The 144,179-nt window shown below is 44.5% G+C and overlaps 1 protein-coding gene across 1 annotated transcript; it reads left to right on the top strand.

Annotated features, from left to right (window-relative positions):
* Positions 1-116,885: 116,885 nt before the first annotated feature.
* Positions 116,886-117,698, top strand: LOC147977750 (uncharacterized). The gene is made up of 2 exons (XM_087514529.1): positions 116,886-117,361; positions 117,419-117,698. The coding sequence occupies exons 1-2, from the start codon at positions 116,886-116,888 to the stop codon at positions 117,696-117,698; spliced, it is 756 nt and encodes a 251-aa protein (XP_087370655.1).
* The last annotated feature ends 26,481 nt before the right edge of the window (positions 117,699-144,179 follow it).

The raw sequence follows: 144,179 nt of genomic DNA, 5'->3' as shown, positions 1-144,179 counted from the left end.
CAATTCTGGGCTGGGCCTCTGGTTAATAGGTTAGTCCCAAAAATAATATAAAAGTGGATAATAAAGCCCAATAATGTCCAAAACAGTAGATAATATAGCATGGAGCAATAAAAAATTATAGATATGTTGGAGACGTATCAAGCATCCCCAAGCTTAATTCCTGCTCGTCCTTGAGTAGGTAAATGATAAAAAAGATAATTTTGATGCGGAGTGCTATTTGGCATAATTTTAATGTAATTCTTCTTAATTGTGGTATGAATATTCAGATCCAAAAGATTCAAGATAAAAGTTCATATTGACATAAAAATAATAATACTTCAAGCATACTAACTAAGCAATTATGTCTTCTCAAAATAACATGGCCAAAGAAAGTTCATCCCTACAAAATCATATAGTTTAGTCATGCTCCATTTTCGTCACACAAGAATGCTCTCATCATGCACAACCCCGATGGCAAGCCAAGCAATTGTTTCATACTTTAGTAATCTCAAACCTATAAACTTTCACGCAATATATGAGCGCGAGCCATGGACATAGCACTATGGGTGGAATAGAATATGATGATGGGGGTTATGTGGAGAAGACAAAAAAGGAGAAAGTCTCACATCAATGAGGCTAATCAATGGGCTATGGAGATGCCCATCGATTGATGTTAATGCAAGGAGTAGGGATTTCCATGCAACGGATGCACTAGAGCTATAAATGTATGAAAGCTCAACAAAAGAAACTAAGTGGGTGTGCATCCAACTTGCTTGCTCACGAAGACCTAGGGCACTTGAGGAGGCCCATTTTTGGAATATACAAGCCAAGTTCTATAATGAAAAATTCCCACTAGTATATGAAAGTGACAAAACAAAAGACTCTATCATGAAGATTATGGTGCTACTTTGAAGCACAAGTGTGGCAAATGATAGTAGCATTGTCCCTTCTCTCTTTTTCTCTTTTTTTTAATTCCTCACTTGGGACAATGCTCTAGAAAATGATAACCATCACACTTCTATTTATTTACAACTCAATGATTACAACTCGATGCTAGAACAAAAGATGACTCTATATGAATGCCTCCGGTGGTGTACCGGGATATGCAATGAACCAAGAGTGACATGTATGAAGGAATTATGAATGGTGGCTTTGCCACAAATACTATGTCAACTACATGATCATGCTAAGCAATATGACAATGATGAATGTGTCATGATAAAAGGAATGGTGGAAAGTTGCATGGCAATATATCTCGAAATGGCTATGGAAATGCCATAATAGGTAGGTATAGTGGCTGTTTTGAGGAAGATATAAGGAGGTTCATGTGTGAAAGATCGTATCATATCACGGGGTTTGGATGCACCGGCGAAGTTTGCACCAACTCTCAATGTGAGCAAGGACAATGCATGGTACCGAAGAGGCTAGCAATGATGGAAGGGTGAGAGTGCGTATAATCCATGGACTCAACATTAGTCATAAAGAACTCACATACTTATTGCAAAAATCTACAAGTCATAAAAATCAAGCACTACGAGCATGCTCCTAGGGGGATAGATTGGTAGGAAAAGACCATCGCTCGTCCCCGGCCGCCACTCATAAGGAGGACAATCAAAGAACACCTCATGTTTCAAATTTGTTACATAACGTCTACCATACGTGCATGCAACGGGACTTGCAAACTTCAACACAAGCATTTCTCAAATTCACAACTACTCAACTAGCACGACTTTGATATTATTACCTCCATATCTCAAAAAAATCATCAAGCATCAAACTTCTCTTAGTATTCAAAACACTCATAAGAAATTTTTTACTAATCTTGAATACCTAGCATAATAGGATTATTTAAGCAAATTACCATGCTATTTAAGACTCTCAAAATAATCTAAGTGAAGCATGAGATATCAATAGTTTCTATAAAACAAATCCACCACCATGCTCTAAAAGATATAAGTGAAGTACTAGAGCAAAACTATATAACTCAAAAGATATAAGTGAAGCACATAGAGTATTCTAACAAATTCCAAATCATGTATGGCTCTCTCAAAAGGTGTGTACAGAAAGGATGATTGTGGTAAACTAAAAATAAAAGACTCAAATCATACAAGACGCTCCAAGAAAAACACATATCATGTGGTGAATAAAAATATAGCTCCAAGTAAAGTTACCGATGGAAGTAGACAAAAGAGGGGATGCCTTCCGGGGCATCCCCAAGCTTTGGATTTTAGGTGTCCTTAGATTATCTTGGGAGTGCCATGGGCATCCCCAAGCTTATGCTCTTTCCACTCCTTGTTCCATAATCCATCAAATCTTTACCCAAAACTTGAAAACTTCACAACACAAAACTTAAAGTAGAAAATCTCATGAGCTCCGTTAGCGAAAGAAAACAAAAGATCATTCAAGGTACTGTAATGAAATAATTATTTATTTATATTGGTGTTAAACCTACTATATTCCAACTTCTCTATGGTTTATAAACTATTTTACTAGCCATAGATTCATCAAAATAAGCAAACAACACACGAAAAACAGAATCTGTCAAAAACAGAACAGTCTGTAGTAATCTGTAACCAGCGCAATATCTGGAACCCCAAAAATTCTAAAATAAATTTCTGGACGTGAGTAATTTATCTATTAATCATCTGCAAAAATAATTAACTAAATAACACTTTCCAAATAAAAATGGCAACAGTTCTCGTGAGCGCTAAAGTTTCTGTTTTTTTACAGCAAGATATCAAGACTTTCCCCAAGTCTTCCCAACGGTTCTACTTGGCACAAACACTAATTAAGCACAAAAAACACAACCAAAACAGAGGCTAGGTAAATTATTTATTACTAAACAGGAGCAAAAATCAAGGAATAAAAATAAAATTGGGTTGCCTCCCAACAAGCGCTATCGTTTAACGCCCCTAGCTAGGCATAAAAAGCAAGGATAGATCTAGGTATTGCCATCTTTGGTAGGCAATCCATAAGTGGTTCTCATAATAGATTCATAAGGTAATTTAATTTTCTTTCTAGGAAAGTGTTCCATGCCTTTCCTTAACGGAAATTGGAATCTAATATTTCCTTCCTTCGAATTCATATCAATAATTGCACCAATCGTTCTAAGGAAAGTTCTACCAAGGATAATAGGACATGAAGAATTGCAATCTATGTCAAGAACAATAAAATCTACGGGCACATAATTCCTATTTGCGACAATAAGAACATCATTGATTCTTCCCATTGGTTTCTTAATAGTGGAATCCGCAAGGTGCAAGTTTAAAGAGCAATCATCAAAATCATGGAAACCTAACAAATCACACAAAGTCTTTGGAATCGTGGAAACGCTAGCACCAAAATCACATAAAGCATAGAACTCATGATCTTTAATCTTAATTTTAATAGTTAGTTCCCACTCATCATAAAGTTTTCTGGGGATAGAAACTTCCAACTCAAGTCTTTCTTCATAAGATTGCATCAAGGCATCAACGATATGTTTAGTAAACGCTTTATTTTGACTATAAGCATGAGGAAAATTTAGCACGGATTACAACAAGGAAATACAATCAATCAAAGAGCAATTTTCATAATTAAATTCCTTGAATCCAAAATAGTGGGTTTAGCAACATCTATGGTTTTAATTTCTTCAATCCCACTTTCATCAAATTTAGCATCAAGATCTAAAAACTCTGAATTTTTGGAAAGCCTTCTAGGTAAAGGTGGATCATATTCTGTAACGCCCCGGACACACCCGCCGGTGGTCGTTATTCCTGGCGGGATCTAGACTGGCCCCATAGATCAATACTAGTCTTTTCTGCGCACTTTGTCCTCACTCGTGCGCACCCGGGAGCAACTTCCCGGTCGGTCACCCATCCTGACACTACTCCAAGCTGAGCACGCTTAACTTTGGAGTTCTGTACGAATGGGCTACCGGAAAAGAAGGAATTCCTTATTGATATGAGTAGTCTATCATCCCTAATAAGCCAGGCCATCACATACACCCCCACTCAGAGGAACCGACGTCCTCGTCGGGCCACAGGAACGTTCCCTCTTGGCACAAACGTCTGTGCTTCCAGTCCGGTACATGTGCCATGTCGGGTGCCACGACGGGTCACAAACGTCATGAACAACATGACCACGCACCTGTCCGCAACCATCCGTGTAACCGCGAGGGTCGGCTCTGATACCAACTTGTAACGCCCCGGACACACCCGCCGGTGGTCGTTACTCCTGGCGGGATCTAGACTGGCCCCACAGATCAATACTAGTCTTTTCTGCGCACTTTGTCCTCACTCGTGCGCACCCGGGAGCAACTTCCCGGTCGGTCACCCATCCTGACACTACTCCAAGCTGAGCACGCTTAACTTTGGAGTTCTGTACGAATGGGCTACCGGAAAAGAAGGAATTCCTTATTGATATGAGTAGTCTATCATCCCTAATAAGCCAGGCCATCACATATTCAGTCCCATCATTATTAAGATTCATATTGCAAAACAAAGATTTAATAGGTGATACATCAATAACTTTTAGATCTTCATCTTTATTTTCATAAAAATCCGGTTTAGCGGCCATCCTATTAACTAAGGTAGCCTGCTTATCCAAAATTTCAGCAGTCAATTTCTCAAGATGAGCAGTTTGGGATCTTAAACCATCAAATTCTTTAGACATATCATCGAGCTCTTTATTCATAAAACATAAAACTTTTCTGTTCCTTAAGCTCATTTCTGAAGAAATTATTATGCTCAAATTGCAAAATCATAAAACTCCTGACATTGCTTTCGATCTCTTATAACCTTTTAAGGTGAAGATCACCAAATCTAGGTAGAGCCATTATGACAAACAAGCAATCCAACACACAAGTAAACAAAAAGCAAGCGGGCAAAAAGAGGCAAATAGAGAAAGAGAGGGAGGATAGAGAGAGAGGGCGAATAAAACGGCAAGGGTGAAGTGGGGGAGAGGAAAACGAGAGGCAAATGGCAAATAATGTAATGCGGGAGATAAGGGTTGTGATGGGTACTTGGTATGTTGACTTTTGCGTAGACTCCCCGGCAACGGCGCCAGAAATGGCTCGTTGTCGTTAGTTAAATCTTGACTTGCGCGAACCTCTCCGGCAACGGCACCAAAAATATTCTTGCTACCTCTTGAGCACTGCGTCGGATTTCCTTGAAGAGGAAAGGATGATGCAGCAAAGTAGCATAAGTATTTCCCTCAGTTTTTGAGAACCAAGGTATCAATCCAGTTGGAGGCCACGCGCGAGTCCCTCGCACCTGCACAAAACAAATAACTCCTCGCAACCAACACGATAAGGGGTTGTCAATCCCTTCACGGTCACTTACGAGAGTGAGATCTGATATATATGATAGGATACTATTTTTGGTATTTTCATGATAAAGATGCAAAGTAAAATAAAAGCAAAGTAAAAAAGCAAAGGAAGATTAATATGATGAAGATAGACCCGGTGGCCATAGGTTTCACTAGTGGCTCCTCTCAAGAGTATAAGTATTTTACGGTGGGTGAACGAATTACTGTTGAGCAATTGACAGAATTGAGCATAGTTATGAGAATATCTAGGTATGATCATGTATATAGGCATCATGTCCGAGACAAGTAGACCGACTCCTGCCTGCATCTACTACTATTACTCCACTCATCGACCGCTATCCAGCATGCATCTAGAGTATTAAGTTCATGAAAACAGAGTAATGCCTTAAGCAAGATGACATGATGTAGAGGGATAAATTCATGCAATATGATAAAAAACCCATCTTGTTATCCTCGATGGCAACAATACAATACGTGCCTTGCTGCCCCTATTGTCACTGGGAAAGGACACCGCAAGATTGAACCCAAAGCTAAGCACTTCTCCCATTGCAAGAAAGATCAATCTAGTAGGCCAAACCAAACTGATAATTCGAAGAGACTTGCAAAGATAACCAATCATACATAAAAGAATTCAGAAAAGATTCAAATATTGTTCATAGATAATCTTGATCATAAACCCACAATTCATCGGTCTCAACAAACACACCGCAAAAAGAAGATTACATCGAATTGACCTCCACAAGAGAGGGGGAGAACATTGTGTTGAGATCCAAAAAGAGAGAAGAAGCCATCTAGCTAATAACTATGGACCCGAAGGTCTGAGGTAAACTACTCAGACTTCATCGGAGAGGCTATGGTGTTGATGTAGAAGCCCTCCGTGATGGATGCCCCTCCGGTGGAGCTCCGGAACAGGCCCCAAGATGGATCTCATGGATACAGAAGGTTGCGGTGGTGGAATTAGGTTTTTGGCTCCGTATCTGATCGTTTTGGGGTACGTAGGTATATATAGGAGGAAGGAGTACGTCGGTGGAGCAACAGGGGGCCCACGAGGGTGGAGGGCGTGCCTGGGGGGGTAGGCGCGCCCCCTACCTCGTGGCTTCCTCCTTTATTTCTTGACGTAGGGTCCAAGTCTCCTGGATCATGTTCGTTCCGAAAATCACGTTCCCGAAGGTTTCATTCCGTTTGGACTCCGTTTGATATTCCTTTTCTGCGAAACTCTGAAATTGGCAAAAAACAACAATTCTGGGTTGGGCCTCCGGTTAATAGGTTAGTCCCAAAAATAATATAAAAGTGGATAATAAAGCCCAATAATGTCCAAAACAGTAGATAATATAGCATGGAGCAATCAAAAATTATAGATACGTTGGAGACGTATCAGTGGCCTTCTCTCATTTAACCTTCTCATCCACACTAATCCTACAATCAACCGCGTGCGCGCACCACATTTCCATCACTAACATCTACGCCCCCTCCTCGCGCTCTCTAAAGTTGGCATTCTTAGAAGAGCTCGTCTCAATTGCACAACCCAATGACACCCCCTGGCTCATCGCCGGTGACTTCAACCTTATCCGCTTTCCTTCCGAAAAAAATAACACCGCCTTCTGCCCCGCCGAAGCCAACGCGTGCAACCAAACTTTAGATAACCTAGCGCTTATCGAATTGCCTTTACTTGTAACGCCCTCGATGCGGCTATATCTCCTATGTGTCGAAGCACGACTTAGAGGCATAACCGCATTGAAAGCAATGTCGCAAGTAAGGTAATCTTCACAACAACCCATGTAAATAGATAAAAGGGGAAAAGTTACATAGTTGGCTTACACTCGCCACGTCACACAAATACATGAATAACATTACAATCATCCAATACACTCATGGTCCGACTACGGTACCAAAATAAAGATCAACCCCCACATGCGACACGGTCCCCGATCGCCCCAACTGGGCACCACTACTGATCATCTGGGAAAGACACATAGTAATGACGAGAGTCTTCATCGAACTCCCACTTGAGCTCAAGCGCATCGTCTGGAGCGGTATCATCGGTCCCTGCATCTGGTTTGGAAGTAAACTGTGAGTCACGGGGACTCAGCAATCTCGCACCCTCGCGATCAAGACTATTTAAGCTTATAGGTAAGGCAAGGTATGATGTGGAACTGCAGCAAGCGACTAGCATATATGGTGGCTAACCTATTCGCAAAAGAGAGCGAGAAGAGAAGACAAAGCACGGACGAAGAACTATGATCAAGAAGTGATCCTAGAACAACCTACGTCAAGCATTACTCCAACACCGTGTTCACTTCCCGGACTCCGCCGAGAAGAGACCATCACGGTTACACATGTGGTTGATTCATTTTAATTTAGTTAAGTTTCATGTTATCTACAACCGTACATTAAAAAATTCCCATCTGCCCATAACCGCGGGCACAACTTTCAAAAGTTCAAATCCCTGCAGGGGAGTCCCAACTTAGCCCATCACAAGCTCTCACGGTCAACACATGATATTCCTTCTCCCGAGACATTCCGATCAGACTCGGCATCCCGGTTTTACAAGACATCCTCGACAATGGTAAAACAAGTCCAGCAACACCGCCCGAATGTGCCGACAAATCCCGATAGGAGCTGCACATATCTCGTTCTCAGGGCACACTCATATGAGCTCTCCATACAACTAAAACCAAACCTTGAGTTTCCCCGAGGGGGCGCTGCACAGGGCTCTAGTTTGGACCAACACTCAGGGGAGCACTGGCCCCGGGGGGGGGGGTTTAAATAAAGATGACCCTTGGGCTCCGGAAACCCAAGGGAAAAAGAGGCTAGGTGGCAAATGGTAAAACCAAGGTTGGGCATTGCTGGAGGAGCTTTATTCAAGGCAAACTGTCAAGGGGTTCCCATTATAACCCAACCGCGTAAGGAACGCAAAATCCGGGAACATAACACCGATATGACGGAAACTAGGGCGGCAAGAGTGGAACAAAACACTAGGAAAAAGGCCGAGCCTTCCACCCTTTATCAAGTATATAGGTGCATTAAGATAAACAAGATAATATGGTGTTATCCCAACAATAAACAATGTTCCAACAAGGAACGATCTCCAATCTTCACCTGCAACTAGAAACGCTATAAGAGGGGCTGAGCAAAGCGGTAAAATAGCCAATCAACGGTTTGCTAGGACATGGTGGGTTAGAGGTTTGACATGGCAATTTGGGAGGCATGATAAGCAAGTGGTAGGCATAGTAGCATAGGCATAGCAAAAGAGCGAGCATCTAGCAAGCAAAGATAGAAGTGATTTCGAGGGTATGATCATCTTGCCCGCAAAGTTGTCAGAGTTGACTTGATCCTCGTAAGTGAACTCAACGGGCTCCTCGTTCACAAACTCGTCTCCTGGCTCTACCCAAACAAGAACAACAAGCAAAACGGAACATAATCAACCACGTGCAATGCTCGAACAACATGATGCAAACATGGTATAACATGCGGGATGCGGTATGTGATGCATATGCAAGATTTGACAAGGAATGATTGAACCTGGCCTCAACTTGGAAATCCAAGAGTGCCACTGGAAAGGTGAGGTTATTTCGGTTGAAATCGATATAAAGATCACCGGAATCGGATGCACGGTTTGGAAATGGCAAGCAAAACAAATATGGCACCGGTCTGCGATAATCAGCAAGTGACCAACTAAATGCATCAAGATAAATAAGCTACAGGACTCAAAACATGACAACAAAATACATGGAAGGGATCCATTCATGATGCTTGACAAAAGATGAACACTGAGCTACGGCTAATTCATCCATTAACAGGTTCAAACAAGCATGGCAAAAGTGCAAATGATAACAGGTTTCAGACTTAGTGAAATTAACACAAGTCTGGAATTTATCATCAGGAAGCACACTTTAGAGCATGAAAAGTACAAGCTAGAGGAACTTAACATGGCAAAGCAAGGCATGGAATTAAGCTACTCAAAGCACTTAACAAAAGTCCCTTAGTGACCTTGAGCCAAAAGGGATCAGAAAATACAATTGCAACCATGTGAACATGGCAAAAACATAAACATATCTCAGACTTAGTGAAAAACTGGAGCATGCAAATCAGTTAAAGAGTAGGCATGTTTACGAGCTCGATGCACTCACTACAGAGCATAGCATGACAAACTAAGAATACACCCATCAAGAATACATGACATAGGAGTTAGACATGGCAAGAACAACAACATAGCATGCACGGATCAATAGCAACATCCTCGGCAAAATCGCTAACATGTCAACAATCTACCAGGATTCACGATATAGCAAAAGTAGAGCTCGATTGACTCAAGCTAGGGTGCTCCATAAATGCAAACAAAGACATGGATGGATAGAGCACCAGAATGTTAACAAAACATCCTTACTGATCATCCTCAAAAGAGGCATGGATCACTAGGAAACAACATGAACATATGGCATAACGACAAAATCAGGACAAGGACTTAGTGAAATTCTACGTCCCTGAAATCAGCATTACCGATTACACTACTTTGCAAGCTTGTGCTAGTCACCACACATACACAAAAATACATGGTAAGCACCTCTGTAAAGATGGCATGGCATATAACAAAACACATGTAGAGCTCAGGATCATATCATGCGCACATTAATCATGGCAAAAATGACAAATAGCTATTTGATGAAACAGATCTGACAAATTCACCACATAGCCCTCTCCCAAAAGCATTTCGGGCATCAAGATGAGCTCATATGAAAATGATGCAATGAGATGAAATGATGTACTCATCAAGGCGAACATTTTGATATGCTACACGCGCAAATCGGAGCTACGGGTGCAGAGATACGACATGATGAAGATTGCAAAAAAATAAGGGGAGAGGGGAAAGTAAACCCTAGGGTTTTTTTGGATCTGAGATCCAGATCGGCTACTGTAGCTGTGCACGCTTCCCGAAGCTCGTCGGCGCCGGAAAACCTGTTCGTCGGAGGAAGAAGCTTGCCGGGGCGGCTCGCCGGCCGGAGGAGGAGGACGTCGGGGCGGCGGTTGCCGGAGCTGGGGCCAGCCAGACGGAGGAAGTGGACGGCGGGGGCGACGACCACGACACGGGGCGGCGCGCAGGGCGCCGGCGAACTCGCGGGCGGCGTGTGGCGCGTTGAGCGAGGTCGGCGGCGGCGCCGGGCACCGGCCTTCGGGAAGACGGCGGCGGGGCTAACGGGTGGCGCGGGGGCTCCTTTGGCCCGGTCGGGTGGCGGGGAGGGCCGGCCATGTGCTGAGCGGGCCCGCGCGGCGGCGGTGAAGTGGGGCGCCCGCCCGGGACATATGGCGGCGCGCGATACGCCCCGGACACACCCACCGATGGTCGTTACTCCTGGTGGGATCTAGACTGGCCCCACAGATCAATACTAATCTTTTCTGCGCACTTTGTCCAAACTTGTGCGCACCCGGGAGCAACTTCCCGATCGGTCACCCATCCTGAAACTACTCCAAGATGAGCACGCTTAACTTTGGAGTTCTGTCTGAATGGGCTCCCGGAAAAGAAGGAATTCCTTATTGATATGAGTAGTCTATCATCCCTAATAAGCCAGGCTATCACATGAAGGAAATATGCCCTAGAGGCAATATTAAAGTTATTATTTGTTTCCTTATATCATGATAAATGTTTATTATTCATGTTAGAATTGTATTAACCGGAAACATAATACATGTGTGAATACATAGACAAACAGAGTGTCACTAGTATGCCTCTACTTGACTAGCTCGTTAATCAAAGATGGTTATGTTTCCTAACCATGGACAAAGAGTTGTTATTTGACTAACGGGATCACATCATTAGTTGAATGATCTGATTGACATGACCCGTTCCATTAGCGTAGCACGCGATCGTTTAGTATGTTGCTATTGCTTTCTTCATGACTTATACATGTTCCTATGACTATGAGATTATGCAACTCCCGTTTGCCGGAGGAACACTTTGTGTGCTACCAAACGTCACAACGTAACTGGGTGATTATAAAGGAGCTCTACAGGTGTCTCCAAAGGTACATGTTGGGTTGGCGTATTTCAAGATTAGGATTTGTCACTCCGATTGTCGGAGAGGTATCTCTGGGCCCTCTCGGTAATGCACATCACATAAGCCTTGCAAGCATTGTAACTAATGAGTTAGTTGCGGGATGATGTATTACAGAACGAGTAAAGAGACTTGCCGGTAACGAGATTGAACTAGGTATTGGATACCGACGATCGAATCTCGGGCAAGTAACATACCGATGACAAAGGGAACAACATATGTTGTTATGCGGTCTGACCGATAAAGATCTTCGTAGAATATGTAGGAGCCAATATGGGCATCCAGGTCCCGCTATTGGTTATTGAGCGGAGATGTGTCTCAGTCATGTTTGCATTGTTCTCGAACCGTAGAGTCCGCACGCTTAACGTTACGATGACAGTTATTATGAGTTTATGCATTTTGATGTACCGAAGTTAGTTCGGAGTCCCGGATGTGATCACGGACATGACGAGGAGTCTCGAAAAGTTCGAGACATAAATATTGATATATTGGATGACTATATTCGGACACCGGAAGGGTTCCGGAGGAGTATCAGATAAAACTGGAGCACCGGGGGGTTACCGGAACCCCCCGGGGGGTTAATGGGCCTTATGGGCCTAAAGTGGAGAAGTGGGAGGGGCTGCCAGGGCAGGCCGCGCGCCCCCTCTCAAAAGAAGTGAGTGGGAGGAAAGTAGAACTTGATGAGGTAACTGTACCTGCTCCCTTATTGGAAAGTAGTTCATCACAGAAATCTGTTCCTGTGACTACTACACCAATTAGTGAGGAAGCTAATGATGATGATCAAGTAACTTCAGATCAAGTTACTACCGAATCTCGTAGGTAAACCAGAGTGAGATCCATACCAGAGTGGTACGGTAATCTTGTTCTGAAAGTTATGTTACTAGACCATGACGAACCTACGAACTATGAGGAAGCGATGATGAGCCCAGATTCCGCAAAATGGCTTGAGGCCATGAAATCTGAGATGGGATCCATGTATGAGAACAAAGTATGGACTTTGGTTGACTTGCCCGATGATCGGCAATCCATAGAAAATAAATGGATCTTCAAGAGGAAGAAGGACACGGATAGTAGTGTTACTATCTACAAAGCTAGAATTGTCGCAAAAGGTTTTCGACAAGTTCAAGGTGTTGACTACGATGAGATTTTCTCACTCGTATCTATGCTTAAGTCTGTCCGAATCATGTTAGCAATTGCCGCATTTTATGAAATCTGGCAAATAGGTAAACAAAACTACATTCCTTAATGGATTTATTAAAGAAGAGTTGTATGTGATGCAACAAGATGGTTTTGTCAATCCTAAAGGTGCTAACAAAATATGCAAGCTCCAGCGATCCATTTATAGACTGGTGCAAGCATCTTGGAGTTGGAATATACACTTTGATAAGTTGATCAAAGCATATAGTTTTATACAGAGTTGCGGTGAAGCCTGTATTTACAAGAAAGTGAGTGGGAGCACTACAACATTTCTGATAAGTATATGTGAATGACATATTGTTGATCGGAAATAATGTAGAATTATTCTGCAAAGCATAAAGGAGTGTTTGAAAGGAGTTTTTCAAAGAAAGACCTTGGTGAAGTTGCTTACATATTGAGCATCAAGATCTATAGAGATAGATCAAGACGCTTGATAAGTTTTTTCAATAAATACATACCTTGACAAGATTTTGAAGTAGTTCAAAATGGAACAGTCAAAGAAAGAGTTTCTTGCCTATGTTACAAGGTGTGAAATTGAGTAAGACTCAAAGCCCGACCACAGCAGAAGATAGAAAGAGAATGAATGTCATTCCCTATGCCTTGGTCATAGGTTCTATAAAGTATGCCATGCTGTGTACTAGATCTATTGTATACCCTACCACTGAGTTTGGCAAGGGAGTACAATAGTGATCTAGCAATAGATCAATGGACAGCGGTCAAAATTATCCTTACTGGAATAAGGATATGCTTCTCGATTACGGAGGTGACAAAAGGTTCGTCGTAAAGGGTTACATTGATGCAAGTTTTGACACTGATCCAGATGATTCTAAGTCTCAATCTGGATACATATTGAAAGTGGGAGCAATTAGCTAGAGTAGCTCCATGCAGAGCATTGTTGACATAGAAATTTGCAAAATACATGTGGATCTGAATGTGACAGACCCGTTGACTAAACTTCTCTCACAAGCAAAACATGATCACTTTTTGGGTCTTAATCACATAGCGATGTGAACTAGATTGTTGAATCTAGTAAACCCTTTGGGTGTTAGTCACATGGAGATGTGAACCAATCACATAAAGATGTGAACTATTGATGTTAAATCACATGGCGATGTGATCTAGATTATTGACTCTAGTGCAAGTGGGAGACTGAAGGAAATATGCCCTAGAGGCAATATTAAAGTTATTATTTGTTTCCTTATATCATGATAAATGTTTATTATTCATGCTAGAATTGTACTACCCGGAAACATAATACATGTGTGAATACATAGACAAACAGAGTGTCACTAGTATGCCTCTACTTGACTAGCTCGTTAATCAAAGATGGTTATGTTTCCTAACCATGGACAAAGAGTTGTTATTTGACTAACGGGATCACATCATTAGTTGAATGATCTGATTGACATGACCCATTCAATTAGCGTAGCACGCGATCGTTTAGTATGTTGCTATTGCTTTCTTCATGATTTATACATGTTCCTATGACTATGAGATTATGCAACTCCCGTTTGCCGGAGGAACACTTTGTGTGCTACCAAACGTCACAACGTAACTGGGTGATTATAAAGGAGCTCTACAGGTGTCTCCAAAGGTACATGTTGGGTTGGCGTATTTCGAGATTAGGATTTGTCACTCCGATTGTCGGAGAGGTATCTCTGGGCCCTCTCGGTAATGCACATCACATAAGCCTTGCAAGCATTGTAACTAATGAGTTAGTTGCGGGATGATGTATTACAGAACAAGTAAAGAGACTTGCCGGTAACGAGATTGAACTAGGTATTGGATACCGACGATCGAATCTCGGGCAAGTAACATACCGATGACAAAGGGAACAACGTATGTTGTTATGCGGTCTGACCGATAAAGATCTTCGTACAATATGTAGGAGCCAATATGGGCACCCAGGTCCCACTATTGGTTATTGACCAGAGATGTGTCTCAGTCATGTCTGCATTGTTCTCGAACCGTAGGGTCCGCACGCTTAACTTTACGATGACAGTTATTATGAGTTTATGCATTTTGATGTACCGAAGTTAGTTCGGAGTCCCGGATGTGATCACGGACATGATGAGGAGTCTCGAAAAGTTCGAGACATAAAGATTGATATATTGGATGACTATATTCGGACACCGGAAGGGTTCCGGAAGAGTATCGGATAAAACCGGAGCACCGGGGGGTTATCGGAACCCCCCGGGGGGGTTAATGGGCCTTATGGGCCTAAAGTGGAGAAGTGGGAGGGGCTGCCAGGGCAGGCCGCGCGCCCCCTCTCCCCCTGGTCTGAATTGGACTAGGAGGGAGGGGCGTCGCCCCCCTCTTTCCCTCTCTTCTCCACCAATCCTACTTGGACTTGGAAAGGGGGGGGGGAGTCCTACTCCCGGTAGGAGTAGGACTCCTCCTGCGCCACCATAGGGCCGGCCGAACCCCTCCCCTTGGATCCTTTATATACGGGGGCAGGGGGGCACCTCTAGACACACAAGTTGATCCACGTGATCGTTCCTTAGCCGTGTGCGGTGCCCCCTGCCACCATATTCCACCTCGATCATATCGTTGTAGTGCTTAGGCGAAGCCCTGCGTCGGTAGAACATCATCATGGTCACCACGCCGTTGTGCTGACGGAACTCATCCCCGAAGCTTTGCTGGATCGGAGCTCGGGGAGCGTCATCGAGCTGTACGTGTGCTAAGAACTCGGAGGTGCCGGAGTAACGGTGCTTGGATCGGTCGGATCGGGAAGACGTACGACTACTTCCTCTACGTTGCGTCAACGCTTCCGTAGTCGGTCTGCGTGGGTACGTAGACAACACTCTCCCCTCTCGTTGCTATGCATCACCGTGATCTTGTGTGTGCGTAGGAAATTTTTTGAAATTACTGCGTTCCCCAACATCACATACACCCCCACTCAGAGGAACCGACGTCCTCGTCGGGCCACAGGAACGTTCCCTCTTGGCACATACGTCTGTGCTTCCAGTCTAGTACATGTGCCATGCCGTGTGCCACGACGGGTCACAAACGTCATGAACAACATGACCAGGCACCTGTCCGCAACCATCTGTGTAACCGCGAGGGTTGGCTCTAATACCAACTTGTAACGCCCCGGACACACCCGCCGGTGGTCGTTACTCCTGGTGGGATCTAGACTTGCCCCGCAGATCAATACTAGTCTTTTATGCGCACTTTTTCCTCACTTGTGGGCACCCGGGAGCAACTTCCCGGTCGGTCACCCATCCTAAAACTACTCCAAGCTGAGCACGCTTAACTTTGGAGTTCTGTCCGAATGGGCTCCCGGAAAAGAAGGAATTCCTTATTGATATGAGTAGTCTATCATCCTTAATAAGCCATGCTATCACATTACTGGACCGCAGGTTCACTTGGTCCAATAACCGTACCACCCCTACCTTAGAACGGCTAGATCGCGTCTTCTTTAACCTTGCATGGGCAGATGATTTCCCTAAAACTTCCCTCTCCTCTCGATCTCGCTTTACGTCCGATCACGTTCCACTCCTCATCCACGTCACCACCTCCATCCCTCGATCCAATTTTTTCAAATTCGAAGCGGCCTGGGCCAACTATCGGCCCTGTAGGGACATTGTTGCTCAAATTTGGGCTGCGCAACCCTCATCGCCAACCAATGCCACTGCCTCCCTCGTCTCCGCGCTCAAAAAATCTCGCGCTTGCCTTAAGAATTGGGCACGTTCTCGTATCCCCACCCACCTACGCGAGGCTCATTGCCAAGCTGCAATCACCACCCTAGGCCTCGTTGAAGAAACTAGACCTCTATCTCAACCAGAATCCCTTACTCGGCAAATCATCATTTCCATACTCAAGAGTGCCATCCACGAGAAAATGACATACTGGCGCTGGCATGCTAAAGTCTCTCGCGCTATCCACGGCGGGGGAAATACCAAGTTTTTCCACATGTCAGCCTCTCAACGCCTTCGAAAGAACAAATCTTCATCCTCACACGTCATATATCTGAATACTCTACGCAACCTCAGAAAGCGGAAATTCTCAGAGACTTTTTTGTCTCTCTAATTGGCACCCCAGTCCCGACAACGTGGGCCTTTGATCTAAAATCTATATACCCTCACACAGTGCCCGGACTCCACGCCCTCGATGCACCTTTCTCCGAAGAAGAGATTAAGTTTGCGTTTCTCACAATGAACCCCCAAGCCAGCCCGGGTCTGGATGGCTTTGGACCTACTTTCTATAGATCATTCTGGCCCTTAGTCAAAAACCCTGTTCTACCTTTGTTCTATCATTTCCACAAAGGTATCGCAGACACCGAACGTCTAAACCGTGCGCACATTGTCCTCCTCCCTAAGAAGGTTGCGTCAATCTCCCCTGACGCCTTTCGGCCCATCTCTCTGCAAAATTGCCCGATCAAAGCTGTTGCAAAAGTTATCACAGCTCTTCTAAAACCATTCATTCCTATGCTAGTACATGGCAATCAAACCGGCTTCATTTCTGGCAGAAACATCGCTGAAAACTTTGTCTTCGCAGCCGATCTCGTTAGCTCTTGCCACTCTCGCAAAAAACCCATGATGGTCTTCAAGTTGGACTTTCGAAAAGCTTTCGACTCTGTGGCATGGCCTGCTCTAGAAAAAATTCTGGCAGCACGGGGTTTCTCTACCACCTTCCGCAGGTGGACCCAAAACATCCTCCTCACAGGCAAAACGGCCATTCTCCCGAACGGGGTTCCGGGCAAATGGATCCAAAAAATGGTTTGAGACAGGGCGATCTAGTCTCTCCCTACCTCTTTCTTATCGTCGCCGATCTCCTCCAACAGCTCATCCTCCAAAACTCTGACCCCGTACTCCACCATCCCATCTTCTCCCACCTGCCTCCCACTTCCCTCCAATATGCCGATGACACGCTCATCGTTGCAGCCGCCTCCTCGCCCACCGCCTCAACCCTCAAAAACATCCTAAACACCTTTGCACACGCCACTGGTCTCACCATCAACTTTGCTAAAACTACCCTAGCCACCCTACACACCGAAGAAACCACGACTACTAACATCGCCCTCGCCATGGGATGCTCTTGCGCCTCCTTCCCGCAAACTTACCTAGGACTCCCCCTCGCACCCACCAGGCATCTCACTAATATCTTCAATCCACTGTTAGAACGAGATAGGAAACTACTTTCTGGCTGGAATGCCAAGCTTCTTGATAAAGGTGATCGGCTCATCCTCATCTCTTTAGTCCTAGATTCAATCCTCGTTTACTTCATGTCTGTGTTCCGCATCCCAAAGAAAACAATCAAAACTCTGGATTCGTTGAGGAGGGCATTTTTTTGGGTAGGAGAAGACGCTTGCTCAGGTGCTCAATGCCTTATTGCATGGAAAATGTTTGCTTACCAAAAAAATACGGTGGTTTAGGGCTCAAAAACCTACATGTTCAAAACAACTGCGTTCTCATGAAATTCACTGCCAAAGCTCTCTCCACTACACAAAAACCTTGGCTAGAATGGTTAGATCTCCAAGACCCTAATGATCTAGTCTCCCCACCCCCGCAAACCTCTTTCCTTTGCCGCACAATTCCATAGCAATTCACTTCTCTACAAAATATAACCTTTGTGCTAACAAACATTGGTTCACACACCTACTTTTGGTTAGATACCTGGTTGACTCCACAACCTTGGCCATTACCTTCCCCCACTTATTCTCCCACTCCACTCTACAACTGGTTAAAATGGCTAACATTCTGTGTTTCGGTATTCAAGCTAACCTCCATAACTGTCTCTCTCTCGCAGCAGAACAAGAACTTGTCTCACTTGTGGCTGTTTTGCATGATTTATGCCTTCGGCAGGGGAAGACCAACGGTTCCTTCGACATGGCTTTGCCTTCTCCACCAAGCATGCATACGACGCCCTCATGGAGCAGCCAGATCACGATCCTCATGCTTCGCTCATTTGGTCTGCAAAGATTCCTCGGAAGCTCAAAGTCTTCGCTTGGCTGCTCTTCAAAGACCGCCTCAACACCAGGATCAACCTTGCACACAAACATATAATTGCCTCAGATATATGCCCTCGATGTGCGAGCCTGCCAGAAGACTCCAGCCACCTGTTTATCACATGTCCTCTCGCCAATAGGATCTGGCAACGTCTTGGCCTTCTGCCCTAGTCTGACGATATCACAGACCTCTGGGATGTCGCTACCCCTCCTCACCTCCCCACCTCCACATGGCCCTCGATCCTCCTGACCCTGCTGTGGATGATCTGGTCTGCTCGCAATGACATGGTATTTAGGACGATTGATCAAAGTTCTGTAATAACCCTTAGAAACCTTATTTCCGCCCTGGATCTCTGGTCTCATCGTCTTGTGCTCCCACGGGACAAGGAGGACGTCTTCTCGTGGCGCTCATACCTCTCTGCACGGTGCACCGTGCCTATGTAATGTTGTACTTACTGCCTCGGCAGTCCTTTGAGTAATATATTCAGGTGGGGAAGCTCCCCCTGGTGATTCTAAAAAAACACAACTGTTCTAGCAAGATCCAAAGCTACTATTCCTAGCAAAAAATCCAAGCAATTGTCCGAGCAATCCAAGCAATTGTAATACCAAAACGCAATGTAAAATTGTTTATAGCAAAACAAAGCAAATGTATTACCAAAAAACAATGCAAAATTATTCTAGCATAACCGAGCAACTAAAACCAAGAAATTGTACTACCCAATCCAAGTAACTGCATTACTAAATAACAACTATGAAAAAATTGTCCTAGCAAAACCAAGCAACTGTCCCTAGCATTCCTACTTAGATTGTCTACTTTAGACAGAAAAACGTATGACCAACTTGAATAGCCTTTGTGGACAGCTATCTTACCCCCCTCCCCTCCCCATGCAACTTATTTGTTCTAACAAAAATCCAAAACAAGTCAATTACAAAGAAAACACAAAATGAAAATTGTTCTAGCAAAATAATCCAAGCAACTGTCTACCAAAACAAAGCAACTATATTAGAAAAAACACAAATGCAAAAATCTGTTCAAAACGAATCCAAGCAACTATCCTAACAAATCACGAGAACTTGATAATGATAATTACTTGCCTAACAATGATGCTCGGTTTGCATGTCATCGCTAATTAGTTGGCTACGATACTAGGACAAGTTGTCTGTCGGTGTAACTCATGCTGCATGTACTCTGAAACATAGTGTTGGCATACTCGATTGTGTGGTAGACAACTTATATGTGAATTTAGTGAACATCATGGTCATGGGAGGCAACTTATTAAGGACTTCTCCTTGATAGGCAATTATAGTAGGCAAACTAAGAAGTTGCTTTCCTATAATACTAAAGTTGCCTCTACAGCACCCAAAGTTGCTCAGAAAAAACTTCATCGAAATATAACCATATGGGATCTAGTTTTGAAGAACTCGCCAAATTTTGCAAAACCCAAATAAATGCACGTATTTTTTCTTTCTTCACTTGTGTTCGGATGGGATGAGGACCAGATAGTTTCCTTTTTGTACTGTAATGACGACACACACCCTTTATGACAGGTCTGCTCATATGCAATGTGAGTTTTTTTTGTCGCATAGCGTATGCACCCGGGAAGCCCAATTAGCGCAGCTGCACTGATAAGTATTTGGGAATAAATAAATATATGCATAGACAGTGGAAAAAATACCACTCAAACTTTGCAAATAATCAAACAACTATAGCAGAACAACGTTGTTGAAACAATTTTGGTTAGAAAAGACTTTTCAAACAATTAATATTTTCAGTTTGTAAATCCCATAACTTGTTGGGGAACGTTGCAGAAAACAAAAATTTTCCTACTCGTTTCACCAAGATCCATCTAGGAGTTCATCTAGCAACGAGTCATCGGATGCATCTACATACCTTTGTAGATCACGTGCGGAAGCGTTCAAAGAACGGTGATGATGTAGTCGAACACGACGTGATCCAAATCACCGATGACCAAGCGCCGAACGGACGGCACCTCCGCATTCAACACACGTACAGGATGGGAGACGTCTCCTCCTTCTTGATCCAGCAAGGGGAAAGGAGAGGTTGATGAAGATCCAGCAGCACGACGGCGTGGTGGTGGATGCAGGGCGTCACAGTAGCAGGGCTTCGCCTATACTACGAGAGAGAGACGTAACGGGGAGAGAGGGAGGCGCCAGGGGTTGGTGTATGAAGTCCCTCCTCTCCCCCACTATATATAGGGGTGCTAGGGGGGGGGCAGCGGCCCTAGGAGATGGAATCTCCTAGGGGGGCGGCGGCCAAGGGTGGGGGGCTTGCCCCCCAAGCAAGGGGGCGCCCCCTTTAGGGTTTCCCCTCAACCCTAGCCTCATGGGCCCTAGGGGAGTGGCGCCCCAGCCCACTTTGGGCTGGGTTCCCTCCCACTTCAGCCCATGGGGCCCCCCGGGATAGGTGGCCCCACCCGGTGGACCCCCGGGACCCTTCCGGTGGTCCCGGTACAATACCGGTGACCCCGAAACTTGTCCCGATGGCCGAAACATCACTTCCTATATATAATTCTTTACCTCCGGACCATTCCGGAACTCCTCGTGACGTCCGGGATCTCATCCGGGACTCCGAACAACATTCGGGTTACTGCATATACATATCTTCACAACCCTAGCGTCACCGAACCTTAAGTGTGTAGACCCTACGGGTTCGGGAGACAAGCAGACATGACCGAGACGACTCTCCGGTCAATAACCAACAGCGGGATCTGGATACCCATGTTGGCTCCCACATGCTCCACGATGATCTCATCGGATGAACCACGATGTCGAGGATTCAATCAACCCCGTATGCAATTCCCTTTGTCAATCGATATGTTACTTGCCCGAGATTCGATCGTCGGTATCCCAATACCTCGTTCAATCTCGTTACCGGCAAGTCACTTTACTCGTACCGTAATGCATGATCCCGTGACCAGACACTTGGTCACTTTGAGCTCATTATGATGATGCATTACCGAGTGGGCCCAGTGATACCTCTCCGTCATACGGAGTGACAAATCCCAGTCTTGATCCATGTCAACCCAACAGACACTTCCGGAGATACCCGTAGTCTACCTTTATAGTCACCCAGTTACGTTGTGACGTTTGGTATACCCAAAGCACTCCTACGGTATCCGGGAGTTACACGATCTCATGGTCTAAGGAAAAGATACTTGACATTGGAAAAACTCTAGCAAACGAACTATACGATCTTGTGCTATGTTTAGGATTGGGTCTTGTCCATCGCATCATTCTCCTAATGATGTGATCTCGTTATCAATGACATCCAATGTCCATAGTCAGGAAACCATGACTATCTGTTAATCAACGAGCTAGTCAACTAGAGGCTTACTAGGGACATGTTGGTGTCTGTTATTCACACATGTATTACGATTTCCGGATAACACAATTATAGCATGAATGAAGACAATTATCATGAATAAGGAAATATAATAATAATGCTTTTATTATTGCCTCTAGGGCATATTTCCAACAGTCTCCCACTTGCACTAGAGTCAATAATCTAGTTACATTGTGATGAATCGAACACCCATGGAATTCTGGTGTTGATCATGTTTTGCTCTAGGGAGAGGTTTAGTCAACGGATCTGCTACATTCAGGTCCGTATGTACTTTACAAATATCTATGTCTCCATCTTGAACATCTTCACGAATGGAGTTGAAGCGACGCTTGATGTGCCTTGTCTTCTTGTGAAACCTGGGCTCCTTGGCAAGTGCAATAGCTCCAGTGTTGTCACAAAAAAGTTTGATTGGCCTCGACGCATTGGGTATGACTCCTAGGTCGGTGATGAACTCCTTCACCCATATTGCTTCATGTGCTGCCTCCGAGGCTGCCATGTACTCCGCTTCACATGTAGATCCCGCCACGACACTTTGCTTGCAACTGCACCAGCTTATTGCCCCACCATTCAAAATATACACATATCCGGTTTGTGACTTAGAGTCATCCAGATCTGTGTCGAAGCTAGCGTCGACGTAACCCTTTACGACGGGCTCTTCGTCACCTCCATAAACGAGAAACATTTCCTTAGTCCTTTTCAGGTACTTCAGGATATTCTTGACCGCTGTCCAGTGTTCCTTGCCGGGATTACTTTGGTACCTTCCTACCAAACTTACGGCAAGGTTTACATCAGGTCTGGTACACAGCATGGCATACATAATAGAACCTGTGGCTGATGCATAGGGGATGACGCTCATCTCTTCTACATCTTCTGCCGTGGTCGGACATTGAGCTGAGCTCAATTTCATACCTTGTAACACAGGCAAGAACCCCTTCTTAGATTGATCCATATTGAACTTCTTCAATATCTTATCAAGGTATGTGCTTTGTGAAAGACCTATGAGGCGTCTCGATCTATCTCTATAGATTTTGATGCCTAATATATAAGCAGCTTCTCCAAGGTCCTTCATTGAAAAACTCTTATTCAAGTAGGCCTTGATGCTGTCCAAGAGTTCTATATCATTTCCCATCAATAGTATGTCATCTACATATAATATGAGAAATGCTACAGAGCTCCCACTCACTTTCTTGTAAACGCAGGCTTCTCCATAAGTCTGCGTAAACCCAAACGCTTTGATCATCTCATCAAAGCGAATGTTCCAACTCCGAGATGCTTGCACCAACCCATAAATCGAGCGTTGGAGCTTGCACACCTTGTCAGCATTCTTAGGATCGACAAAACCTTCCGGCTGCATCATATACAATTCTTCCTTAAGGAAACCATTAAGGAATGCCATTTTGACGTCCATTTGCCATATCTCATAATCGTAGAATGCGGCAATTGCTAACATGATTCGGACGGACTTTAGCTTCGCTACCGGTGAGAAAGTCTCATCGTAGTCAACCCCTTGAACTTGTCGATAACCCTTAGCGACAAGTCGAGCTTTATAGATGGTCACATTACCATCCGCGTCTGTCTTCTTCTTAAAGATCCATTTATTCTCTATGGCTCGCCGTTCAACGGGCAAGTCAGTCAAAGTCCATACTTCATTTTCATACATGGATCCTATCTCAGATTTCATGGCTTCTAGCCATTTGTCAGAATCCGGGCCCGCCATCACTTCTTCATAGTTCGAAGGTTCACCGTTGTCTAACAACATGATTTCCAAGACAGGGTTGCCGTACCACTCTGGTGCGGAACGTGTCCTTGTGGACCTTCGAATTTCAGTAGGAGCTTGATCAGAAGTATCTTGATCATTATCATTAACTTCCTCTCTAGTCGGTGCAGGCACCTCAGGAACATTTTCTTGAGTTGCGCCATTTTCCGGTTCAAGAGGTAATACTTCATCAAGCTCTACTTTCCTCCCACTTACTTCTTTCGAGAGAAACTCTTTCTCTAGAAAGGACCCATTCTTGGCAACAAAGATCTTGCCTTCGGATCTGAGGTAGAAGGTGTACCCAATAGTTTCTTTTGGGTATCCTATGAAGACGCATTTTTCCGACTTGGGTTCGAGCTTTTCAGGTTGAAGTTTCTTGACATAAGCATCGCATCCCCAAACTTTTAGAAATGACAGCTTAGGTTTCTTCCCAAACCATAATTCATACGGTGTCGTCTCAACGGATTTCGACGGAGCCCTATTTAAAGTGAATGCGGCAGTCTGTAAAGCATAGCCCCAAAAAGATAGCGGTAAATCGGTAAGAGACATCATAGATCGCACCATATCTAATAGAGTGCGATTACGACGTTCGGACACACCGTTACGCTGAGGTGTTCCAGGCGGCGTGAGTTGTGAAACTATTCCACATTTTCTTAAGTGTGTGCCAAATTCGTGACTCAAGTATTCTCCTCCACGATCTGATCGTAGAAACTTGATTTTCCTGTCACGTTGATTTTCAACCTCACTCTGAAATTCCTTGAACTTTTCAAAGGTTTCAGACTTGTGTTTCATTAAGTAGATATACCCATATCTACTTAAATCATCAGTAAGCGTGAGAACATAACGATAGCCACCGCGAGCCTCAACACTCATTGGACCGCACACATCAGTATGTATGATTTCCAATAAGTTGGTTGCTCGCTCCATTGTTCCTGAGAACGGAGTCTCGGTCATCTTACCCATGAGGCATGGTTCGCACGTGTCAAATGATTCATAATCAAGAGACTCTAAAAGTCCATCTGCATGGAGCTTCTTCATGCGTTTGACACCTATGTGACCAAGGCGGCAGTGCCATAAGTATGTGGGACTATCATTATCAACCTTACATCTTTTGGTACTCACATTATGAACATGTGTAGTATTACGTTCGAGATTCATAAAGAATAAACCATTCACCATAGGAGCATGACCATAAAACATATCTCTCATATAAATAGAACAACCATTATTCTCGGATTTAAATGAGTAGCCATCTCGAATTAAACGAGATCCCGATACAATGTTCATGCTCAAAGCTGGCACTAAATAACAATTATTAAGGTTTAAAACTAATCCCGAAGGTAGATATAGAGGTAGCGTGCCGACGGCGATCACATTGACCTTGGAACCATTCCCGACGCGCATCGTCACCTCGTCCTTTGCCAGTTTCCGCTTATTCCGCAGCCCCTGCTTTAAGTTACAAATGTGAGCAACTGCACCGGTATCAAATACCCAGGAGCTACTACGGACACTAGTAAGGTACACATCAATTACATGTATATCACATATACCTTTTATTTTGCCGGCCTTCTTGTCTGCTAAGTATTTAGGGCAGTTCCGCTTCCAGTGACCGCTTCCCTTGCAATAAAAGCACTCAGTCTCGGGCTTGGGTCCATTCTTTGGCTTCTTCCCGGCAGCTTGCTTGCCGGGCGCGGCAACCTCCTTGCCGTCCTTCTTGAAGTTCTTTTTACCCTTGCCTTTCTTGAACTTAGTGGCTTTATTGACCATCAACACTTGATGTTCCTTCTTGACTTCTACCTCCGCTGATTTCAGCATTGAGAACAACTCAGGAATGGTCTTTTGCATCCCCTGCATGTTGAAGTTCATCACAAAGCTCTTGTAGCTTGGTGGAAGCGACTGGAGGATTCTGTCAATGACCGCATCATCCGGGAGATTAACTCCCAGCTGAGACAAGCGGTTATGTAACCCAGACATAGTGAGTATATGCTCACTGACAGAACTATTTTCCTCCTTCTTACAGCTGAAGAACTTATCGGAGACTTCATATCTCTCGATCTAGGCATGAGCTTGAAAAACCATTTTCAGCTCTTCGAACATCTGATATGCTCCATGTCTCTCAAAACGCTTTTGGAGCCCCGGCTCTAAGCTGTAAAGCATGCCGCACTGAACGAGGGAGTAGTCGTCAACACGTGTCTGCCAAGCGTTCATAACGTCTTGGTTCTGTGGGACGGGAGCTTCACCTAGCGGTGCTTGTAGGACATAATCTTTCTTGGCAGCTATGAGGATGATCCTCAGGTTCCGGACCCAGTCCGTATAGTTGCTGCCATCGTCTTTCAGCTTGGTTTTCTCTAGGAATGCGTTGAAGTTGAGGACTACGTGGGCCATTTGATCTTTGTAGACATATTGTAAAATATTTTAGACTAAGTTCATGATAATTAAGTTCATCTAATCAAATAATTAATGAACTACCACTTAGATTAGACATCCCTCTAGTCATCTAAGTATTACATGATCCGAGTTAACTAGGCCGTGTCCGATCATCACGTGAGACGGACTAGTCAACATCGGTGAACATCTTCATGTTGATCGTATCTTCTATACGACTCATGCTCGACCTTTCGGTCTTCTGTGTTCCGAGGCCATGTCTGTACATGCTAGGCTCGTCAAGTCAACCTAAGTGTTTGCATGTGTAAATCTGTCTTACACCCGTTGTATGTGAACGTCTGAATAAAACACCCGATCATCACGTGGTGTTTTGAAACAGCGAACTATCGCAACGGTGCATAGTTAGGGGGAACACTTCTTGAAATTATTATGAGGAATCATCTTATTTACTACCGTCGTTCTAAGTAAACAAGATGCAAAACATGATAAACATCACATGCAATCAAATAATAAACGTGACATGATATGGCCAATATCACATAGCTCCTTTGATCTCCATCTTGGGGCTCCATGATCATCTTGTCACCGGCTTGACACCATGATCTCCATCATCGTGTCTCCATGAAGTTGCTCGCCAACTATTACTTCTACTACTATGGCTAACGCGTTTAGCAATAAAGTAAAGTAATTTACATGGCGTTTCTCAATGACACGCAGGTCATATAAAAGAATAAAGCAACCCCTATGGCTCCTGCCGGTTGTCATACTCATCGACATGCAAGTCGTGATTTCTATTACAATAGCATGAACATCTCATACATCACATATAGATCATTCATCATTCATCACAACTTTGGCCATATCATATCACAAACCACTTGCTGCAAAAACAAGTTAGACGTCCTCTAATTGATGTTGCAAGTTTTACGTGGCTGAATTTAGGGTTCTAACAAGAACGACTTCTTACCTACGTTAAAGCCACAACGTGATTTGTCAACTTCTATTTACCCTTCATAAGGACCCTGTTCATCGAATCCGCTCCAACTAAAGTGGGAGAGACAGACACCCGCCAGCCACCTTATGCAACTAGTGCATGTTAGTCGGTGGAACCGGTCTCACGTAAGCGTACGTGTAAGGTTGGTCCGGGCCGCTTCATCCCACAATGCCGTTGAAGCAAGAAAAGACTAGTAGCGGCAAGAAAGTTGACAAATCTACGCCCACAACAAATTGTGTTCTACTCGCGCAAGAAGAACTACGCATAGACCTAGCTCATGATGCCACTGTTGGGGAACGTTGCAGAAAACAAAAATTTTCCTACTCGTTTCACCAAGATCCATCTAGGAGTTCATCTAGCAACGAGTCATCGGATGCATCTACATACCTTTGTAGATCGCGTGCGGAAGCGTTCAAAGAACGGTGATGATGTAGTCGAACACGACGTGATCCAAATCACCGATGACCAAGCGCCGAACGGACGGCACCTCCGCGTTCAACACACGTACGGGACGGGAGACGTCTCCTCCTTCTTGATCCAGCAAGGGGAAAGGAGAGGTTGATGAAGATCCAGCAGCACGACGGCGTGGTGGTGGATGCAGGGCGTCACAGTAGCAGGGCTTCGCCTATACTACGAGAGAGAGACGTAACGGGGAGAGAGGGAGGCGCCAGGGGCTGGTGTATGAAGTCCCTCCTCTCCCCCACTATATATAGGGGTGCTAGGGGGGGGGGCGCCGGCCCTAGGAGATGGAATCTCCTAGGGGGGCGGCGGCCAAGGGTGGGGGGCTTGCCCCCCAAGCAAGGGGGCGCCCCCTTTAGGGTTTCCCCTCAACCCTAGCCGCATGGGCCCTAGGGGAGTGGCGCCCCAGCCCACTTTGGGCTGGGTTCCCTCCCACTTCAGCCCATGGGGCCCCCCGGGATAGGTGGCCCCACCCGGTGGACCCCGGGGACCCTTCCGGTGGTCCCGGTACAATACCGGTGACCCCGAAACTTGTCCCGATGGCCGAAACATCACTTCCTATATATAATTCTTTACCTCCGGACCATTCCGGAACTCCTCGTGACGTCCGGGATCTCATCCGGGACTCCGAACAACATTCGGGTTACTGCATATACATATCTTCACAACCCTAGCGTCACCGAACCTTAAGTGTGTAGACCCTACGGGTTCGGGAGACAAGCAGACATGACCGAGACGACTCTCCGGTCAATAACCAACAGCGGGATCTGGATACCCATGTTGGCTCCCACATGCTCCACGATGATCTCATCGGATGAACCACGATGTCGAGGATTCAATCAACCCCCTATGCAATTCCCTTTGTCAATCGATATGTTACTTGCCCGAGATTCGATCGTCGGTATCCCAATACCTCGTTCAATCTCGTTACCGGCAAGTCACTTTACTCGTACCGTAATGCATGATCCCGTGACCAGACACTTGGTCACTTTGAGCTCATTATGATGATGCATTACCGAGTGGGCCCAGTGATACCTCTCCGTCATACGGAGTGACAAATCCCAGTCTTGATCCATGTCAACCCAACAGACACTTCCGGAGATACCCGTAGTCTACCTTTATAGTCACCCAGTTACGTTGTGACGTTTGGTATACCCAAAGCACTCCTACGGTATCCGGGAGTTACACGATCTCATGGTCTAAGGAAAAGATACTTGACATTGGAAAAACTCTAGCAAACGAACTATACGATCTTGTGCTATGTTTAGGATTGGGTCTTGTCCATCGCATCATTCTCCTAATGATGTGATCTCGTTATCAATGACATCCAATGTCCATAGTCAGGAAACCATGACTATCTGTTAATCAACGAGCTAGTCAACTAGAGGCTTACTAGGGACATGTTGGTGTCTGTTATTCACACATGTATTATGATTTCCGGATAACACAATTATAGCATGAATGAAGACAATTATCATGAATAAGGAAATATAATAATAATGCTTTTATTATTGCCTCTAGGGCATATTTCCAACATAACTTTCTCAAGAAACAGAATAGATATGCTCTTACTTGATGTTCCAAGTTGTATGGCCTTTGTACCGTTGGTGATTTGGCACATGGCAAGTTGAAACAATTACCGTGGTCAGTGGTCGAAAGTATTCAGATAAAATTTCTTAGCAAAATTGATAAATGATTTCAGTTTAGATGGTTCAAGAAACAATGCAATTAGATATCATCGTTGCATGCCAAACATACCTGTGCACGACAATCGGAGAAAAAAAATCAATTTCTGCTCCCTGAAATTTTCAGTATAACATCTGGTCTCACCCTGATTTTGGTTGTAGACCATTAGAAATATGATGGGTTTCACACCAACGGTAGTTCCCCTTTTCCATTATACAACTATTTATCTCAAAAGAAAAGGAGAACACACCACTAACTTCTCAATGTGCATCATATGACTCCGTAAAGCTTCAGGTGCATGAACATACTCCTTTTCCTTTTTATCTAGCACATATGGTCGTATGTTGCATCGGGACAAAAATATTGGTGTTTTACTTTTTTTTAAATCACTCCGTGTGCCACTGCGCACTATTTCTTCTATTCAACTTCGACAAGCCTCACATTTAGCAGCAATGTGATAGTAATGTTTTTTTCCATGCCTACAACAGTTTGACTAAAAGGAAAAATAAAAATAGCTCCATCGAAGAGCAGAGGGAAAACTTTGTCAAACTTGCAAACCTAGTGTCACTTTTCTTGCTTTTAGCAAGTTATAATGTTACTTGTGTGAGGTGTTTCTTGACATCCTTGAAATGACCCCATTTTTCAGGGTCTTCTATGACCAATTCAAGGCATGATGGTAAGTTGTTTGAGCTTTAGACAAGTTTTGAGTTTTTTTTTAAGTTTTCTCGGAGAAAAAAGCTGATTAATGGCAGAACATGCCGCACCGTGCATATGGTGTTAGTAGTCATTCAAATCAGGCACAGAAGCCTAACATGGGAATGTTCACCTTCTTGCAAAAGTTGGGGTCAGTCCTGAGATTTCCAAAGAAATACTATGTTCAATGGAGATTGTCCGGATATGCCAGAAGGGTCCGTTTACAACACCTCATTTCTCAACATCCCTTTAAATGGCCCCATTTTTTCATGGCCTTGTATGACCAATTAAAGGAACCATGCAAATCTTTTTGGGTTTTCGTCAAGTTTTGAGTTTTCTGAAGTTTTCTCAGTGAAAAAATGCCGATAAATGGTCGGACATGTCGCAACTTGCATACAGTTTAGAAAGTCATCCAAACAAGGCATGACCTACCATGGCTATGCCCACCTTCTTGCAAAAGTCGGGGTCATTTTAAGGATGTCCAAAACTAAACTATGTTCAATGGAGGGTGTTCGAGTAGGCCAGAAGGATCTAGAAACTCATTGTTTTTCGACATCCATCAAATGGCCCCAATTTCTTTCACCACCTTCTATGACCAATTCACCACAAGTTTTCATCAAGTTTTGCATTTTCTAGAGTTATCTCGGTGAAAAAGGGCCGATAAGTGGCCAGACACGTCACCACATGTAAACGGTATTGAAAGTCGTTCAAACATGGCATGATGCCCGTGTTGGGCTATTACAAGAAGTTGGGGTCATTTATCCATAGTCCAAAAAACACCCGTTAAAAGGAGTGTGTGAGACTATGTCAAACGGGTGCATCCGTGATCATGTATTTTTTTCCTTAATCTGAATGCTTCTGTTACATGCAATTTTCATCATCATCGATCAACAAGAACATCTTCTTATCTCATAACCATTTCTAGAAATTCATCAACATTTTAGAATTTCAAATTGTTGAAAATTTGACAATTTGAAAGCTTTTCCCGAAATTGTAATCAAATTGCCAACAATTGATGAATATTTTGAAAAACAATTGCAAATAGGTGCTTTATATAATTTATCACCTTTATTTTTAAGCACAAACATTTCTTAAATTTGTGAAGAAAATATTCGAGTACTCAAACATTTTATGAAATTACGGAACATACATTTTCTAGAGTTTTAAACAATATTATAAAATAAGAACATTTTCTAGTGATCCAAACAATTTTTCAAATTTTGGAACAAGTTTCAAAAAGAATAATAAAGTTCAAAAGGAGAAAAATGAATTAACTAAAAATGAGAAGAGAAACGAAAAAAATAGGAAAGAAAAAATATTAGGTCCTAGAAAATTAAAACATTTCACATTGTAAAAAATGTTCATGTTTTCAAAATATATTTTTTAAATCGAAAAAACACATTACTTTTTTTTAAGTTATAAGGCCCTTCCTAGTGCTCCAAGGTGTACCGGTGCTAAGGGTGCCACATAGGCAAAAAAGTGATGTGGCAGAGTAATTAAAGAGGAAAGAGAGTATTATGGTGACCCTAGAAGGAAACGGTGCTAAGCGCGTGGGCCTAGGCAAAATGAGTATTAACCAATGCATGAAGGTGTTTTGGTGTTAAAACATTAAATAAGGAAGGCTTAGCTACAAATGTTAAGCACCAATGCATTGGGGACAGTGATTGCTAAGCTCTTTAATGCCTTTAGCACCCCACCTTAGCATCAATGCATTGTAAGAGGCCTAAAGAACGCATTAGCCTTTTTTAGTGGTAAACCAAAACTTTATTGCGAAGTAGCAGCTCGGATTACAGGAATAACAAACTGGTCATGGGGTAAACCCAGCCACACATGACGACCAGCCAAAAAATGAAGTCATAGCTTGTGAGTTCTCTCGCCCAAGCGTTAATCTCCTTAACGATAGCACTATACCTTCCTTCAGTTCCATTATTTATCTCCGCCACCATTTATTTATTATCACATGCAATAACGACTTTGTCGAGGGACAAGTCCGGCGCAAGCGCTAGAGCTTCACGGCAAGCGAGTGCCTCCAATGTTGCCGGGTCTGAAATGTCGGTAAATACAATAGCCGATGAACCCAAGAATAGGCCTGAATGATCACGGCAAACCGTAGCGGATGCGCCACTATTACCATTTCTTGCAAGACCCCCGTCAACTTGTATCTTCGCCACCCTGGGGCTTGGCGCTATCCATTTCATCGTACTTCTCACCCGCATCCCACCACCAACTGGATGTGTTGCTTTGCAGGGCTCGGTTTTCAAGGACTCCAATTCGGATATGAAGCTAGTGACGAAGCCATGAGTGGCATGTTGTTGGGGAACATAGTAATTTCAAATTTTTCCTACGCACACGCAAGATCATGGTGATGCATAGCAACGAGAGAGGAGAGTGTTTGTCTACGTACCCTCGTAGACCGGCAACGGAAGCGTTGACACAACGTAGAGGAAGTAGTCGTACGTCTTCCCGATTCGACCGATCCAAGTACCGAACGTACGGCACCTCCAAGTTCTGCACACGTTCAACTCGGTGACGTCCCTCGAGCTCCGATCCATCAACGTGTTGAGGGAGAGTTTCGTCAGCACGACGGCGTGATGACGGTGATGATGTTCTACCGACGCAGGGCTTCGCCTAAGCACCGCTGCGATATGACCGAGGTGGAATATGGTGGAAGGGGGCACCGCACACGGCTAAGGAACGATCACGAAGATCAACTTGTGTGTCATGGGGTGCCCCCTTGCCCCCGTATATAAAGGAGGGAGAGGGGGAGGTGCGGCCGGCCCAAGGGGTGCGCCTGGAGGAGTCCTACTCCCACTGGAAGTAGGACTCCCCCCTCTTGCCTTGTTGGAAAAGGAAGGGGGAAGGGAGAAAGAGGAAAGGGGGGCGCCGCCCCCCGTCCTTGTGCTATTCGGACTAGGGGGGAGGGGGCGCGTGGCCTGCCCTGGCCGGCCCTCCTCTTCTCCCTTAGGGCCCATGTAGGCCCAATAACCCCCGGGGGGGTTCCGGTAACTCCCACGTACTTCGGAAAAATCCCGATTTCACCCGGAACGTTTCCGATATCCAAATATAGGCTTCCAATATATCAATCCTTATGTATCGACCATTTCGAGACTCCTCATCATGTCCGTGATCACATCCGGGACACCGAACAACCTTCGGTACATCAAAACACAAAAACCCTAATTACAATCGTCACCGAACTTTAAGCGTGTGGACCGTACGGGTTCGAGAACTATGTAGACATGACCGAGACACATCTCCGGTCAATAACCAATAGCGGAACCTGGATGATCATATTGGTTCCTACATATTCTACGAAGATCTTTATCGGTCAGACCGCATAACAATATACGTTGTTCCCTTTGTCATCGGTATGTTACTTGCCCGAGATTCGATCGTCGGTATCTCAATACCTAGTTCAATCTCGTTACCGGCAAGTCTCTTTACTCGTTTCATAATACATCATCCTGCAACTAACTTATTAGTTGCAATGCTTGCAAGGCTTGAGTGATGTGCATTACCGAGAGGGCCCAGAGATACCTCTCCGACAATCAGAGTGACAAATCCTAATCTTGAAATACGCCAACCCAACAAATACCTTCAGAGACACCTGTAGAGCACCTTTATAATCACCCAGTTACTTTGTGACGTTTGGTAGCACACAAAGTGTTCCTCCGGTAAACGGGAGTTGCATAATCTCATAGTCATAGGAACATATATAAGTTATGAAGAAAGCAATAGCAACAAACTAAACGATCAAGTGCTAAGCTAATGGAATGGGTCAAGTCAATCACATCATTCTCCTAATGATGTGATCCTGTTAACCAAATAACAACTCATGTCTATGGTTAGGAAACATAACCATCTTTGATCAACGAGCTAGTCAAGTAGAGGCATACTAGTGACACTCCGTTTGTCTATGTATTCACACATGTATTATGTTTCCGGTTAATACAATTCTAGCATGAATAATAAACATTTATCATGATACAAGGAAATAAATAATAACTTTATTATTGCCTCTAGGGCATATTTCCTTCAGTCTCCCACTTGCACTAGAGTCAATAATCTAGATTACACAGTAATGATTCTAACACCCATGGAGCCTTGGTGCTGATCATGTTTTGCTCGTGGAAGAGGCTTAGTCAACGGGTCTGCAACATTCAGATCCGTATGTATCTTGCAAATCTCTATGTCTCCCACCTGGACTAGATCTCGGATGGAATTGAAGCGTCTCTTGATGTGCTTGGTTCTCTTGTGAAATCTGGATTCCTTTGCCAAGGCAATTGCACCAGTATTGTCACAAAAGATTTTCATTGGACCCGATGCACTAGGTATGACACCTAGATCGGATATGAACTCCTTCATCTAGACTCCTTCATTTGCTGCTTTTGAATCAGCTATGTACTCCGCTTCACATGTAGATCCCGCCATGACGCTTTGTTTAGAACTGCACCAACTGACAGCTCCACCGTTTAATGTAAATACGTATCCGGTTTGCGATTTAGAATCGTCCGGATCAGTGTCAAAGCTTGCATCAACGTAACCATTTACGATGAGCTCTTTATCACCTCCATATACGAGAAACATATCCTTAGTTCTTTTCAGGTACTTCAGGATGTTCTTGACCGCTGTCCAGTGATCCACTCCTGGATTACTTTGGTACCTCCCTGCTAAACTTATAGCAAGGCACACATCAGGTCTGGTACACAGCATTACATACATGATAGAGCCTATGGCTGAAGCATAGGGAACATCTTTCATTTTCTCTCTATCTTCTGCAGTGGTCGGACACTGAGTCTTACTCAACTTCACACCTTGTAACACAGGCAAGAACCCTTTCTTTGCTTGATCCATTTTGAACTTCTTCAAAACTTTGTCAAGGTACGTGCTTTGTGAAAGTCCAATTAAGCGTCTTGATCTATCTCTATAGATCTTAATGCCCAATATGTAAGCAGCTTCACTGAGGTCTTTCATTGAAAAACTCTTATTCAAGTATCCCTTAATGCTATCCAGAAATTCTATATTATTTCCAATCAATAATATGTCATCCAGATACAATATCAGAAATGCTACAGAGCTCCCACTCAGTTTCTTGTAAATACAGGCTTCTCCAAAAGTCTGTATAAAACCAAATGCTTTGATCACACTATCAAAGCGTTTATTCCAATTTCGAGAGGCTTGCACCAGTCCATAAATGGATCGCTGGAGCTTGCACACTTTGTTAGCTCCCTTTGGATCGACAAAACCTTCTGGTTGCATCATATACAACTCTTCTTCCAGAAATCCATTCAGGAATGCAGTTTTGACATCCATTTGCCGAATTTCATAATCATAAAATGCGGCAATTGCTAACATGATTCGGACAGACTTAAGCATCGTTACGGGTGAGAAGGTCTCATCATAGTTAATCCCTTGAACTTGTCAAAAACCTTTCGCCACAAGTCGAGCTTTGTAGACAGTAAAATTACTGTCAGCGTCAGTCTTCTTCTTGAAGATCCATTTATTCTCAATTGCTTGCCAATCAACGGGCAAGTCAACCAAAGTCCACACTTTGTTCTCATACATGGATCCCATCTCATATTTCATGGCTTCTAGCCATTTTGCGGAATCTGGGCTCACCATTGCTTCTTCATATTTCGTAGGTTCATCATGATCTAGTAGCATGACTTCCAGAACAGGATTACCGTACCACTCTGGTGCGGATCTTACTCTGGTTGGTCTACGAGGTTCAGTAGTAACTTGATCTGAAGTTTCATGATCATTATCATTAGCTTCCTCACTAATTGGTGTAGGTGTTACAGAAACCGGTTTCTGTGATGTACTACTTTCCAATAAGGGAGCAGGTATAGATACCTCATCAAGTTCTACTTTTCTCTCACTCACTTCTTTCGAGAGAAACTCCTTCTCTAGAAAAACTCCGAATTTAGCAACAAAAGTCTTGCCTTCGGATCTGTGACAGAAGGTGTACCCAACAGTCTCCTTTGGGTATCCTATGAAGACACATTTCTCCGATTTGGGTTCGAGCTTATCAGGTTGAAGCTTTTTCACATAAGCATCGCAGCCCCAAACTTTCAGAAACGACAACTTTGGTTTCTTGCCAAACCACAGTTCATAAGACGTCGTCTCAACGGATTTCGATGGTGTCCTATTTAACGTGAATGCAGCCGTCTCTAAAGAATAACCCCAAAACGATAGCGGTAAATCAGTAAGAGACATCATAGATCGCACCATATCTAATAAAGTACGATTACGACATTCAGACACACCATTACGTTGTGGTGTTCCGGGTGGCATGAGTTGCGAAACTATTCCGCATTGTTTCAAATGTAGACCAAACTCGTAACTCAAATATTCTCCTCCACGATCAGATCGTAGAAACTTTATTTTCTTGTTACGATGATTTTCAACTTCACTCTGAAATTCTTTGAACCTTTCAAATGTTCTAGACTTATGTTTCATTAAGTAGATATACCCATATCTGCTAAAATCATCTGTGAAGGTGAGAAAATAACGATATCCGCCATGAGCTTCAACATTCATTGGACCACATACATCTGTATGTATGATTTCCAACAAATCTGTTGCTCTCTCCATAGTATCGGATAACGGCGTTTTAGTCATCTTACCCATGAGGGACGGTTCGCAAGTACCAAGTGATTCATAATCAAGTGGTTCCAAAAGTCCATCAGTATGGAGTTTCTTCATGCACTTTACACCGATATGACCTAAACGGCAGTGATACAAATAAGTTGCACTATCATTATCAACTCTGCATCTTTTGATTTCAACATTATGAATATGTGTATCACTACTATCGAGATTCATCAAAAATAGACCACTCTTCAAAGGTGCATGACCATAAAAGATATTACTCATATAAATAGAACAACCATTATTCTCTGATTTAAATGAATAACCGTCTCGCATCAAACAAGATCCAAATATAATGTTCATGCTCAACGCTGGCACCAAATAACAATTGTTTAGGTCTAATACTAATCCCGAAGGTAGATGTAGAGGTAGCGTGCCGATCGCGATCACATCGACTTTGGAACCATTTCCCACGCGCATTGTCACCTCGTCCTTAGCCAATCTTTGCTTAATCCATAGCCCCTGTTTCGAGTTGCAAATGTTAGCAACAGAACCAGTATCAGATACCCAGGTCCTACTGCGAGCATTAGTAAGGTACACATCAATAACATGTATATCACATATACCTTTGTTCACTTTGCCATCCTTCTTATCCGCCAAATACTTGGGGCAGTTCCGCTTCTAGTGACCAGTCTGCTTTCAGTAGAAGCACTCAGTCTCAGGCTTAGGTTCAGACTTGGGTTTCTTCTCCTGAGCAGCAACTTGTTTGCTGTTCTTCTTGAAGTTCCCTTTCTTCTTCCCTTTGCCCTTTTTCTTGAAACTGGTGGTCTTATTGACCATCAACACTTGATGCTCCTTCTTGATTTCTACCTCCGCGGCTTTTAGCATCGCGAAGAGCTCGGGAATAGTCTTATTCATCCCTTGCATATTATAGTTCATCACGAAGCTTTTGTAGCTTGGTGGCAGTGATTGAAGAACTCTGTCAATGACACTATCAACAGGAAGATTAACCCCCAGTTGAGTCAAATGATTATGATACCTAGACATTTTGAGTATATGATCACTGACAGAACTATTCTCCTCCATCTTGCAGCTATAGAACTTATTGGAGACTTCATATCTCTCAATCCAGGCATTTGCTTGAAATATTAACTTCAACTCCTGAAACATCTCATATGCTCCATGATGTTCAAAACGTCGTTGAAGACCCGGTTCTAAGCCGTAAAGCATGGCACACTGAACTATCGAGTAGTCATCAGTTTTGCTCTGCCAGACGTTCATAACATCTGGTGTTGCTCCTGCAGCAGGCTTGGCACTTAGCGGTGCTTCCAGGACGTAATTCTTCTGTGCAGCAATGAGGATAATCCTCAAGTTACGGACCCAGTCCGTGTAATTGCTACCATCATCTTTCAACTTTGCTTTCTCAAGGAACGCATTAAAATTCAATGGAACAACAGCAGGAGCCATCTATCTACAATCAAACATAGACAAGCAAGATACTATCAGGTACTAAGTTCATGATAAATTTAAGTTCAATTAATCATATTACTTAAGAACTCCCACTTAGAAAGATATCCCTCTAATCCTCTAAGTGATCACGTGATCCAAATCAACTAAACCATGTCCGATCATCACGTGAGATGGAATAGTATTAATGGTGAACATCAATATGTTGATCATATCTACTATATGATTCATGCTCGACCTTTCAGTCTCCGTGTTCCGAGGCCATATCTGTTATATGCTAGGCTCGTCAAGTTTAACCTGAGTATTCCGCGTGTGCAACTATTTTGCACCCGTTGTATTTGAACGTAGAGCCTAACACACCTGATCATCACATGGTGTCTCAGCACGAAGAACTTTCGCAACGGTGCATACTCAGGGAAAACACTTATACTTTGATAATTTAGTGAGGGATCATCTTATAATGCTACCGTCAATCAAAGCAAGATAAGATGCATAAAAGATAAACATCACATGCAATCAATATAAGTGATATGGTATGGCCATCATCATCTTGTACTTGTGATCTCCATCTCCGAAGTACCGTCATGATCACCATCGTCACCGGCGCGACACCTTGATCTCCATCGTAGCATCGTTGTCGTCTCGCCAATCTTATGCTTCCATGACTATCGCTACCGCTTAGTGATAAAGTAAAGCATTACAGCGCGATCGTATTGCATGCAATAAAGCGACAACCATATGGCTCCTGCCAGTTGCCGATAACTCGGTTACAAAACATGATCATCTCATACAATAAAATTTAGCATCATGTCTTGACCATATCACATCACAACATGCCCTGCAAAAACAAGTTAGACGTCCTCTACTTTGTTGTTGCAAGTTTTACGTGGCTGCTACGGGCTTAGCAAGAACCATTCTTACCTACGCATCAAAACCACAACGATAGTTTGTCAAGTTGGTTCTATTTTAACCTTCGCAAGGACCGGGCATAGCCACACTTGGTTCAACTAAAGTTGGAGAAACTGACACCCGCCAGCCACCTGTGTGCAAAGCACGTCGGTAGAACCAGTCTCGCGTAAGCGTGCGCGTAATGTCGGTCCGGGCCGCTTCATCCAACAATACCGCCGAACCAAAGTATGACATGCTGGTAAGCAGTATGACTTATATCGCCCACAACTCACTTGTGTTCTAGTCGTGCACAACATCAACGCATAAAACCTAGGCTCGGATGCCACTGTTGGGGAACGTAGTATTTTCAAAATTTTCCTACGCACACGCAAGATCATGGTGATGCATAGCAACGAGAGAGGAGAGTGTTTGTCTATGTACCCTCATAAACCGGCACCGGAAGCGTTGACACAACATAGAGGAACTAGTCGTACGTCTTCCCGATCCGACCGATCCAAGCACCGAACGTACGGCACCTCCGAGTTCTGCACACGTGCAACTCGGTGACGTCCCTCGAGCTCTGATCCCGCAAAGTGTTGAGGGAGAGTTTCGTCAGCACGATGGCGTGATGATGGTGATGATGTTCTACCGACGTAGGGCTTCGCCTAAGCACCGCTACGATATGACCGAGGTGGAATATGGTGGAAGGGGGCACCGCACACGGCTAAGGAACGATCACGAAGATCAACTTGTGTGTCATGGGGTGCCCCCTTGCCCCCGTATATAAAGGAGGGAGAGGGGAGGTGCGGCCGGCCCAAGGGGTGCGCCTGGAGGAGTCCTACTCCCATCGGGAGTAGGACTCCCCCTTCTTGCCTTGTTGGAAAAGGAAGGGGGAAGGGAGAAAGAGGAAAGGGGGCGCCGCCCCCCCTTCCATGTCATATTCGGACTAGGGGGGAGGGGGCGCGCGGCCTGCCCTGGCCGGCCCTCCTCTTCTCCCTTAGGGCCCATGTAGGCCCAATAACCCCCGGGGGGGTCCGGTAACCCCCCAGTACTCCGGAAAAATCCCGATTTTACCCGGAACGTTTCTGATATCCAAATATAGGCTTCTGAAGGAAATATGCCCTAGAGGTAATAATAAATTTATTATTTATTTCCTTATATCATGATAAATGTTTATTATTCATGCTAGAATTGTATTAACCGGAAACATAATACATGTGTGAATACATAGACAAACAAAGTGTCACTAGTATGCCTCTACTTGACCAGCTCGTTAATCAAAGATGGTTGTGTTCCCTAACCATAAACAAAGAGTTGTTATTTGATTAACGGGATCACATCATTAGTTGAATGATCTGATTGACATGACCCATTCCATTAGCTTAGCACCCGATCGTTTAGTATATTGCTATTGCTTTCTTCATGACTTATACATGTTCCTATGACTATGAGATTATGCAACTCCCGTTTACCGGAGGAACACTTTGTGTGCTACCAAACGTCACAACGTAACTAGGTGATTATAAAGGAGCTCTACAGGTGTCTCCAAAGGTACATGTTGGGTTGGCGTATTTCGAGATTAAGATTTGTCACTCCGTCTGACGGAGAGGTATCTCTAGGCCCTCTCGATAATACACATCACATAAGCCTTGCAAGCATTGCAACTAATGTGTTAGTTGTAAGATGATGTATTACGGAACGAGTAAAGAGACTTACCAGTAACGAGATTGAACTAGGTATTGGATACCGACGATCGAATCTCGGGCAAGTAACATACCGATGACAAGGGAAACAACGTATGTAGTTATGCGGTCTGACCGATAAAGATCTTCGTAGAATATGTAGGAGCCAATATGGGCATCCAGGTCCCGCTATTGGTTATTGACTGGAGACGTGTCTCGGTCATGTCTACATTGTTCTCGAACCGTAGGGTCCGCACGCTTAAAGTTATGATGACAGTTTCATTATGAGTTTATGTATTTTGATGTACCGAAGGTTGTTCGGAGTCCCGGATATGATCACGAACATAACGAGGAGTCTCGAAATGGTCGAGACATAAAGATTGATATATTGGACGACTATATTCGGACACCGGAAGTGTTCCGGGGAAGTTTCGGATAAAACCGGAGAATCGGGGGGTTACCGGAACCCCCCCCGGGGGGTTAATGGGCCTCATGGGCCTAAAGTGGAGTAGAGGAAAGGCAGCCAGGGCAGGCCGCGCGCCCCCTCTCCCCCTAGTACGAATTTGACAAGGAGGGAGGGGCGGCGCCCCCCTTTCCTTCCTCTCCTCTCTTCCTTCCTTCCCCCTCTCCTACTTGGACAAGGAAAGGGAGAGGAGTCCTACTCCCGGTAGGAGTAGGACTCCTCCTGCGCGCCTCCTACTAGGGCCGGCCGCACCCCCCTTGGCTCCATTATATACGGGGGTAGGGGGGCACCCTAGGACACACAAGTTGATCTTCGTGATCGTTCCTTAGCCGTGTGCGGTGCCCCCCTCCACCATATTCCACCTCGGTCATATTGTTGCAGTGCTCAGGCGAAGCCCTGCGACAGTAGAACATCAAAATCGTCACCACGCCGTCGTGCTGACGGAACTCCTCCCCGACGCTTTGCTGGCTCGGAGCTCGGGGATCGTCATCGAGCTGGACGTGTGCCAAGAACTCGGAGGTGCCGGAGTAACGGTGCTTGGATCGGTCGGATCGGGAAGACGTATGACTACTTCCTCTACGTTACGTCAACGCTTCCGCTTCGGTCTACGAGGGTACGTAGACAACACTCTCCCCTCTCGTTGCTATGCATCACCATGATCTTGCGTGTGCGTAGGAATTTTTTTTAAATTACTACGTTTCCCAACAGTGGCATCCGAGCCTAGGTTTTATGTATTGATGTTATATGCAAGAGTAGAACACAAGTGAGTTGTGGGCGATATAAGTCATACTGCTTACCAGCATGTCAAACTTTGGTTCGGCGGTATTGTTGGACGAAGCGGCCCGGACCGACATTACGCGTACGCTTACGCGAGACCGGTTCTCCCGACGTGCTTTGCACATAGGTGGCTTCCGGGTGACAGTTTCTCCAACTTTAGTTGAACCGAGTGTGGCTACGCCCGGTCCTTGCGAAGGTTAAAACAGCACCAACTTGACAAACTATCGTTGTGGTTTTGATGCGTAGGTAAGATTGGTTCTTGCTTAAGTGTAACGCCCTCGATGCGGCTATAGCTCCCACGTGTCGAGGCACGACTTAGAGACATAACCGCATTGAAAGCAATGTCGCAAGTTAGGCAATCATCACAAACATCCCATGTAATAAGTAATAAAGGGGAGATACATAGTTGGCTTACACTCGCCACGTCACATCAAAGTACATAAATAACATCCATCATTCAAACACTCATGGCCCGACTACGGCGCCAAAATGGAAAAGAACCCAACATGCGACAAGACCCTGAATCGAACCCCAACTAGGCACCACTACTGATCATCCGGAAAAGACACGTAGTAACGCTGAGAGTCCTCGTCGAACTCCCACTTGAGCTCGTACTCGTCACCTGGAGCGGAAACACCTGGACCTGCATCTGGAGTTATAGTATCTGTGAGCCACAGGGACTCAGCAATCTCGCACCCTCGCAATCAAAACTATTTAAGCTCATAGGAAGGGGTAAGGCAAAGATAAGTGGAGCTGCAGCAAGCGACTAGCATATATGGTGGCTAACTTATACGCAAAAGAGAGCGAGAAGAGGGGGCAAAGCGCGAGCGAGAATCTAAGAGAACTACCTGCGCAAGCATAACTCCAACACCGTGTCCACTTCCCGGACTCCGCCGGAAAGGGGCCATCCCGGTAACACACACGGTTGATTCATTTTAATTAAGTTTAGTTCAAGTTATCTACAACCGAACATTAACAAATTCCCATCTGCCCATAACCGCGGGCACGGCTTTCGAAAGTTCAATCCCTCAGGGAGTCCCAACTTAGCCTATGACAAGCTCTCACGGTCAACGAAGGAATAGACCTCCACCCGAGACACACCGATCAGACTCGGTAACCCGGTACAACAAGATGATTCGACAGGTTAAAACAAGACCAGCAACACCGCCCGAATGTGCTAACAAATCCCGATAGGAGCTGCACATATCTCTTTCTCAGGGCACACTCAGATTGTCTTAGGTATGGGTAGGCCAGCCCAGAGTTGCCCCTGGTGGCCACCGGCAGCTGACAGTTGGACCAACACTCAGAGGAGCACTGGCCCGGGGGGGTTTAAATAAGATGACCCTTGAGTCTGCAGAACCCAAGGGAAAGAAAAGGCTAGGTGGAAAATGGTAAAACCGAGGTTGGGCATTGCTGGAAAAGCTTTAATCAAGGCGAACTATCAAGGGGTTCCCATTATAACCCAACCGCGTGAGGAACGCAAAATCCGGGAACATAACACCCATATGACGGAAACTAGGGCGGCAAGAGTGGAACAAATCACTAGACGAGAGGCCGAGCCTTCCACCCTTTACCAAGTATATAGATGCATTAAGATAACATAGCAATATAATGATATCCCAACAAGTAAATAAATGTTCCAACAAGGAACGGCTCCAATCTTCACCTGCAACTAGCAACGCTATAAGAGGGGCTGAGCAAAGCGGTAACATAGCCAATCAACGGTTTGCTAGGACATGGTGGGTTAGAGGTTCAACATGGCAATTTGAGAGGCTTACAAGCAAAAGGTAGGCATCGTAGCATTGGCATAGCAAAAGAGCGAGCAAACTAGCATAGCAAAGATAGTAGTGATTTCGAGGGTATGATCATCTTGCCTGCAAAGCTGTCAGAGTTGACTGGATCCTCAAAAGCAAACTCAACGGGCTCCTCGTTAGCGAACTCGTCTCCCGGCTCTACCTAACAAGACAAACAAACAACAAGGATACAATCAACCACGTGCAAACTCAAACAATAATATGCAAAGATGGTATGCTATGCGGGATGCGATGCGGGATGTAAAATGCAAGATATGACAGGAAATGCATGAACCTGGCCTCAACTTGGAAAACCAAGTGTGCCACTGGAAAGAGGGGATGAAAACGCTTGAAAACGATATAAAGATCATTGGAATCGGAGTTACGGTTTGGAAATGGCAAGCGTTTTAAGATATGACACCGGTCTGCGATTTACAGCAAGTAGGCATCTAAATGCAATAAAATGAACATGCTACAGCCACCAAACATGACAACAAAATACATGGCAGGGATGCACACAAGATGCTTAACAAAAGACTAGCACTGAGCCACGGACAATTCATCCATTATGAGGGTCAAACAAGCATGGCAAAAACGCAAATGCAAAACAGATTTCAGACTTAGTGAAATTAACACTAGTCTGAAATTTCAGATCACGAAGCTCTCTTCGGAGCAGCAAAACAACATGATACATGACCTGACTATGATAAATAAGAACATGGCATGGAGCTACTTAACAAGCTTAACAAAAAACCCAAAGTGTCCTGGGGCCAAAAGGGTTCACAAAATATACTAATAAGCCCACGAACATAGCTAAAACACAATCAGTTTTCAGACTTAGTGAAAACTGAGACATGCTGAAATTTAACTCACGAAGGCATTTAAACAAGCTCGATGCACTCACTACGGTGTAAGTCATGGCAAGGCAAGCATATATCAATTAAGAAGGCACAAAAATCTAGCTAGACATGGAAAGAACGATGGCATAGCATGCACGGATCAACTACAATAGCATCGGCAAAATCGCAAACGAGTTGACGATATGCCCAGATTCACCACGAAGCAAAAGTAGAGCTCGATTGACTCAAGCTAGGGTGCTCCAAAATAGCAAGTAAATACACGTATGGATAGAGCATAACATGATTAACAAAACTCCTTTACTGATCATCCTAAAAAGAGGCACGGATCACTAGGAAACAAGCTGATCATATGGCATCATGAACTAAATAATCCCAGACTTTGTGAAAACAACTAAGTCCCTGAAAACAGATTTACCGGGTGCCTCACTTTGCTAGCTTTCACAAGTCACCACACACATCCTAAAAATGTATGGGTTGCACCTCTGGAAAGAAGACAAAATGCTTAACAAAACATATGAAGGACTCACAGGCATATCATGCACACATCAATCATGGCAAAAATGACAAAAGTCTAAGATGAACTAGCAGATCTGACAAATAACTCATGAAGCCTCCTTCTAGCAGCATTTCGGGCATTAATATGAACTCAAACGAAAATGATGCAATGGAATGAAATGATGTACTCGTCGAGACGAACATTTTGATATACTATAGATCCAAATCAGAGCTACGGATGCGGAGATATCACCGGTCGAAGTATGCTCGAAAACTAGGGTTTCGGGAGAGAAAGTCAACCCAATTTTCTCAGATCTAGATCCGGATCCGGCCGGAGTTACTATTCATGCCGGATTCGAGGTCACCGGAGTCCATCATGGCCGGAGTAGAGGGAGGAAGAGGCCGGGGCGGCCGGGCGTTGGGCAGCGGCCGGAGTGGTGGCGGCGTGAGGCGGCAGCGTCCCGCGGCGGCGCGGATCCGCCAGAGGAGACAAGGCGGCGGGGCCCCGGCGCGGTGGCGTGGCGGCGCTGGCCGGCGGCGGCGGCAGCCGGGCGCGGCTCGGGGAAGAAGACGGCGGCGCGGGCGGCGCGTCCCCTCAGGCCGGGGAGGGCCGGACGTGGGCTGCACGGGCCCTGGCGGCGACGGCGGAGAGAGAGGGCGGCGGCGAATTGCGTCGCGACACGTGGCGGTGGCGGGGCTGGGCGGACGTTGTCCGGTCCGCGCCGGACACGTCCGTCGGTGCGGGGTGGTTTTAGGGTTTCGGGGAGAGGGAGAGATCCGAAATCGGGGGGTGTCTATTTATAGGCATAAGTGGAGCTAGGAGAGTCCAAATGAGGTGCGGTTTTCGGCCACGCGATCGTGATTGAACGCTCTAGATGAAGGAGCAGAGTTTGGTGGGTTTTGGGCCAAATTGGAGTGGTGTTGGGCTGCAACACACACGAGGCCTTTTCGGTCCCTCGGTTAACCGTTGGAGTATCAAACGAAGTCCAAATGATACGAAACTTGACAGGCGGTCTACCGGTAGTAAACCAGGGCCGCATGACAAGTCTCGGTCCAATCCAGAAATGTTTAATCCCCACACATGAAAGAAAGTTAGAATTGACCACCGGAGGAGAACGAAGCGTCGGAATGCAAAACGGACAACGGGGAAAGAGCTCGAATGCATGAGATGAGTATGTATGCGAATGCAATGCACATGATGACATGATATGAGATGCACGAAAACGAAAACAACACACGGAGACAAAGACCCGAACGCGAGAAATAAATATAACTTAACGCCGGAAACAGCAAGAGTTGGAGTACAAATTGGGAAAGTTATATCCGGGGCGTTACAACACTCCACCACTACGAAAGGATTTCGTCCCGAGATCTAGGACTGAAAGAACGCCGGGTACTCAGAACGGAGGTGATCCTCGCGTTCCCAGGTAGCTTCATGGTCGGAATGGTGTGACCACTTGACTTTGAGAAATTTGGTTGACTTGTTGCGGGTCTTGCGTTCAGTCTCTTCAAGAATAGCAACTGGGTGCTCACGATAGGAGAGATCTTCTTGGAGCTCAATGTCCTCGAAGTTGACTGTGCGGTCAGGCGTCTTGAAGCACTTTCGAAGCTGAGAGACATGGAACACATCATGAACATTTGCAAAGTTTGAAGGAAGCTCGAGTTGATAGGCGAGGTCGCCTCTCTTGCTGACAATCTTGAAAGGTCCCACGTATCTAGGGGCAAGCTTCCCTTTGATACCGAAGCGACGAGTACCCTTCATAGGAGAGACGCGGAGGTAAACATGATCTCCGATCTCGAAAGCCAAATCACGGTGCTTACTATCATAGTAGCTCTTCTAGCGGGATTGGGCTGCTTTGAGGTTATCATGAATGACTTTGCACATTTCTTCTGCCTCTGTGATTAAGTCATTACCCAGCAGCTGAGGTTCACCGGTTTCAGACCAGTTGAGAGGGGTACGGCACTTCCTGCCATACAGAATTTCAAATGGGGCCTTGCCCGAACTTGCTTGAAAACTGCTGTTGTATGAGAATTCAGCATAAGGAAGACAATCCTCCCACTTCATGCCGAAGGAGATCACACAAGCCCTGAGCATATCTTCAAGAATCTGGTTGACACGCTCGACTTGACCGCTTGTTTGAGGATGGAAAGCAGTGCTGAAGCGGATGTTGGTGCCCATGGCCTTCTGAAAAGAATCCCAAAACTTGGAGGTAAAGATGCTGCCACGGTCTGAAGATATCACTTGAGGAATACCGTGCAGAGAGACAATTCGAGAGGTATAGAGTTCCGCCAATTGAGCTGCAGTGATCGACTCTTTGATAGGCAGAAAGTGAGCCACTTTGGTGAGCTTGTCGATGACAACGAATATAGCATCATTGCCACGCTTGGACTTTGGAAACCCAGTCACGAAGTCCATTTCAATGTGGTCAAACTTCCATTCTGGAATGGCAAGATGTTGGAGGAGACCTGCTGGCCTTTGGTGTTCTGCCTTCACTCTTCTGCAGACATCACATTCGTTCACGAATTGAGCGATCTCGCGCTTCATTCGAGTCCACCAATAAGCTTTCTTGAGGTCCTGATACATCTTCGTACTCCCAGGGTGGATGGAGAGGAGAGAATTGTGAGCCTCGTTCATGATCACTTTACGGAGGTCACCTTTGGGTACAACAATTCGCTCCTCGAAGAAGAGAGTGTCCTTGTCATCAAGGCGGTAGCACTTGTACTTGGGCTGACTCTTGGCAATCCCAATCTTCACCTTTTTCACCATAGCATCAAGAAGCTGGGCTTGGCGAATCTGGTCTTCTAAGGTAGGAGAGACTTGAAGGTTGGCGAGGAACCCTTGAGGAACAACTTGCAGGTTCAGTTTGTGGAAAGCTTCACAAAGCTCGGGTTGATAAGGCTTAAGAATCAGGCTGTTGCAATACGCTTTCCTGCTCAAAGCGTCAGCAATCACATTGGCCTTGCCTGGAGTATACTCGATACTCGGATTATACTCTTGAATCATTTCGACCCATCGAGTTTGCCTGAGGTTGAGATTAGGCTGAGTGAAGATGTACTTGAGACTCTTGTGATCAGTGAAAATATCCACTTTTCTTCCCAATAGAAGATGTCTCCAAGTCAACAGAGCATGCACAACTGCCGCCAACTCAAGATCATGAGTGGGGTAGTTCTTCTCATTAGGCTTCAACTGGCGCGAGGTATAAGCAACAACTTTCTTCTCTTGCATCAAAACTGCACCGAGACCTTGGAGAGAGGCATCACAAAAGACCTCGTACGGCTTGGATTCATCAGGCGGGGTCAAAACTGGAGCAGTGACCAACTTCTCTTTCAACGTGTTGAAAGCAATATCACACTCCGGAGACCAAACGTACTTGACGTGCTTCTGAAGAAGGTTTGAGAGAGGCTTTGCAATCTTAGAAAAGTTTTCAACGAATCTTCTGCAATAGCTTGCGATTCCGAGGAAACTGCGGAGTTGCTTCACGTTCTGAGGAGGTTCCCAATTCACAATTGCAGACACCTTCTCAGGATTCACGGCAATGCCCTTGGCAGAGATGATATGACCAAGATAAAGAACCTCATCAAGCCAAAATTCACACTTGGAGAACTTGGCGTAGAACTGATGTTCCCTGAGCTTATCAAGCACCAAACGCAAGTGTTTGGCATGATCTTCCTTGTTTTTGGAGAAAACCAGAATGTCGTCGAGATAGACCAAAATGAAGTCATTGGTGTAGGCGTTGAAGATGAAGTTCATCATGCGAGAGAACGTCGGAGGAGCGTTGACGAGGCCAAAAGACATGACAGTGTATTCATATGAACCAAAGCTTGTCCTGAACGCCGTCTTGGGAATATCTTGCTCACGGATACGAATCTGATGATAACCCATACGGAGATCAAGCTTGGAGAATACTTGGGCACCTTTGAGTTGTTCGAACAGCTCATTGATGTTGGGGAGTGGGTATTTGTTCTTGATGGTCTTCTTGTTCAATGGACGGTAATCGACACAAAGTCGGTCCGATCCATCCTTCTTCTTCACAAAAAGAACACCACAACCCCACGGAGAAGAACTAGGCCGGATGAGACCCATTCTCTCTTACTCATCGAGTTGTTTCTTCAGCTCCTTCAAATCTTCAGGTCCGAGCTTGTAAGGACGTTTGCACACAGGTTCTGTGCCGGGCTCAAGATCAATAACGAATTCAACTGGCTGGTGCGGAGGCATTCCTGGGAGCTCTTCTGGAAAGACGTCTTGATACTCAAAAACGACTGGAATTTGCGAGATAGCATCGAGTTCACCCTTCTCGTTGAGAGAAAACAGACGGATGGTATTATCCCGAGCGGCAAAGACAATAATATCCTCAGACGAATGAGTCAATTGAATCTGCCTGGCTGCACAATCAAGTTGAGCCTTGTGCTTAGAAAGCCAATCCATTCCGAGAATAAGATCAATATCCGAGTCACCAAGAACCGTAGGAGAAGATAGAAACTTGTAGTCACCCAAAGTGATAGTCACATCCGGAGCAATGGAGTTAGCATGCATGTGCCTACCAGGAGAGACAACTGCTAATGGACTAGGCAAAATTTGCTGAGCCAAACCATGCTTAGATGAAAACGGCCTCGAGATGAAACAATGCGATGCACCAGTGTCAAAAAGTACTTTTGCAGGAATATCATTAACAGGAAGGTTACCCATGATGACATCTGAAAAATCCTCTGCCTGAGCTGCGTTCATCAAGTTGACCTTGGCATGCTTGGGGTTATGCTTGACCACTACTGTACTTGCCGCTCTCACAGGAGGAGGAGGAAGACGCCTCTGGTTGAAACACTTGTTGGCATAGTGACCCTTTTCTTGGCACTTGTTGCACGTGACCTCTGAAAGCGGACGGTGGTACGAAGCACTCGATCTTGGAGGTTGAGACGAAGACTTGTTCTGAAAGCCAGGGTTGGGTGGGTGGGAAGAACCACTGCCACCTTTGCTCTTCTGCTGATACGGCTGACGGAACGGAGGAGGAGGAAGCCAATACTTCTGCTGCTTGGCCACTTGAGTAGAGGAAGACGGAGTAACATCTCTGGCACGCTTCCTGGAAGCATCACACCTCAACTGAGCAGCCTCTTGCTTCAGTGCCATGTTGTAGAACTCATCGTATCTCAACGGCTCAAAGAGGACAAGAGCGAGCTGAATTTCTTCTCGGAGACCACCCCTGAACTGGTAGATCATGCTCTTCTCATCAGGAACATCCTGCTTGGCAAAGCGGGCGAGCTTCTGGAACAACTTGTTGTAGTCATAGACAGACAAAGAGCCTTGCTTCAGATTGCGGAATTCCTGACGCTTACTTTCAACCACACTTTGAGGGATGTGATGAGCTCGGAAATCTTGACGGAAATCATCCCAAGTGATCAAACGTCCACCTCTGGAATCCTTGTACTGCTGGAACCATTCTGCAGCCTAATCTTTGAGTTGGAAGGAAGCGAACTTGACGAAATCTTCAGGCCTGACGTTGCTGCATTCAAAATGCTTGCCCAGATCCACAAGCCAATCGTCAGCATCGGAAGCCTCAACACAATTGCTGAACGTCTTTGGACCATTAGCAAGGAACTAGTTCAGTGTAGCAAAGTGGTTCTGATTGTTGCCTTGATTCCCTTGCCTTCCTTGATTGTGCTCTTGGAGGATTTGCATGATCAACTATGTGTTTGCATTAGTAGTGGCCATCACAGCTTGCCATGCCTCCGGAGGAGGAGGGGGTGGTGGCGGATCTTGATTCTGGTTCTGACTGGTGCTCTTAGCGGGAGCCATCCTGAAGAGGTTGACCACCGTTAGCACATAGACAGATAAATGAAGCTGAAACCAACGGAATGAAAATTGCAACATAAAGTCTTCACATCCGAACAAAATGAACGAATGCATTTCTCTTGAAGTGGTCACATATCCCTAAATTGCTAAGCCACGTAGAATGAAGGTAGACGAATTAAATCAACAAGGTACGGCTCAAGAACGAATAATCGGTAAGAAATCCCAATCTCAAACCAATATCCGTGGAAGAAGAACTAGAGCTACGAGAATTCCCACCTATGAAACTCCCGAAACTTTCCGGTTATGCAATCAGGTGTTGGGGATACAGGGGAAGCATAATATCTCACCCAAACTAGCAAATCCTACATCCAGCTGTATCCATCCTTCAACACATAACCAAGAAACCTTCGGAAACCATCTACCTCAACCTTCGAAAAGCATCCGTTATACAAGTTATGGCGATACTCCCGAACTCCCGCCCCAATACTGGGTGGCGTCGAGGTTATCTCACCAACGAACTGCATAAAAGAGATTTTCGATGTCGGCGAACATATCTCAAGTATTCCAGAATTGCAACGATAAAAATTATGATGACAACACCTCAGAGCTCAACTCCCCGGGACACTTCCACTAAACCCCTGACAGGAGGCACCAAGACAATGTTCTCATCATAAGCCATCGGAACGACTCCAAGATACTCGCGTGATCCTAAAATTTTTTTTAGTGAAATTTGAGAAGAGAAGAGTCAAAACTCTACGTCAGGATGCCTTACCAGAGCGATGAGGAGACTGGGAAGTAAAAAGAATTCCTAAACTCTCCGATATATAATTCCTAAATGACTCAAAAAAAATTTCTAGACACAACTCGGCCTCTAAAAACGATCAAGCAATGGGGCTCCTAAGGTCGGGGAAGGCTCTGATACCAACTTGTAACGCCCTCGATGCGGCTATAGCTCCCACGTGTCGAGGCACGACTTAGAGACATAACCGCATTGAAAGCAATGTCGCAAGTTAGGCAATCATCACAAACATCCCATGTAATAAGTAATAAAGGGGAGATACATAGTTGGCTTACACTCGCCACATCACATCAAAGTACATAAGTAACATCCATCATTCAAACACTCATGGCCCGACTACGGTGCCAAAATGGAAAAGAACCCAACATGCGACAAGACCCTGAATCGAACCCCAACTAGGCACCACTACTGATCATCCGGAAAAGACACATAGTAACGCTGAGAGTCCTCGTCGAACTCCCACTTGAGCTCGTACTCGTCACCTGGAGCGGAAACACCTGGACCTGCATCTGGAGTTATAGTATCTGTGAGCCACAGGGACTCAGCAATCTCGCACCCTCGCGATCAAAACTATTTAAGCTCATAGGAAGGGGTAAGGCAAAGATAAGTGGTGCTGCAGCAAGCGACTAGCATATATGGTGGCTAACTTATACGCAAAAGAGAGCGAGAAGAGGGGGCAAAGCGCGAGCGAGAATCTAAGAGAACTACCTGCGCAAGCATAACTCCAACACTGTGTCCACTTCCCGGACTCCGCCAGAAAGGGGCCATCACGGTAACACACACGGTTGATTCATTTTAATTAAGTTTAGTTCAAGTTATCTACAACCGGACATTAACAAATTCCCATCTGCCCATAACTGTGGGCACGGCTTTCGAAAGTTCAATCCCTGCAGGGGAGTCCCAACTTAGCCCATGACAATCTCTCACGGTCAACGAAGGAATAGGCCTCCACCCGAGACACACCGATCAGACTCGGTAACCCGGCACAACAAGATGATTCGACAGGTTAAAACAAGACCAGCAACACCGCCCGAATGTGCCGACAAATCCCGATAGGAGCTGCACATATCTCTTTCTCGGGGCACACTCAGATTGTCTTAGGTACGGGTAGGCCAGCCCAAAGTTGCCCCTGGTGGCCACCGGCAGCTGACAGTTGGACCAACACTCAGGTTTAAATAAGATGACCCTTGAGTCTGCAGAACCCAAGGGAAAGAAAAGGCTAGGTGGCAAATGGTAAAACCAAGGTTGGGCATTGCTGGAAAAGCTTTAATCAAGGCGAACTATCAAGGGGTTCCCATTATAACCCAACCGCATGAGGAACGCAAAATCCGGGAACATAACACCAATATGACGGAAACTAGGGCGGCAAGAGTGGAACAAATCACTAGGCGAGAGGCCGAGCCTTCCACCCTTTATGAAGTATATAGATGCATTAAGATAACATAGCAATATAATGATATCCCAACAAGTAAATAAATGTTCCAACAAGGAACGGCTCCAATCTTCACCTGCAACTAGCAACGCTATAAGAAGGGCTGAGCAAAGAGGTCACATAGCCAATCAACGGTTTGCTAGGACATGGTGGATTAGAGGTTCAACATGGCAATTTGGGAAGCTGACAAGCAAAAGGTAGGCATCGTAGCATTGGCATAGCAAAAGAGCGAGCAAACTAGCATAGCAAAGATAGTAGTGATTTCGAGGGTATGATCATCTTGCCTGCAAAGCTGTCAGAGTTGACTGGATCCTCAAAAGCAAACTCAACGGGCTCCTCGTTAGCGAACTCGTCTCCCGGCTCTACCCAACAAGACAAACAAACAACAAGGATACAATCAACCACGTGCAAACTCAAACAATAATGCTATGCGGGATGCGATGCGGGATGTAAAATGCAAGATATGACAGGAAATGCATGAACCTGGCCTCAACTTGGAAAACCAAGTGTGCCACTGGAAAGAGGGGATGAAAATGCTTGAAAACGATATAAAGATCATTGGAATCGGAGTTACGGTTTGGAAATGGCAAGCGTTTTAAGATATGACACCGGTCTGCGATTTACAGCAAGTAGGCATCTAAATGCAATGAAATGAACATGCTACAGCCACCAAACATGACAACAAAATACATGGCAGAGATGCACACAAGATGCTTAACAAAAGACTAGCACTGAGCCACGGACAATTCATCCATTATGAGGGTCAAACAAGCATGGCAAAAACGCAAATGCAAAACAGATTTCAGACTTAGTGAAATTAACACTAGTCTGAAATTTCAGATCACGAAGCTCTCTTCGGAGCAGCAAAACAACATGATACATGACCTGACTATGATAAATAAGAACATGGCATGGAGCTACTTAACAAGCTTAACAAAAAACCCAAAGTGTCCTGGGGCCAAAAGGGTTCACAAAATATACTAATAAGCCCACGAACATAGCTAAAACACAATCAGTTTTCAGACTTAGTGAAAACTGAGACATGCTGAAATTTAACTCACGAAGGCATTTAAACAAGCTCGATGCACTCACTACGGTGTAAGTCATGGCAAGGCAAGCATATATCAATTAAGAAGGCACAAAAATCTAGCTAGACATGGAAAGAACGATGGCATAGCATGCACGGATCAACTACAATAGCATCGGCAAAATCGCAAACGAGTTGACGATATGCCCAGATTCACCACGAAGCAAAAGTAGAGCTCGATTGACTCAAGCTAGGGTGCTCCAAAATAGCAAGTAAATACACGTATGGATAGAGCATAACATGATTAACAAAACTCCTTTACTGATCATCCTAAAAAGAGGCACGGATCACTAGGAAACAAGCTGATCATATGGCATCATGAACTAAATAATCCCAGACTTAGTGAAAACAACTAAGTCCCTGAAAACAGATTTACCGGGTGCCTCACTTTGCTAGCTTGCACAAGTCACCACACACATCCTAAAAATGCATGGGTTGCAACTCTGGAAAGAAGACAAAATGCTTAACAAAACATATGAAGGACTCACAGGCATATCATGCACACATCAATCATGGCAAAAATGACAAAAGTCTAAGATGAACTAGCAGATCTGACAAATAACTCATGAAGCCTCCTTCTAGCAGCATTTCGGGCATTAATATGAACTCAAACGAAAATGATGCAATGGAATGAAATGATGTACTCGTCGAGACGAACATTTTGATATACTATAGATCCAAATCAGAGCTACGGATGCGGAGATATCACCGGTCGAAGTATGCTCGAAAACTAGGGTTTCGGGAGAGAAAGTCAACCCAATTTTCTCAGATCTAGATCCGGATCCGGCCGGAGTTACTATTCATGCCGGATTCGAGGTCACCGGAGTCCATCATGGCCGGAGTAGAGGGAGGAAGAGGCCAGGGCGGCCGGGCGTTGGGCGGCGGCCGGAGTGGTGGCAGCGTGCGGCGGCGGCGTCCCGCGGCGGCGCGGATCCGCCGGAGGAGGCAAGGCGGCGGGGCCCCGGCGTGGTGGCGTGGCGGCGCCGGCCGGCGGCGGCGGCAGCCGGGTGCGGCTCGGGGAAGAAGACGGCGGCGCGGGCGGCGCGTCCCCTCGGGCCGGGGAGGGCCGGACGTGGCGGTGGCGAATTGCGTCGCGACACGTGGCGGTGGCGGGGCTGGGCGGACGTTGTCCGGTCCGCGCCGGACACGTCCGTCGGTGCGGGGTGGTTTTAGGGTTTCGGGGAGAGGGAGAGATCCGAAATCGGGGGGTGTCTATTTATAGGCATAAGTGGAGCTAGGAGAGTCCAAATGAGGTGCGGTTTTCAGCCACGCGATCGTGATCGAACGCTCTAGATGAAGGAGCAGAGTTTGGTGGGTTTTGGGCCAAATTGGAGGGGTGTTGGGCTGCAACACACATGAGGCCTTTTCGGTCCCTCGGTTAACCGTTGGAGTATCAAACGAAATCCGAATGATACGAAACTTGACAGGCGGTCTACCGGTAGTAAACCAAGGCCGCATGACAAGTCTCGGTCCAATCCGGAAATGTTTAATCCCCACACGCGAAAGAAAGTTAGAATTGACCACCGGAGGAGAACGAAGCGCCGGAATGCAAAACGGACAACGGGGAAAGAGCTCGAATGCATGAGATGAATATGTATGCGAATGCAATGCACATGATGACATGATACGAGATGCACGAAAACGAAAACAACACACGGAGACAAATACCCGAACGCGAGAAATAAATATAACTTAATGCCGGAAACAGCAAGAGTTGGAGTACAAATTGGGAAAGTTATATCCGGGGCGTTACATTAAGCCCGTAGCAGCCACGTAAAACTGGCAACAACAAAGTAGAGGACGTCTAACTTGTTTTTGCAGGGCATTTTGTGATGTGATATGATCAAGACATGATGCTAAATTTTATTGTATGAGATGATCATGTTTTGTAACCGAGTTATCGGCAACTGGCAGGAGCCATATGGTTGTCGCTTTATTGTATGCAATGCAATCACGCTGTAATGCTTTACTTTATCACTAAGCGGTAGCGATAGTCGTGGAAGCATAAGATTGGCGAGATGACAACGATGCTACGATGGAGATCAAGGTGTCGCACCGGTGACGATGGTGATCACGACGGTGCTTCGGAGATGGAGATCACAAGCACAAGATGATGATGGCCATATCATATCACTTATATTGATTGCATGTGATGTTTATCTTTTATGCATCTTATCTTGCTTTGATTGACGGTAGCATTATAAGATGATCTCTCACTAAATTATCAAGAAGTGTTCTCCCTGAGTATGCACCGTTGCGAAAGTTCTTCGTGCTGAGACACCACGTGATGATCGGGTGTGATAGGCTCTACGTTCAAATACAACGGGTGCAAAACAGTTGCACACGCGGAATACTCAGGTTATACTTGACGAGCCAAGCATATGAAGATATGGCCTCGGAACACGGAGACCGAAAGGTCGAGCGTGAATCATATAGTAGATATGATCAACATAGTGATGTTCACCAATGAAACTACTCCATCTCACGTGATGATCGGACATGGTTTAGTTGATTTGGATCACGTGATCACTTAGAGGATTAGAGGGATGTCTATCTAAGTGGGAGTTCTTTAAGTAATTTGATTAATTGAACTTAAATTTATCATGAACTTAGTACCTGATAGTACCTTGCTTATGTATGTTTGATTGTAGATAGATGGCCCGTGCTGTTGTTCCGTTGAATTTTAATGCGTTCCTTGAGAAAGCAAGGTTGAAAGATGATGGTAGCAATTACACGGACTGGGTCCGTAACTTGAGGATTATCCTCATTCCTGCACAGAAGAATTACGTCCTGGAAGCACCGCTGGGTGCCAGGCCTGCTGCTGGAGCAACACCAGATGTTATGAACGTCTGGCAGAGCAAAGCTGATGACTACTCGATAGTTCAGTGTGCCATGCTTTACGGCTTAGAATCGGGACTTCAACGACGTTTTGAACGTCATGGAGCATATGAGATGTTCCAGGAGTTGAAGTTTATATTTCAAGAAAATGCCCGGATTGAGAGATATGAAGTCTCCAATAAGTTCTATAGCTGCAAGATGGAGGAGAACAGTTCTGTCAGTGAGCATATACTCAAAATGTCTGGGTATAATAATCACTTGATTCAGATGGGAGTTAATCTTCCAGATGATTGCGTCATTGACAGAATTCTCCAATCACTGCCACCAAGCTACAAGAGCTTCGTGATGAAGTATAATATGCAAGGGATGAATAAGACTATTCCCGAGCTCTTCGCAATGCTGAAAGCTGCGGAGGTAGAAATCAAAAAGGAGCATCAAGTGTTGATGGTCAACAAGACCACTAGTTTCAAGAAAAAGGGCAAAGGGAAGAAGAAGGGGAACTTCAAGAAGAACGGCAAGCAAGTTGCTGCTCAAGAGAAGAAACCCAAGTCTAGACCTAAGCCTGAAACTGAGTGCTTCTACTGCAAGCAGACTGGTCACTGGAAGCGGAACTGCCCCAAGTATTTGGCGGATAAGAAGGATGGCAAGGTGAACAAAGGTATATGTGATATACATGTTATTGATGTGTACCTTACTAATGCTCGCAGTAGCACCTGGGTATTTGATACTGGTTCTGTTGCTAATATATGCAACTCGAAACAGGGACTACGGATTAAGCGAAGATTGGCTAAGGACGAGGTGACGATGCGCGTGGGAAACGGTTCCAAAGTCGATGTGATCGCGGTCGGCACGCTACCTCTACATCTACCTTCAGGATTAGTATTAGACCTAAATAATTGTTATTTGGTGCCAGCGTTGAGCATGAACATTATATCTGGATCTTGTTTAATGCGAGACGGTTATTCATTTAAATCAGAGAATAATGGTTGTTCTATTTATATGAGTAATATCTTTTATGGTCATGCACCCTTGAAGAGTGGTCTATTCTTATTGAATCTCGATAGTGGTGATACACATATTCATAATGTTGAAGCCAAAAGATGCAGAGTTGATAATGATGGTGCAACTTATTTGTGGCACTACCGTTTAGGTCATATCGGTGTAAAGCGCATGAAGAAACTCCATACTGATGGACTTTTGGAACCACTTGATTATGAATCACTTGGTACTTGCGAACCGTGCCTCATGGGCAAGATGACTAAAACACCATTCTCCGGTACTATGGAGAGAGCAAAAGATTTGTTGGAAATCATACATACAGATGTATGTGGTCCGATGAATATTGAGGCTCGTGGCGGATATCGTTATTTTCTCACCTTCACAGATGACTTAAGCAGATATGGGTATATCTACTTAATGAAACATAAGTTTGAAACATTTGAAAAGTTCAAAGAATTTCAGAGTGAAGTTTAAAATCATCGTAACAAGAAAATAAAGTTTCTACGATCTGATCGTGGAGGAGAATATTTGAGTTACGAGTTTGGTGTACATTTGAAGGAATGCGGAATAGTTTCGCAACTCACGCCACCCGGAACACCACAGTGTAATGGTGTGTCCGAATGTCATAATCGTACTTTACTAGATATGGTGCGATCTATGATGTCTCTTACTGATTTACCGCTATCGTTTTGGGGTTATGCTTTAGAGACGGCCGCATTCACGTTGAATAGGGCACCATCGAAATCCGTTGAGACGACGCCTTATGAACTATGGTTTGGCAAGAAACCAAAGTTGTCGTTTCTGAAAGTTTGGGGTTGCGATGCTTATGTGAAAAAGCTTCAACCTGATAAGCTCGAACCCAAATGGGAGAAATGTGTCTTCATAGGATATCCAAAGGAAACTATTGGATACACCTTCTATCACAGATCCGAAGGCAAGACTTTTGTTGCTAAATTCGGAAACTTTCTGGAGAAGGAGTTTCTCTCGAAAGATGTAAGTGGGAGGAAAGTAGAACTTGATGAGGTAACTGTACCTGCTCCCTTATTGGAAAATAGTACATCACAGAAAACTGTTTCTGCGACACTTACACCAATTAGTGAGGAAGCTAATGATAATGATCATGAAACTTCAGGACAAGATACTACTGAACCTCGTAGATCAACCAGAGTGAGAACCGCGCCAGAGTGGTACGGTAATCCTGTTCTAGAAATCATGCTACTAGATCATGATGAACCTACGAACTATGAAGAAGCGATGGTAAGCCCAGATTCCGCAAAATGGCTTGAAGCCATGAAATCTGAGATGGGATCCATGTATGATAACAAAGTATGGACTTTGGTTGACTTGCCCGATGATCAGCAAGCAATTGAGAATAAATGGATCTTCAAGAAGAAGACTGACGCTGACGGTAATATTACTGTCTACAAAGCTCGACTTGTCGCAAAAGGTTTTCGACAAGTTCAAGGGGTTGACTACAATGATACCTTCTCACCCGTAGCGATGCTTAAGTCTGTCCGAATCATGTTAGCAATTGCCGCATTTTATGATTATTAAATTTGGCAGATGGATGTCAAAACTGCATTCCTAAATGGATTTCTGGAAGAAGAGTTGTATATGATACAACCGGAAGGTTTTGTCGATCCAAAGGGAGCTAACAAAGTGTGCAAGCTCCAGCGGTCCATTTATGGACTGGTGCAAGCCTCTCGGGGTTGGAATAAACGCTTTGATAGTATGATCGAAGCATTTGGTTTTATACAGACTTTCGGAGAAGCCTGTATTTACAAGAAAGTGACTGGGAGCTCTGTAGCATTTCTGATATTATATGTGGATGACATATTACTGATTGGAAATGATATAGAATTTCTGGATAGCATAAAGGGATACTTGAATAAGAGTTTTTCAATGAAAGACCTCGGTGAAGTTGCTTACATATTAGGCATAAAGATCTATAGAGATAGATCAAGACGCTTAATTGGACTTTCACAAAGCACATACCTCGACAAGATTTTGAAGAAGTTCAAAATGGATCAAGCAAATAAAGGGTTCTTGCCTGTGTTACAAGGTATGAAGTTGAGTCACACTCAATGCCCGACCACTGCAGAAGATAGAGAGAAAATGAAAGATGTTCCCTATGCTTCAGCCATAGGCTCTATCATGTATGCAATGCTGTGTACCAGACCTGATGTGTGCCTTGCTATAAGTTTAGCAGGGAGGTACCAAAGTAATCCAGGAGTGGATCACTGGACAGCGGTCAAGAACATCCTGAAGTACCTGAAAAGGACTAAGGATATGTTTCTCGTATATGGAGGTGACAAAGAGCTCATTGTAAACGGTTACGTTGATGCAAGCTTTGACACTGATCCGGATGACTCTAAATCGCAAACCGGATACGTGTTTACATAAAACGGTGGAGCTGTCAGTTGGTGCAGTTCTAAACAAAGCGTCGTGGCGGGATCTACATGTGAAGCGGAGTACATAGCTGCTTCGGAAGCAGCAAACGAAGGAGTCTGGATGAAGGAGTTCATATCCGATCTAGGTGTCATACCTAGTGCATCGGGTCCAATGAAAATCTTTTGTGACAATACTGGTGCAATTGCCTTGGCAAAGGAATCCAGATTTCACAAAAGAACCAAGCACAATAAGAGACGCTTCAGTTCCATCCGGAATCTAGTCCAGGTGGGAGACATAGAAATTTGCAAGATACATACGGATCTGAATGTAGCAGACCCGTTGACTAAGCCTCTTCCACGAGCAAAACATGATCAGCACCAAGGCTCCATGGGTGTTAGAATCATTACTGTGTAATCTAGATTATTGACTCTAGTGCAAGTGGGAGACTGAAGGAAATATGCCCTAGAGGCAATAATAAAGTTATTATTTATTTCCTTATATCATGATAAATGTTTATTATTCATGCTAGAATTGTATTAACCGGAAACATAATACATGTGTGAATACATAGACAAACAAAGTGTCACTAGTATGCCTCTACTTGACTAGCTCGTTAATCAAAGATGGTTGTGTTTCCTAACCATAAACAAAGAGTTGTTATTTGATTAACGGGATCACAACATTAGTTGAATGATCTGATTGACATGACCCATTCCATTAGCTTAGCACCCGATCGTTTAGTATATTGCTATTGCTTTCTTCATGACTTATACATGTTCCTATGACTATGACATTATGCAACTCCCGTTTACCAGAGGAACACTTTGTGTGCTACCAAACATCACAACGTAACTGGGTGATTATAAAGGAGCTCTACTGGTGTCTCCAAAGGTACATGTTGGGTTGGCGTATTTCGAGATTAGGATTTGTCACTCCGTCTGACGGAGAGGTATCTCTAGGCCCTCTCGGTAATACACATCACATAAGCCTTGCAAGCATTGCAACTAATGTGTTAGTTGTGAGATGATGTATTACGGAATGAGTATAGAGACTTACCGGTAACAAGATTGAACTAGGTATTGGATACCGACGATCGAATCTCGGGCAAGTAACATACCGATGACAAAGGGAACAACGTATGTAGTTATGCGGTCTGACCGATAAAGATCTTCATAGAATATGTAGGAGCCAATATGGGCATCCAGGTCCCGCTATTGGTTATTGACCGGAGACGTGTCTCGGTCATGTCTACATTGTTCTCGAACCGTAGGGTCAGCACGCTTAAAGTTACGATGACAGTTTCATTATGAGTTTATGTATTTTGATGTACTTAAGGTTGTTTGGAATCCCGGATATGATCACAGACATAACGAGGAGTCTCAAAATGGTCGAGACATAAAGATTGATATATTGGACGGCTATATTCGGACACCAGAAGTGTTCCGGGGAAGTTTCGGATAAAACCGGAGAACTGGGGGGTTACCGGAACCCCCCGGGGGGTTAATGGGCCTCATGGGCCTAAAGTGGAGAAGTGGAAAGGCAGCCAGGGCAGGCCGCGCGCCCCCTCTCCCCCTAGTCCGAATTGGACAAGGAGGGAGGGCGGCGCCCCCCCTTTCCTTCCTCTCCTCTCTTCCTTCCTTCCCCCTCTCCTACTTGGACAAGGAAAGGGAGAGGAGTCCTACTCCCGGTAGGAGTAGGACTCCTCCTGCGCGCCTCCTACTAGGGCCGGCCGCACCCCCCTTGGCTCATTTATATACGGGGGCAGGGGGCACCCTAGGACACACAAGTTGATCTTCGTGATCGTTCCTTAGCCGTGTGCGGTGCCCCCCTCCACCATATTCCACCTCGATCATATTGTTGCAGTGCTCAGGCGAAGCCCTGCGACAGTAGAACATCAAGATCGTCACCATGCCGTCGTGCTGACGGAACTCCTCCCCGACGCTTTGCTGGATCGGAGCCCGGGGATCGTCATCGAGCTGGACGTGTGCCAAGAACTCGGAGGTGCCGGAGTAACGGTGCTTGGATCGGTCGAATCGGGAAGACGTACGACTACTTCCTCTATGTTACGTCAACGCTTCCGCTTCGGTCTATGAGGGTACGTAGACAACACTCTCCCCTCTCGTTGCTATGCATCACCATGATCTTGCGTGTGCGTAGGAATTTTTTTGAAATTACTACGTTTCCCAACAGCTTCCAATATATCAATCTTTATGTCTTGACCATTTCGAGACTCCTCGTCATGTCTGTGATCACATCCGGGACACCAAACAACCTTTGGTACATCAAAACACAAAAACCCTAATTACGATCGTCACCGAACTTTAAGCGTGCGGACCCTACGGGTTCGAGAACTATGTAGACATGACCGAGACACGTCTCTGGTCAATAACCAATAGCGGAACCCGGATGCTCATATTGGTCCTACATATTCTACGAAGATCTTTATCGGTCAGACCGCATAACAATATACGTTGTTCCCTTTGTCATCGGTATGTTACTTGCCCGAGATTCGATCGTCGGTATCTCAATACCTAGTTCAATCTCATTACCGGCAAGTCTCTTTACTCGTTCCGTAATACATCATCCCGCAACTAACTTATTAGTTGCAATGCTTGCAAGGCTTGAGTGATGTGCATTACCGAGAGGGCCCAGAGATACCTCTCCGACAATCGGAGTGAAAAATCCTAATCTCGAAATACGTCAACCCAACAAATACCTTCGGAGACACCTGTAGAGCACCTTTATAATCACCCAGTTACGTTGTGACATTTGGTAGCACACAAAGTGTTCCTCCGGTAAACGGGAGTTGCATAATCTCATAGTCATAGGAACATATATAAGTTATGAAAAAAGCAATAGCAACAAACTAAACGATCAAGTGCTAAGCTAATGGAATGGGTCAAGTCAATCACATCATTCTCCTAATGATGTGATCCCGTTAACCAAATAACAACTCATGTCTATGGTTAGTAAACATAACCATCTTTGATCAACGAGCTAGTCAAGTATAGGCATACTAGTGACACTCCGTTTGTCTATGTATTCACACATGTATTATGTTTCCGGTTAATACAATTCTAGCATGAATAATAAACATTTATCATGATACAAGGAAATAAATAATAACTTTATTATTGCCTCTAGGGCATATTTCCTTCACATGTGGACTCTCATGGTTCGCTTTTGTTCGCGTTGCCCAAATAGCCTGACTAATTTGATCATGCTAGCATGGGGTAAGTCCTCGATAGTTGAAAATAGCCAAATCTTGGCATTTGGCTCAGTTGGTGCTTGAATATAGTCAGCCACATCGTCATCGACCAGAGCCCCAACACAACAGGCAATAGAGCACTCCAAGAGTGAATGGCGCCAACTATCCTGCATTCCACCAAGCTGGCACACTATTGGCCTCATAGTTGTATGTCTAGGGATCCAGTTATCTACCCAAATCCTGGTTGTAACACCATCACTGATTCTCCTAATAAGGCCTTGACACAGGACGTCGCGGCCTTCCAGAATGGCCCTCCAAACCTGGGATTGTAATGACAAGTTTTCAAGTTGATGTCAAAACTGTAAGTTTTCATGGCAAGTTTTTGGTCAGTTGAATGTCTACCATTAGACACGCGCTAATGCAAGCGGTGTAACTCGGACTAAAAACTGCATGGGCCACTATGTGACTGCAATTGACGGTGCGAGGGGTTTGTTGGGCCAACTGCATGTCCACCACTAGACACACAACTGCGGGTGTTGTAAACTAGTCACAACTTGCATGGACTCCAATACGACCGCCATTGGGACTTGAGAGAATTGCCGAGTCAGTTGCATATCCATCACTAGACACCCAACTAATCTGACATGCAAATGCAAGTGTTGTAACCCGACGCGCAACTGCAAGTCTTTTAACCCGACCTGCAACTACAAGTGTTGTAACCCGACGCGCAACTACACGTGTTGTAACCCGACCTACAACTGCAAGTGTTGTAACCCGGTGCGCAACTACAAGTGTTGTAACCCGATATGCAAATGCAAGTGTCGTAACTCGACTACAACTATGCGACCCTCAAAGAGATTGAGGTAAGGGGTTGTTGGCCAGTGGCATATACACTGACAGACATGAAACTACAAGTGTTGTAACCCGATTGCAACTGCATGGGCCTAGAGAGCGGCTACAACTGGGTCAAGAGGGGGTTTTGTCACGTAGTTGCATATCCAACACCAGACATGCAACTACAAGTGTTTTAAGCTGGTCGCAATTGCACGACCAACAAAGTAATGGCAACTGGGGCAGGAGGGGGTTGTCGACCAGTTGCATGTCCACTACCAAACGTGCAAGTATTATAAATCGACCACAACCTAGACGACCCACCGAGTGACCGCAACTAGGTGGCTGGAAGGGATTTGGTCTGCTAGTTGCATGTCTAACACTACATATGCAATTGCATGTGTTGTAAGCCGACTTCAACTACAATTGGATCTGTTGTAAGTCTTGTAACCCGACCTGCAACTACAAGTGTTGTAACCCAACGCGCAACTACACGTGTTGTAACCCGACCTACAACTGCAAGTGTTGTAACCCGGTGCGCAACTACAAGTGTTGTAACCCAACTTGCAATTGCAAGTGTTGTAACCCGATATGCAATTGCAAGTGTCGTAACTCGACTACAACTATGCGACCCTCAAAGAGATTGAGGTAAGGGGTTGTTGGTCAGTGGCATATACACTGACAGACATGAAACTACAAGTGTTGTAACCCGATTGCAACTACATGGGCCTAGAGAGCGGCTACAACTGGGCCAAGAGGGGGTTTTGTCGCATAGTTGCATATCCAACACCAGACATGCAATTACAAGTGTTTTAAGCCGATCGCAACTGCATGACCAACAAAGTAATGACAACTGGGGTAGGAGGGGGTTGTCGACCAGTTGCATGTCCACCACCAAATGTGCAAGTATTATAAATCGACCACAACTAGACGACCCATCGAGTGATCGCAACTAGGTGGCAGGAAGGGATTTGGTCTGCCAGTTGCATGTCTAACACTACATATGCAATTGCATGTGTTGTAAGCCGACTGCAACTGCACGAGCTTCAAAGCAATTGCAATTGAGGGTGATAAGGGGTTGTCGGCCAGTTGCATGTCCACCACCAGAATGCAACTACAAGTGTTGCAACTCAACCACAAAAGCACACGACCATAAAGTGATCTTAACCAGGGGCGACAATAAGAAACCTATCGGCTAGTTCCATGTCCAACACTAAACGTACAATTGCAAGGATTGTAGACATGATAAACATTTTTAGATATGAGATGAGCCTTTCTTTAACATGCGGTGCATATATTTTTTGAAGAAAATGCGATGAATATTTTTATATACGCTGGTTAACAATTTTGAATATGCGGCAAACATTTTTTCAATGGAAAAGCTATTTTTCTGCCAACTGGCAGTTAGTGATAGGCACCTGCTGGAGCAAGGATTCGAACTCTAGTCATGTACTGCTACCTCAAAGAGGTCAACCAACTGGGCTAGCACTACTTGTTGTGCACTTGAACGCAACTGAATATGTTTATCCTTTTTTATTATGCATTGGGAAAAAGCATTATATCTTTTGATTTTTCATTTTTCACTAGTGCGTCATGTACTGACTATAGTGGAGAGGCATACATGTTTACAGCAATTTTAAATACATTTTAAAAAAAGTGTTTCACAAGGGGAATAAACTGATGATTTAAGCATTGTCGTTCTGATAAATTACGTATAAACACTGTGGTAGTTTTGACCGAGGGAAAAGTTGTTGACAACACACCCTAGATTTTGTTTAGTAAATAACATGATAATTTATAAAAGGTGGACCAGATAACTTACGTACCCGGAGCCTGGTAACTTTTGATCGAGCAAACATACCCCGTTAACTTATATGTAAATAGCATGGTAACTCACACGCCACCGACTTGTAACTTGCATAAAAACACCATGATAACTTCCATCCGAAAAAAATTATAAACATACTCCCGATAATTTTTTGTGTAAATACCATAGCATGCCAGCCGGCTCGCAAGCCTTGAAACAGTTAAGTACCAAACATTATGTTTTCCGACAGTCCCGATCGACTCGACATCTATCGAGTGAGATGCTCGCGGTTGCGATGAAGCTCCCAACTGCTCGTCCCCCAGGAAACCTGCTATTCAACTATGCATGCATCACCATCACCGCTCGCGCACCCTGACAACTTCTGTGATAAGTAGTATGATAACAGACACTTTGCAGATTCGATAACTTATGTATAAACACCACATAATTTTAACCAAAGGAAAGGGTTGTTATAACCAAAGTAACTTTAACCCACGGCGGGTTAAAGAGTTCCTCGAGTAACTTTATATGTAAATAGCATGATAATTTACGCACCGTAAACATGATAACTAACATACAAATATCGTGATAACTTTGACCCCAAGAAAAATTTTGTCGAAAACGAACCCCCCTTTTAATTTTTTGTGTTAATTGCATGATAATTTAGTCACCGCAGTTCCGGTAACTTGCGTTCAAACACAATGATAACTTTCATCCGAAAAAAAAAGTATTGAAAAGATACCCCGTAATTTCTGTGTAACTTATATATCAATAGCATGATAATATACGCATCGCAAACATGGTAACTCAAGTATAAACATCACGATAACTTGGACAGGGTACGTAGCATAGACTTGATAATTTAGCTACAAACACTGCGGTAACTTTTTGACCAAGAAAAAAAGTTGTTGACTACACACCCCTAACAACTTCTATACGGTAGCATGATAAGATAGCACCGCATACATGGTATCTTAGGTACAAACACCGCGATAACTTACACACCGAGGGGAAATTTTGTTGAAAATATAACCTCAATAACTTTTGCGTAAATATCATGATAATATAAGCACCGCATACCTGATAACTTAGGTGCAAACATTGCGGTAAGTTTTACCTGAAAAAGTATTGTTCAATGCACTGGTACTTTTCGCGAGGGAGGGTTGATGAAATATACGCCCGGTAAATTTTATGTGAATAGCACGGTAACTCACACAACGTAGAACTGATAACTAATGTACCCCGGTCTTGGTAAATTTGGTAACCGGGTGAGGGGAGGGTGGTTGGTGAAATATACCCTTGGTAACTTTTCGTGTGAATAAAACGATGACTCACACATCGCATACATGATAACTTATGTGCGCCAGTCCTAGTAACTTTTTGCAATGACGGAGAGGGGTGGGGGAGGGTTGTTGATGAAATATACCTTCGATATTTTTTTTGTCAATAGCATGATAACTCACACATCGTAGACCTGATAACTTAGGTATAAACAATGCGGTAACTTTAGACCCAAATAAAAACTTACTGAAACATACCCCTGTTACTTCTGTGCAAATAGTACGGTAATGTATGCATCCGGAGCTGATAACTTAGGTATAAGTACCACGGTAAATTTGACCCAGGGAAAGAAGTCGTTGAAAACACATCTCCAGTCACTTCTGCATAAATAACATGTTAGTATACATATAACATAACTGATAACTTTAGGGTAACTTTTGACCAAAAAAGTGATCAAAACATGTCAACATGAGATCTAGTTTCAAAGTACTCATCACGATGGATTTTTTTATGTGAGAATGATTTTTCAATCAAAAACGACAGTTTGAGCTATAAACTATTTTACATTTTCGAAATAGGGAGAATTTCCAATGAGATGAGGTTTCCTATGCTCTACTGCTTTTGCATATTAAGGGAATGTTGGAGGAGCCATTTTTATGCCCCGGTAATTTCCATGTAAACAGAATGGTAACTGGCGTACCACATAGGTGATAACTTATTTAGCCTAGGTCCGATAACTTTTGACCCGAAAAAAAATCATTGAAACATACTAACATGGAATCTAGTTTCGGAGGTCTCGTCGCGACGAATCTTTTATGTGAAAACAGTTTTTCAATTGGACCAATGGTTTAAGCTACAAAATATTTTAAATTTTCGCATTGAGAAGAATCTTTGATGACATCATGAATTTTGTTTTTTCTGTATGTATATAATTAGTAGCTGCTAATTAATTGCTAATGGACAATGGACACGCACAAAAAAATATGATGATGCTAATGCATGCATGCAAGCTAGGGATGAATCATGCGGATCTATTGCTTAACTTCAGTACGAATGGAAGTTAGCACTGTCCTTTTTTCAAATATGTGATGAAACATCATTTTGAAATAAGTGAAAGTGTTTATTTCAACTACGCGGTAAGCATTTTTTAGAACGAGCATGTGCAATTTTTTATTTTATGCATTATAATTTTTTGGGCCAATTCCATTTTCCCCCCTAACTTTGTCCCGACCTCATCTTTACCCCTAAATAAAAACAATGCTCAACTTTGCCCCTCTTCCGTTAGGTGCACTTATAGAAATGCCCTTCCATACATTTTCCGTCCAGTCAAAGGTCTTTGACCGTTAGATTTTTCTATACGCGCACTTAACGGTCAAAGGCCTTTGACCTTTGATTGGACGGAAAATGTACGGAAGGGCATTTCTATAAGCACACTTAACAAAAGAGGGGCAAAGTTAAGCACTGTTTTTATTTAGGGGTAAAGATGAGGTCGGGACAAAGTTAGGGGGGGGGGGGAATGTAAATCTCCCTAATTTTTTTGTTTATCATTTTTAAAATAATTTGTTGGATATTTTAAAAATAAATGAATAATTGATGTGTAGGACAAAACCAGAATTGATCGTGCACGGCAGAGGCATCATGCTGGCGACTACTGCAGAAAACTGGAAAAAAAATACACTGAATAAAACACTCATTTTTTTTAAACAACGAAGAAAACACTCCAAAACTGGGTTCGGCAAATAAAAACAAGTTGCAGAGGCAGGCACACTAAGACGCACATACATGCTTGTCGTACATTTACTCTGGTACGAGCGACAGGAGAAACAAAAGGCCAAGCCCCCCCCCCCCCCCCCCCCCCCCCAAAAAAAAAACACGGTACATGCAAATCGTGAGTAGAAGAAAAAAGTCTAGCCAACGCATTAGTATTCAATAGTCTGCACCAGAGCATTAGTATTCCAGTAGTAGACTGACAGAGAAATCACAAATAGGAGGCCATCATCGGCGCAGCCGCCACATCCAATGCTCTACAGTACACTAGCCATACTTGCCTTTTTCGGAGCTCTTCTCCTTCCGTTCACGCCGGCAATTCTTGCCGTTCCGAGCCTTCCCTTTAATGTCCTTGTGAACCGGAGGATCCACGAACTTCAGAGCAGCGGGCCTTGGGACTGCAAGAGGAATACAGTTTAGAGAAAATTAAATACTGGACATTCCGAATTTTGATCCGGCAGGTTCCTTGCGCAATGCAATGTACCTGCTCTAAGAGCCAGGGGGACACCAAAATCTCGGGCTTGATCAGGCACACCCCGCTGTGCACCAGTAGCTTCTGGAACTGGAGGTTGAATTTTTGCATCTAGAAAAACAAAATTAACCTTGTGAATTACACTGGAGCATGATTTTCAACAAGTTCCTAACAAACTGGACCACAAAACACCCGCCCCTACTAACAAAGGAACTACCCCTAAAAAAACTAAGGAGCTGCCCACGCAAAAACTGCAAGGCACACGACAAGGGGCGGAGGGCAGGAAAGCAGATTGGGCAAGGGCCACTACAAGATAAAGAACATGAAAAAGGGCGTCATGAAAAAGGCCAAAGATGAAGAACAGGGATCATCACAACCCAGAACAAGAGAGACTTGAGAGAATTATAATTTCCATTGCACTTAAATTACACAGTAAAATGCACGGGAATTTACCTAAACTAACAGCCTAATTCTCTGGACTTACACTGCAAGAACCTTCAAAATTACACTGTTAAATGTCCCGCGAAATATAGTGGAACTGACACTGGAATGCCCTAAATTAACTACACTGGAACTTACACTTAAATTACACAGTAAAATGCACGGGAATTTACCTAAACTAACAGTCTAATTCTCTGGACTTACACTGCAAGAACCTTCAAAATTACACTGTTAAATGTCCCGCGAAATATAGTGGAACTGACACTGGAATGCCCTAAATTAACTACACTGGAACTTACACTTAAATTACACTGAAATTTACCTAAACTAACGATATAATTCTTTAAACTTACACTGCACTAACCTTGAACATAAAATTCCTTCAGATTTTACACTGGCAGCATGTAGCAGACTAGCAGTAAAGTAAGAAGCCACATAACATGGACATGCAACTGATAAGGTTCTAAAAGGATGCATCCCAACAAAGAAAAACAGGAAATTACAATGTAGCACAGATCCACGATTAGCAGAGCGCATTGAGTAAATAATCTGCCTTCACCATGAACCAGCAAGAGGGCTACCATACCTTGTTCATTTTCAGCAATGCCACTTCGGGCTGGTGGCAGATCAATGGCGTCATGGGGAATCATATCTTGCTGTGTTTCTACAATAAAGGAAACGAATGGCGGTGGTTACCAACAGAACTTGAGGAAAAGCAGTGCAACTAAAAGAAAGTAAAGGATTCAGATCTAAACTTCTAATCAGCATTTCTACACCTAAAAAAACTAACTAAGGAGCTGCCCACGCAAAAACTGCAAGGCACGCGACAAGGGGCGGAGGGCAGGAAAGCAGATTGTGCAAGGGCCACTACAAGATAAAGAACATGAAAGAGGAGTTCGACATGAAAGAGGCCGAAGATGAAGAACAGGGATCATCACTACCCAGAACAAGAGAGAACTGAGAGAATTATAATTTCCATTGCACTTAAATTACACAGTAAAATGCACAGGAATTAAAATTTCCACTACAGGAATCGAAGCAAACAACAGATCTAGAAATATAAGAGCATTTAGATCACTAAAGTAGTAATCTAAACACTCTTATATTTCTTTGCAGAGTGAGTATAAGGTAAAAGCTGCCAACGCCAAACATAGACAAGCCGGAAAAATAATCTTTAAGTGAGATACTCTGAAATCACCGAAATTATAGTATACATACAATGAAATGTCCACTATAGTTACACTGAAATTACAGTAACACTGTAATTAGAAATCAATTTTACTGTAATTACACTGTAATACCAGAACAAAATTCAGTGGGACTACACTGAATCTGCTGTACATATGAATTGTGATGACAGTGTAAATGCACTGAAAATTACACTGAAACAACACCGAAACTCCAGGATAATCTACACTGAAATTACACTACGATCTACGCTGGAATTACAATGAAATTTGAGAAAGTTGACATTTCCAGAGAGTACAACCTGGGCATAAGTTGACATTCAGGTATGACGTGTTCTAATGATAATCTGTTCTATCGAAATGATCCATCCCAATTTGCAGATGCACGGAATGAAGCAAACAAATCACTGAAGAGGGCGTGCTAACATTAGGGGTCGACTAGCATTGGTTTAGTAGCAAAACAACAAAATCTGCACAGATATTTGAGTACTTCTCTATGAAATATTAGAAGTTTAAGAGGTACACATTTCAATTCAGCGGATCAAACAATAACAACTAGAGGGGGGATATCAAAACGAACGACGATAAAACATAAGAAATATGCACATCTAAATTAAAAGCTACATCAGGGAGAGCCAACGAATCGACCGTCTCCATCTACAGCAAACGCCGGTTGAAATCAAACTGATGCGGCCGCATCAAATGCCATGGCAAAATCAAACCATAACATATGCACCTACGTCTTCATCAGCCTCTACATCTACGCATACACCTTCATCTATATCAAACAAGCACGGGAATCTAAGCAAACGACGCAATATCTGGAGCACAGAAGCATGAAATCGAAAAGGGGGGGAAGGGGAAGACAAGTTCCACGAAGCACATCATGCTCGGGGAGAGGCAGAGCTCGGAATCGGCATGAACTATGAACAAAATTGCAAAGGCATCATCTCACCTGGGGACTGCTTCAGGACAATCGAGGCGGCCCTGTCCAGGGAGCCCCCGATCTCTCCCTCCCAGCGAGAGCCGTGGGCGGCATGGAGGGTGACGCGCTCGCCCGGTGGCAGCTCCCTCCTCGGGACGCGGCCCCTGGTGACCACGGCGACCATGGCGATGGAGGCGCCCGCCCATGTCCACGCCCTCACCTCGCTGACCTCGGCGTCGAAGGTCCGCGAGAGGCACTCGAGGCGCACTGCATCCCCCCGCCTGCATGGTGCCGAGCGCAGCCGCCATCATCCTCGCACGCTGTCACAGAGGGGAGGGCGGGGGTTAGAGGTAGAGGAGGATGCGCGATTCGTCGGAGAAACCCGGCACCGGCAGCGAGCGGGAGAAGCCGGGTAGGAGGGGAGGGGGTTCCAACCGGTTGGGTAGGCGAGGCGGTGGCGGAATGCTGGTCCCGGAGGCGGAGGCAGGCGGGGAGGGGGTTCTGTTGGGTATTCCGACGCGGAGGCGGCTGGTTCCCGGAGGTGGAGGAAGGCGGGGAAGGGGAGTGGAGTGGAGTGGAGGCGGAGGTGGAGGGAGGCGGGGAGGAAGCTTGGCACGGAAGTAAGCCGGCAAGGCGGGAGGGGAGGGGATTTGGGGTGGGGTGGAGCTGGGGCTGGGGCTGGGAGGGATTCTTCGACAACAAGACGGAATTCAATTCCCGCTGCTGAGAGGATGAAGGCGGCAGCAGGAGGGTTTAGGCAGGGTCTAGCAAACACACTTGTTAACATGAAGCCATTCTGAATCTGAAAAGAGATAAAAGGAACAGTAAATGCATCTCCTGCATGATTCAAATATTGGCAGTGGAAATGCCAGCTGCATGCATATTTTTCAAATAAATGCAAGTCAGAGTGCGACACTCTGCTACCAAGCAAGACCACTTGCTGCATACAGTACCATTTATTGAAGAAGAAAAAAACATAGCAGGAGAGCAACCAATATGTGAACTGATCCTAAACATGGAAAGTATCTAGATCATCACGGACCCCCCCAAAAAAAAATGCTTGTCCTAGCCAACTTCTAGCAGCATAAGTGAATACTCTCTCCAACGGCTACCTGGAATTGTGGTGAGCCTGCGCTGTGCCGCATGTCGCCACCGTGAGCGATTATTGCAGGGATCATCCCGCCAAGAGGAGGGCAACGCTGAAGAACAACACTGCCTGTGGCCTGTGGGTCGAGTAGAAAAACCATTGCCTGCTGACGAAAAAGACAATTTCAGATGTACATACACAGGCCGATGCTGATGCTAATGTGGTAATAAATTCGAGTTGTACTTGAACAATACCTATAAAATGAGGCTAATTAGCCCATCAAGCATCAACAGATAGTGCCAAATGTTGCAGTAACTTTGATCAACAGGGAGTCAAAGCAGGAGAGGACGGCAGTCGTCGTGGAGGCAATACTGGGCCTGCAGCAATGCATTGCAAGCGAGAATTTGTAAAAATGAATGCCGTAGCGGCAAAAAATAGTAAGGTTCACAATAAATTAATGACCAAAGATAACTTGCTTAAAAGAGGGATTGGAAGCCTCCAGAATGTATGTTCTGTTCTGAACATGAATCAGTTAATCACCTGTTCTTTCACTGTGTGGTTGCGAAGAAAGTCTAGAGTGACATTTCCTCTTTTTTCTCTACTGAGCTAGGAACAAATTATATCTCTATTGCCAGGTTTTGGCCAGCTAACAATAAACATAAGGATATGAATGCAGTTTGTGCATGTGTTCTGTAGTGCCTGTGGAAAACTAGAAATGGCCATGTTTTTAACAATGCTATCTGGTCTGACATGAAACAGATCTGGTGGCTGGTCTGGAGGACTCTCAAAAGGTGGATGATACTGGACAAAGGGGATTCACTGGAAAGAATGCAGAGGATCTCTCTCTCTCTCTGGATATCCTGCATTCTAAGGGCCCCTTTTCAGTTGGCAGTGGGGTGATGGGGGGCGCGGTGGATACTGAAGGTGTCTCCCAGGTCTCCCTTCTCACTGAACTGTCACTGGGGAAAGGGTCAGATTCCCAGACCCCTTGGCGTTATGATGATTCACTGTGTTTGGAGGTCCATCGCTCAAGAAGATGCCTCTAGCGACAACAAGCCCAGTCACACCTCTGGATCTGCCTGGCTCGCTGACTCAACCTCTCAAGAAGATGAAGAGCAACATTCTGGAGCAGGTCAAGAGGGTGAGCCTGATGCTAGCTGCTGAAGACAAAGGGATGCTGGCTGGTGTTCTGAATCAAGTACAGTGATCTGGGTTCTTTAGTTCCTTTTTGAGGGGGTGTTTCTTCTTGATGCTACTATACTGAACCTGGAAATTACCAGATTGTGGGATTGTTCTGCAAGAACTATACTGAACCTTATCTTCCAAGAACTACACTGGACCTGGGATCATCAACCAGCTAGGATGCCATGTAGAACTATACTAAAGCAAAAGTCTGAAGCAAAATCCACCTGCAATTACCATACCGAGGGATGCCTGAAATTAGTGATTGTGTGATTTTGGTAGCTGAAGATTCTTACCATTCCCCACTTGCTGCACCGCCCCAGTCACCTACGCTGGGGAGCAGGAGCAGCGGACGTGGAGGCGCCGGCCAACGGGAGAACGCAGGCCAGAGGAAGCAGCGGCGACGTGCGGGCTCAGGAGGCAAACGGCACGCGGCGGAGGACGAAAAGCAGCGTCGGCGTACCTGCCCGCGGCTGCGGGCGGAGCCCGGCGGGGTGGGTGGGCTTTCATGGGACAACTGCACATTTCTATTCTCTACAATTGCAACACAAGTGCACATGCCTTGATAGCCCAATCATAGCAGGCCTTGGGCCTCAAACGCTCAACACTCGATGCCTCAAAACGGGCTGAAACATTGCGGACACTGGTATCTTCGGGTATTTTTGGTTAACCAGGCCTACAAACCGAATTTGGGTCTACTAATTCGGATAGTTAGGCTTCGCTAAAAAAAGCGGATAGTTAGGCAAACAAACTGAATTATTAGGTGCAAATAAAAACCGAGGATTTCGGTTTATTTCACTTCTGGTTTTGTTCGGTTTTTGGCTTTCCGGTTTATGCCCAGCCCTGTTGGAGAAGATTTTATCATCTAACTACCGGTTTTGTTTTCCTTCAATCAAAACGAAAAAAAGCTAGTGGTTTGTTCTCAAATCTGGTATATTTATCCGTTTGGAGAGTTACAATCCAAAATAAACTACGGATTTGCTACTTTTCAGTCGACTGTTTTTCAATTCGCTTTCATTCAACTCTGTGTCCGTCTGATCTCGCCCTAAGATTCGCGCTCAGTCCTGTTTGGTTTGTGCTGGTTTTCGGGTTGGCTTTTTATCGGGTGCGGTTTTCTGCTTCAGCCCGTTTTCCTCGGCCCCGCCCCGGCCCGGCTGGGTACTGTAGTTTTTTGTCGTTTTTAATTTAGGAGCGGGGTGGCGTTCCTCTTTCTCATTTCGATAAGGCAGAGGGAGAGTGCTCGAGCGGCGGAGGTGGGGGAAGCAATTCCTTCTGTTCATGCCTTCATGGTGATTCCGAGCTCTTCCACGACAGGATTTTGATCTCTTCTCCTTTTCCTTTCTGCACCTTCCTGAATTTTCATGCTTGTTTTTCAGTGTTCCCCTATAATAGGAGTGTATGTTACACCGAGATATACAGAGCATCCGCATGCAGTTCTGCTGTGCAATTTTTAACCATATTAGTTGCCCTATAGATCCACTGTACCTTCTACTGTAGAGCTTCACTGCAACCTCATGCGTTCAGTGTTTTTGCCATAGTTTCAGTGTAATTTGTCTCAGTAGTCTGTATGTAGCTTTTCCCTGTTTTTTGAGTGTATTAAACCCCTAGTTTATGGTGTAATTTCCCCCGTATTAAACCCCTAGTTTACTGTACTCAATGTAGCTTGTTGCTGCACTTTTTCGATGTAATATATCCCGTAGTTGCTTTTTGTAACCCAGCATCTTCACAGTGTACCCCACCCTCCTATTTGTGGTGTAAATCCCCGTATAGGTAATGTGTAATTTGTTCTATAGTTTCATTGTAACCCTGCACTCTTTCTCAGTGTAATTCACCCCTAATTTGCGGTGTAATTTCACTGTAATCGCATGTATAATTGCACTATAATTTGTGCTGTAGTTGCAGTGTAATTTTCTCTTAATTTAGTGGCATAAATCCCTCTATAATTACTGTGTAGTTTGTCTTTGTTTTTTCACTGTAATCCGATGCATATTTACAATGTAATTAGTGGTGTTAATGGTGCAATTTTCACTTCATTTACAATGTAATTCCTCTTGATTTAGTGGTGTAAAATTTTCTATTATTATTGCGTAGTTTTACCTGCTTCTACACAGTAATCCGATGCATTTTTACAGTGTAAATTTACCCTTATTTACTGCATGGGTTGGCCTGCTTTTACACTGTAACCTGATGCGCTCTTACAGTGTAATGTTACCCTTAATTACTACATAGTTTGGCCCGCTTTTACACTGTAATCCAATGCATTTTTACAGCGTAAATTTACCCTTAATTACCGCGTAGTTTGAACTGCTTTATATTGTAGTTAGATGCCTTTTTGCAGTGTAAATTCATCCTTAATTACTGTGTAGTTTGTACTGTAGTTACACTATAATCTGATGCCATTTTACTGTAAATTTACCCATAATTATTGTGTAGTTTGTACTGTAGCTACACTGTAATCCAGTGCCCAGTGCCCTTTTACAGTGTAATTTTACCCAAATTACTGTTTAGTTTGTACTGTAGTTACACTGTAATCCGATGTCATTTTACAGTGTAAATTTATCCGTAATTAATGTGTAGTTTGTACTGTAGTTACACTGTAATCCTATGCCCTTTTTACAGTGTAATTTTACCCATAATTATTGTGTAGTTTTTACTGTGATTACACTGTAACCCCACATATTTTCTTACAGTGTAATTCCCCATAATTGCACTTCCAGTATATTTTTCCCCATATTTCGCCGCATTTTTAGTGCCTAATTCATGCTTATTTCCTTTTTTTTGTCCTAGTATTTTCTATGTAATCATCACTATAAGCCCACTTTTATCTTCTGTATCTTTATAATTGAGCCCCATTTCTTTGTTCTTTTTCAGCTAGTTTCTTAATGGGTAGAGTACGGAAAGTCTGTCCCAAGGATGTCCTGCTAGTTTCTTCAGTTGAGAGTGTTGATTCTTTGAAAGATCCTTTAGTGCCTAATGATTTTGATGATGATGGTTCTAATGCTATGTCTTTGGTAGTTATTTTTGTCTTCTTTCACTTTCCTTTATATTTTTCTATTTTTATTTTATTAATTTTTGTGCTTATTGTCTGATTTTTTTCCAGGATTGTTCTGGTGCTGATGAGGAGTTTGACAAAGCTCTATATAATTTCTATGTGAATAATGTAAGTATTTTTCCGATCTAGTTTTATTTTCATGTTTATCTTTTTATGTTGGTTTGATGTTTTTGTATTTGTTTTGTACAGAAAGTCAAGTACCTAAAGAGGAAATTATCATCTGCTAGCAGAAGGAATGTTGTAAGTCTCTTTTCTGTTCTTGTGTTTTATTTTCTGTCCCTTCTTCTCTTTTGGTTGCTTGTCTGATGTTATTTTCGATGGGGTTTCCCCTATGTATCTTTAGTTTATTTTGCATTATTAATGTAGTTCTTATTATGTTTTTTGTAGAGGCAGAAACGATCTTCTGATATCCCCATTTGTTCAACATTCACTAGACATTCTAGATTTTTAGTTTTGTGTTGCACTATATCTTTGGGTATTTGATTTTAGTTGTTGAGGTGAATGATTGTGTAGTCCATTGATTCGTTCGTTTGTGCAGTCTTCTTTCTTGTGATTTTGTTGTAGCAAGCTAACGACCGGTACTAAGTAAGTTTTTACCTCATCATCTTTATTTCTCAGCGTATAATAACTATTTATAGCTACTTTTTTGCAGTTTATTACTTTTCATTTTGCATTATTCTACTTTCATTTTGTTGTCTCTTCTTATTTGTTGTAGTGTTGTTTTATAGTTCTAAAGTTCTTGAAGAATCTTTCAAACAACTAAATCTTTTTGAGTGGCTACAAAGGTAATTCATTGCTCAGATATTTATTTTGTTCTCCATTGTATTCTCTAAGCCCCTTTCGCTGCACTTTGTTGTTAGTTTTCCTACTGTATTTTAAAACTCAGCTAAATAATCTTAAATGCTTGGAATCATAAACTTTCATCCATAAGGCACAAACAATGCATGTAATACAGGCCTATCAAAGTAGTCTTTTGATAGTTAGTAGGTAGCAAACAATGCTTGCCCTCATAGTACAAATCAATTATTGTTCTTGGCAATCTTTTTCTGTAAGTTCTCTCACTCATGTTGTATGTTATGTTCTCAAACAGGGCTGCCTCCCAGGGATTTGCTTCCATTGTTGGAAATATGCCCTAGAGGCAATAATAAAATGATTATTATATTTCGTTGTTCATGATAATTGTCTATTATTCAGGCTATAATTGTATTATCCGGAAATCGTAATACATGTGTGAATACATAGACCACAACACGTCCCTAGTGAGCCTCTAGTTGACTAGCTCGTCGATCAAAGGATAGTCATGGTTTCCTGACTATGGACATTAGATGTCATTGATAACGGGATCACACCATTAGGAGAATGATGTGATGGACAAGACCCAGTCCTAAGCTTAGCTCAAAGATCGTGTAGTTCGTTTGCTGTAGCTTTTCTGAATGTCAAGTATCATTTCCTTAGACCATGAGATTGTGCAACTCCCGGATACCGTAGGAGTGCCTTGGGTGTGCCAAACGTCACAACGTAACTGGGTGACTATAAAGATACATTACATGTATCTCCGAAAGTGTCTGTTGGGTTGGCACGAATCGAGACTGGGATTTGTCACTCCGTATGACGGAGAGGTATCTCTGGGCCCACTCGGTAATGCATCATCATAATGAGCTCAATGTGACCAAGGGGTTGGTCACGGGATCATGCATTACGGTACGAGTAAAGTGACTTGCCGGTAACGAGATTGAACAAGGTATTGGGATACCGACGATCGAGTCTCGGGCAAGTAACGTACCGATTGACAAAGGGAATTGAATACGGGATTGATTAAGTCCTCGACATCGTGGTTCATCCGATGAGATCATCAAGGAGCATGTGGGAGCCAACATGGGTATCCAGATCCCGCTGTTGGTTATTGATCGAAGAGGCGTCTCGGTCATGTCTGCGTGTCTCCCGAACCCGTAGGGTCTACACACTTAAGGTTCGGTGACGCTAGGGTTGTAGAGATATTAGTATGCAGTAACCCGAAAGTTGTTCAGAGTCCCGGATGAGACCCGGACGTCACGAGGAGTTCCGAAATGGTCCGGAGGTAAAGATTTATATATAGAAAGTCCAGTTTCGGCCAGCGGGAAGGTTTCGGGGGCTACTGGTATTGCACCGGGACCATCGGAAGGGTCCCGGGGGTCCACCGGATGGGGCCACCTATCCCGGAGGGCCCCATGGGCTGAAGTGGCGTGGGAACCAGCCCCTGATGGGCTGGTGCGCCCCACCCAAGGGCCCAAGGCGCCTAGGGTTGGAAACCCTAGGGGGCCGTTGCCCCCCGAGGGGGCATGCGCCCCCCTGGTTGGAAACCCTAAGGGGGTTGTTGCCCCCAGGGGCCGCCCCCCCTTTTAGATGGGATCTCCAAGGGGGCATGCGCCCTCCTAGCCCCTATATATAGTGGAAGGGAGGGAGGGCAGCCGCACCTTGCTCTTGGCGCCTCCCTCTCCCTCGATAACACCTCTCCTCCCCGCTTGTGCTTGGCGAAGCCCTGCCAGGATCCTGCTGCATCCACCACCACGCCGTCGTGCTCCTGGATCTTCATCAACCTCTCCTTTCCTCTTGCTGGATCAAGAAGGAGGAGACGTCTTCCCAACCGTACGTGTGTTGAACGCGGAGGTGTTGTCCGTTCGGCACTTGGTCATCGTTGATTTGGATCACCGCGAGTACGACTCCATCATCCCCGTTCACTTGAACGCTTCCGCTCGCGATCTACAAGGGTATGTAGATGCACTCCTCTCTCCCTCGTTGCTAGATGACTCCATAGATTGATCTTGGTGACGCGTAGAAAATTTTAAAATTCTGCTACGTTCCCCAACAGTGGCATCATGAGCTAGGTCTATGCGTAGTTACTATGCACGAGTAGAACACAAAGTAGTTGTGGGCGTCGATATTGTCAATTTGCTTGCCGTTACTAGTCTTATCTTGATTCGGTGGCATCATGGGATGAAGCGGCCTGGACCAACCTTACACGTACGCTTACATGAGACCGGTTCCACCGACTGACATGCACTAGTTGCATAAGGTGGCTGGCGGGTGTCTGACTCTCCCACTTTAGTCGGATCGGATTCGATGAACAGGGTCCTTATGAAGGGTAAATAGAAATTGGCAATTCATGTTGTGGTTTTCGCGTAGGTAAGAAACGTTTTTGCTAGAAACCTATAGCAGCCATGTAAAAACTTGCAACAACAATTAGAGGACGTCTAACTTGTTTTTGCAGCAAGTGTTTTGTGATGTGATATGGCCAAAGGTTGTGATCAATGATGAATGATATATGTGATGTATGAGATTGATCATGTTCTTGTAATAGGAATCACGACTTGCATGTCGATGAGTATGACAACCGGCAGGAGCCATAGGAGTTGTCTTTATTTATTTATGACCTGCGTGTCAACATAAACGTCATGTAATTACTTTACTTTATTGCTAAAGCATTAGCCATAGTAGTAGAAGTAATAGATGATGAGACAACTTCAAGAAGACACGATGATGGAGATCATGGTGTCATGCCGGTGACAACGATGATCATGGAGCCCCGAAGATGGAGATCAAAGGAGCAAATGATATTGGCCATATCATGTAACTATTTGATTGCATGTGATGTTTATCATGTTTTACATCTTATTTGCTTAGAACGATGGTAGCTTAAATAAGATGATCCCTCGTAATAATTTCAAGAAAGTGTTCCCCCTAACTGTGCACCGTTGCGAAGGTTCGTTGTTTCGAAGCACCACATGATGATCGGGTGTGATAAATTCTAACGTTCGAATACAACGGGTGTAAGACAGATTTACACACGCAATACACTTAGGTTGACTTGACGAGCCTAGCATGTACAGACATGGCCTCGGAACACAGAAGACCGAAAGGTCGAGCATGAGTCGTATAGAAGATACGATCAACATGAATATGTTCACCGATGTTGACTAGTCCGTCTCACGTGATGATCGGTCACGGCCTAGTTAACTCGGATCATGTTATACTTAGATGACTGAAGGGATGTCTATCTGAGTGGGAGTTCATTTAATAATTTGATTAGATGAACTTAATTATCATGAACTTAGTCTAAAATCTTTACAATATGTCTTGTAGATCAAATGGCCCACGTTGTCCTCAACTTCAATGCGTTCCTAGAGAAAACCAAGCTGAAATACGATGGCAGCAACTATACGGACTGGGTCCGGAACCTGAGGATCATCCTCATAGCTGCCAAGAAAGATTATGTCCTAGAAGCACCGCTAGGTGACGCACCCGTCCCACAGAACCAAGACGTTATGAACGCTTGGCAGACACAAGCTGATGATTACTCCCTCGTTCAGTGTGGCATGCTTTACAGCTTAGAACCGGGGCTCCAAAAGCGTTTTGAGAGACACGGAGCATATGAGATGTTCGAAGAGCTGAAAATGGTTTTTCAAGCTCATGCCTGGGTCGAGAGATATGAAGTCTCCGACAAGTTCTTCAGCTGTAAGATGGAGGAAAATAGTTCTGTCAGCGAGCACATACTCAAAATGTCTGGGTTGCATAACCGCTTGACTCAGCTGGGAGTTAATCTCCCGGATGACGCGGTCATTGACAGAATCCTTCAGTCGCTTCCACCGAGCTACAAGAGCTTTGTGATGAACTTTAATATGCAGGGGATGGAAAAGACCATTCCTGAAGTATTTGCAATGCTGAAATCAGCAGAGGTAGAAGTCAAAAAGGAACATCAAGTGTTGATGGTGAATAAAACCACTAAGTTCAAGAAAGGCAAGGGTAAGAAGAACTTCAAGAAGGACGGCAAGGGAGTTGCCGCGCCCGGTAAGCAAGCTGCCGGGAAGAAGCCAAAGAATGGACCCAAGCCCGAGACTGAGTGTTTTTATTGCAAGGGAAGTGGTCACTAGAAGCGGAACTGCCCCAAATACTTAGCGGACAAGAAGGCCGGCATCACGAAAGGTATATGTGATATACATGTAATTGATGTGTACCTTACCAGTACTCGTAGTAGCTCCTGGGTATTTGATACCGGTGCGGTTGCTCACATTTGTAACTCAAAGCAGGAGCTGCGGAATAAGCGGAGACTGGCGAAGGACGAGGTGACGATGCGCGTCGGGAATGGTTCCAAGGTCGATGTGATCGCCGTCGGCACGCTACCTCTACATTTACCTACGGGATTAGTTTTAAACCTCAATAATTGTTATTTAGTGCCAGCTTTGAGCATGAACATTGTATCAGGATCTCGTTTAATACGAGATGGCTACTCATTTAAATCTGAGAATAATGGTTGTTCTATTTATATGAGAGATATGTTTTATGGTCATGCTCCGATGGTGAATGGTTTATTCTTAATGAATCTCGAGCGTAATGCTACACATATTCATAGTGTGAATACCAAAAGATGTAAGGTTGATAATGATAGTCCCACATACTTGTGGCACTGCCGCCTTGGTCACATAGGTGTCAAACGCATGAAGAAGCTCCATGCAGATGGACTTTTAGAGTCTCTTGATTACGAATCATTTGACACGTGCGAACCATTTCTCATGGGTAAGATGACCAAGACTCCGTTCTCAGGAACAATGGAGCGAGCAACCAACTTATTGGAAATCATACATACTGATGTGTGCGGTCCAATGAGTGTTGAGGCTCGCGGTGGCTATCGTTATGTTCTCACCCTCACAGATGACTTGAGTAGATATGGGTATGTCTACTTAATGAAACACAAGTCTGAGACCTTTGAAAAGTTCAAGCAATTTCAGAGTGAGGTTGAGAATCAACGTGACAGGAAAATCAAGTTCTTGCGATCAGATCGTGGGGGAGAATACTTGAGTCACGAATTTGGCACACACTTAAGAAAATGTGGAATAGTTTCACAACTCACGCCACCTGGAACACCTCAGCGTAATGGTGTGTCCGAACGTCGTAATCGCACTCTATTAGATATGGTGCGATCTATGATGTCTCTTACCGATTTACCGCTATCATTTTGGGGCTATGCTTTAGAGACTGCCGCATTCACTTTAAATAGGGCTCCGTCGAAATCCGTTGAGACGACACTGTATGAATTATGGTTTGGGAAGAAACCTAAGCTATCGTTTCTAAAATTTTGGGGATGCGATGCTTATGTCAAGAAACTTCAACCTGAATAGCTCGAACCCAAGTCGGAAAAATGCGTCTTCATAGGATACCCTAAAGAAACTGTTGGGTATACCTTCTACCTCAGATCCGAAGGCAAGATCTGTTGGGGAACGTAGCAGAAATTCAAAATTTTCTACGCATCACCAAGATCAATCTATGGAGTAATCTAGCAACGAGGGGAAGGAGAGTGCATCTACATACCGTTGTAGATCGCTAAGCAGAAGCGTTCAAGTGAACGGGGTTGATGGAGTCGTACTCGTCGTGATCCAAATCACCAATGATCCTAGTGCCGAACGGACGGCACCTCCGTGTTCAACACACGTACAGCCCGGTGACGTCTCCTACGCCTTGATCCAGCAAGGGGAGAAGGAGAGGTTGGGGAAGACTCCATCCAGCAGCAGCACGACGGCGTGGTGGTGGTGGAGGAGCGTGGTACTCCAGCAGGGCTTCGCCAAGCACCGCAAGAGACGAGGAGGGAGAGGGGTAGGGTTGCGCCAAGAAGGATATGTTCTCGTGTGTATGGCAACCCAAAACCCCACTATATATAGGGGAAAGGGAGGGGCTGCGCCGCCACCTAGGTTTCCACCCCTAGGGGTGGCGGCCAGCCCTAGATCCCATCTAGGGGGGCGGCCAAGGGGGGAGAGAGGGGGGGGGGGCGCACCACTAGGTGGGCCTTAGGCCCATCTGAGCCTAGGGTTTCCCCCTTTTCCCTTCTCTCTTCGCCTTGGGCCCTGGTGGGGGGGGGCGCACCAGCCCACCTGGGGCTGGTCCCCTCTGACACTTGGCCCACGCAGCCCTCTGGGGCAGGTAGCCCCACCTGGTGGACCCCCGGGACCCTCCCAGTGGTCCCGGTACGTTACCGATAGCACCCGAAACTTTTCCGGTGACCAAAACAGGACTTCCCATATATAAATCTTTACCTCCGGACCATTCCGGAACTCCTCATGATGTCCGGGATCTCATCCGGGACTCCGAACAACATTCGGTAACCACGTATATCTATTCCCTATAACCCTAGCGTCATCGAACCTTAAGTGTGTAGACCCTACGGGTTCGGGAGTCATGCAGACATGGCCGAGACAACTCTCCGGTCAATAACCAACAGCAGGATCTGGATACCCATGTTGGCTCCCACATGTTCCACGATGATCTCATCGGATGAACCACGATGTCAAGGATTTAATCAATCCCGTATACAATTCCCTTTGTCTAGCGGTATGATACTTGCCCGAGGTTCGATCGTCGGTATCCCGATACCTTGTTCAATCTCGTTGCCGGCAAGTCTCTTTACTCGTTCCGTAACACATCATCCCGTGTTCAACTCCTTCGTCACATTGTGCACATTATGATGATGTCCTACCGAGTGGGCCCAGAGATACCTCTCCGTTACACGGAGTGACAAATCCCAGTCTCGATTCGTGCCAACCCAACAGATACTTTCGAAGATACCTGTAGTGTACCTTTATAGCCACCCAGTTACGTTGTGACGTTTGGCACACCCAAAGCACTCCTACGGTATCCGGGAGTTGCACAATCTCATGGTCTAAGGAAATGATACTTGACATTAGAAAAGCTTTAGCATATGAACTACACGATCTTTGTGCTAGGCTTAGGATTGGGTCTTGTCCATCACATCATTCTCCTAATGATGTGATCCCGTTATCAACAACATCCAATGTCCATGGTCAGGAAACCGTAACCATCTTTTGATCAACGAGCTAGTCAACTAGAGGCTTACTAGGGACATGGTGTTGTCTATGTATCCACACATGTATCTGAGTTTCCTATCAATACAATTCTAGCATGGATAATAAACGATTATCATGAACAAGGAAATATAATAATAACCAATTTATTATTGCCTCTAGGGCATATTTCCAACAGTCTCCCACTTGCACTAGAGTCAATAATCTAGTTCACATCGCCATGTGATTAACACTCACAGGTCATATTGCCATGAGACCAACATCCAAGAGTCTACTAGACTCAATGATCTAGTTCACATCACTATGTGATAAACACTCAAAGAGTTCTAGGTTTGATCATGTTATTCTTGTGAGAGAGGTTGTAGTCAACGGGTCTTGCCATATTCAGATCCCTATGTATTTCGCAAAACTTTATATCATAGATGCTGCTGCCACGTTGCACTTGGAGCTATTCCAAATTATTGTTTCATTATACGTATCCGGTATCTCTACTCAGAGCTATCCGGATAGGTGTTCAGCTTGCATCGACGTAACTCTTTATGTCGAACTCTTTATCACCTCCATAACCGAGAAACATTTCCTTATTCCTCTAAGGATAATTTTGACCGCTATCTGGTGATCTACTCCTAGATCACCTTTGTACCCTCTTGCCAGACATGTGGCAAGGCACACATCAGGTGCGGTACTTCAGCATGGCATACCGTATAGAGCCTATGACAAAAGCATAGGGGACGACCTTCATCCTTTTCTCTTTCTTATGCCGTGGTCAAGCTTTGAGTCTTACTCAACTTCACACCTTACAACTCAGGTAAGAACCCCTTCTTTGACTGATCTATTTTGAACTCCTTCAAAAACATGTCAAGGTGTGCATTCTTTGAAAGTATCATCAGGCGTCTTGATCTATCTCTATAGATCTTGATGCCCAATATGTAAGCAGCTTTATCCAGGTTTTCCTTTGAAAATCACTCTTCAAACAACCGTTTATGCTTTCCAGAAATTCTACATTATTTCGGATCAACAATATGTCATCCACATATACTTATCAGAAATGTTGTAGTGCTCCCACTCACTTTCTTGTAAATACAAGTTTCTAGCAAACATTGTATAAACCTAAAAGATTTGATCACTCCATCAAAACATATATTCCGATTCCGAGATGCTTGCTCTAGTCCATATAAGGATTGCTGGAGCCAGCATACCTTTTAGCATCCTTAGGATCGTCAAAACCTTTTATTGTATCACATACAACTTTTCTTACGAAAACTGGTAAGAAAACTTGTTTTTGACATCCATCTGTAAGATTTCATAATCAAAAAATACAGCTAATGCTAACATGATTCCGACGGACTTAAGCATCGCTACGGGTGAGAAATTCTCATCGTAGTCAACTCCTTGAACTTGTGAAAAGACTCTTTCCCACAAGTCGAGCTTCATATACGGTAACATTACCGCCCACGTCCGTCTTCTTCTTAAAGATCCATTTATTCTCAATGGCTTGCCGATCATCAGCCAAGTCCACCAAAGTCCATACTTTGTTCTGATACATGGATCCTATCTCGGATTTCATGGCTTCTAACCATTTGTCGGAATACGGGCCCACCATCGCTTCTCCATAGCTCGTAGGTTCATTGTTGTCTAACAACATGATATCTAAGACAGGATTACCGTACCACTTAGGAGTAGTACATATCCTTGTCGACCTACGAGGTTCGATAGCAACTTGATCTGAAGCTTCATGATCACTATCATTAACTTCCTATTCAATAGATGTAGGTGCCACAGAAAACATCTTTCTGTGTTGCATCATTCTCTGGTTGAAATAAAGGTTCGACAACCTCATCAAGTTCTATCTTCTTCCCACTCAATTCTTTTGAGAGAAACTCCTTCTCGAGAAAGGACCCGTTCTTAGCGACAAACAATTTGCCCTCGGATCTGAGATAGAAGGTATACCCAACTGTCACCTTTGGGTATCATATGAAGATGTGTTTGTCCGCTTTGGGTTCGAGCTTCTCTGGCTGAAGCCTTAAGCATCGCAGCCCCAAACATTAAGAAACGACAACTTTGGTTTCTTGCCAACCAATGTTCATACGATGTCGTCTCAACGGACTTAGATGGTGTCCTATCTAAAGTGAATGCTGTTGTCTCTAATGCATAACCTCAAAATGAAAACGGTAGATCGGTAAGAGACATCATAGATCGCACCATATCTCATAAGGTTCGATTACGACGTCCGGACACACCATTACTCTGTGGTGTTCCAGGTGGCTTCAACTGTGAAACAATTCCACAATGTCTTAAGTGATTGCCAAACTCATAACTCAGAAAATCCCCTTTTGATCAGATCGTAGGAACATGATCTTTTTGTTATGATGATTCTTAACTTCACTCTGAAATCGCTTGAACTTTTCAAACGTTTCAGACTTGTGCTTCATTAAGTAAATATACCTATATCTACTCAAATCTTCAGTGAAGATGAGAAAATAGCGATATCCACCGCACGCTTCAATTCTCATTGGATCACATGCATCAGCATGTATGATTTCCAACAAGTCACTTGCCCGTTTCATTGTACCTGAAAACGGGGTCTTAGTCATCCTGCCCATGAGGCATGGCTCGCATGTGTCAAGTGATTCAAAATCAAGTGACTCCAAACATCCATTGACATGGAGTTTCTTCATGCATCTTACGCCAATATGACCTAAACAGCAGTGCCACGAGAAAGTGGTACTATCATTATTAACTCTACATCTTTTGGCGTGAACATGTGTATTACCACGACCGAGATTCAATGAACCATTCACATAGGGTGCATGACCATGAAAGGTATCATTCATGTAAACAGAATAACCATTATTCTCTAACTTAAATGAATGACCGTATTGCAATGAACATGATCTAATCATATTCATCCTCAACGTAGACACCTGATAACATTTATCTAGGTTCAATACTAATCCCGAAGGCAGATGGAGCGTGCGATGGTGATCTCATCAACTTTGGAAACACTTCCAACACACATCGTCACCTCGCCCTCAGCCAGTCTCCGTTTAGTCCATAGCTTTTGCTTCAAGTCACCAATAATAGTAACTGAACCGGTATCCAATACCCAGGTGCTACCAGGAGTACTAGTGAGGTACCCATTAATGACACATATAAATTTTGTTGAACTTGCCAGCCTTCTTATCTACCATGCATTTGGGGTAATCCCACTACCAGTGACCGTTCCCTTTACAATAGAAGCACTTAGTCTCGGGTTTCGGTTCAACCTTGGGTTCCTTCACTGGAGCGGCAACTGGTTTGCCATCCATGAAGTTTCCCTTCTAGCCCTTGCCATTTTTGAAACCAGTGGTCTTGTTAAACCATCAACACTTGATGCTCCTTCTTGATTTCTACCTTTTGCGGTCTTAAGCACCGCGAACAGCTCCAGGATCAATTCCATCCCTTGCATGTCATAGTTCATCACGAAGATCTAGTAGCTTAGTGATAGTGGCTAGAGAACTCTATCAATCACTATCTTATCTGGAAGTTTAACTCCCACTTGATTTAAGTGATTGTAGCACCCAGACATTCTGAGCACATGCTCACTAGCTGAGCTATTCTCCTCCATCTTGTTGGAAAAAGAACTTGTCAGAGGTCTCACACCTCTCAACACGGGCATGAGCCTGTAATCCCAATTTCAGCTCTTGGAACATCTCATATGTCTCATGCCTTTCAAAACGTCATTGGAATCCCGATTCTAAGCCGTAAAGTATGGTGCACTAAACTATCAAGTAGTCATCCGGACGTGTCTGTTAGGTGTTCATAACATCCACAGACAACGTTGTAGGGGTTTCCACATCGAGCGGTGCATCAAAGACGTAAGCCTTCTGTGTAGCAGTGAGGACACTCCTCGAACTACGGACCTAGTCTGCATCATTGCTTACAATATCTTTCAATTTGGCCTTTCTCTAGGAACGTATTGAAATAGGGAGCTACAACGTGAGCTATTCATCTACAACATATTTGCAAAGACAATTTAGACTATGTTCATGATAATTGAGTTCATCTAATGAACTCCCACTCAGATAGACATCCCTCTAGTCATCTAAGTGAAACATGATCCGAGTCAACTAGGCCGTGTCCGATCATCATGTGAGACGGACTAGTCAAAATCGGTGAACATCTTCATGTTGGTCGTATCTTCTATACGACTCATGCTCGACCTTTCGGTCTTCCGTGTTCCGAGGCCATGTCTGTACATGCTAGGCTCGTCAAGTCAACCTAAGTGTTTTTGCTGTGTAAATCTGGCTTACACCCGTTGTATTCGAATGTTAGAATCAATCACACCCGATCATCACGTGGTGCTTCGAAACGACGAACCTTCGCAACGGTGCACAGTTAGGGGGAACACTTTTCTTGAAATTTTAGTGAGGGATCATCTTATTTAAGCTACCGTCGTTCTAAGCAAATAAGACGTAAAACATGATAAACATCACATGCAATCAAATAATGACATGATATGGCCAATATCATTTTGCTCCTTTTGATCTCCATCTTCGGGGCTCCATGATCATCGTTGTCACCGGCATGACACCATGATCTCCATCATCGTGTCTTCTTGAAGTTGTCTCGTCATCTATTACTTCTACTACTATGGCTAACGCTTTAGCAATAAAGTAAAGTAATTACATGACGTTTATGTTGACAAGCAGGTCATAAATAAATTAGGACAACTCCTATGGCTCCTGCCGGTTGTCATACTCATCGACATGCAAGTCGTGATTCCTATTACAAGAACATGATCAATCTCATACATCACATATATCATTCATCACATCTTTTTTTGGCCATATCACATCACACGGCATATGCTGCAAAAAAAAGTTAGACGTCCTCTAATTGTTGTTGCAAGTTTTTACGTGGCTGTTATAGGTTTCTAGCAAGAACGTTTCTTACCTACGCGAAAACCACAACGTGATATGCCAATTTCTGTTTACCCTTCATAAGGACCCTTTTCATCGAATCCGATCCGACTAAAGTGGGAGAGTTAGACACCCGCCAGCCACCTTATGCAACTAGTGCATGTCAGTCGGTGGAACCAGTCTCACGTAAGAGTACGTGTAAGGTCGGTACGGGCCGCTTCATCCCATGATGCCGCCGAATCAAGATAAGACTAGTAACGGCAAGTAAATTGACAATATCGACGCCCACAACTACTTTGTGTTCTACTCGTGCATAGAAACTACGCATAGACCTAGCTCCTGATGCCACTGTTGGGGAACGTAGCAGAAAATCAAAATTTTCTACGCATCACCAAGATCAATCTATGGAGTAATCTAGCAACGAGGGGAAGGAGAGTGCATCTACATACCCTTGTAGATCGCTAAGCGGAAGTGTTCAAGTGAACGGGGTTGATGGAGTTGTACTCGTCGTGATCCAAATCACCGATGATCCTAGTGCCGAACGGACGGCACCTCCATGTTCAACACACGTACAGCCCGATGACGTCTCCTACGCCTTGATCCAGCAAGGGGAGAAGAAGAGGTTCGGGAAGACTCCATCCAGCAGCAGCACGACCGCGTGGTGGTGGTGGAGGAGCGTGGTACTCCAGCAGGGCTTCGCCAAGCACCGCAAGAGACAAGGAGGGAGAGGGGTAGGGCTGCGCCAAGAAAGAGATGTTCTCGTGTGTATGGCAACCCAAAACCCCACTATATATAGGGGAAAGGGAGGGGCTGAACCCCCACCTAGGTTTCCACCCCTAGGGGTGGCGGCCAGCCCTAGATCCCATCTAGGGGGGCGGCCAAGGGGGGAGAGAGGGGGGGGGGGCTCACCACTAGGTGGGCCTTAGGCCCATCTGAGCCTAGGGTTTCCCCTTTTCCCTTCTCTCTTCGCCTTGGGCCCTGGTGGGGGGGGGGCGCACCAGCCCACCTGGGGCTGGTCCCCTCTGACACTTGGCCCACGCAGCCCTCTGGGGCAGGTAGCCCCACCTGGTGGACCCCCGGGACCCTCCCGGTGGTCCCGGTACGTTACCGATAGCACCCGAAACTTTTCCGATGACCAAAACAGGACTTCCCATATATAAATCTTTACCTCCGGACCATTCTGGAACTCCTCGTGATGTCCGGGATCTCATCCGGGACTCCGAACAACATTCGGTAACCATGTATATCTATTCCCTATAACCCTAGCGTCATCGAACCTTAAGTGTGTAGACCCTACGGGTTCGGGAGTCTTGCAGACATGGCCGAGACAACTCTCCGGTCAATAACCAACAGCGGGATCTGGATACCCATGTTGGCTCCCACATGTTCCACGATGATCTCATCGGATGAACCACGATGTCAAGGATTTAATCAATCCCGTATACAATTCCCTTTGTCTAGTGGTACGATACTTGCCCAAGATTCAATCGTCGGTATCCCGATACCTTGTTCAATCTCGTTACCGGCAAGTCTCTTTACTCGTTCCGTAACACATCATCCCGTGATCAACTCCTTGGTCACATTGTGCACATTATGATGATGTCCTACCGAGTGGGCCCAGAGATACCTCTCTGTTACACGGAGTGACAAATCCCAGTCTCGATTCGTGCCAACCCAACAGATACTTTCGGAGATACCTGTAGTGTACCTTTATAGCCACCCAGTTACGTTGTGACGTTTGGCGCACCCAAAGCACTCCTACGGTATCCGGGAGTTGCACAATCTCATGGTCTAAGGAAATGATACTTGACATTAGAAAAGCTTTAGCATACGAACTACACGATCTTTGTGCTAGGCTTAGGATTGGGTCTTGTCCATCACATCATTCTCCTAATGATGTGATCCCGTTACCAACGACATCCAATGTCCATGGTCAGGAAACCGTAACCATCTATTGATCAACGAGCTAGTCAACTAGAGGCTTACTAGGGACATGGTGTTGTCTATGTATCCACACATGTATCTGAGTTTCCTATCAATACAATTCTAGCATGGATAATAAACGATTATCATGAACAAGGAAATATAATAATAACCAATTTATTATTGCCTCAAGGGCATATTTCCAACAAGATCTTTGTTGCCAAGAATGGGTCCTTTCTAGAGAAAGAGTTTCTCTCAAAAGAAATAAGTGGGGGGAAGGTAGAACTTGATGAAGTATTACCTCTTGAACCGGTAAGTGGCGCAGCTCAAGAAAATGTTCCTGAGGTGCCTGCACCGACTAGAGAGGAAGTTGATGATGATGATCATGAAACTTTAGATCAAGTTGCTACTGAACTTCGTAGGTCCACAAGGACACGTTCCGCACCAGAGTGGTACGGCAACCCTGTCTTGGAAATCATGTTGTTAGACAACGGAGAACCTTCGAACTATGAAGAAGCGATGGCGGGCCCAGATTCCGACAAATGGCTAGAAGCCATGAAATCCGAGATAGAATCCATGTATGAAAACAAAGTATGGACTTTGACTGACTTGCCCGAAGATCGGCGAGCCATAGAAAATAAATGGATCTTAAAGAAGAAGACAGACGCGGATGGTAATGTGACCATCTATAAGGCTCAACTTGTCGCTAAGGGTTATCGACAAGTTCAAGGGGTTGACTACGATGAGACTTTATCACCCATAGCAAAGCTGAAGTCCGTCCGAATCATGTTAGCAATTGCCGCATTCTATGATTATGAGATAGGGCAAATGGACATCAAAACGGCATTCCTTAACGGCTTTCTTAAGGAAGAATTGTATATGATGCAGCCGGAAGGTTTTGTCGATCCTAAGAATGCTAACAAGGTGTGCAAGCTCCAACGCTCAATCTATGGGCTGGTGCAAGCATCTCAGAGTTGGAACATTCGCTTTGATGAGATGATCAAAGCGTTTGGATTTATGCAGACTTATGGAGAAACCTGTGTTTACAAGAAAGTGAGTGGGAGCTCTGTAGCATTTCTCATATTATATGTGGATGACATACTGTTGATGGGAAATGATATAGAATTCTTGGAAAGCATAAAGGCCTATTTGAACAAGTGTTTTTCAATGAAGGACCTTGGAGAAGCTGCTTATATATTAGGCATCAAGATCTATAGAGATAGATCGAGACGCCTCATCGGTCTTTCACAAAGTACGTACCTTGACAAGATATTGAAGAAGTTCAATATGGATCAGTCCAAGAAGGGGTTCTTGCCTGTATTGCTAGGTGTGCGATTGAGCACGGCTCAATGCCCGACCACGGCAGAAGATATAGAAGAGAGGAGTGTCATCCCCTATGCCTCAGCCATAGGGTCTATTATGTATGCCATGCTGTGTACCAGACCTGATGTAAACCTTGCCGTAAGTTTGGTAGGTAGGTACCAAAGTAATCCCGGCAAGAAACACTGGACAGCGGTCAAAAACATCTTGAAGTACCTGAAAAGGACCAAGGATATGTTTCTCGTTTATGGAGGTGGCGAAGAGCTCGTCGTAAAGGGTTACATCGATGCTAGCTTCGACACAGATCTGGATGACTCTAAGTCACAAACCGGATACGTGTATATTTTTAATGGTGGGGCAGTAAGCTAGTGCAGTTGCAAGCAAAGCGTCATGGCAGGATCTACATGTGGAGCAGAATACATGGCAGCCTCAGAGGCAGCACAAGAAGCAATCTGGGTGAAGGAGTTCATCACTGACCTAGGAGTCATACCCAATGCGTCAGGGCCGATGACTCTCTTCTGTGACAACACTGGAGCTATTGCCCTTGCCAAGGAGCCCAGGTTTCACAGGAAGACCAGACATATCAAGCGTCGCTTCAACTCCATTCGTGAAAGTGTTCAAAATGGAGACATAGAAATTTGTAAAGTACATACGAACCTAAATGTAGCAGATCCGTTGACTAAACCTCTCCCTAGAGCAAAACATGATCAACACCAGAATTCCATGGGTGTTCGATTCATCACAATGTAACTAGATGATTGACTCTAGTGCAAGTGGGAGACTATTGGAAATATGCCCTAGAGGCAATAATAAAATGATTATTATATTTCCTTGTTCATGATAATTGTCTATTATTCATGCTATAATTGTATTATCCGGAAACCGTAATACATGTGTGAATACATAGACCACAACACGTCCCTAGTGAGCCTCTAGTTGACTAGCTCGTTGATCAAAGGATAGTCATGGTTTCCTGACTATGGACATTAGATGTCATTGATAACGGGATCACATCATTAGGAGAATGATGTGATGGACAAGACCCAATCCTAAGCCTAGCACAAAGATCGTGTAGTTCATATGCTAAAGCTTTTCTAATGTCAAGTATCATTTCCTTAGACCATGAGATTGTGCAACTCCCGGATACCGTAGGAGTGCTTTGGGTGTGCCAAACGTCACAACGTAACTGGGTGGCTATAAAGGTACACTACAGGTATCTTCGAAAGTATCTGTTGGGTTGGCATGAATCGAGACTGGGATTTGTCACTCCGTGTAACGGAGAGGTATCTCTGGGCCCACTCGGTAATGCATCATCATAATGAGCTCAATGTGACCAAGGGGTTGGTCACGGGATCATGCATTACGATATGAGTAAAGTGACTTGTCGGTAACGAGATTGAACAAGGTATTGGGATACCGACGATCAAGTCTCGGGCAAGTAACGTACCGATTGACAAAGGGAATTGAATACGGGATTGATTAAGTCCTCGACATCATGGTTCATTCGATGAGATCATCGAGGAGCATGTGGGAGCCAACATGGGTATCCAGATCCCACTGTTGGTTATTGACCGAAGAGGCATCTCGGTCATGTCTGCGTGTCTCCCGAACCCATAGGGTCTACACACTTAAGGTTCGGTGACGCTAGGGTTGTAGAGATATTAGTATGCATTAACGCAAAAGTTGTTCAGAGTCCCGGATGAGATCCCGGACGTCACGAGGAGTTCCGGAATGGTCCGGAGGTAAAGATTTATATATAGGAAGTCCAGTTTCGGCCAGCGGGAAGGTTTCGGGGGTTACCGGTATTGCACCGGGACCACCGGAAGGGTCCCGGGGGTCCACCGGATGGGGCCACCTATCCCGGAGGGCCCCATGGGCTGAAGTGGCATGGGAACCAGCCCCTGATGGGCTGCTGCGCTCCACCCAAGGGCCCAAGGCGCCTAGGGTTGGAAACCCTAGGGGGCCGTTGCCCCCCGAGGGGGCATGCGCCCCCTGGTTGGAAACCCTAAGGGGCCGCCGCCCCCCCTTTTAGATGGGATCTCCAAGGGGGCATGCGCCCCCTAGCCCCTATATATAGTGGAAGGGAGGGAGGGCAGCCGCACCTTGCTCTTGGCACCTCCCTCTCCCTCCGTAACACCTCTCCTCCCTGCTTGTGCTTGGCGAAGCCCTGCCGGGATCCTGCTACATCCACCACCACGCCGTCGTGCTGCTGGATCTTCATCAACCTCTCCTTTCCCCTTGCTGGATCAAGAAGGAGGAGACGTCTTCCCAACCGTACGTGTGTTGAACGCGGAGGTGCTGTCCGTTCGGCACTTGGTCATCGGTGATTTGGATCACGGCGAGTACGACTCCATCATCCCTGTTCACTTGAACGCTTCCGCTCGCGATCTACAAGGGTATGTAGATGCACTCCTCTCTCCCTCATTGCTAGATGACTCCATAGATTGATCTTGGTGATGCGTAGAAAATTTTAAAATTCTGCTACGTTCCCCAACATCCATTGCCGCCTCTTCGCCCGTTGAATCATCTTCATGCATTTCTTGCCATGTCTGTAGAGTAATTCAACTTATACTTTGTTATTCTCTTATCTTCTTCCCTTTATGTTTTGTATTTGTTTCGGATAGGAATTTTACCTAAATTTTGTGTCTTTTCCTGAGTTGTAGCTGATTTCTGCTTCTTTGCTGGAGTTCCCCTCATTTTGGTGATTCATGTTTGTAGGTCCATTCCCTGAGTGTACCTACAAGCATCAGGATAGTTTCATTTTCAGGTATTACCCCCAGAGCACCTTGAATGTTCTTTGCTTTTTCGCATTCTTTTGTAGTTGTTGCTTGTTACCTTGTATATATGATGTCTGATTTGTACGAGCGCAGTAAACAAAAATGATTCTTGCAGTAATTCATTTTGATTGTCAACTTCTTAGGCATATATTTTCCAGTTTCAAAGTTTAAAGTTTTTATTTGTTATTTCTGGGCATTTGTAACTCACCTTTAGTATGAGGTCTTCTAATGACATTGACAGTAGATCTTCTTCAGTTATTGCTCGTTGCTTGCTGCCCCTGCAATTAAGTTTGAAGTAATGTCAGTACAATAGCAAAAAATGAATAACAACACCTGTAGAATTTCTTAGCAACACTCATTTTGTTAGTATTCATAATTATTTTTCAGATTGTATAGTGTATTTGTATAGAGAGAGGTAACTGCATTTTCTTTTCTTTTTTGGTGTATCCTGAATTGTTCTTTTTGAGGATATAGAAATGTTGTTTTTATCTAGTGAAGTTTTCGGTTTTGTTTTTTCTCTAATCATGTGAAACACGCAGCTAGATACCAACAGAGGATTGTTTTTTTACAGTGTATTCCTGTTTGATTTCATCTTATCAGTGAGTTCAATCCCCTAATGATTTCACCCTGATGCATTCCTGAAATATTTTTGTTTTCTTGTTTCTAATTGGACCTAATGTAGGCACTCCAAACAAAGGTGGAATAGTTCTGCTGTCGTTTGATGAGTCAAGATTTCATTTACCTGCGAGGATGATCTTTTTTTGATCGAAAGGGGTTTCCCTCCGCTCCATTTTTATTATAAACGGAGCAAAGCGCGAGTCACAGTAGGACCGTTACAAGCATTCTGGACGTGCCTGAATGGCAGGACCAGAGACACCGAAATAAAAAGGAAAAAGTTCAGCGTTCTGAAGGAGCGCAGAGACGGCCATACATCTACCACGATAGGGAGACTGACGAATACATTGTCATCTCAACAAAACAGAAGGACTAGGCCCTCAACCAAATCAAGAACAAGGAGTAGTGTCTAGGAGTGCAGAGAACATCTGCTTTTTTTCTTCACTCTGGATGAATCTTCGGCGTCTCATCCCAGGTCTTCCTCTTGCAAGCCCTCAGGCAAACGCCCATGCAATCCTGAGCAGCTCGCCTCTTCGCCGATCTAGGAGTTGGATGCATCTTCTCAGCAGCACAGATTGGTCGCCCGCACAGAGCACCTTCCACTGGTGTAGTGAAGAACTGATCCTCGCCAAGATTGCACGCGTGATTGTCCACTGTACGCCCTGAAAGCACATGTCGTTACGCATCGTCCAAATGCTCCAGATGGTAGCAACACAGGCAATATTAGTAACAGATTTTTTGTTATTTAGGTTCCAGAAGGAAGATAATTCATTCATATCATTTGGAATACTAAAATCAAAAGAGTCAGATATATCACTCCAAACTTGTTTAGCAACCACACACTCAAAGAATAGGTGACAGACAGTTTCATCCTCATCACAAAATAAGCATTTTAGATTTTCCACCTCTCTCCTCTTATTCAAGTTATCTCTAGTAAGGATTTTGTTATGAAAGGCTAGCCAAAGAAAAACTAAATATCTGTGAGGTACCACAATCTTCCAGAATTTTTTCCAAATGGGGGTAGACACCCCGCCCCAATTAATCATGTTATAAAATGACTTAACCGAATAAACCCCCGACGACTCCAACCTCCAAATGGGTTGGTCCGTCTCGCCAGTAATTGGTATATCAGAAATGCTTCGGATCAATTCATGCCATCTTCCCAAAAACTCAGCCCCCACACATCTGTTGAAGGTAAGTTTGAGAGTAGAGCCATCCCACACTTCAGAAACTGCGCAACACTGCTGTTGGCAAATTTCATAAACGTCCTAGAATTGGGTTTTGAGGGAAGAATCCCCCACCCAAATGTCATCCCAAAAGCTTACCTTATTACCATTCCCTAGTTTCCATTTATAGAAGGGCCTACTCCCCTCCAAGGCCTAAGTGACTCCTTTCCAGAAGGGAGAGCCCACACCCTGTTTAGTCCATAATACATTTGGCTTAGCAGTTTTATATTTGTGGTCGATCAACTTTACCCAGTTCTTGTTACTGTCCATAAAATATCTCTTAGCCCAAGAGGCTAGCAAGGCCATATTAAATTCTCTCAGGTTAGGTACCCCCAGACCACCAAAGTCTTTTTTCTGAGAGATCAACCCCCAATTAGCAAGGTGATACTTATGTTCATCCCCTACATTTCCCCAGAAAAAGTGTGCCATCTGAGAAGTGATAGCTTTGATTGCCCACTTGGGGAACTTAATGACTGACATAAGATACATAGGGATACTGGTAATACATGCCTTGAGGAGGACTAGCTTTGCTTCATAGCTAAGTAGTCTCCCCTTCCAGCCACATATCCTTTTGATGATCTTGTCTATGATATATTGGATATCTTCTCTTCTCAATTTGAGGTATTGTAGAGGAACTCCGAGGTATTTTATAGGGAAATCCCCCAACTTACAACAGAAAATCTGAGATAGGAGCTTAGCATCATTCTCATTCATATTAATAGGTACTACTTCACATTTTTCATAGTTGATTTTTAACCCAGAAAGGTTTTCGAAGCAAGCAAGTAACCATTTCAAGTTCCTAACATATTCAGGTTTAGGGTTAAGAAAGAGAATTGTATCATTAGCATATTGTAGGCATATCAGCCCTTGTGGGATGATATGGGGAACAATCCCAGATATGATATTATTACTAACAGCTTTAGCTAACATACGAGAGAACACATCAGCCACCAAATTAAAAAGCATGGGGGAACTTGGATCCCCTTGTTTTAACCCTTTTCCACCCACAAAGTAAGGACCCAGGACATCATTGATCTTAACACAGAAGGAGCTCTATTGCAAAATGGATAGGTTCCATCTAATCCACTTAGCCCCAAACCCCCTAGATGTAAGCATTTCCACTAGGAAATCCCAGTTCACTCTATCATAGGCTTTTTCATAGTCTATTTTGAGAACAATCCCAGATTCTTTTGATTTATGGACTTCATGGATGGCCTCATGAGCAGTAACCACACTTTCTAGAATGAACCTGCCTCTCACAAAGGCAGATTGGCAGGGGGATAAGAGCCTATGACCAACAGGGCCAACTCTGTTTGTCATAGCTTTACTGTTGGGGATATAATTATGTACGTAAGCCGGCCAGGAGTGGCCGGGTTACGCAAAGAGAAGCCCATCTGAAGCCCAAGACCAAGATGTGAAGATGGTGGTTCAGTAAAGGGTCTAAAGGCCCACAGACGATTTAGGGCCCATGGTGATAAGCCACCATGAGGGCGCAACTTGTATTGTAAGGTAGAAATAACTAGTCACCGAGCCGGACACTGTTTATGAGCCGGCCGGGACTCTATAAGCCGTAGGGCGTCAACCCGTGTATATAAGGGGACGACCCCCTGGCGGCTTAGGGACAGAAGAAAACAAGAGATCGAGAACCGGGCATAGCATGTCTCGCTCCCCGGCCATCGAAACCTCAAGAAATTCCAACCCAACTAGACGTAGGCCTTCCTTCACCGTAAGGGGCTGAACTAGTATAAACCTCGCGTGTCCTTTGTCCCGATTAACCCCTTTAAGCTTCCTAGTTGCGATGGCTGCACGATCAAGTCCTTGCAAGAGGACATCTGCCGTGACAATTCCACGATAGTTGGCACCCACCATGGGGCCAGTGCACGGTGGATTTGAGTTCTTGAAGGGCAGCTTCGAAGGGCTCAAGGGATACGCAGTTGCCCGGATGACCAAGAGTCGTCGCGGCAAGATCTACATCGACGGCGAAGGCTGGGGCCCCGACGCCGGCTCAATTGAGTACGGCTACCGGGTCCCCTTTGGCGGAATTCACGTCTTCATCGGCCGGATTGGTGAGCTGGGCCCTGAGCCGAACAGCTGCACCGACCTCGTCAAGATGGCTCAGCGTGCGAAACCCGCCCGAGCTCAACCCGTTGTGAAGCGTGCCTTTGTGGGTTGCATCCATGGAGGTGAACTTCCTGAAGGATCTAAAGGTGATGGTGAGCCGGCCGTCCTCTCTGCGGTGATTCGTCCACCGGCTCAACAGATTCGCTGTATCAAGTTCAAGATGGTGTGCTTGGGGGCTGTTCCGATGGCAGCACTATTCCGGACCTCTCAGAGTCGCCAAACTGGGCAGGAGTCTTCATGGCTGGTACTCAACCCGGCCAAAATTCTACGGCTTCAGCGGCGATAACGTCCGGGTTAGGAGTAGTCGGGGCAGGAGGCGCCGTGTGCTCACCGGCTCAGGTGCTGATGGATCTCATGGATAAGCTTACGACTTTGTTAACTGTTATAGTCATCCCTGCGAACCAATCTGAGCATGAGGCTGAGGTGGCACAGGTTCGCGACGAGATCGCCCGGGTCAAAGAAACCTTAGCAGCTGAGGACGCTAGATTAGCAGCAGAGCGGGCGGCTTTGGACATACGGGCGCAGCAACTTCAGGCAGAGGCCTTGCAGCTCACGTTGAGCCTGAACGCATCTAATGAGGTAATGAGGAGGAGACATCAGAAAATTTAGTCCCGTTTACCTCAGAATTATGATCCTCGAAATCTCTTTGCTACACCCGGGGCCGGCCCAAGTAACCCGCCAAGTGCGAATCAGCTTATTACATCCGGAGCGGGAGGTCCAGTCCGGCCTCAGGGGATGGCACCGCCTCACGGTAATATGGCACCGCCCAATTACATACCAATACCGCAGGGTCACTTCTCCAGCCCCATGGAGAACTTAATCGCAGCATCAGCACGTTTGGCGGCTCACCCGGTAGATGGGATGATCCGACAGCGGTGGAAACCCGGAAGATCAGAGAACTTGTCCAAACAGCCCTGGCTCAGCAAGAAACCTACTCCTACAGACGGGATAGGATTCACTCGACTCCTCCGCCCTGGTTAGCTCCGCCTCGTCAAAATCGGAGCCCGAGTTACAGTAGACACATGGAGTCAGAGGCCTTGTCAAGTAACGCTCAGCGCCGGAACCAGCCCGGCGGGTATAACCCGGTTCAGGATCGGATACATTAGGAGGACGAGCGGGTGGCTCAGCTGGCGGCTCAACTAGCAGCCCAACAGAACTCACCGGCTTACCCGACGACTTCCGTTGAAGCGGGAGTTGCTACTAGAACCGGAGGAGTTCCTTGTCTGGTACCGGCTCTACGTAATGTACGTCTGCCCAAGGATTTCAAGGGGCCTCGGAAGGTGCTGAATTATACGGCCGATTTACAGCCTGGGGCACGGATTGAAAATTATGATATGGCTATGGAGCTGCTAGAGGTTAGTGATGAGGCGATGGCTAAATATTTCACCATGATGCTGGACGGAACGGCCCGTTCTTGGTTAAAGGGTTTGCCACCCAACTCCATCAGTTCATTGGCGGAGCTAAAAGCCCGTTTCATCCAGAACTTCAAAGATACTTGCAAGCAGTCTATGTCAATTGTGGATCTGACAAATTGTAAGCCGGAAGAAGGTGAATCTATGACTCATTGGGTGCGCCGGGTCAAGGATATAATACATTCGTCTGACAAGATGGATGCCGGCTCAGCAGTTCTCATGCTGGAGAAGAATTGCCGCTTTGAGCCTCTGAGACAGAAGCTGGGGCGCCTTAAGCATGATTGCAACGATATGGGGACGCTGATGGCGGCTTTAGTCAAGTATGCCGATTCTGATAGTACCAAGGATCCCGCGTCCGATGAGGAAAAGACAGGGAAGGGAAAGAAGACCGGCAATGGAAAGGGTCAGCAGCATAACCCGGCGAGTCAAGGAGGCAATAAGCGTAAGGCGGACAGTAACCCGGAATTTGTGGCCAATGCACAGGGTAACAATCAGAAGCGCAAAGGAAAGCCACCCCGGTTTGGTGGGTCAGGCCCGTCTCTCGAGCAACTACTCAATGAACCCTGCCTGAAACACGGCACCCGGGAATGACCAGCGACTCATTTATGGAAGGATTGCGCAATCATGAAAGCTTTCAAGAATTCTAACACATTTGATGGCAATCAAGGCCCAGGCGGCGGTTCAGGAGCCGGCGGCTTTCATGGCCCGGGCGGTGGTTCAGGATCCGGTTTTCAGGGAAACCAGGGTGGTTATAATCAACAGCAGTCTGGTCAAGGAGGTCAGTAGCAGCAGCAGCCGGGTTATCAGAGCCATCCAAAACAGTTAAGCAGTGGGCAGTATCACGTGTTCACCACAAGTTTGTGTAAACGTGATCAGAAAGTTCATAAGAGGGCTGTGAATTCTATTGAACCGGCAGTCCCTCATTACTTGAGGTGGTCGGAACAGCCTATTGTCTGGAGCAAGGAGGATCACCCTCCCCGGGTTGATAATCCGGGTCAACTGGCCCTAGTGGTGGCACCGCAAGTTGGTGGTTATAAGTTTACTAAGGTGCTCATGGATGGAGGTAGCAGCATCAACATCCTCTATTACGAGACCTTTCGGCGCATGGGCTTAACTGACAAGAATTTAAAGACTTCCAACACCGTCTTCCATGGAGTGGTGCCTGGTAAGTTGGCGTATCCTATGGGGAGAGTTGCCTGAAGACTTCTTTGGCTAAACCGGCATGTATTAATGATGTTCAGCGATTGGCGGGTCGTGTTGCCGCTTTAAGTCGGTTCATAAGCCGGTTAGGTAAGAAGGCCCTACCGCTGTACCAATTGATGAAGAAGGCAGACACCTTTGTCTGGAGTGATGCTGCTAACATTGCTTTTGAGGATTTGAAGAGGTAGTTGTCTGAGCCACCAGTTCTTGCGGCTCCCGTTGACAAAGAGCCTTTGCTGTTATATGTGGCTGCTAATTCACGAGCCGTTAGTGTGGCAATTGTGGTAGAGCGCAAGGAGGCTGGTAAGGAACATCCGGTTCAACGGCCGGTTTATTACGTCAGTGAGGTACTCATCGAGTCAAAACAAAGGTATCCTCATTGGCAGAAACTTGTTTATGGGGTGTTCATGGCAAGCCAGAAGCTGAAGCAATACTTCCAAGGTCACCCTATCATTGTGGTAAGTTCTGCCCCCTTGGGAGACATTATTCAGAACAGAGAGGCTACAGGACGAGTCGCCAAATGGGCCATCGAGCTCGGGCCTCATGGTTTGAAGTACGTACCGCGCACTGCCATTAAGTCCCAAGCTTTGGTGGATTTCATCAACGACTGGACAGAGCTACAGGCACCTGAGGAGAAGCCCGATAATACTTATTGGATTATTCACTTTGATGGGTCCAGACAATTGGAAGGCTCGGGGGCTGGAGTTGTATTAACTTCCCCTCGAGGTGACAAATTTTGTTATGTGCTCCGGCTTATGTTTCCTTGCACTAACAATGCAACTGAGTATGAGGCCCTGCTCCATGGTCTCCGGATGGCCAAAGAGATGAACTTGAGCCGGGTAAGATGCTTAGGAGACTCAGACCTTGTGGCTCAATAGGTGTCAGGCAAGTGGTACTCTAAAGATCCCCTCATGGCGGCTTACCGTCGTGAAGTCGATGCTGTGGCTAGATATTTCAAGGGTTACGTAGTGGAACACATTGATCGAAGGAAGAATGAGGCGGCGGATGCCATAAGCCGGCTGGGGTCTCAGCGTAAGCCGGTGCCGCCTAACACCTTTCTGGATGTTTTGCATAATCCTTCTGTTAAGTTACCTACAGAAGAAGATCTGGCAATACCAGACCCGGAGGCACAGCTGGTGGCGGCTCTCCACGTTACCCCGTATTGGACAGTGCCTTATTTGGCTTACATGACCCGGGGAGAGTTGCCTGAAGACGAGACCTTGGCAAGCAAATCGTCCGGCGGTCCAAGTCCATGACAATTGTCAATGGCGAGTTACATCATTACAGCGTCACTGGAGTGATTCAACATTGCGTGTCACCTGCAGAGGGTCAGGAGATCCTTCGTGAAATTCATGAAGGTGATTGTGGTCACCACGCCGGCTCAAAATCTCTTGTGGCCAAAGCCTTCCGTCATGGGTTTTATTGGGTGACGGCTCATGCTGATGCGGAAGACCTGGTCAGTAAATGTGACGGATGTCAGAAGTTCTCACGACGAGCCCATGTGCCGGCTCAAGAATTGAGGATGATTCCAATTACCTGGCCATTTCTGGTCTGGGGGCTTGATATGGTCGGGCCTTTCAAAAGATCTAAGGATAAAAAGACTCACCTCTTGGTGGCGGTTGACAAGTTCACAAAGTGGATGGAGGCGGAGCCAGTCAGTAAGTGTGGTGCAGCCACAACAGTCCAGTTTATGAAAAAGGTGATTTTTCGCTTTGGTTTTCCACACAGCATCATAACTGATAATGGTACTAACCTTTCCAAAGGAGCTATGGAAGAGTTCTGTCAATGAGAGCATATCCGGCTTGACGTTTTAGCTGTAGCTCACCCTCAATCAAATGGTCAAGCAGAATGAGCCAATCAAGAAATCTTTAAGGGTATCAAGCCCCGGCTCTTGGTCCCCTTACAGCGGACGCCGGGTTGTTGGGTGGAGGAGCTACCTTCTGTACTCTGGAGCATCAATACTACACCTAACAGATCTACGGGTTACACGCCTTTGTTTATGGTGTATGGAGCAGAGGCGGTCCTGCCAAGTGACATCCATCACGATTCACCCCGTGTGGCGGCTTATGTTGAGGAGGACAATGAAAAAGCTCGGCAAGATGCACTTGACCTGTTGGATGAAGAGCGAGACTTGGCAATAGCCCGCTCGGCGATTTACCAGCAAGACCTGCGCCGCTACCACAGCCGCCGGGTTAAGTCCAGAACCTTTCAGGAAGGCGACTTAGTGCTCTGACTCATCCAGGATCAATCTAACATGCACAAACTATCCCCTCCTTGGGAAGGACCCTTTGTGGTCAGCAAGAATCTGAATAATGGATCATACCTTATCGACGTTCGAGAACACAAAGATTCACGTAAGCCGGAGGAGGAGACCCGTCGGCCATGGAATATCGCTCATCTTCGGCCTTATTATACTTGAGCCGTCGGCTCTAATGTGTATATACTTATACTATATATATTGTATAAAGCAATAAAGCAGGACCTCTGTCCTTTTTTCCACTCCCAAAAAGGTTTATGTGTTTTTCCTTGTCAGGTGGTGGAGATGACCACGGAGAAGCGGATCATATCTGAATCCGGCTTTCCTTTGGTCCGGCTTATGATCATATCTAAATCTAGCCGTGATCCCTTGGGGGCTTCCTGTTCAAACATAGGTCGTATTCGAACCAAAGAGAACATAGCTGTCGATACCCGCTTGATCGGCATACTGCCAAACCCACTTGGGGGCTTCTTGATCATATCTGAATCATAGCTTAACTCCTTTTGGGTCTGACGTGGATCGTATTCGAATCAGCGTCATTAAACAACTCTTATGGTTACTTGGGGGCTTCCTGTTCAAACATAGGTCGTATTCGAACCAAAGAGAACATAGCTGTTGATACCCACTTGATTGGCATCGCCACAGCCACTGGGGGCTAACAGATCGTATCCAAATCTTAGCTCAACCCCTTTGGAACGGGTCACTGATCGTATTCGAATCAGAAACCCTTGAATTTTGTTCATCATATTTTACAAGTGCCAACATTAGGTATCTTGTGACCCTCTTGAAGATACAATGGAATACATTACAATCTTCCAGAATTAATGTTAGTTACATCAGGTTGTTAAGAACCAGGTGAACTTATATGTGCCAATTTTTAGGAGTTAAGTTTACCCTCAGGGGTTGGTTTATATAAGCCGGAAAAAACAGCTGTGAGCACTACAGGGCAATGCAAGGTATTTTTGCAAAGGACATGACAGATTCATACAAACTACAAAGAGAATAATGGCGGCGGCTTATGCAAGTATTAAGGGCCATAAGCATGCGCAAAGGCATAGCAAAACTCAAGGTATCTTCTACTTTGTTACAAGACTCCCCGAGTCTGAATGATGCATTGTTTTCTACGATGACATAAGCAGGTGGCGCCTGACAAGCTACTCTTGGGGTTGACTTGAAGCCACCGGGTTATCCTTCTCCGTCTCTCCGCCGGCTGCTTTGTCCTGGAAGGATGATGAGGCCCAGTCAATGCCACTCAAGGCTTCAAACTCAGCTTCATCATCTATTAAACCGGTTGGGTCGACTTCAGGAGCAAAGGTGTGCTTACGGGTTGGAGGGATCAAGCTGACATCGTCGTAATGCGGCATGGGGATTCTCCGATTCTCCTTGTCATAACCCGGCTGACACTTGGTGAGGTCAGTATCGTTCCCAATAAGAGTAGCCATCGGACGTATATCCTTCACACAGGCGGTGAAATCCTTATCATTAAACACGCTGCCATCTTCCTTTAAACTTGGATACCCAAGAGCAATATCAGCGGGGTCTATTTCTGGAAGCCACGCCTTGGCCCGGCTCAATGCGGCTATAGCTCCGGCTCTTGCAGATGCTCGTCTTAACTCTTGGATTCGCTGAGGTAGCACAGCAAGCCGCTTCAGCACATCTTGCAGGAGATAAGGAACATCGTTTGATAAAGCCACAACGGCTAGAGCACATTGTGACCTGGTGTAGAGTTGTTCCACCAGAGTATAAACCGCCTTCAGCTTGATCACCATGTTCTGCTTAAGATTTGTGCTCCTCAGGCCTGCGTTATTAGGCATAAGGTGAGTCAGAGGAGACAACTGAAATGGTCATTCAAGGAGTTTTGCAGTGTTTAAGGTTTGAGTAAGTCCCTCACCGAAGATTGCTGAAACCATTCGAGATATCTGGCGCTTTAAGTCGGACAGTTCGGCCGTTGCTTCCGCAAGCGATGCCTCTGCTGTCTCGGCCCGGGTCACCAGTGCGGCCTTTTCATCAGCCCAAATTTTCTTCTCCGATTCAAAATTTTGCTTCAACTTCTCTTGTTCAGAGACGCTGAATTCAAATTTGGAGCTGGCCTTTTCAATTTCACTTTCCTGGGTTGCCAGGCGATTCTTCAAATCAGCAATCTTCGATTCAAATTTACTTATGGTGGCCTGCATTGCACCGGATAGTAGTAAAAGTTACGGTAAGTACTATTAAGTCCCAAGCACTTTGCAAGCAAAGATACTTGACACTTGGGGGCTAATGTATGCCGAAGCTTTCTAAAATTATTAAGCCGGTCCTGAATATGAAGTCCCAAATACCTTGCAAGCAAAGATTTTTGGCACTTGGGGGCTAATGTATATCGCAAGTTAAAGGTATTGTGTTACATCCGGTTCAATTATTTTTTCTTTAAGCCGGGCAAGTAGCTCTAACAATTTTTCTAAGTCTACAACATATTTATTCATAAGCAATAGACTTGGGGGCTGGTATGGTAAGTGTGATTGAAAGTAAGCTAGCATAAGTCATACCTCAGGTTTTTGCTGTATCTACTTCACCATGTCAATTTCCAGGTCACGGCTGCTTTGTACTTGATTGATATAGCCGGAGACAATCTCTCCAATACTCAAATGAGTATAGTAAGCGACGTCTAGCTTGGCCTTCCGGCGTTCCACCAATTCCTCTTTAGAACACTTGGCAAGTACAGACGGCTGTGCCGGCTCAACAAACTGAGTCTTGAGAATTTCAACTTCCTGATCATTTGCCTTGGCGGGGCTAGGAGCCTCCGGGTTACCAGAATCATTGAAGGTTTGTTCAGTAGGCGGGTCAGAGGAAGATATAGGAACATCATGAGACGGTTGAGGCGGCGGCTCGTGAGCAGAGGCATCAGGAGCAACTGAGCCCAGCTCTGGGTCAGTCACAACCGGCTCTTGGGGCGGCTTATTCTTTTTTTCCCTTTTGCTGGGCTTTACTTGCACACTGTGGAAAAGGTAGATAGGTTAAATACAGCAAATATGAGTAAAATAAAGCATAAGGTACAACAAGTTTATATTACCCGGGAGCAGTTTTGAAGGCTGGCATGTTGGACTGCATAGACTCACTGGAGGAAGGTGAAATATCCTGATAGTTGGAGTCAGAATAATTGAGAGGCTAACAAATGAAACCCGCCAAAGGAAAAAGAAGGTGTAAATCGGAGATAACCTCAGTCTGGCGTTTCCTGGTCACATCAGGTAAGTCGGAGGAGAGTTCCGCGTCTTTGCTGGTCCGGGTCTGCCTCCGGCTCTCATAAATCTGTCGCTTCAAAAGAAAGTCAGGATCTTGGTAAGCCAAAGGATGTGAAAATCTTACTTTCCGGGTTACTCTTCGAATTTTCTGACGCGGCCGAAGCTCGGAGTCGGAGGAGATTACAATTACCTCTTCCTCGACGGGTTGGCTATTGCCCGTGTCTTCCTGAAAGAAGGTTAGCATCAGTAAGATAGAAATAAAGGAGAAAGGGAAATTCAAAGGTTACCTCTTCCTCATTATCATCAGTATCATCAAGCTGAAACAGCTGAGAGGCGCTTGGCTTCCTTTTCCTTGAGGTGGTGGGCTTGGTGGTTTTCTTTTCGGCTCTCTTGGCCGCCCTGGCTTTCTTGGCCGCCTCATGATCATATTGCGTGTTCCAGAAGCTATCATTTGCCTATAAAAGGTTACAACTGGCTATGCGTAAGAATACAGCCTAACATGATAAACATAACCCAATGGCTAGAAACTTACTGCAGGGGTCGGGTTCTTCTGGCAAAAAGGTAGTAAGCCGAAGGCGTTACTATTCATTGTGCCCTCTTTCAACAAGGACTGAGTTGTAGCTTCCACTACGTCATGGTAAGTCGTCAGGGTTATGACGTTGAGGGTCATCCTTCTTGCCTGAATAATTACACATTAAGCCGGGGCGGCGGCTTAACGGAATTATTCTCCAAGCAATCCAGACTCGGACCAAGTCAATGTCATCTAAGCCGTTCCCTAAAAGAGCTTTAATCCTCTTAATTTTGGGGGTGAGTGGCAGGCGTTCAATAGCTGTCAACTTATCCGGCAGCGGGTGAGTAGGTTCAAGGCGCAATGCGCGGAAGCCGGGCAGTGGATTTTCGCCAGCCGGAGAAGTATCTTGGCAGTAGAACCATGTCTGGTTCCAGTCCTTTGGATGACTCGGCAATTCAGTATAAGGGAACAGGCAGTCTCTCCACCTTTGAATTGATATGCCACCAAGCTCCAGACTGGGCCCGTTGGCCCGTTCATTCTGCCGGTTCAAATAGAACAATTCCCTGAACAGAAGTAGGCTGGGTTCTTCTCCAAGGTAGACCTCACAGAAAACTTGAAAGTTGCAGATATTTGACACAGAGTTGGGCCCGATGTCTTGAGGTCTTAAGTCAAAGAAGTGCAAAACGTCTCTAATGAATTTTGAACCGGGAGGAGCAAATCCCCGGCTCATGTGATCGGTAAAAATGATCACCTCCCCTTCCTTGGGTTGAGGTTTCTCTTCAGACGGGTCAGGAGCACGATAAGACATGACGTCCTTCTTGGGCAGATGGCCGGACTTCACAAACTCTGACAGTTTGCTCTCGTAACAATGGATGGGACCCAGTTGCAGGTAATCGGAGGTTTAACAGCTTTGGGTGCCATTGAGTAAATTGAAACCTACAACAAGATAAAGGAAATTTTCCGGTTTATTATAACCCGGAGAATAAGCATTATTGGGTTGTCTGAGATGGCGGCTTAAGTAGGGGCCTAATGACATACAGGTGGTTATGTGATAATGTTTAAACAGCTGCATGTATTAAAGATGATGAAAATTGTCTTAAGTCGCCAAAAGCAGGCAGTGCTGACAGTCAGTATTATCTTAAACCGGTCACATGAACTACTATGGCTGAAACAGAGTCAACAGACGCAGTTTTTGGTTAAGTGTGGAACAAACAGGTTTCACAAGTTGCAATAATTTTTTTTGGATCAAACGATGCTCTGGAAAGGAAAAAAAATTCTAGACCTAAAGCAGTACAGGGAAGTTCATATACTCGAGGAGGGCTTCCAAAAACAAGGAAATGAGATCTGTTTTCATACAGAATAAGCACAAAACATCCTCCGCGGCAGTTCTATGTTATTTTAACGATCTGAGCAAGGGATTAGAGGTGAGAGCTAATGGAGGTTTGCATCGGGCGGCGGTGAACGTCGACGAACTAAAAAACAGTACCAATGCAGATCTGAGAAAGGGGATAAAAAGAACTCACAGATGCGAACGAGCTGCGGAGGGTCGCCGTCATTTTCTAGTCCGAATCAGGGTGATGCAGCGGCCTGAGTCGATGAAGACGAGGGGTTCGATGGCGGCAGCGGCAGAGCTTGCGCAGCGAAGAAAGGAGGTGCGAGGAAGAAGACGACTGAAGAAGGAGAATGGGAAAGGACCTAGGTCGCGCCTATTTATAAGGAAGGACCGACCAAGACGGCGCAAAAAATGAGGAGACCAAAGCATCATTATCCAGCGGCCCCGACGCCTCGATTCTTGGGATGGTCAGTAAAGGCAAAGATTTGTTGGAGGACATGATGGATTAAAATATGAAATTTATTGAAGATGACGTCACAGAGATTTGACCCGGATCCAGATGATGACGTCACGGTGGGTTAGAATTTCCGCACAAAACAGAGGATTAAGGGCTAGTTTATAAAGTTTTTTAAGATTGACATGAACCGGTTCAAATCAATTTGGGGCCTAATGTTGGGGATATAATTATGTACGTAAGCCGGCCAGGAGGGGCCGGGTTACGCAAAGAGAAGCCCATCTGAAGCCCAAGACCAAGATGTGAAGATGGCGTTTTAGTAAAGGGTCTAAAGGCCCACAGACGATTTAGGGCCCATGGTGATAAGCCACCATGAGGGCGCAACTTGTATTGTAAGGTAGAAATAACTAGTCACCGAGCCGGACACTGTTTATGAGCCGGCCGGGACTCTGTAAGCCGTAGGGCGTCAACCTGTGTATATAAGGGGACGACCCGCTGGCGGCTTAGGGACAGAAGAAAACAAGAGATCGAGAACCGGGCATAGCATGTCTCGCTCCCCGGCCATCGAAACCTCAAGCAATTCCAACCCAACTAGACGTAGGCCTTCCTTCACCGTAAGGGGTTGAACTAGTATAAAACTCGCGTGTCTTTTGTCCTGATTAACCCCTTTAAGCTTCCTAGTTGCGATGGCTCCACGATCAAGTCCTTGCAAGAGGACATCTGCCATGACAATTCCACGACATTTACTAAATATCTTAACAGAACAGTTGCTCAAACAGATTGGTCTGAACTTCCTCATATTCTTGGCATCTGGCTCTTTAGGGATCAAAGTAACAATAGAATACTTTAGTCTCTGGATATCTAGAGTCCCATTCTCAAAATCTCTAACCAAAGCCATAAAGTCATTTTTGATTACCTCCCATAATTGTTGATAAAAGAGAAAAGATAGACCATCAGGACCAGGGGCTCCATTAGCATATGATCCCATAATGGCTTCTTTAATTTCTTCTTCTGAGAAAGGTCTTTCCAGGGAAGCATTTTATGCTTCTGTTACCATTTCTTCCTCAGACCAAAATTGATCATCTAAATGTATATTAGGTTTAGGCTCAAATCCAAAGAGGTTTTTATAAAATTTAGTTGCCACCTCCAGCATGTCCTTAGTGGAGTATACAGGCCCATTGGGGCCCTCCAGGATAGATAACTGATTTTTCCTTCTGCGCTGGTTAGCAACAGCATGAAAATAAGCTGTGTTTCTGTCTCCCTCTTTGATCTTCCTATCTCTAGATCTCTGCCACATAGCAGTCTCTTCTTTCTTCCAGATCCCCTCAAGTTCCTCTTTAATTTGTTTCATTCTGAGGACATCCCCAGCATTAGTTCTGTTTTGTTCAGCAAACATATCAAGGATATCAAACTCCTGGAGGATATCTTTCTTTTTCTTTTTCATGGCTGCTTCTAGATTTATGCTCCAACCTTTAACACTTTTCCTAAATAGCTTGGTTTTAAATTGCCAAGTCCTAATAGCAGTTGCACAAGGTGATGGTGTGGCCCAAATTTTTTCCACCAGGGTTCTAAAATCTGGTTGGTCTAACCACCATTTCTTAAATCTAAAAGGCTTAGCTGGGTTACCACTACCCACTCCAGAATCAAGAAGAATTGGGGCATGGTCACTCCCCACCCTAGGGAGGGCACATAAGGTAGTGAGAGGGAGGTGACTGTCCTAACTACTGGCAGAGAAAACCCTGTCAATAGTGGCAAAGATGGGGTTGTCTTGGTTGTTACTCCAGGTATAAACCCTGTTAGCTAACTTATATTCCATAAGCCCCCATTTATTAATCCAGTCATTGAAAAAGAATGTCCAGGAAGTATTTATATTGCCTGAAGATTTATCTTTAGCTTCTCTAATCAGATTAAAATCACCTCCCAGTAAAACAGGATAACATAAATCATCCATATTCTCATGCAGTTCAGCAATAAAGTCAAGCTTGTCTATAGCATAAGCTGTGCCATAAACCACAATCAAATGCCAACAGAACCCATCAGTTTTATTTTTCAGGGTAATGATAATGCAGTATTTTTTACAGCTTACATTAAGCACCTCAAAAAGATTGGTTTTGGAACCCACAAGGATACCCCCAGCAGAGCCTACAGCAGGTAAAATGTGCCAATCATACACACTAGAACCAGCTAAGGCATTGAGGAAGGCATCAGATAAGGTTTCTCTCTTGATTTCTTGAAATCCTAAAAAATCAGGTTTATACTTACCAACTAAGTCAGACAGGCACTGTAGTTTCCCTTTTTGGCCCAAACCTCTAATGTTCCAAAAAATATCAATCATGGAATTTTGAAAGGGTGTGTCAGACTAAAAAGTCCACCTCTCACATTATTCTCAGTCCCACCCACAGCACCAGCAGTGCCCCCTGATGTGTGGGTGTTGGGAATGTCTTTTTCTGGAGTACAAACTCCATTATCAATGTCTAGTTCAATATCTAAACTATCAGGCAAGGAAACTTCAGGATTTTGAGAAGCAAAAATAAGGCATTTTTCAGATTCATCTCTAACAATTTTATTAATGATTTGGTTCTTGTCTCTCTCATCGTCACCAATTTTGAGGTTAACTGCAAAAGCATAAGCTTCTAAACTAGAGATAGCTGCATCAGTAAATGACTTACTTTTGAAGGTAGGTGGGATCTCCAGGTTTTTCTTCATCTTGTAGGCTGCAGCTTTTTCCATGATGTTTTGCCTGTTGTGGACTCTCGAGCTCAGCCTTGGGGCAACCACTGGTCCCCACTTGGTTTTTGGTGTAATTTTCCCTTTAGTTTTATCCATGAACTCCATAATCTTCAGGCCACTAGCTATGTGGGTATCAACAGTAACCATTTCTTCATCAGGTTCAGCAGATTCACTATCAGTATCAGAAGCAGAATCTTCCAGTTCTTTCAGCAGACCAGAACAATATATCTTTTGTGTAGACATAGGGGAAGTGGTAGCAGCAATCCCACTTGGTGATGCAGCAACCATGGTGATTTCATCAGATCTGTTGAGTGGGGTGCTGAGGGATTTGATTGCCTCAACAAAGGGTATTGAGGAACATCTGCTTGGGCCCACATTATCTTGGTCAAGTCCCTTGTTGACTCTCACAAGAAAGAAGCATGCCTCCAACAGAACATGGGGATGAAATGAGGTACCATCATCAACTGTTTTTTTCCCAGCTGGGGTTTTTGTGGGGGCTCTGTTGGCAAGGTCTAGAGCATCAATGGGTTCCTCTCCATCATCCAGCAAGTCTTTATCCAGTTCCTCCTCCTCTGTTATCTTGTTGTCATCATCCACTATTATGTCAGTAGGGCCATCATCATCATTGGGGTCATCAGCTCCCACCTGGTCAAAGCCCTCCACAGTAAAGGATAGGATATACAGTTTTTTCCTCATTTCCATAATTCTTTCAAAGGGGATTTTTGTTGGGTCTCTGCAAGCAATTTTGATCCTCACTTTCTCATAGAAACTCTTCATCAGGCCATTCCAGTCGACATCCACAAGAATTCCAAAGCAAGAGGCTATTTGGGATAGCACTTTCCATGTACACCATTTAGAGGACAGACCCTCAACAACCACCCAGGCTTCAATAAGCTCACTGAATGGGTCGATTGAGCCCGTCCATTTTTCCACAGACATAGAGACGCCATCAATTGGCAAATCAAAAGCAGGGAATTCAATCAACTCATCAACATCTTTCCAGGGAGGAAATCTAACCAGGAACTTCTTATCTGATAGCGGCCTGATTTGCCACGTCCATTGTATGTTTTTGCAGAAGATACCAGAAAGGTTTTTCATCAGATCTGACTTGTTAATTTCTCCTTTCATAATCCAGACTTCTCCACAGTTCCTAAAATTCAGCCAGCTTGCTTCTCTTCCCACAGGGGCGTCGATGTCATAAAACCCCAGTCCCAGCGCAGAACTCCCAAAGAAAGTGGCAACTGGATGGGGCTGTGCCCAGGCTGCACAGTTGTTGACATTGTGGCCCTCCAATCCACAGATGAAGGAGGTTTTTTTTTCTGTATGCAGTTACCAACGTAGTAGCCAGGGCCTCCGCAAGTGAAGCAAACCATATCTTTGTAGCGCTCGTCAAGTACTTGTACCAGAGGGGTAAGTGGGATCAGAGCCGGAGGAGAAGTGGCAATGGTCTGAGTAGGGGGGGCCGTACCTTTACCAGGCGGCGCAGCTGCACGCACGCCTCCTGGGGGTTGACGACGCCCGGGGATCTTCGATGGAACCGGACCACGCTGCTTCTGCCCCATCGGCGGCGCATTTTTGTCTGCCATGACAGCATGTGCAAAGGATTTGGAGCCTACCCCAATTCCTTCTCGGGTGATCTTGAGCTGCGTCGGTGGTGGATCAAATGGACGAAGGTGCTTGATTGGGAATAGATCAGAGGGAGAAAAACATCCCGATCGAGCTAAGTTTTTTCTGAGCCATCCCAATGTGGAGGCGGATTTGGTTTTGCCAGGCAGAGGGTGAGGCTGGTGATGGCGGGGGGAGGGAATGACCCAGAGCTGCCCAAAAACCCTAGATATAGATTCATCCGCGCTGTCTTGCGGAGGAGACGTATTAGGTAAAGGCGTTTTCACTTTTTTGCAGCGGATCAGCGGGAGAGAGGTGATGATGGTACCCGCATTATCCCGCCCAACGGTATCCTCTCTCTGTTCAGGGGAAAATTCCCCAATCTCTACCAATTTGGATCCCCCCGTCAATGGCGATTTACAATTTTCCAAGCACAAGCTCAATTCATCACCTACTGGGTCTAATGACAATATTGATTTGGAAATCAGACGACTAACCTTCTCTTCTGGGATACAAATCCCTTTGTCAATGCGAGATTGATTCCCAGGCGGAACCACGCCGCGGTCTCCAAACCACGGCGGTTCCAGTGATCTATGGTGAGGTAGAAGATCCACCCCACCCGTAGAGAACTTCAGATGCTTGACGAAATGACGCCGAGGATGCCCTCCCATCGGAGGGCTCGCCGAGGCTCCGTCGATTTTGCCTCCGCCCTCTCCCAAACCACGAATTCGGCCGGTGGGGAAGATGGAAATGAGGGCATCCTCACCCTTTCCTCCAGCGTGGCCTCCTCGAAGATTCTTCGTGCTAGCTTCCTTTGTTCCACATCCGCCCTTCTCCGTTGGACCTCGGCGATCTTCACAGCCACAGATCTCATCTCCGACGAGGTTGCCTCCGCCACCACCCGGTCCGCCATCTTCCGCTCCTGCACGCACCGGATCCACTCGAAGGTAGAGTCTCGGATCCTGGTCACGCGCTCCGCCCACTCCGCAGCTCTCGACGCCATGAGCACCGCCTGCGGCACTAGAGAAATCAACCGCAGGATCTCTGGGAATTCCTCTCGTATGGTCGGCACAAGTTGCTGGAGGGGGGGGGGCTGTGGGTGCAGCTAGCGCGAGCACTCCTCGCCGGCGTGGAGGCATGGCGCAGGGCCAGATCTGTGGCGGCTGCGGCGGTGGCGGGGGGGAGGGGTGGAGTCGCAGGAGCGAGGGGGGAGCCAGCTCGGTCTAATGGATTCTAGAAGAAAATTTTCTGCGAGGATGATCTTATTGTGATCCAGAAGCGACTGCTTGTGTTCTTCTTCCAGGTAATTGCCTTTCTACCATGCTCCTCTGTCATGCCTCTTCTTCTCTCCAGACTTCTCCCCATGGTGTTTGTTGTATGTTCTTCTCCCCCATCCCCCTCTCCCATGGCGCATGTACCATGTTCTTCCCCTCCTCCCCCCTCTACCATGGCGTCTGTTCTATCTCCTTCTTCCTCTCCTATCTCCTTCTTTCCCTCTCTCGCACGGTGTGTTAGCTGAGATATATGAATGGGGGGTAGTAGAGTCGGGGGCCTTTTCATGGGTTCCAAGTTGAAGGAGCGTCGCCAGTTTGTATGCTGACAAGTTGTGTTTTTTTCCCTGTCAGGTGCTTTTGTTCTCCATGAAAAGGAAAGGACAGTGGGCCCGATCGGTTCTACTTTTGTCGCTGTTAGTTGCTTGACGGGTCAGATTTTCAGCCCGGCCCATTTTCTTCGGGAAATACATATATATACATACGATTGTCCTAGGTTTTTTCAACATACAGCCGTGAACAGCTGATTGGTTGGAAAATTCGAATGATATCTAATTACAAATCAGTCGAATGTCAAATAGACAGTCTCATAAACTATGTTTTTTTACTACTATTAGTAGGTAAGGATTTTGTAGAACTTTTAGGTAGAGATATAATTTCCTTGTAGAAATAATTCGATATAGGAATCCTCTGGATTCGAGGATTCCTAGATCGGTTCATACACCCGTGGCCAAAGGGCAATTCAGATCGGCTGCAGGATGGAGGCCGCGCACGGGAACTGGGCTGCCCTGCCCAGCGATCTCCTGATCTGCGTGGGCGCGCTCCTCACCGTGCCTGCTCGCATATGCTTCCGTGCCATGTGCCGCGCATGGAGGGAAGCCATCCCGGAAGAGCAAGCCCGCGCAATGCCGGCACCGTGGGTGATCATACCCCGCGTCGACGGCTGCAGCGACTCCTTCATTGTCCTCTCCGCGCCCACCATGAATTCCTTCCGGTGGATGCCCCCTGGCGGTGTGCGCGCCCGCTGCGTCGGCTCCAATGGCAGCTGGCTCGCCATCGGCACCGTCGTGGACGTCCGGAACCTCGCCATCTCGCTGGTCAACCCGCTTACCGACGCGCGCGTTGAGCTTCCGCTCGTAACCGGCTGGCGATGGGCGTTAGATACCGAGCATGATCTCGAGTTTGAGCTGGACGTCGTTGTCCGGAAGGTGGCCTTCTCCCCGAGCCCAAGCGCGTAGGACTACGCGGTCGCCTACGTGTCTCACTGCAGCGAAGCCGTGTTTTGCACCAGGGCCAGCACCGATTGCTGGCTTCGGCTCCCCGAGCTTGTCGGCAGTGACCGCGAGGGCATCAGGCGGGAGCTGGACGTGGCGTACCACCAAGGCAAGTTCTACTACATGGCCACGAGCGGCCAGGTGTGGGTGGTCGACATGGCCGCGCCGCCCCCCTCTCCCGTGCCGCTCGACGTGTTGGAGCCCCCCTTCTACGGCATGGTCATGTGCCGCGGCTACCACCTGGCTTTCTCCGGCGACGTGGTGTGGAGCCGGAGCGAGGGCGACGGATACCCGTAGAGTTGCAACCTCCGGGACATGGCCGTGATGCGCTTCGACCCTGAAGCATCTGGCGAGGAGCAGTGGACGCCGGCGAGGAGCATCGTCGGCCGTGCGTTCCTCATCGGCGATCGCAACCAGTCCATGTCGGTCCCCGTGGACAGCAACGCCTGGCTCACGCCCAACTCGATCTACTTCACCAACATCCCGCTCTGCGACCGTTTCTCCATTGGATGCCTTGGCCGTCGAGGCTTGTGGGCCTTGGACGTGGTCACCGGCCGGATCACTTGGCCGCGCGTACCGAGCGGCTTGGTCGAGAGGCCTTTGGAATCAGAATGGATGGCTTGGCCGCGCGCACCGCGTGAGATGTTCGATGAGCAGTTGGGATCGGAATTGGACGTGGACTGGGCAAAATCCCTTTGGTTCATGCCCTGCTTGACACAACCCAGATAAAGTGTGGAGAGTGTTTTTTTTACTGTGATATACCGTCCATGCATGCACCGTCCGTCGTTGTATTGAGGTTCATGTCATGTTTTTTGATATTTGGCAAATTTTGTCGTGTTTCAAATTATTACATGATATTTTGCTGGTTTTTTCCTATGTATCAAAGTGCATTGTAAATTTGTAATGTTTCATTGTCTAGGAGCAAATCCACTCTGAAAGTGTACTCTTATTTGTTGATAGACAACGAAAAATTGTATAATTTGAAGGACATGGCTAGCGGGCGTCCGAGCGCCCACTAATAGAAACTAGCGCTTATCCAAATATGAAAAAGAGCAGCTGACGCGCACAACTGCAGTTTACCAAAAAGAAACCATGTCCCCGCGTGTATTTATTTGGGGATCCAAAAAATTTAAAAAACTATAACTTCTTATTTAAGTGTCGAAATTCAATTTCATTTTCATAGTTGACTTTCTCGCGACGAGTTCTTTGAAACTAGATCTCATATAGATAGGTTTTGTCGAACTTTTTTTCAAGGCAACTTTGGATACGATGGATGCAACTTTAGTGCTATAGAAAAGCAACTTCATGTTTTCCCCAGTAGGACCGCCTATTAGGTTGGTTTGTGTAAAAAAAAAGAGAAAACCACACACAACATGATGCACCTTCTACATATGGAAAAGTCTAAGTTCACCATTGATGGGGCTACCGGAGGCAAAATAAGGACAATAACTTTCAGATAGTTATGTACTTGAGTATCACCTAAAAAATTAGCAATTTTTGGGGTGTTTTCGTGCAATTCCAGTGCATTCAACAAGCAACTCATATGTGTTTCCTATTGGTTGGTTTGTGTAAAATGAGAAAATCAAGAAAATGTGTGCAAGTCCAACTCATCTTGTATGTGTATGCAACTATATACATCTGCATATAGCAATTGTTCTAGTAAACTCTAAGCAACTGCCCCCTAGCAGAAATCCACACAACTATTCTAGCAAGATCCAAAGCCACTATTCCTAGCAAAAAATCCAAGCAATTGTCCTAGTAAATCCAAGCAATTGTAATACCAAAACACAATGCAAAATTGTTTATAGCAAAACCAAGCAAATGTATTACCAAACAACAATGCAAAATTATTCTAGCATAACCGAGAAACTATCCTACAAAAAACAAGCAACTGTTCTATCCAATCCAAGCAACTGCATTACTAAATAAAAACTATGAAAAAAAATTGTCCTAGCAAAACCAAGCAACTGTCTCTAGCATTCGTACTTAGATTGTCCACTTTAGACAGAAAAAACATATGACCAACTTGAATAGCCTTTGTGGACAACTATCTTACCCCCCCCCCCCTCTCCTCCCCATGCAACTTATATATTATAACAAAAATCCAAAACAAGTCAATTACAAAGAAAACACAAAATGAAAATTGTTCTAGCAAAATAATCCAAGCAACTGTCTACCAAAACAAAGCAACTATATTACAAAAAACACAAATGCAAAAACCTATTCAAAATGAATCCAAGCAACTGTCCCAACAAATCACGAGAACTTGACAATGATAATTACTTGCCTAACAATGATGCCCGGTGTGCATGTCATTGCTAATTAGTTGGCTACGATACTAGGACAAGTTGTCTGTTGGTCTAGCTCATGTGCATGTATTCTGAAACATAGTGTTGGCATACTCGATTGTGTGGTAGACAACTTATATGTGAATTTAGTGAACAACATGGTCATGGGAGGCAACTTATTAAGGACTTCTCCTTGATAGGAAATTATAGTAGGCAAACTAAGAAGTTGCTTTCCTATAACACTAAAGTTGCCTCTACATCACCCAAAGTTGCTCAGAAAAAAAGTTTGTCGAAATATACCCATATGGGATCTAGTTTTGAAGAACTCGCCGTGAAAAACCCAATGGCGAAAACGAATCTAAATTCCGATACTCGAATCAAAAGTTATGACTTTTTAAATTTGTAAAACCCAAATAAATGCACGTATTTTTTCTTTCTTCACTTGTGTTCGGATGGGACGAGGACCAGATAGTTTCCTTTTTTGTAGTGTAACGAAGACACACACCCTTTATGGCAGGTCTGCTCAGATGCAATGTGAGTTTTTTTGTCGCATAGCGTGTGCGCTCGGGAAGCCCAATTAGCGCAGCTGCACTGATAAGTAATTGGCTAATTTGAAATGAGAAAAGTTAGGACATCGATATCCACTAAACGTCTGATCTGGGAATGCCCCAGATCGAACAATTGCTGGGACAACCGAACTAACAAACGCCTCATAGAAAAAGCGTAACGAGTCCTTTTCTTCCGGGATCAAACAGGTACCTATCGCTAAAACCAACCTCGTCTAACAAATGTGCCAAACCTAGTATAGACGGGCCACAAACAACCCAACTTGACCACTATAAGGCTTTAAGGGATTTGCAGCTAAAAAAGAGCTACAAAAACATGCAAAAAGTTTCCATTGTTTCATGTAAAAAAGAGATGGCAGAAAATGTTGCAATGGCAAAATAAAAAAGTCAAGAAATGGCATGAGCGATTGAAGTAAAATTGCCATGTATTTGCCCTAAAAAGGTAAAATTGCCATGTGACTCTATGTATCTATAACCTTCCTCCTTAATTGTGCATGAAGCGGAAGTTCATTATGATGTCAATGCTCATCCAAGGCCCCAACCAACCCGGCAACGACATTGATGTGTACCTAAGGCCATTGGTTGAACAACTTTTACAGCTGTGCAGTATAGAAGGTGTACGTGTGTGGGATGAGCACAAACAACAAGAATTTGACCTGCGAGCATTGCTGTCAGTAACCATCAATGATTGGCCTGTTCTTAGTAACCTTTCAGGACAGACAAACAAGAGATACCACACATGCACACACTGTTTAGATGATACCGACAATATATATTTGAATAAATGTAAGAAGAATGTGTACCTGGGACATCGTTGATTTTCTTCAGATCAATCATGTCTTAAGAAAGAAAGACAAGCATTTCAAAGGTGAGGTAGATCACCGGAAGAAGTCTCGCCACCGTACTGGTCATGATATACTTGATATGGTCAAGGATTTAAAAGTTATCTTTTGGAAGGGTCTTGGCGGACAATCTGTTCCGAATGACGCTGACGGACATGCACCCATGTGGAAGAAGAAATCTATATTTTGAGACCAACCATATTGGAAAGAACTAGAGGTCCGCTCTGCAATCGACGTGAAGCATGTGATGAAGAATATTTGTGTGAACCTGCTAGGCTTCTTGGGCGTGTATGGGAAGACAAAAGATACACCGGAGTCACGGGAGGACCAGCAACGTATGCATGAAAAAGACGGCATGCATCCAAAGCAGTATCAGGGTCCTGCCAGCTACGCTCTTACCAAAGAAGAGAAGGAAATCTTCTTTCAATGCCTGCTCAGTATGAAGGTCCCGTCTGACTTCTCGTCGAATATAAAGGGAATAATAAATATGGCAGAGAAAAAGTTCCAGAACCTGAAGTCCCATGATTGCCACGTGATTATGACGCAACTGTTTCCGGTTGCATTGAGGGGGCTTATACCGAACAATGTTCGATTAGCCATTGTGAAGCTATGTGCATTCCTCAATGCAATCTCTCAGAAGGTAATAGATCCAGAAATCCTACCAAGGTTACAAAATGATTTGGTCCAATGTCTTGTCAGTTTTGAGTTGGTGTTCCCACCATCCTTCTTCAATATCATGACACACGTCCTAGTTCACTTGGTCGAAGAGATTGCCGTTCTGGGTCCTGTATTTTTACACAATATGTTCCCCTTTGAGAGGTTCATGGGAGTCTTAAAGAAATATGTTCATAACCGTGCTAGGCCAGAAGGAAGCATCTCCAAGGGCCATGAAACAGAGGAGGTCATTGAGTTTTGTGTTGACTTTGTTCTTGATCTTAAGCCGATTGGTGTTCCTGAATCGCGGCATGAGGGCAGACTTGGTGGAAAAGGCATGCTAGGAAAGGACCAAGTAATATGTATGGGCGGGCATTCTTGGGCGCATGCACACTACACAGTTCTACAAAATTCCAACTTGGTGGGTCCGTATATCGACGAACACAAGAATATTCTACACTCCAAACACCCGGAGCAGTCTAACGACTGAATTACATGTGAACACATAGGGACTTTCAACGGTTGGTTGCAGACACGTCTCATGCATGACGACAGTGTTGGAGATGAGTTGTACCTGCTATCGAAGTTACCATCTTCGACTATATTGACTTTCAAAGGGTACAAGATAAACGAGAATACATTTTACACGATCTCACAAGATAAAAAGAGCACCAACCAAAACAGTGGTGTCCGCTTGATGTAGCAAACACCAATAGGCCAAAGGACACATATTATGGTTACATAGAGGAGATATGGGAACTTGACTATGGACGTGAACTGAAGGTCCCTTTGTTTCGCTACGAATGGGTCAATCTGTCAGGAGGCGGCGTAAAGGAAGACCCGCGGTACGGAATGACAACAGTGGACCACAACAATCTTGGGTACGTGATACGTCTCCAACGTATCTATACTTTTTAATTGCTCCATGCTATATTATCTACTGTTTTGGACTATATTGGGCTTTATTTTCCACTTTTATATTATTTTTGGGACTAACCTATTAACCGGAGGCCTAGCCCAGAATTGCTATTTTTTGCCTATTTCAGTGTTTCGGAGAAACAGAATATCAAACGGAGTCCAAACGGAATAAAATCTTCGGGAACGTGATTTTCTCACCGAACGTGATCCAGGAGACTTGGACCATACTCCAGGGAGTCAAAGAGGAGATCACGAGGGTGGGGGGTGCGCCCCCCCCCCTAGGGCGCGCCCCCTGCCTCGTGGGCCCCTTGGTGCTCCACCGACGTACTCCTTCCTCCTATATATACCTACGTACCCCCAAACGATTAGAACAGGAGCCAAAAACCTAATTCCACCGCCGCAACTTTCTGTATCCACGAGATCCCATCCTAGGGCCTATTCCGGAGCTCCGCCGGAGAGGGCCGTCATCACGGAGGGCTTCTACATCATCCTAGCCCCTCCAATGAAGTGTGAGTAGTTTACCTCAGACCTTCGGGTCCATAGTTAGTAGCTAGATGGCTTCTTCTCTCTCTCTAAATCTCAATACAAAGTTCTCCCCCTCTCTTGTGGAGATCTATTCGATGTAATCTTCTTTTTGCGGTGTGATTGTTGAGACCGATGAATTGTGGGTTTATGATCAAGTCTATCTATGAATAATATTTGAATCTTCTCTGAATTCTTTTATGTATGATTGATTATCTTTGCAAGTCCCTTCGAATTATCCGTTTAGTTTGGCCAACTAGATTGGTAGTTCTTGCCATGGGAGAAGTGCTTAGCTTTGGGTTCGATCTTGCGGTGTCCTTTCCAAGTGACAGAAGGGGCAGCAAGGAACGTATTGTATCGTTGCTATCGAGGATAACAGGATGGGGTTTATTTCATATTGCATGAATTTATCTCTCTACAACATGTCATCTTGCTTAAGGCGTTACTCTGTTTTTAACTTAATACTCTAGATCCATGCTGGATAGCGGTCGATGAGTGGAGTAATAGTAGTAGATGCAGAATCATTTCGGTCTACTTGTCACGGACGTGATGCCTATATACATGATCATGCCTAGATATTCTCATAACTATGCTCAATTCTGTCAATTGCTCAACAGTAATTTGTTCACCCATCGTAGAATACTTATGCTCTTGAGAGAAGCCACTAGTGAAACCTATGCCCCCCGGGTCTATTCTCATCATATCAATCTCCATCACTTTAATCTTGCTTTGCTTTTTTACTTTGCCTTTACTTTTCACTTTGCATCTTTATACCAAAAATACCAAAAATATTATATCTATCAGATCTCACTCTCGTAAGTGACCGTGAAGGTATTGACAACCCCTAATCACGTTGGTTGCGAGTAGCTATCGTTTTGTACAGGTACGAGGGACTTGAGCGTGGCCTCCTACTCAATTGATACCTTGGTTCTCAAAAACTGAGGGAAATACTTACGCTACTCTGCTGCATCATCCCTTCCTCTTTGGGGAAAACCAACGCAAGCTCAAGACGTAGCAAGAAGGATTTCTAGCGTCGTTGCCGGGGAGTCTACGCAAAAAGTCAACATACCAAGTACCCATCGCAATCCCTATGTCTCGCATTACATTATTTGCCATTTGCCTCTCGTTTTCCTCTCCCCCACTTCACCCTTGCCGTTTTATTCGCACTCTCTCTATCCTCCCTCTCTATTTGCCTCTTTTGCCCGTTTTCTCTTATTTGCTCGTGTGTTAGATTGCTTGTTTGTCGCGATGGCTCAAGATAATACTAAATTGTGTGACTTCACCAATACCAATAATAATGATTTCCTTAGCACTCTGATTGCTCCTCTTACTGATGCTGAATCTTGTGAAATTAATACTGCTTTGTTGAATCTTGTTAGGAAAGATCAATTCGCCGGCCTTCCTAGTGAAGATGCCGCTACTCATCTGAATAGCTTCCTTGACTTACGTGATATGCAAAAGAAAAAAAGATGTCGATAATGATGTCGTTAAATTGAAGCTATTTCCTTTTTCGCTTAGAGATCGTGCTAAAGCTTGGTTTTCGTCTTTGCCTAAGAATAGTATTGATTCATGGAACAAGTGCAAAGATGCTTTTATCTCTAAGTATTTTCCTCCCGCTAAGATCATCTCTCTTAGAAACGATATTATGAACTTTAAACAACTTGATCATGAACATGTTGCACAAGCTTGGGAGAGAATGAAATTAATGATACGTAATTGCCCTACTCATGGTTTGAATTTGTGGATGATTATACAAAAATTTTATGCCGGATTGAATTTTCCTTCTAGAAATCTTTTAGATTCGGCCGCGGGAGGCACTTTTATGGAAATCACTTTAGGAGATGCTACTAAACTCCTATATAATATTATGGTTAATTATTCTCAATGGCATACTGAAAGAACTTCTAATAAAAAAGTGCATGCGATAGAAGAAATCAATGTGTTGAGTGGAAAGATAGATGAACTTATGAAATTATTTGCTACTAAGAGTGTTTCTTCTGATCCTAATGATATGCCTTTGTCTACTTTGATTGAGAATAACAATGAATCTATGGATGTGAATTTTGTTGGTAGGAATAATTTTGGTAACAACGCTTATAGAGGGAATTTTAATCCTAGGCCATATCCTAGTAATCATTCTAATAATTATGGGAATTCCTACAACAACTATTATGGAAATTATAATAAGATTCCCTCTGAATTTGAGAATAGTGTTAAAGAGTTTATGAATTCACAAAAGAATTTTAATGCTTTGCTTGAAGAGAAATTGCTTAAAGTTGATGATCTGGCTAGAAACGTTGATAGAATTTCTCTTGAGATTGATTCTTTAAAGCTTAGATCTATTCCTCCTAAACATGATATCAATGAATCTCTCAAAGCCATGAGAATTTCCATTGATGAGTGCAAGGAAAGAACCGCTAGGATGCGTGCTTCCAAAGATGCCTTTATTAAAGCGTGTTCCTCCAATTCCTATGAAAATCAAGATGAAGATCTAAAAGTTATTGATGTGTCCCCTATTAAATCTTTGTTTTGCAATATGAATCTTGATGAAACTGAATATGATCTTCCTTTACCTAGAAGGCGTTCTAAAAATTCGGAGTATTTAGATCTTAATGATGAAATTGATGAAAGTGGGATTGAAAGAAATAAAAATCTAGATGTTGCTAAACCCACTATATTGGATTTCAAGGAATTTAATTATGAAAGTTGCTCTTTAATTGATTGTATTTCCTTGTTGCAATCCGTGCTAAATTTTCCACATGCTTATAGTCAAAATAAAGCCTTCACCGAACATATTGTTGATGCCTTGATGCAATCTTATGAAGAAAAACTTGAGTTGAAAGTTTCTATCCCTAGAAAACTCTATGATGAGTGGGAACCAATTATTAAAATTAAAATTAAAGATCATGAGTTTTATGCTTTGTGTGATTTGGGTGCTAGTGTCTCTACTATTCCCAAGACTTTGTGTGATTTGTTAGATTTCCGTAATTTTGATGATTGCTCTCTAAACTTGCATCTTGCGGATTCCACTATTAAGAAACCTATGGGAAGAATTAATGATGTTCTTATTGTTGCAAATAGGAATTATGTGCCCGTATATTTCATTGTTCTTGATATAGATTGCAATCCTTCTTGCCCTATTATTCTTGGTAGACCTTTCCTTAGAACGGTTGGTGCGATTATTGATATGAAGGAAGGGAATATTAGATTTCAATTTCCATTAAAAAAGGGCATGGAACACTTTCCAAGAAAGAAAATAAAATTGCCATATGAAACTATCATGAGAGCCACTTATGTATTGCCTACCAAAGATGGCAATACTTAGATCTATCCTCGCTTTTATGCCTAGCTAGGGGCGTTAAACGATAGCGCTTGTTGGGAGGCAACCCAATTTTATTTTTATTCCTTGATTTTTGCTCCTGTTTAGTAATAAACAAATTATTTAGCCTCTGTTTTGGTTGTGTTTTTTTGTGTTTAATTAGTGTTTGTGCCAAGTAGAACCGTTGGGAAGACTTGGGGAAAGTCTTGTTGAACTTGCTGTAAAAAACAGAAACTTTAGCGCTCACGAGAACTGCTGTCATTTTTATTTGAAGAGTGATATTTAGTGAACTATTTTTGAAGATGATTAATAGATAAATTCCTCACGTCCAGCAATTTATTTTAGAATTTTTGGGGTTCCATATCTTGCGCTAGCTACAGATTACTACAGACTGTTCTGTTTTTGACAGATTCTGTTTTTCGTGTGTTGTTTGCTTATTTTGATGAATCTATGGCTAGTAAAATAGTTCATAATCCATAGAGAAGTTGGAATACAGTAGGTTTAACACCAATATAAATAAAGAATGAGTTCATTACAGTACCTTGAAGTGGTCTTTTGTTTTCTTTCGCTAACGGAGCTCACGAGTTTTCTTCTTTAAGTTTCGTGTTGTGAAGTTTTCAAGTTTTGGGTGAATTCTTTTGATGGATTATGGAACAAGGAGTGGAAAGAGCCTAAGCTTGGGGATGGCCATGGCACCCCCAAGATAATACAAGGACACAAAAAAGTCAAAGCTTGGGGATGCCCCGGAAAGCATCCCCTCTTTCGTCCACTTCCATCGGTAATTTACTTGGAGCTATATTTTTATTCACCAACATGATATGTGTTTTTCTTGGAGCGTCTTGTATTATTTGTGTCTTTGTGTCTTAGTATGCCACAATCATCCTTGCTGTACACACCTTTTGAGAGAGCCATACATGAATTAAAATTTGATAGAATACTCTATGTGCTTCACTTATATCTTTTGAGCTAAGTAGTTTTACTCTATGTGCTTCACTTATATCTTTTGAGCTAAGTAGGTTTGCTCTATGTGCTTCACTTATATCTTTTGAATGTTATAATTTTTCTCTATGTGCTTCACTTAGATCTTTTAGAGCACGGTGGTGGATTTGTTTTAAAGAAACTATTGATCTCTCATGCTTCACTTAAATTATTTTGAGAGTCTCTTAATAGCATGGTAATTTGCTTAATAATAATATGCTTGGTATTCAAGATTTGTGAAACTTTCTTTTGAGTGTGTTGAATACTAAGAAAAGATTGAAGCATGATAATTGTTTTGAGATATGGAGGTGATAATATTAAAGTCATGCTAGTTGAGTAGTTGTGAATTTAAAGAATACTTGTGTTAAAGTTTGTGATTCCCGTAGCATGCACGTATGGTGAACCGTTATGTGATGAAGTTGGAGCATGATTTATTTATTGATTGTCTTCCTTATGAGTGGCGGTCGGTGACGAGCGATGGTCTTTTCCTACCAATCTATCCCCCTACGAGCATGCGCGTAATACTTTGCTTTGATAACTTCTAGATTTTTGCAATAAGTATATGAGTTCTTTATGACTAATGTTGAGTCCATGGATTATACGCACTCTCACCCTTCCACCTTTGCTAGCCTCTCTAATACCGCGCACCTTTCGCCGGTATCATACACCTACCATATACCTTCCTCAAAACAGCCACCATACCTACCTATTATGGCATTTCCATAGCCATTCCGAGATATATTGCCATGCAACTTTCCACCATCTAGTTCATCATGACATATTCATCATTTTCATATTGCTTAGCATGATCATGTAGTTGACATAGTATTTGTGGAAAAGCCACCGTTCATAATTTTTTCATACTTGTCACTCTTGATTCATTGCATATCCTAGTACACCGCCAGAGGCATCCATATAGAGTCATACTTTGTTTTAGAATCGAGTTGTAATCATTGAGTTGTAAATAAATAAAAGTGTGATGATCATCATTTAATAGAGCATTGTCCCAAAAAAAGAGAGAAAGGCCAAAGAAAAAAAAGAAGGCCCCAAAAAAAAGAAAATAAATAAAAAGGGGCAATGCTACTATCTTTTTTTCCCACACTTGTGCTTCAAAGTAGCACCATGATATAGCGAGTCTCATATATTGTGCTTCAAAGTAGCACCATGTTCTTCATATAGAGAGTCTCATATGTTGTCACTTTCATATACTAGTGGGAATTTTACATTATAGAACTTGGCTTGTATATTCCAATGATGGGCTTCCTCAAATTGCCATAGGTCTTCATGAGCAAGCAAGTTGGATGCACACCCACTAGTTTCTTTTGTTGAGCTTTCATACATTTATAGCTCTAGTGCATCCGTTGCATGGCAATCCCTACTCATTCACATTGATATCTATTGATGGGCATCTCCATAGCCCGTTGATACGCCTAGTTGATGTGAGACTATATTCTCCTTTTTGTCTTCTCGACAACCACCATTCTATTCCACCTATAGTGTTATATCCATGGCTCACGCTCATGTATTGCATGAAGATTGAAAAAGTTTTGAAAAAGCTAGAGTATGAAACAATTGCTTGGCTTGTCATCGGGGTTGTGCATGACTTAAATACTTAGTGTGGTGAAGATAGAGCATAGCCAGACTATATGATTTTGTAGGGATAACTTTCTTTGGCCATGTTATTTTGAGAAGACATAATTGCTTTGTTAGTATGCTTGAAGTACTATTATTTTTATGTCAATATAAACTTTTTTCTTGAATCTTTCTAATCCGAATATTCATACCACAATTAAGAAGATTTGCATTGAAATTATGCCAAGTAGCACTCCGCATCAAAAATTCTCTTTTTATCATTTACCTACTCGAGGACGAGCAGGAATTAAGCTTGGGGATGCCTGATACGTCTCCAATGTATCCATAATTTTTGATTGCTCCATGCTATATTATCTACTGTTTGGGACTATATTGGGCTTTATTTTCCACTTTTATATTATTTTTGGGAGTAACCTATTAACCGGAGGCCCAGCCCAGAATTGTTGTTTTTTTGCCTATTTCAGTGTTTCAGAGAAACAAAATATCAAACGGAGTCCAAACGGAATAAAATCTTCGGGAACGAGATCCAGGAGACTTGGACCCTACTCCAGGGAGTCAAAGAGGAGGTCACGAGGGTGGGGGGCGCGCTCCCTGCCTCATGGGCCCCTCGGTGCTCCACCGACGTACTCCTTCCTCCTATATATACCTACGTACCCCCAAACGATCAGAACAGGAGCCAAAAACCTAATTCCACCGCCGCAAATTTCTGTATCCACGACAACCCATCTTGGGGCCTGTTCCGGAGCTCCACCGGAGAGGGCCGTCATCACGGAGGGCTTCTACATCCTCCTAGCCCCTCCGATGAAGTGTGAGTAGTTTACCTCAGACCTTCGGGTCCATAGTTAGTAGCTAGATGGCTTCTTCTCTCTCTCTGAATCTCAATACAAATTTCTCCCCCTCTCTTGTGGAGATCTATTCGATGTAATCTTCTTTTTGCGGTGTGTTTGTTGAGACCGATGAATTGTGGGTTTATGATCAAGTCTATCTATGAATAATATTTGAATCTTCTCTGAATTCTTTTATGTATGATTGGTTATCTTTGCAAGTCTCTTCGAATTATCTGTTTGGTTTGGCCAACTAGATTGGTAGTTCTTGCCATGGGAGAAGTGCTTAGCTTTGGGTTCGATCTTGCGGTGTCCTTTCCCAGTGACAGAAGGGGCATCAAGGCACGTATTGTATCGTTGCCATCGAGGATAACAAGATGGGGTTTATTTCATATTGCATGAATTTATCTCTCTACATCATGTCATCTTGCTTAAGGCGTTACTCTATTTTTAACTTAATACTCTAGATGCATGCTGGATAGCGGTCGATGAGTGGAGTAATAGTAGTAGATGCAGAATCGTTTCGGTCTACTTGTCACAGACGTGATGCCTATATACATGATCATGCCTAGACATTCTCATAACTATGCTCAATTCTGTCAATTGCTCAACAATAATTTGTTCACCCACCGTAGAATACTTATGCTCTTGAGAGAAGCCACTAGTGAAACCTATGGCCCCCGGATCTATTCTCATCATATCAATCTCCATCACTTTAATCTTGCTTTGCTTTTTTACTTTGCCTTTACTTTTCACTTTGCATCTTTATACCAAAAATACCAAAAATATTATATCTATCAGATCTCACTCTCGTAAGTGACCGTGAAGGGATTGACAACCCCTAATCGCGTTGGTTGCAAGTAGCTATCGTTTTGTGCAGGTACGAGGGACTTGAGCGTGTCCTCCTACTGGATTGATACCTTGGTTCTCAAAAACTGAGGGAAATACTTACGCTACTCTGCTGCATCATCCCTTCCTCTTCGGGGAAAACCAACGCAAGCTCAAGACGTAGCAGTACGCAGATGAACCATTCGTCCTAGCCAATGATGTGGCGCATATTTTCTATGTGAAGGACATGTCTACCAAGCCGAGAAAAATAAAAGATAAGGAAGTGAATACATCATACGATGAGCCAAAGTGCCACATAGTTCTTTCAGGGAAAAGAAATATTGTGGGAGTGGAGGACAAGACAGACATGTTAGAAGATTATTAAAATTTTCATGAAATTGCTCCCTTCACAGTGAAGATTGACCCAAGCATCCTATTAAATGAAGAAGATTGTCCACAGTTACGGCACAAAGGGACTGTCGGAGTAAATAGCCATGGGTAGCTTAGCCGGCTTCCCCTGGCCCTTCTAAAAAAGTTGCGAGCCTGCCCGGCTCTCAAGAATCCAAGACATGGGGCCGCCTTCCCCTTGTTGGCTGCCATCCAGGCCGGCTTTCGGAAGGCGGTCCGACTTTAGCCCTCATGAGAAGGCTGACTCCAAGAAGCCGGCCATGAGAAGGCCGACTCCCAGAAGCCGGCTCCCCATAAAGCGGTCAGGACCGTACCCACCAAAGTTTGCACCCACCTAACGGCGGTGCGACGGGGCGTGGCTACAGTAAAGCCTGCCGCCCCCGAATCTCGGAGCACGCCTGGCACAGTGCGCCGTACGGGGTAGGCACGACCCGTCCGGCGCGGCACTGTTGCCATGTTGACCCTGGCATCACCCACGACGGGCCGCCAGCGCGGCCCCCAAGCGGTGGGCCCCTTTGAGCAGAGAGACGCCCGAAGGCGGCCACGCCTCCAACCAGTCGGCCCAAGACAGAACCGACTCCCCGCAGTCGGCTTGCCGCCTGCCTCGAAGAAGACACCCCATTAAGGAGACGAGACGCGGTAAGGCTACAGCGATCGCCTGGCAGGCGGCGGTACTGTAGCCGCGCTTACCACGATGAAGCTCACGTCAACAAGGTGGAGCCACAGTAACCCGCCGCCGACCAGGCCCTGGACAGTGGGGCCTGCCTGTCGACCAAGGGGCCGGCAGCCGGCGGGACCCACCAGTCCGCGGGCCCCAGCAGCCGGCGTAGAAGCCGGCGAGCGCAGTCACAGACGGCTGGGCCCCGCGCCCAGTCGGATTACCATTGTACCCCCGGGGGGTAGGCCTATATAAACCCCCCGGAGCACCCATGCAAAGGGTTCGACCCCTTACTAGTCCTAGACACCCCACAAGGAGAAGAAGCAGGCTTGCCGTGCCCTTCTTCCTCCTCCCACCAAACAGCTCAAGGAGCGTGGTATTGCTACTCGATTCATCTAGTGAACATGCGGAGACCCCGCAGAGCAGCAGTAGGGGTGTTATCTCCACGGAGAGCCCCGAAGCTGGGTAAGATCCGCCGGCGTGCATGTCTTCGCCTTATCCTGTTTCCAGGCACCGGCGATGTCTTACTGGCTCCCACAATGATAAGCCACCCGTTGGCATATGTCACACCTACCACCCGATAGGGACACACGCGAAGAAAAAGTTCTATACCCAAAGATCCCACTCTAGGATGTGACCGACTTCACCGTCATCACTTTCTTCTCTAGTGAGTTTCCGGACTTATATATCTCGAAAGTCCCACTTCAGACAAACCGGATGGAATCTTTGTAATAGTTAGGGTATATATGTGTTTTGGCATTTGAAAGGCGAAGAAATATATCTTTAAGGACTGGATGCTATTTTCAACCCTTTCTTACTTCATTCACTATTTTTCATGCATTTAATGATTTTTTTGAGCTAAATGGCCCTGAAATTGAGAAGCACTACAAATGAACTCTGAAAAGGTTGAAAGTTGGCGTGGTATCATCATTTCACCCACATAGCGTGTGCTAAAAAGTTGAGAGGGCTACGACAAAAACTAGATGCACTTCGTGTACAAAATGGACAACCTCTTTCAAAGTGTCAAGGTTTCAGACGAAAACTCATTTGTTACAAAGGCAGTTCATTTTTTAACTTATTTCAACTCCAGACTTTTTGTGAGTTCAACCTGCACCATTCAAAGCCACATGATCAATTTTCAACCCTTTCTGACTTCATTCGCTATTTTTTCATGCATTTAATGAATTTTTTAAGCTAAATGACCCTAAAATTGAAAAGCACTACAAATGAACTCTAAAAAGGTTGAAAGTTGGCATGGTATCATCATTTCACCCACATAGCATGTGCTAAAAAGTTGAGAGGGTTACGGCAAAAAGTGGATGCACTTCGTGTACAAAATGGATAATCTCTTTCGAAATATGAGGGTTTCGGACAAAAACTCGTCTGTTTCAAAGGCATTTCATTTTTTAACTAATTTCAACTCCAGAATTTTTGTGAGTTCAACATGCACCATTCAAAGCCACATCATCAATTTTCAACCCTTTCTCACTTTATTCGCTATTTTTCATGCATTTAATGAATTTTTTGAGCTAACGGCTCAAGGGGGTGGAGGTTGAAGATGAACTGCACGCCCTTGATTTCGCATCCAATGGCTAGAAAATCGACTGACCAGAGATGAAAAACTCAGCTGACTGATTTCTAGCCATTCCCAAGACAATATCGAGGACGATGGTGGGAGGCGTGTGGCCGTAGTCGCGGAGCGAGGCGGCCGCGAATGGAATGACTGCGACCAAGGAGGCAACATCGACGCGAAGCTGGAGAGGGAGCTATGCGCGCGGAGAGGCAGTCGTCAGGGACGGGATGAGGGAGGCAGCCTCATGCAGGCACTGACTGGAGGCATGCCAGAGCAATGATTACACCTACAGGCTACAGCATCCTCGTCGGCTGCTGCTGCCATGCAGGCCGCTACTACCTCTTGAGCACTTGCGTTGGTTTTCCCTTGAAGAGGAAAGGGTGATGCAGCAGAGTAGCGTAAGTATTTCCCTTAGTTTTTGAGAACCAAGGTATCAATCCAGTAGGAGGCCACGCACGAGTCCCTCGCACCTACACAAACAAATAAATCCTCGCAACAAACGCGATAAGGGGTTGTCAATCCCTAGATGGTCACTTACGAGAGTGAGATCTGATAGATATGATAAGTTAATATTTTTCGTATTTTTATGATAAAGAAAAATAAAAGATGCAAAGTAAAATAAAAGGCAAAGGAAATAACTAAGTATGGAAGATTAATATGATGGAAGATAGACCCGGGGGCCATAGGTTTCACTAGTGACTTCTCTCAAGAGCATAAGTATTCACGGTGGGTAAAAAAATTATTGTTGAGCAATTGACAGAATTGAGCATAGTTATGAGAATATCTAGGTATGATCATGTATATAGGCATCAGGTCCGAGACAAGTAGACCGACTCCTGCCTGCATCTACTACTATTACTCCACACATCGACCGCTATCCAGCATGCATCTAGAGTATTAAGTTCATAAGAACAGAGTAACGCTTTAAGCAAGATGACATGATGTAGAGGGATAAACTCATGCAATATGATATAAACCCCATCTTGTTATCCTCGATGGCAACAATACAATACGTGCCTTGCTGCCCCTACTGTCACTGGGAAAGAACACCGCAAGATTGAACCCAAAGCTAAGCACTTCTCCCATTGCAAGAAAGATCAATCTAGTAGGCCAAACCAAACTGATAATTCGACGAGACTTGCAAAGATAACCAATCATACATAAAAGAATTTAGAGAAGATTCAAATATTGTTCATAGATAAACTTGATCATAAACCCACAATTCATCGGTCTCAACAAACACACCGCAAAAGAAGATTACATCGAATAGATCTCCACAAGAGAGGGGGAGAACTTTGTATTGAGATCCAAAAAGAGAGAAGAAGCCATCTAGCTAATAACTATGGACCCGTAGGTCTGAGGTAAACTACTCACACTTCATCGGAGGGGCTATGGTGTTGATGTAGAAGCCCTCCATGATCGATGCCCCCTCCGATAGAGCTTCGGAACAGGCCCCAAGAAGGGATCTCGTGGATACAGAAAGTTACGGCGGTGGAATTAGGGTTTTGGCTCTGTATCTGGTAGTTTGGGGGTACGCAGGTATATATAGGAGGAAGGAGTACGTCGGTGGAGCAACAGGGGGCCCACGAGGGTGGAGGGCGCGCCTGGGGGGGGGGGGTAGGCGCGCCCCCTACCTCGTGGCCTCCTGGTTGATGTCTTGACGTAGGGTCCAAGTCCTCTGGATCATGTTCGTTCCGAAAATCACGTTCCCGAAGGTTTCATTCCGTTTGGACTCCGTTTGATACTCTTTTTCTGTGAAACCCTAAAATAGGCAAAAAAACAGCAATTCTGGGCTGGGCCTCCGGTTAATAGGTTAGTCCCAAAAATAATATAAAAGTGTATAATAAAGCCCAATAATGTCCAAAACAGAATATAATATAGCATGGAACAATCAAAAATTATAGATACGTTGGAGACGTATCAAGCATCCCCAAACTTAATTCCTGCTCGTCCTCGAGTAGGTAAATGATAAAAACAGAATTTTTGATGTGGAATGCTACTTGGCATAATTTCAATGTAATTCTCTTAGTTGTGGTATAAATATTCAGATCCGAAAGATTCAAGACAAAAGTTTAATATTGACATAGAAATAATAATACTTCAAGCATACTAACTAAGCAATTATGTCTCTTCAAAATAACATGGCCAAAGAAGGTTATCCCTACAAAATCATATAGTCTGGCTATGCTCCATCTTCACCACACAAAGTATTCAAATCATGCACAACCCCGATGACAAGCCAAACAATTGTTTCATACTTTTAATATTCTCAAACTTCTTCAATCTTCACGCAATACATGAGCGTGAGCCATGGACATAGCACTTTAGGTGTAATAGAATGGTGGTTGTGGAGAAGACAAAAACGGAGAAGATAGTCTCACATCAACTAGGCATATCAACGGGCTATGGAGATGGTCATCAATAGATATCAATGTGATTGAGTAGGGATTTCCATGCAATGGATGCACTAGAGCTATAAGTATATGAAAGCTCAACAAAAAGAAACTAAGTGGGTGTGCATCCAACTTGCTTGCTCACGAAGACCTATGGAATTTTGAGGACGCCCATCGTTGGAATATACAAGCCAAGTTCTATAATGAAAAATTACCACTAGTACATGAAAGTGATAACATAGGAGATTCTCTATTATGAAGATCATGGTGCTACTTTGAAGCACAAGTGTGGAAAAAGGATAGTAGTATTGCCCCTTTTTTGGGGGGCCTTCCTTTTTTTATTTGGCCTTTCTCCCCCTTTATTTTATTTTATTTGGGACAATACTATATGAATGATGATCATCACACTTCTATTTATTTACAACTCAATGATTATAACTCGATACTAGAACAAAGTATGACTCTATATGAATGCCTGCGGCGGTGTACCGGGATAGCAATGATGCATGAGTGACTTATATGAAAGGATTATGAACAGTGGCTTTGCCACAACTAAAATGTCAACTACATGATCATGCAAAGCAATATGACAATGATGGAGCGTGTCATAGTAAACGGAACGGTGGAAAGTTGCATGGCAATATATCTCGGAATGGCTATGGAAATGCCATGATAGGTAGGTATGGTGGCTGTTTTGAGGAAGGTATATGGTGGGTGTATGATACCAGCGAAAGGTGCGCAGTATTTAGAGATGCTAGCAATGGTGGAAGGGTGAGAGTGCGTATAATCCATGGACTCAACATTAGTCATAAAGAACTCACATACTTATTGCAAAAATATACAAGTTACCGAAGCAAAGTACTACGCGCATGCTCCTAGGGGGATAGATTGGTAGGAAAAGACCATCGCTCGTCCCCGACCGCCACTCATAAGGAAGACAATCAATAAATACAGCATGCTCCGACTTCTTAACATAACGGTTCACCATACGTGCATGCTACGGGAATCACAAACTTCAACACAAGTGTTTCTCAAATTCACAACTACTCAACTAGCACGACTCTAATATCACCCTCTCCATATCTAAAAACAATTATCAAGTATCAAACTTCTCATAGTATTCAACACACTCATAAGAAAAATAATATTAATCTTGAATGCCTAACATAATTAAAGCAAATTACCACGCTGTTTTGTAGGACTCTCAAAATAATCTAAGTGAAGCATGAGAGAACAATGGTTTCTATAAAACAAATCCACCACCGTACCCTAAAAGATATAAGTGAAGCACTAGAGCAAAAACTATATAACTCAAAAGATATAAGTGAAGCACATAGAGTATTCTAACAATTTCCAAATCATGTGTGTCTCTCTCAAAAGGTGTGTACAGAAAGGATGATTGTGGAAAACTAACAAATAAAGACTCAAATAATATAATATGCTCCAAGCAAAACACATATCATGTGGTAAATAAAAATATAACTCTAAGTAAAGTTGCCGATGGAAGTAGACGAAAGAGGGGATGCCTTCCGGGGCATCCCCAAGCTTGGGCTTTTAGATTTTCTTAGATTATCTTGGTGTTCCATGGGCATCCCCAAGCTTAGGCTCTTGACACTCCTTGTTCCATAATCCATCAAATCTTTCACCCAAAACTTGAAAACTTCACAACACAAAACTTAAAGTAGAAAATCTCGTGAGCTCCGTTGGCGAAAGAAAACAAAACTTCAAGGTACTGTAATGAACTCATTCTTTATTTATATTGGTGTTAAGCCTATTGTATTCAAACTTCTATATGGTTTATAAACTATTTTACTAGCCATAGATTCATCAAAATAAGCAAACAACACACGAAAAACAGAATCTGTCAAAAACAGAACAGTCTAGTAATCTGTAGCTAACGCAAGATCTGAAACCCCAAAAATTCTAAAATAAATTTCTGGATGTGATTAATTTATCTATTAATCATCTGCAAAAAGAACTAACTAAATAGCACTTTACAAATAAAAATGGCAGCAGTTCTCGTGAGCGCTATAGTTTCTGTTTTTACAGCAAGATTAAAAAGAGTTTCCCCAAGTCTTCCCAACGGTTCGACTTGGCACAAACACTAATTAAACACAAAAAACACAACCAAAACAGAGGCTAGATAAATTATTTATTACTAAATAGGAGCAAAAAGAAAGGAATAAAAATAAAATTGGGTTGTCTCCCAACGAGCGCTATCGTTTAACGCCCCTAGCTAGGCATAATAAGCAAGGATAGATCTAGGTATTGCCATCTTTGGAAGGCAATCCATAAGTGGCTCTCATAATAGATTCATAAGGTAATTTAATTTACTTTCTAGGGAAGTGTTCCATGCCTTTCCTTAACAGAAATTGGAATCTAATATTCCCTTCCTTCATATCAATAATTGCACCGATCGTTCTAAGGAAAGGTCTACCAAGAATAATAGGACATGAAGGATTGCAATCGATATCAAGAACAATAAAATCTACGGGCACATAATTCCTATTTGCAACAAGAAGAACATCATCAATTCTTCACATAGGTTTCTTAATGGTGGAATCCGCAAGGTGCAAGTTTAAAGAGCAATCATCAAAATCACGGAAACCTAACAAATCGCACAAAGTCTTTGGAATCGTGGAAACACTAGCACCCAAATCACACAAAGCATAGCATTCATGATCTTTAATTTTAATTTTAATAGTAGGTTCCCACTCATCATAAAGTTTTCTAGGGATAGAAACTTCCAACTCAAGTTTTTCTTCATAAGATTGCATCAAAGCATCAACGATATGTTTAGTAAAAGCTTTATTTTGACTATACGCATGAGGAGAATTTAACACGTATTACAACAAGGAAATACAATCTATTATCATAATTAAATTCCTTGAAATCCAAAATAGTGGGTTCATTAATATTTAAAGTTTTGACTTCTTCAATCCCACTTTTAACAATTTTAGCATCAAGATCTAAAGACTCTGAATTCTTGGAACGCCGTCTAGGTAAAGGTGGATCATATTCAGTCCCATCATTATCAAGATTCATATTGCAAAACAAAGATTTAATAGGGGACACATCAATAACTTTTAGATCTTCATCTTTATCTACCAGAAAATTTTCCGGTTCAGCGGCCATCTTATTAACTAAGGTGGCTTGCTTATCCGAAACTTCAGCTATTAACTTCTCAAGATAAGCAATTTGAGATTTCAAACCATAAAATTCTTTAGACATATCATCGAGATCTTTATTCATATAACCCATAAAACTTTTTTGTTCTTTAAGCTCATTTCTAAAGAAGGTATTATGCTCAAATTGTAAAACCATAAAACTCCTGACGTTGCTTTCGATCTCTTCTAACCTTTTAAGGTGAATATCACCAAATCTAGGTAAAGCCATCATGACAAGCAAGCAATCCGACACACAAGCAAACAAGAAACGAGCAAAAAGAGGCAAAAAGAGAAAGAGAGGGAGGATGGAGAGAGAGGGCGAATAAAACGGCAAGGGTGAAGTGGGGGAGAGGAAAACGAGAGGCAAATGGCAAATAATGTAATGCGGGAGATAAGGGTTTGTGATGGGTACTTCGTATGTTGACTTTTGCGTAGACCTCCCCGGCAACGACACCAGAAATCCTTCTTGCTACCTCTTGAGCACTTGCATTGATTTTCCCTTAAAGAGGAAAGGGTGATGCAGCAGAGTAGCGTAAGTATTTCCCTCAGTTTTTGAGAACCAAGGTATCAATCCAGTAGGAGGCCACGCACGAGTCCCTCACACCTACACAAACAAATAAATCCTCGCAACCAACGCGATAAGGGGTTGTCAATCCCTACACGGTCACTTACGAGAGTTAGATCTGATAGATATGCTAAGATAATATTTTTGGTATTTTTATGATAAAGAGAAATAAAAGATGCAAAGTAAAATAAAAGGCAAAGGAAATAACTAAGTATTGGAAGATTAATATGATGGAAGATAGACCCGGGGGCCATAGGTTTCACTAGTGGCTTCGCTCAAGAGCATAAGTATTCACGGTGGGTAAACAAATTACTGTTGAGCAATTGACAGAATTGAGCATAGTTATGAGAATATCTAGGTATGATCATGTATATAGGCATCACGTCCGAGACAAGTAGACCGACTCCTGCCTGCATCTACTACTATTACTCCACACAGCGACCGCTATCCAGCATGCATCTAGAGTATTAAGTTCATAAGAACAAAGTAACACTTTAAGCAAGATGACATGATGTAGACGGATAAACTCATGCAATATGATATAAACCCCATCTTGTTACCCTCGATGGCAACAATACAATACGTGTCTTGCTGCCCCTACTGTCACTGGGAAAGGACACCCCAAGATTGAACCCAAAGCTAAGCACTTCTCCCATTGCAAGAAAGATCAATCTAGTAGGCCAAACCAAACTGATAATTCGAAGAGACTTGCAAATATAACCAATCATACATAAAAGAATTCAGAGAAGATTCAAATATTGTTCATAGATAAACTTGATGATAAACCCACAATTCATCGGTCTCAACAAACACACCGCAAAAGAAGATTACATCGAATAGATCTCCACAAGAGAGGGGAGAACTTTGTATTGAGATCCAAAAAGATAGAAGAAGCCATCTAGCTAATAACTATGGACCCGTAGGTCTGAGGTAAACTACTCACACTTCATCGAAGGGGCTATGGTGTTCATGTAGAAGCCCTCCGTGATCGATGCCTCCTCCGCCGGAGCTCCGGAACAGGCCCCAAGATGGGATCTCGTGGATACAGAAAGTTACGGCGGTGGAATTAGGGTTTTGGCTCCGTATCTGGTAGTTTGGGGGTACGTAGGTATATATAGGAGGAAGAAGTACGTCAGTGGAGCAACAGAGGGCCCACGAGGGCGGAGGGCACGCCTGGGGGGTAGGCGCGCCCCCTACCTCGTGGCCTCCTGGTTGATGTCTTGAAGTAGGGTCCAAGTCCTCTGGATCATGTTCGTTCCGAAAATCACGTTCCCGAAGGTTTCATTCCGTTTGGACTCCGTTTGATATTCTTTTTCTGCGAAACCCTAAAATAGGCAAAAAACAGCAATTCTGGGTTGGGCCTCCGGTTAATAGGTTAGTCCCAAAAATAATATAAAAGTGTCTAATAAAGCCCAATAATGTCCAAAACAAAATATAATATAACATGAAACAATAAAAAATTATAGATACATTGGGGACGTATCAGCCGCTTGGACCTCGGTTTCGCAGCCTTTGGCAACGTCGTTAAGAGGGGATTTACAGTGCAACCCATCAGCTTCACCCCCCAAATCAGGGCCCTCTGTGCTTAGAACAAGACAAGCTATGCAATGGAGATCGTACACCGGCTTTCACGGGAGGAAGGAAAGAGGGATCGAAGGGGGCAGAGGAGAGCGACGGGGACCGATCGCGTTTAAGAAGAGGAGGCGCGGGGTGTTTGTGCAAGAAGGCCGACATATGAGTGGACGGTGGGTTTATTTTTCAAAATTTGTGAGGGGGTTAAATGCAAAAACACATGACGAGCGAAAATTTCTATTACACCATCGCCACCAAAACTTTTTTAATCCCTACTAGAACAATGCTCGTGCATTGCAACGGGATATAAATATTCTACTATGTTAACTTATGATTTACATGTCAATAATAATGTGATTGTGTAAATAAATGTTCATCAAATTTTTACCATGAATTACCTTATATTTTGATCAGAAGTTTCGTAAGTAAATTAAAGTGGAATTGGTTCAGAAGGTAAATAAATTAAGGTGATTGATTATCATATACATGGAAGGTTAGACGAAGGGGTGGTGGGAAGAAAGGTGAAATGAGAACCTTACATTCCTTTTAAATAGTAGAGACTCCTAAAGGAGGAGTATGTGGTTCTGATGGTACGTTCTTACATCGTTCGTTCAGTCGTCCCCCCTCCCCTATCGTCACTCACATCGATCGATCCCACCTCCGCACCGATTTTCTCCATGCGATTTCCAACCTCCCATCTCCGGTTTTTGGCATAACTTTCCTTCCTCCTCACCAATCCAACGAAGATACAACCGAAAACCCAGAAAACCAGATATCCCGCCTGTCCTCCTCCCCCGTGGCCTCGCGCACGATCTCTACGGATGATAGGGCAAAAACACACCCACGTGAGGCCGCCACCGCTGCCCCCATCCACCTCTACCCCCGGCCATCCTCCTCTGCTGCAACTTTTGCTCGCCCCCGTTAGCCCCAGGTTCTCTCTTCCACGTGGCCTCTAACTACCGTGGTGGAGCTGGCCGTAGTGGTGCTGGTGATACAACGGTCCAGATTTCAAGCCGTGGTGAGCAGTGGCGTCGCGGAACTAGGGTGGTGGTGGCCGGCTGTGCGAGAGCTAATGGAGAGAGGCCCCCAACAACATCAGGATTACACGACTGGCGTAGACAGCATCCAACTCTCTGTTGGCACCGCCGAGATCGACTATGAGTTCATATATAACTGTGCCTTCGGGGAGGAGCAGGTACGCACTACTCAACAATATTTCTCTGGTTCTTTTTCACGTACATGATTTTTATGTACTTCTGAGTGCAGATCCGATTTTGCCCTATTTGCCTTTTATCCCCTTCCTCATTTAAATTGATGGGTCTCTTATCCAGTTGCGGGTGCAGATCGATATTTTCTGTGATATTTCTGTTAGGCATACCCATCCATATGTGCTCGATCGGATTAATTTTAACAAGATGGATTTTCCGGGTCGCTAAATCGTAGTCCTAACTTTCTGCACTAACTGTGCTAATAAAGTTGATTGGTGATTATTATTAAGGTTCAAATTTGATATATTGTAATGACGAATTAGACCATTCTATGTGAAAACAACTGAACTGATTTTTTGCTTGACTACTAAAACAATGTATCAACTAAATCTGTCACAAAAAAGTATTATCTAAATCAATCAGGGGTAAAAATGGAGTTGATTTTAAGATGAAGATTTCAGCTAATCTATGAGAACTGATGCCTCAGCTTGGTTGCTGGTCAAACTTGCAAACCAATGAAGGGATAGTACCCTGGTTGGCGCATTGGTGGATGTAAAAGTTGTGAGTGCTCCCCCATGTGAATGGTCAGATTATTTGATGTTATGGTCAGAGGATGGATGTAAACACTTGTTTCTCCAGCAATAACTGAAGTTTCAGCATTCAGTGCAGTAGTTCTGGTTCTTCTCCAAATACAAGAAATGGACATGTATGACATGACACAGTCTTGTTTTATATGTGTTGAACCACTTGATATGTAGGATCTTGCCTCCTCTAATGTATGATGTTTCCATCAAATCTTTTGTTCCGCCTCTGTATTTGTTTGATTTACGTATGAGACAATTTGACCAAATTGAAAATTAATGGAGTGTGGTACTTAACTGTGAATGATACGAGAAATGAGTTTAGAGAACACTAACTAATAAACTGCTTTCTTTTCTTCCCTATTCATTTTAATGTGTTATGAGAGTACACTAATTATAATTATTCTCTGCCCATATTGTGTAGTATTGATAGATGAAGTGAGATTGGATCGACGGCGAGGCCCGCGTTGGTGGTGGTGACCGGGGACTACGGCGACGCGTGGATGTTCTCGTGACTGGGGACAATATCTTTCTTGTGTCCTATACTTAACTACTTGTTCCTTATCTGTTCCTAGATTAATTTTAAGTTTTCTTCGTGATGGAACCCATTGCAATCACCAATCTGTACTCGTACTATGTTCTTTCCCCTTAGGAACTTCTAAGGCGGGCCTGTTATTTTGATATCAGGAACTATGGTGTCCCCACTGCACTTGATCCGTGAGCTGTATGAGACCTTCCGCAACTTCAGAATTCACATTTCAGATTATGTACGTGACAGGAAGATAACTTCCAAGGTGAATCCAGGTGCTACATCAGATGAGCTCGATACGTGAGTACATTTATTTCATTAGGACTTTTTTGGTTGATTGACTGATTCAACGATGGAACTTGATTATGATTTAGATTCTTTATTTCAGGAGTGATGTCAGATGTATTATTTGCCGTGAATAGATGACCAAATCAAAGAAGCTACATAGAGCTCCAATTACCCCCTCCCAGATAATGGACGTGCAGGATCAGCATGACCTCATGGAGCTCAAAACCTGGATTTCAGCCTGGTGAGCCTCTTTTCATTGGTCTAAGTTCTTGAGTTTTGCACTTTCCCATTTAACCATTTTTACCAGACAGTAGTACATTATGCAACTAGTTATACACACTGTTAACGTTAACTTGGATTATATCTGTGAACTTTGCCAGTTTACTTATTAGTTTTTTAATTTACCTTTGTGATGCTGATGGTGATTTAATATAGTATTCAACTGAAGGGCACCCCGCGTCGCTCGGCTCGGGCGACACGGGAGGCGAAACCTAGCCACGGTCA

Source organism: Triticum urartu, chromosome 3A (assembly GCF_056163025.1).
Source record: "Triticum urartu cultivar PI428250 chromosome 3A, HENAU_Tu73, whole genome shotgun sequence".
Lineage (NCBI taxonomy): Eukaryota > Viridiplantae > Streptophyta > Magnoliopsida > Poales > Poaceae > Triticum > Triticum urartu.
This window is presented reverse-complemented; position numbering and strand designations above follow the sequence as displayed.

What these genes read in the sequence shown, in the direction of transcription:
- LOC147977750 (XM_087514529.1), top strand. Translation starts at nt 116,886, where the DNA reads ATGGAGGCCGCGCACGGGAACTGGGCTGCCCTGCCCAGCGATCTCCTG. An exon ending in TTCTCCCCGAGCCCAAGCGC is followed by an intron (nt 117,362 to 117,418) that starts GTAGGACTACGC and finishes GTTTTGCACCAG; the next exon opens with GGCCAGCACCGATTGCTGGC.